The following is a 144179-nucleotide window of genomic DNA, read 5'->3' as shown; positions in this document are numbered from 1 at the left end:
CTTGGCAGGGGGCCTGCTTCCTCCTCTCTCTTTCTCTGCCTGCCTCTCTGCCTACTTGTGATCTCTCTCTGTCAAATATATAAATAAAATCTTTAAAAAAATTAAAAATAAGGATACCTGGTGGCTCTGTTCATTAAACATTTACCTTTGGCTCAGGTCATGACCCCATGGTCCTTAGATCAAGTCCCACACTGGGCTTCTTGCTCAGCTAGGAGCATGCTTCTCCCTTTGCCTGCCACTCCTCCTGCTTGTGTGCTTTCTTTCTCTCTCTGACAAATAGATAAAATATTAATAATACATTAAAAATTTAAAAATAAGGTAAAAATAGTTCTACCCTATGATTTAGCAATTACACTTCTGAGTATATACCCAAAGGAAATGAAAACAGGGTTTCTATGCAGTATATGTGCTCCTGCATTTATTGAAACATTATTCACAATGACCAATATATTAAAAAAACCCAAATGCCCATCAATGAATGAGTGAGCAAAAAGGATGTAGTATATATATACAATGAATATTCAACCTATGAAAAAGGAGGCTATCCTCTCATTTGGGAAAATACAAATGGATTCTGAATACATTATGCGAGGCAAGATAAGTCAGACAGAGAAAGATAAGTACTGTATGATATCACAGGTAGAACTTAAAAATGTTAAAGTTGTAAAAAAAAAAAAAAAGGAGTAAAAATGGTGTTTACTTACCAGGTGGCAAGGCTGGGAGATAAGAGTGATAGTGTTTAAGGTACAAACTAAACTTATAATAAGTAGTAAATAAACCATAAAGACCTAAGATATAATATAATAAATACAGACAATAATATTGATTACTACATATTGATATTATTTTATACTATATTTTTATAATATTACTGTCTTTAATATATACATTATATTATAATTATGTAATATATCAATATCAGTATATTGGTGATTATATTACAAATATAATTATAACAAAGAAAAATTCTGTACACTTAAACTTATACAATGTTACATGTCAAATGTATTTAATTAAAGAAAAGAGAAGAGGGTTTGAATAGCCATGTGACACACACACACACACACACACACACACACACACACATCTATATACCCATTATTTAATATACAGTAAATATAATTATATTATTCAACATAATATTTTATTAATGATTATATTATGTCTGTTATGTTAATATAATTATGTTTATAATAATAGACATTATTATATTTGTATAATTTAATATAATTAACATAACTATATTAATATATTCTATTGATTTATATATATGATCACAAAAAAGAAAAAGTTGCTCATCATTATTAGTCATTAGACATATGCAAATTAAAACCTCAATGAGATATCACTACTTACTTAGAGGAAGGTCTTTAATTAAAAAGACAGAAAATAGAGAGTTTTGGCAATCATGTGAGAATTGGAATGCTCATATATTGGTGGTAGGAATGTGAAATGCTTCATTTTCTTTGGAAAAAAGTTGGAAAATTCCTCAAAAAGATGAACTTAAAGTACCATGTGGCCCGGAAATATACCAGCCTTCTATGTATATACCTAGGAAATCTAAAGATGGAACTCCACAGAAAAACTTGTACACAAATGTTTATAGCAATATTCATAAGAGGCCAATAATTGATAATGTCAATCAATTGAGGAAGGGATAAACAAATATGGTATATCCATGGAATGATTATATTTCAGCCATAAAAAATAACAAATACATACTAGAACATAGATAAATCTTGAAAATATTATATGCTAAGTGAAAGAATCCAAATACAAAAGACTGTATGTAATAGGATTCTATTAACATGAAATGTTTAAAACAAGCAAATCGAGAAAGAAAGATAATAGATTAAAGGTAGACAAAAGTTGATTTCGGAGGTTGGAATAGACAGTGATACTAATGGGTATTTGGTCTCTTTATTGGGGTGAGAAAAATATTATGGGATTATATAACAAAGTTTATACCTTTATGCATATATGAAAAAAACTGGATTGTAGGTTTATAAAGATGATTTTTATGCTATGCAAATTTTATCTCAATTATTAATATAGATAACTTACTAGGTCGCAAATCAAGCCTCAATAAGTACAAAAAGATTTAGACCCTACCATGCATATTTTCTGACCACAATGCTGTGAAACTTGAAGTCAACCATAAGAAAAAATTTGGAAAGACCACAAATACATGCAAATTAAAGAACATCCTACTAAAGAATCAGTGAGTTAACCAAGAAGCTAAAAAATAAATATGAAAAATACATGGAAACAAATAAAAATGAAAACAACAGTCCAAAACCTTTGGGATGTAGCAAAAAACAGTCATAAGAAGAAAGTATATGGCCATACAGGCCCACCTGAAGGAGCAAGAAAAATCTCAAATACAGAACCTAAACTTACATCTCAAGGAGCTAGAAAAAACAATGAGTGAAGCTTAAAGCTAGCAGAGGAAGGAAAATAGTAGATTAGAGCATGATAGAGGATAAATGATAGAGGAGTGACAACAAAAGAGCAGAACAGATCAGTGAAACTAGGAGCTAAGAGCTGTTCCTTTTTTTTTTTTAAAGAATTGATAAAATTGACAAAACCCTAGCCAGACTTATAAAAAGAAAAGAGAAAGGACCCAAATAAATAAAATTATGAATGAGAGAAGAGAAATCATAACCAATATCACAGAAATACAAACAATTATAAGAGAATATTGAGAGAAATTATATGCTAACAAATTGGGCAATCATGAAGAAATGGATAAATTCCAGGAACTTATAAATGACTAAAACTGAAACAGGAAGAAATAAACATTTTAAAAGGCCCATAACCAATAAAGAAATTGAATTGATAATCAAAAATCTCCCAATAAACAAAACGTCCAGGGCCAGATGGTTTCCCTGAGGAATTCTACCAAATATTTGAAAGATAGTTAAGAGAATTACAGACCACATCCCTGATGAACATGGATGCAAAAATTCTCAACAAGATACTACCAGATACAGGTACATTAAAAGAATCATTCACTACAGTTAAGTAGCATTTATTCCTGAGGTGCAAGTGTGGTTCAACATTCACAAGTCAGTCAAAGTGATACACCAAATTAATAAAAGAAAGGATGGGAACCACATGTTCCTCCCAATAGATGCAGAAAAGAAAAAAAAAAATCACTTGACAAAGTACAACATCCATTCATGATAAAAATCCTCAACAAATTAGGGATGGAGGGAATATACCTCAACATCATAAAGGCCATATATCAAGAACACACAGTGAATAATATCCTCAATAACCAAAAACAGAGCTTTTCCTCTAAGTCAGGAAAAAGACAGGGATGTCCACCCTCACCACAGTTACTTAACATAGAACTGGAAGTCCAAGCTTCAACAATCAAACAACAAAAAGAAAAGAAAAGATAAATAAATTGGCAAGGAAGAAGTCAAACATTCTCTTTTCACAGATGACATGATACTCTAGGTAGAACCACCCCCCAAAAAAGAAAGAAAATCCAAAAGACTTCACCAAAATTGCTAGAACTGATACACAAATTCAGCAAAGTCATAGGATACAAAATTAACATACAGAAATCTTTTGCATTTTTATATAACAATAATGAAGCAGCAGAAAGAGAAATCAAGGAATTGATCCCCTTTACAACTACGCCCAATCCATAAGATCCTAGGAATAAATCTAGTCAAAGAGATAAAATATCTGTACTCTGAAAACTATAAAACGCTGATGAAAGAATATGAAGATGACACAAAGAAATGGAAAGATAGTCCATGCTCATGGATTGGAAGAATGAATACTATTCAAATATCTCTACTACACAAAGCAATCTACACATTTAACACAATCCTCACCAAAATACCACCAGCATTTTTAACAGAGTGAGAACAAACAATCCTAAAAGTTGTATGGCACCACAGTAAAATCCCAAATAGCCAAAGCAATCTTGAAAAAAAGAAGCAAAGCTAGAGGGATCAGAATTCTGGACTTCAAGCTATATTATAAGGCTGTAGTCTTCAAGATATTACAGTACGGACACAAAGATAGACACATAGATCAGTGGAGCAGAACACAAAACCCAGAAATGAATCAACTATATGGTCATTTACTCTTCAACAAAGCAAGAAAGAATATTCAGTGGGGAAAACAAAAAACAACAACAACAACAGTCAATTCAACAAATGGTGTTTTGGAAAAACTGGATAGCAACATGCAGAAAAACAAACTGGACCACTTCCTGACACCAAATACAAAAATAAATTCAAAATGGGTGAAAGACCTTAATTTGAGACAGGAAGCCATAAAAATGCTAGAGGAGAACACAGGCAGTAATCTCTTTAGCACTGACTGTAATGGCATCATTAAATACATCCTCTGAGGCAAGGGAAACAAAAGCAAAAATTATCTTTTGGGACTTCATCAAGACAAAAATCCGCACAGCAAAAAAATCAACAAAACTAGAAGCAACTTTTGGAATAGGAGAAGATTTGCAAATGACATATCGGATAAAGGGTTAGTATGCAAAATCTGTAAAGAACTTAAGAAACTCAACACCCAAAAATCAAATATTCCAGTTAAGAAATGGGCAGAAGACATGAATAGACATTTTTCTAAAGACATCCAGATGGCAAACAGACACATGAAAATATACTCAACATCAATAATCATTAGGGAAATACAAACAAAACTACACTGAGATATCACCTCATTGTAAGAATGGCTAAAATTAACAACACAGGAAACAACAGATGTTGGTGAAGATGTGGAGAAAGGGTAACCCTCTTACACTGTTAGTGAGAATGCAAACTGGTGCACCCATACTCTGGAAAACAGTGTGAAGTTTCCTCAAAATGTTAAAAATAGAACTATCTCATGATCCAGCAATTGCACCACTATGTATTGCCCATAGGATACAAAAATCCAGGTTTGAAGGTATACATGTACTGTGATATTTATAGCAGCATTATCAGCAATAGCCAAATTATGGGAAGAACTCAAATGTCCATCAACTAAAGAATGGATAAAGAAGAGGTGGTAATGGAATGTTATGCAGTCATCAAAAAGAATGAAATTTTGTCATTTGCAATGATGTGGATGGAGCTAGAGTATATTATGCTTAGTGAAATAAGTCAGTCAGAGAAAGACAAATACCACATGATTTCATTTATATGTAGAATTTAAGAAATGAAACCTAGGGGGAGGGTAGTGTTGGTGCCTGGGTGGCTCAGGTGGTTAAGTATTTGCCTTCATCTCAGGTCATGATCTCAGGGTCCTGGGATCAAGGCCCACACTTGAGCTCTCTCTTACTATATCTCTCTCCCTTTTCTCTCTCTCTCAAATAAATACAATCTTTAAAAAAGAAATGAAACAGAAGAACAGGTGGTAAAGAGGCAAACCAAAAACAGACCCTTAACTGTGGAAAACAGATTGAGGGTTGCTGGAGGGGGAATGGTTTAAATGATGGGTATTAAGGAGGGCACTTGTGATAAGCACTGGGTGTGGAATGTAAGTGATGAGTCAATAAATTCTACTCCTGAAACTAATATACTATATGATAACTAGTTGGAATTTAAATGAAAACTTGAAATACAATAAATAATAATAATAACAATAATAACAATAATAATAATAATAATAATAATAATAATAAATAGATGGATAAAAGAAACTATCAAATTCCCCAACTTCTTGATCCACATGATTAATAGACACCTTAAATTTATATTTTGAATTCCATTTTCTCCATAAAAATAAAAATATAAAGGGGCACCTGGGTGGCTCAGTGGGTTAAGTGTCTGCCTTACACTCGGGTCATGATCTCAGGGTCCTGAGATCAAGCCCCACATTTGGCTCTCTGCTCAGCGGGTGTCGCTTCCCCCTCTCTCTCTGCCTGCCTCTCTGCCTACTGTGATCTCTGTCTGTCAAATAAATAAATAAAATCTTTAAAAATAAAATAAAATAAATAAAAAAACAACACTAATAAGATTGGCATACTTCAGGCTTTCTGGATTTAGTAAATTACAACTCTATTTTGCTAGTTTAAGTCAAAATCTTGACGCTATTGCTTGCTGCTATTCTACCATATCCTCAAGGCAAACAAATATTCAAAATATCCATTTTTCAAAAATGGAGATATAATTCTCATACCATATAATTCATCATTTCAAATTATACAGTTGAGTGGGTTTTGGTGTACTCACAAAGTTATGCAACCATCACCATTGTTCAATTACAGAACATTTTTGTCAGCAAAATAAATAAAAACAAAATAAAAAACCTAGTTCCAGAAAGGACATTCTTCTCTTTTTCCTGGCTTCAAGGAAAACTCCAGTCTTGAACCATTATTTCTATCTTATCTGTGATTTTTTTCCTTGATGTCTTTTATTAGGTTGGAGAAGTTTCCTTTTTTTTTTTTTTCTAGTGTTTAGGGTATTCTTATCAAAGAGTAGTGTGGTGCTTTATCAAAAATTTTTGCACCTATTGAGATGAGTATGTGTTTTTTGGTTTTCTTTTTTTAATTCTATTCTAACTACTTTTAATTATTCTAACTACTTTTCAGCAACTCCACAAGTACCACCTGGATCAAACTATTATTATTTCTACACATGTAATGACAATAGCCCAATAAATAGACTTCCTTCTATTCTCTTGTCCCATTACAGTGTAGTCCTCAAACCATATCCAATGTTCTTCTAAAACATAAATTACATTATGTCGCTCTTTTGCTCCAAACTTCCAATGACTTCCCTCCCATAGAGTAAAATCCAAATTCCTTACCATGACCTGAAGGAGCTTGCACATCTTGCCACTTTTTTTTTTTCACATAACTATTATCATACAACTTGTCTTAAACACTGTTTTGCAAAGCTATTTGTGGCATTATTATTCAGGAGTCATTTATTGGACATTTAATAAATGCAAAACACCCATGACTCTTAAGAAAACTCTTAAGAAAGTTATAAAAGAAGTCCCAGATTCTAGGCTTAAAACATTTTTTTGTTTTTTTAAGGAATTAGATATACAAACAACAGTTGTAAAAAAATTTAAAAAAAATCAATATGCCACAAACAAGCAAAGAAAATATTCAGTGAGGTCACAAGTAATATCCTATACATAATTTTAAATAATGTTTCAAATATCAAGATTTTATATACTTTTGGGAAATCAACTAAATGACTGAGAGAAATGTAGCAAAGTATATAACACAAAATAATGCTCAGAACACATTCATTATTATGATTTCTTTACATGACTTCTACAAAAACCATTTCCAGAAAACAATTAAGAATATCATTAATAAGAAAACATACCTGCATAAAATTATTTAATATATATTGTTGTATAGACAAATCAGAAGATGTTGGTTGTGCTATTAATTGACATTTCTCTATGTGGCATATTGGATAAGGAGAGTATTTTAATGCAATGATAATGCAAATTTATGCTTCACTTTCAGAGCAATATTTCAATATTTAGAAAATGTTCATATTTCAGTTTAATAGATTGAAATGAGCAGAGTTGTAGTAGCAGCATAAATGAAAGGGAACATTCATTTGTATGTAGCATCTACACTGTAATTTTGGCTAATATGAATGTTACTTGAGCTGAATGAAAATGTGGATTAGAATTTATTATCTGATTTGCAAAACAAATGATTATGATGAAATATTAGTAAAGATATCTTGAATGAGCCAAGTGGAAGAAATTGACTAAAATAAGAGTTGTGAGGTTTAGATAAAGTACCTATGGTCAATAAGAAGGGCCATTCTTAAGATTATACATTATACATACAGAATTATCATAACAAAAATGGGTTTTAGATGAATATATGCACCAAGTTTTTGCTTCTTTGCGCATGGATTGTCCTTTTGCTGGACTTGCCTTGGCAAACCAAAGTTGATTCTTACTAACAAATGTGAGATTATGGGATTGGTCCAGGTCATAGAGTTTATAGAATGCAGATGGGTATTGCCATGTTGATAAACAACAAAGGGTTGACTATATAAGTATCACAACAATGATCTCCCCTAGAGCCATCTGGCATTGTTTTCAGATGTACCTCTTAGGACTCATCAGAGCTTCAAAGTAGTAACTCTTCTCTTACTCTTCCAACTACTATAATAGAATCTGCTGTTATTTCCACACCAACAGTCTTCAGAAAGTTTCCCTTTAAAATATATGTTTTCCAGGGACTGAAGTGGGTACTGTTACCATTTTACTTTTCTCCCTTAATTCACATTGGAGGTTGTGTGGGAAGTTGATCATGAAATGGAAAGACCAATAATAAAAAAAGTTACCTAAAGTATGGGAAGATAGACATGTTTTTGTGTGTGTATATGCATTTAGTGTATAAGTATACACACATCATGCATTATATTCTTAGAACATTAGAAATTAGGGATTTTCATTATTAAGGGTAGCTCCTCTAGTTATTCACAGAGAAATGTAGTCCAATAACTATCTTTGAAATCCCATAATATATAATACCATGCTAACTTTTTGAATACCTGGATTTAAAAAGACATTAAAGTAAATCATTCAAATAAAATAAAGTTGAAAATATTAGAAAGATATAACTACCCTCTCTGAAAAATAACATTATAGCATTTTAGGTCTAATAGTAAATTGTAATCATAGATTTTCAAAAGCTTATATTTCAAAATGATTCTTAGATAAAATCAATATTAAGATTTTCAACAATACTTCTGAGAGAAACTAAATTCACTTGCTGCAAAGGTAACAGAATGCAAGGAAATCAACAAATCAATGCCTGATTTTAGAACTGAATAGTCATTTTTTTCCTATTACATGAAGAATTGACAACTCTTTAAATGAAATGATAGATAATGATGAGAATAACTATTTAAATTAGACAATTCTGGGATTATCTAGTTAAAATATCTTGTAGCCAAAAAAGAAAAAAAAAGAATCCTACTTCTTTGAGTTTTATACATAAATGGAAAACCATTTAAATCCAAAAAGAACCAGAAGATGAAAACTTCTAAATGAAGCCCTTAAGAGTTGTTTGAGGAAAACTTGGAAAGGAAGTAACTTCAACTCTTACACCATGTCAATACCATCAGGATGAAAAGGTTTTTCTTGTTGTTGCTGTTGTTCTTTTGTTTTGTTTTGTTTTTAAGGAAAATAAAATAAAGCTTAAAAAAGAGAGAAACATTGTTTTGTTTGTGACAAAGTTGATATAAAGGAAGCCATTTTAAAAAATGACAGTAGCATCCAAACAACAAAACATGTATAAGACATTTGCATTCAATGTTCCCAAAGGGTTTTAATTAAAATTCTAAGGTACTATTTAATGAAATAATTAATGCTTTTTAAATAAACCAGTATTGGAATCATAATTAAAAATAATTTTTGGGGTATAAGATTTTAAAATGTTCTAAAATGCCTTTCAAATATTTTGTGTGGAACATTGGCAAAGATAAAATGATGCATATTTTTTTCCTTTTTAGAAATAAATATAAAACAATATTTTGAAAGAAAATGTAACTTTGAACAGTATTTTTATTGTAATACATTGCTTTAATAAGACAACATTTATGCATGATTTATGACCCATCTATGATTGCTGGTTCTTAGATTCAAATATTTTACATAATATGTATCTGTGCTTCTCATCATGTAATTGGCACAAAACTCAATTTTCCAGGGAAGTGAATTGACAGTGTAGTAAAATGGGTAATAAAATATTAAATCATCTGTACATATATACACAGCCACTATATTAATATGTATATTTTGGTGCATGTTGTTTTGAGTCTTACTTATATATACAAAGGATTAAATACAGAGATGAGATGGAAAGACATGGAAAAAAATAAGTTATAAGTAACATGCAGGTTTATTTTTAGACTTTTAATTAAACTTAATAGCATGCAGTTTTTTTTACCATGCATTTGAATATATCTTTTATCATTTAGGTTATTTCCAGCTTTTTCATGAGTAACCAGAAATTACTTTTCTAAGGATAAAGTAAAATATAAAATATTTTTATTTTATGAAAGAAAATGGTTTTGAACTTGAATCTGAAGCAGACAAAACGGATTGAAAAAAAACAGCATAACAAAATTTTTATTGAGAGAAAATAGTGTTAGATTTTCATAAGAACATGGACTTAATAAAGACTTATTAGGGACTCATATGCTGAGGAGTAATAAGGGAAAAAAGTGGTTTATTAGGTAATGGCAATGAAAGAAAATTTTATATTAGACTATTTTGAAAAATGTTGGTAAAAATATATATATTTATCTAAAGTAGGTTTCTCTGGTTGTGAGGGTGATTGGAAGTAACTATAAGCAGCAGTGGATCTGAAACTTGAAGGGCAAACAACAGTTTCTGAAAGTGTTTGTTTTCTGGGATGAAGCTAGAGGAAGAGATTTGGCGGCACATAAAAAGAGATTTTGGTCTTGTTATGCCAGAGTTTTCATGTCTGAGAGACCACCGAGGAGCCAAGCACTGATGCAATCACACGAGGGTTTATTTGACAAGCTTAAGCTTGGGCCCAAGTATACCCAACATAGTGGAGTAGGGACTTGGACCCCGAACCAGATTACAGTCAGAGTTTTTAAAGCCAGAGTAGGGGTGACAGTAGGTGATTGGGTCACAACTGCATCCCTATATTCTTGTGATTTATTAATGTTAAGCTATCCTACTTCTTACATGACTTATTACTTCATTAAGCTATCCTACTCCTAACATGACTTATTACCTTGTTAAGCTATTCTATTTCTAATTGGGTTTTGGTGTTTTGTTTTTAAAACTTCTGGTCAGTCTTCCTGGAGCCAGGGGACATTTACTGGTCACAGAGACCTAAGATGGCTGCCTGGGCCAAGATGGCTGTACTTATGTCAAGGCTAGACTCGAGGTGGATACAGCCTTGTTTTTCTTGGCCTCCATATTTCCCCCTCTCAGAGGAACCTAAGGAAGGACCCAATCATGGGTCCAGGGTGGTCTCAGCAACAAGGTCCAGTGGTTGGTATTACTGTCTAAGTACCATGAGCTGAACTCTACTGACTCTGTCTCTGACAAAAGATACTAATCTATTGATAATGCAGGCCTGAAGGTAAGGAAGAGACGGAGGATATATAACCTCTGCTATAGAAACACTTATTACCTGCCATGTTAGGTTAAGTGGTTGGTGGGAATTGGCCCTGGCATGAGGGGAACATAGCATAAGGAACATTAGTGGGGTAAGTGAGAGCAGCGCAGTCTTAGCTTTAGGGGATTGTCCTTGTTGGGCTGACTTTTCCATTCTAGAACAAAGTCCTTGAGAACAGTGTGTGGGTCAGCTGGCTGGACGTGGGTGTAGTGGACCCAGGGAACAATTCCGTTGACCTTGAGAGTGGTGGGAGTGGTCAGGATCACCATGAAGGGTCCCTTCCAGTGAGGCTTCAAGTTTTCCACTTGGTGGCAGTGCATCCAAACCAAGTCCCCAGGTTGGTAAGGATGTAGCGCCAGCTCCATCTCCATCTCAGTGTGGGCAGTTAGGATCCCTGCGTGGGCTAGACAGATAGACAGACTGTAATGCCTGCAGTGACTGGAGTACAGATTGATCAGTCATCATTAAGGAGGAGGGCCTGATACCCTGTCACTCTGGCATTTGTCATCCACCTGTCTGGTGGAGTCCGGAGAAGGCCCTTGATAGCGTGAGTGGTGGTCAAGATGAGGTTTTAACTTGGGGTGCCTGGGTGGCTCAGTGGGTTAAAGCTTCTGCCTTCAGCTCAGGTCATGATCCCAGGGTCCTGGGATCGAGCCCCTCATCGGGCTCTCTGCTGAGCAGGGAGCCTGCTTCCCGCCTCTCTCTGCCTGTCTCTCTGCCTACTTGTGATCTCTGTCAAATAAATAAATAAAATCTTAAAAAAAAAAAAAAAAAAGATGAGATTTTAACTCAAAGTCAATTTACTTGCATCCTTGACCAGGAAGGCCATGGCAGCAATTATGAGGAAGCAAGGGGGAACCCAGCCACTACTAGATCTAGTTTCTTGCTAAGAGAGGCTACTGGCCTTTGCCAGGGCCCCAGAGTCTGAGTCAAAACTCCTTTGGCCACCCCTGCCTCTTCATCCATATACAAGTGGAAGGGCTTGGTAACATCTGGGATGGCCAGTGCTGGGGCACTCAGTTAGGCTGTTTGTAACTCCAAAAATGCTCCTTATATCTGGGGCTGACTGACTGGCAAAGGCAAGATCATCTAAACAAGGTATCGTGCAACTTCTCTGAAGTTTACCTCAAGTTGTCTAGCTTAGGCAAACAAACAATTAAAAATAATTAAATTTAGAATTTAGCATCCATAAAGGTGTGATTAAAACATATTTTTTCTCTCTAAAATAACCCTCATTTCCAGAGATAGTCAAATCAGGACTAATTCATTTTAAAAACAAGTCCAGTTTTAACAAACTTGGCCTAATTATTTACATAAGCTCAGCAAGAACAGTTAAGTGTGATCATATAGATCTTTCAGAATCTGCTTTGCTGGAACTTCTTATAAGGAATCTCGAGGTTGATCTTTTAGTAGCCTCTCCAGGCCAGATGCCAAGGCACATAGTTGCCATCAGACATGCCTGCAATACCTGTCAATTTGGGTGAATTCCTCTTCCTGAGGTTCCCAAAGTATCCTGCCAGGAAGTGACATTCTTTACTCACCTGGTGAGGCTGCTGGGAACTCTGTAAGCAAGGTATCAGGCCAACAGATCCAGAGGGCTTTATGGCTCCAGGTTTTATAAAGTCAACTTTAGTTCCTTTAAGCTGTATGGTCATATCTGAGTCTTTTCAAATATGACATTCCAGTCAAAGCCTAGGTAAAATAACCAGTGTTTCCAATGGTGTCCTGTTACAAGGAGAACAGATTCTTTTTTTTTTCCTTGATAAGCTTAGAAATGTATTTAATTAAAGTCAGCACCTAAGGTCACAAACACCTTATTATTATTTTTTTATTTCTTTTCAGCGTAACAGTATTCATTGTTTTTGCACAGCACCCAGTGCTCCATGCAATACCTGCCCTCCCCAATACCCACCACGTGGTTCCCCCAACCACCCACCCCCCCGCCCCTTCAAAACCCTCAGGTTGTTTTTCAGAGTCCATAGTTTCTAATGGTTCACCTCCCCTTCCAATTTCCCTCAACCCCCTTCTCCTCTCCATCTCCCCATGTCCTCCATGTTATTTGTTATTCTCCACAAATAAGTGAAACCATATGATAATTGGCTCTCTCTGCTTGACTTATTTCACTCAGCATAATCTCTTCCAGTCCCATCCATGTTGCTACAAAAGTTGGGTATTCATCCTTTCTGATGGAGGCATAATACTCCATAGTGTATATGGACCACATCTTCCTTATCCATTCATCTGTTGAAGGGCATTTTGGTTCTTTCCACAGTTTGGCGACCGTGGCCATTGCTGCTATAAACATTGGGGTACAGATGGCCCTTCTTTTCACTACATCTGTATCTTTGGGGTAAATACCCAGTAGTGCAATGGCAGGGTCATAGGGACGCTCTATTTTTAATTTCTTGAGGAATCTCCACACTGTTCTCCAAAGTGGCTGCACCAACTTGCATTCTCACCAACAGTGTAAAAGGGTTCCCCTTTCTCCACATCCTCTCTAACACACGTTGTTTCCTGTCTTGCTAATTTTGGCCATTCTAACTGGTGTAAGGTGGTATCTCAATGTGGTTTTAATTTGAATCTCGCTAATGGCTAGTGATGATGAACATTTTTTCATGTGTCTGATAGCCATTTGTATGTCTTCATTGGAGAAGTGTCTGTTCATATCTTCTGCACATTTTTTGATATGATTATCTGTTTTGTGTGTGTTGAGTTTGGGAAGTTCTTTATAGATCCTGGATATCAGCCTTTTGTCTGTACTGTCATTTGCAAATATCTTCTCCCATTCTGTGGGTTGCCTCTTTGTTTTGTTGACTGTTTCCTTTGCTGTGCAGAAGCTTTTGATTTTGATGAAGTCCCAAAAGTTTATTTTGGCTTTTGTTTCCTTTGCCTTTGGAGACATATCTTGAAAGAAGTTGCTGTGGCTGATATCGAAGAGGTTACTGCCTATGTTCTCCTCTAGGATTCTGATGGATTCCTGTCTCACATTGAGGTCTTTTATCCATTTTGAGTTTATCTTTGTGTATGGTGTAAGAGAATGTTCGAGTTTCATTCTTCTACATATAGCTATCCAATTTTCCAAGCACCATTTATTGAAGAGACTGTCTTTTTTCCACTGTATATTTTTTTCCTGCTTTGTTGAAGGTTATTTGACCATAGAGTTGAGGGTCCATATCTGGACTCTCTAATCTGTTCCACTGGTCTCTGTGTCTGTTTTTATGCCTGTACCATGCTGTCTTGGTGATCACAGCTTTGTAGTAAAGCTTGAAATCAGGTAACGTGATGCCACCAGTTTTATTTTTGTTTTTCGACATTAAGAAGAACAGATTCTTATTGAACTTATGCAAATGACTGATTGTCATGAAAGAAGAATACTTACTAAGACCTTTTGGTTTCAGAGGGTTCAAATAAAGAGAAAAGTTGAATGCCTTGATTTATTTACAAATGAGTACTTTTACATCTCTGTAAGTTACAGATAACTTAAGAAAAAGTTTCCCTAGTCTGGAGGAGCAAACATTACAGAACCAGTAATGTTTAAAATATGACAAAACATCAAGGGACACAACATTACAATCTTTCAGTCATCTAGTCCCATGTTACTAATTCTGGTTTAATCTGAATGCAGCTTTTACTTCTGTAAATTCTTACCCATTTCAGTTCCAGGATTTTAATATATCAAAGACCTGTATATCTCCTGGAAGTCTCCCATATGAATTTCCTTAAAGGCGGAATTTATCTTACAAGAGAATTAAAACAATTACAAATGACAAAAACTCAGAATAGATATGGTAAAGAGCTGATAAGATGAAAGTTTAAAATTTAACTGGCAAGAAAATCAGGTTACTTATGTGACACATAATATTTCCATAATCACAATATCAAGTGATGATCTATCAAGATATTAAAACTTTAGGAAATGCATAGAATCTTTAGAACAGTTATAGCATTTTCCCAAATGTAACCCAAGTTTTATCATTGGTTTAGCAGTACTTCATGAGTAGCTTAGTATACCAAGGAAAAGCCTTATGAGTCAAAGAGATCTTATTTACAATTTAAATCTTGTTGTCAATTGTTAAAACCTTAGAAAGTTTTAAAGCACACGCCTAAATATAATTAGGGATGTTAAAAACCTGATAAAACAAAACGTTAGAAACTGAATTTTCTGGGCAGGCAAAGAGAAAACCATTCACATTTTTTTTTTTTAACAGATCAATTAACCTAAGAAAACTTTGCCTTTTTAAACAGAGAGAAAACCAGCTTTCTTTTTTATACCAGTGACTTTCCCCTTTTTCTTTATTCTTAAGCATGCAGTCTTAAGATAGTAAGTTCATGGGGTTTCCCTCCCATCATAAATGATGTGGCAGACAAAGGGAGGGGGATCTTTCAGATGCTGTCCTGCTCTCGTCCCTCGAGGGAACTTAGGAACGTCTTAGCTAAGGTCTGTCCGTATAAGCCCCGGACCAGCTACTCCATGGAGTAGATGACCATTACGCTATATGACTCCCCGCGAGACTCAGGGTGCAGCCCACTCAGACTCCATGGCCAAAGTGGTGGATCCATACAGACAGATTCACACAGTCAGGCACTCTTCAGATTCAAACAGGTTGTACATCCCCCCTCTGGGTTTTCACAGTCTCTCAAGGCCAGGAGGCTTTTTCAATCTCCCAAAACCAAATGGCCCTTTCACTTAGAAGTATAATCTATGTGGGGGGTATGTCAGGAGAGTGCTAAATCACCTTGGGGGCTGTTTTTCTTTCTTTCTTATTTAAACAGGATCAGGCATCTGGTCTTCCTCTTTCTCTCTCTCTCTCTTTTTTTTTTTTTTCCTTAAGATTTTCCTTCACAAACCTTCTATAACTTTCCTTTACATTCAGGTTTTGTCCCAAGTCATTTTTTCCCAAACAACCATTTCATTTAGGACAAAATTATCTTCTCTTATTTTTAACAAAATGTATTCCCATTCCTTACCTCTTTCTTGCATATCTCCTACTTTCCTACATAAAGAGTTGTTTCCCTTATTTCTATCAGTCTTAGTTACACTTAGCAGAATTTTGTACTCTTAGAAACACCTTAATCTCTAGTGAAGGCTAGATATAAACCAATTGTGAACTATTACAACACAATTCTTTAGATGCCAATTTATGAATCAGTTAAGTGTAAAACATGTTTACCAACAGATTTAAATATTCTTAGTTTCTTTGCAGTACGAAGTCAAAAGCACAAACCTACATCCAGTAATTAATGACTTAGCATTTTATCCTGTTTGGTTAAGATCTAGATGTCCATAATTTAATTGCATTTGTCATCCAACCAAAACTTTAAAGTTTCAGGTAACCAAAGACTTTGAAAGCTACTTTAACAATTACCCATTAAAACTTTGAGACAGACAATTAACCATCAGCTTAGTCATCTCTTTGCTAATAGATTTCAACAGATTTTAACATAGATTTTAACAAATAACACGAGCTTATTTGACCTTCAGTAAACTTTGAAGTTTCACATTTACTGCTGATAACTTAAAAGACATGTCTATCTTAATTAAACCAACAAACCTAACTTAATTCAAATTCTGATTTATGTTCCACCTGGCCCACTCCACTTTGAATGTTTACCTGAGACATGGGTGGGAAGGTCCGGAGTAGGGGTGTTAGGTCCAGGGGGTGCTCTTCTTGCTCCTTGACAATGAGGAGAGAAGGAGCCATGGTGCATGATCTAGAGGCTAGTCATGCAGGCTGCACACACGTTGGTGCAGAAGCATGAGAAGGGGGAGACAGAAGAAACAAAGTGCTACCAGGAGGAAGAGAAAGGATTCCCGGTTTTAGAGCTCATCAGTCCCAACAGAGGAGCAGACACCATGCTTTCCCACCAGCAAGGGGGAAGGAGTTAGGCAGTCCATGTCAGGCCAGAGAAGACAGGAAATTCCCTGAAACAAAGTGAGTTTCAGCAGCTGCTTGGGAATATTCCTTATGGTCTCTGTCTCGAGTTAGACCAACCACAGTTGGCTCCAGTTATAGCCAGCCATTAACACAAGAAAGGAGTAAGGGAGAAACCCCACATCTATTAGAAGGAACAGAGAGATGAAAGTCAGAGTCCCTTTACTCTCTGCTTGCCCCATTTCTTTCAAACACAACAAACAATACAACAGACAACAAAAACACAAGACGAAGACAAACACAGACCCAGCAGCCCTCCTGGGGCCATCCAACATTAAAAGATGGCCATTCAGACACGCAGAAAGTCTGAAATTTCCCTTTCGTATGTCCATGCTCAGGTTATGAGCTCTTTTCCTAACCTCCGAGAAGTGGTCAATCACCAGAGACAGAGGAGTTGTCTGCATCTGCCCCATCACGTCCTTAGTCCACAACAAGACAAATACACTTACGACAATTAACAAGAACATACTCCCAAAGACAAATGATCCGCTGCGGCCTCAAAGACAAAACTGGAAGGAAGTTAAGCCCCAACTGCAACAGCAGCCGAGCCTCTAGGCAGGGCCCGACTGCATCAGCAGCCAAGCCTCCAGGCAGGGGCAAAGGGATGTCTCCCAAGACCCCCCAGTCAACGGCCCACCATGTGTCCGCTTGAGCCAATGTCGACTCCTGTACAGATTTGGAATTCCTACAGGTAAAAATGCAGATTGGAGCTCCCTGAAGGTATGCGCGCAAACAGATAAAAAACGAGTGCACGCCCCAACCATCGTAAGACCCTCCAGGTTGGGGTCCTAGGAGTCTCCCAGATCTCGGTGGGACCTCCAATCTTTTTAGCCTAAATTTAGTAGTACTGGGCATGCACACACACGCACACACACACCTCAAACTATGTCAGTGACAAATATCTTAAGAATTTGCAATCTTGCCTTGTAGAAAAGTAGAGTAACATCCTTTAAGTCCATTCCACAAACTATTATCTTTACCAACCAATGGATACAAGAGTGACAATGATTCCCATATATATATCCCGCTGAACAGAAGAAGGCCAAGTTATAAACTCTCTTACTGATAATAATGTGGATATAAACAAATAATAGCAATGATAACAGCAAAGAGCCAATGTGCATTAAATTTGGAAGCTGGAATCCTCCTATGCTGAGAGAAGCAGATCTGAGAAAAATGGAAAAGTATTTGACTGTTTACTGACAATCTTTCTGTTTTTAGTTCCAGCAAATTCAAGGTCTAAAGAAATTTTCTTCTTTCTCTCTCTCTTTTTTTTTAAGTTGGATCCTGATAAAACTTTGATAAATGTCCATTTATGCTTGAGGTTATTTGAAGGAGGTCAATGATTCTTCCAACCAAAAGAATCTGTACTCAATAGTTCAATTAGTACAGAGATGATATGTCTGGGTTGTCTTAATTTGAGGATAAAGATGAACTTATCCTAAATGCAGAATATAGAATAATATATTCAGTGTTTCTAAGTTCATCCAATTATTCACAAGGGCACAGTAGAATTACAATCTGAAAATATAGATAGTGAATTCAATTTACAGTGAAGCTGAGAACAGTGATTAATAAACCAAACAAATGAATTGTTCTACCAAACATACAACAAATGATATCTGACATTTGATCCCAAATCAAGGGTTACTCAAATTCTGTGTTACTTGTGTTTTTCCTAGTGTTGTTTAGAGAAAAATAAGTAGCAACAAATGTTGTTTCTTAGCATGAAGTATAAGTCTGCAAGTGTGGGGGTTTTCAACAAGTATCAGATTCTCTTCAGAGACCATGAAGATTTAAAAATTACTTTTGGGGGCACCTGGGTGGCTCAGTGGGTTAAAGCCTCTGCCTTCGGCTCAGGTCATGGTCCCGGGGTCCTGGGATCGAGCCCCGCGTTGGGCTCTCTGCTCAGCAGGGAGCCTGCTTCCTCCCCTCTATCTCTGCCTGCCTCTCTGCTTGCTTGCGATCTCTCTCTCTCTGTCAAATAAATAAATAATCTTTGAAAAAAAAATAAATAAAAATAAAAATTACTTTTGGAGGCATTGCAATGACATTAGAGCTAATACTAAGCTACTAAATATTATATACAAGTTACATTAGAGAGTTTTACATATAGAGTTAATTTAATTCTCATAACAAATCTATAAATTACTGTTATTAGTCACCTTTAGTGGTAAAATACTTTGAGGCATAGGGAAGTTAGATAAATTGCTCAGCTAACAAAAGGTAGGTAGCAAATCATCCAGTCTGAGTTCAAACCAAGGTCTCCTGCCTCCCAACTCTATCTCTTTAAACCCTTAGGCTATATCCTCTCCTTGCTACTAGAAGGAGGTATGACAGAAAGATCACTGAGCCTAGAGTTAAAATACTTAATTTCTTTTCTTAACTCTCTTAATTACTATCTCTTGATCTGTAACGGATCACTTAAATCTGCTTCATTTTTCTTTATCTGTACACTAGGAGCAAGGCTTGGTCTCTCGAGGATCAAAATATGGTGACATAATTACAAAGTGTTCTAAAAAAAGCAAAAGTTTATAAAAACTGTTTTGTGCTTCTATCGGATCTTCCTAGGTAATACCACACTGTTTGGAAATATAATTTTAATAAATACTTGTGATAGACCAGTTAAGCTAGACACAAGCTGGAGGCAAGGATGGTGATCAATAGCTTACACATTAGAAATCCAGGGATACAACATCTTGACCTTGTGGTTTCTAAGACTCTGGGACTAATAGACCAAGAGTCACAGGTGCAGAGCATGTGCTTTCCAACTGCATATCTAACCCAGGGTAACTCCTAAACTCATTATAATGCATTTGCATTTCTCCTACAGCCCCAACATTCCACCAGGAGAAAGACTGCCATGATAGTTCAGGTATAAACCTTGTAGTGTCAAGACACCCTCCTCTTCCCGACATGTTGGAGGAGTCCCTCAAATGATTGGAAGCAGCCTCCATTAGAGACCACCCCCCTTGCAAGTACCAGCTTCTCCCAGCACAGAAAGACCCAAGAAATTTCCAATCCCAAAAGCACCTCAGGGTGGGTTCCACCTCAGAGGAACTTGCCGGTTTTCGCCTACAGAGTGTACTGTTTCTTAAAACTATCTTCTGCTTTCACTAATGGCACCTCTAATACTTTATTGTGTTAGTGCCAAGAGCCAAGACACATGTTGGCTTTTCATGCCAACACTTGTGAATTGATTATAAAGATTGTGTTGAAGCAGAGAAATTATTCAGTTTTAGCCCAGGAGACAGGAAGAATTTTTGCGTCAATAATAGAAAACTAGAAGAGTTAGTTCTCAAGAAAAGGTGGAGGGCTGCCATACAAATATACAATTTCAAATACAGAGGCATACATGTGGAGTTTAAAGGGACTTTGAGATGCTGCCAAAATATGACTGGACCTTCTTGGAGAGGTTGATATTGGAGATGGATTTAAGACATGCCAAAACTTGGGACGCCTGGGTGGCTCAGTTGGTTGGACGACTGCTTTCGGCTCAAGTCATGATCCTGGAGTCCTGGGATCGAATCCCGCATCGGGCTCCCAGCTCCATGGGGAGTCTGCTTCTCCATCTGACCTTCTCCTCGTTCATGCTCTCTCTCACTGCCTCTCTCTCAAATAAATAAATAAAATATTAAAAAAAAAAAAAAGACATGCCAAAACCTCTATTCAGTTTCTATTGCTATGGACAAATTACCACAACTTTATTGGGAGGAAAAACCCTCATTTATTATCTCAAATTTTCCCTGATTGGGGGGTGCCTACATGACAGAGTCAGTTAAGCCTTGACTCATTGTTTGGCTTAGGTCTTGATCTTAGGGGAATGAGATCAGGTCTGCTTGAGATTCTCTCTCTCTCTGCCCCTCCCACTTGTGCATACTCTCTCTCTCTCTCTCTAAAATAAATGAATAAATCTTAAAAAAAAAAAAATTCCCGGATCACGATTCTAGGAATGAGTTGGTTGGGTCCTAAACTCAGAGTGTCATCACACTGAACTAAAGATACTGTTTAGGGCAACTGTCTCAGCTGCAGCTGGAATCCTCTTCAAAGCTCAGTGGTTGTTGTCAGAATTTCATTCCTTAAATCTACAGAACTAGGGAATCTCAGTAACTAGAGAATACCCTGCCATATGACACTCTCAACCACATGACAATGCGCTTCTTCAAGACCAATACCAGAGCTCTGCTGCTGCTTTTTGTCTCTTTTCAGGATTTATCTGATTAAATCAGGGCTACCAGAGGTTATCTTTTGATGAACAGAAAGCTAACTGATTTTGGAATTCAATTATATCTGATAAATATTTGTTTACCATATAACGTAACAAAATATGGGAGTGAAATTCCATCATATTCATCAGTTTCATATTCCTTTAAGGGGAAGGGATTATACAATGGATGTCAGGTATCAGGGATTATTTTAGAATTCTATTATAGGAAAATAAAATATTCCCCTCTTATCCTTTCTTTTCTGATTTATCTGAAAAGACAGTCAAGATAACAAATCATAAACAAAGAAATCAAATTATTTCAGTAAATAAAGGAAGATGCCTATATCTTAAATGAGGTCTATATAACGAGAAAATTTGTATTGTAAAACCACAAATAAATTTTATTTTAATTTTGCTTGATGATACATAGTACAGTATGAGAATAAATGTTATTTGCAAAAGAATATAATTATCAATGTATTATGAATATTTCATAAGTTAAAAAAAAGTCTTAGATTTTGGACATTTCCCATATTTAGAAAATATGTTTAAAACTAAGCAAAATAAGTCAATCAGAGAAAGACAATTATAATATGATCTCTCTGATATGAGGAATTTGAGAGGCAGGGCAGGGGTTTGTGGGGTGAAGGAAGGGAAAAATGAAACAAGATGGGACTGGGGAGGGAGACAAACTGCAAGAGATGCAATCTCAGGAACAAACAGGGCTGGTGAGGGGGAGGGATGGGTGGCGGGGTGATGGACATTGGGGAGGTTATGTGCTATGGTGAGTGCTGTGAATTATCTAAGACTGATGAATCACACACTTGTACCCCTGAAACAAATAATACATTATATGTTAATAAAAATAATAAAAATAATTGAAAATTGGAAAACATTCTATGAAATATGGTTTATACTTTCAAAGAGGAAACTCAATCAACTAAGTTGGAAATGGCTACATTTTGTCTTAAGAGTTTTGCTTACTCAATGAAAATTTCAAAAGGAATTAAATAAATGCTATAAATTAAGTTTTGAGTTCTCAAAATTTACAAACTGGCTCTTGAAGAATATTTATAAAGATGATAATTTGAGTTGATAAAATATCAGAGCAAAGCTATCTAGTAGACCTCTCAAAGAAAAAGAAAAATAGCAAAAAATCACACAAAAATAAGAATAGAATTATTTTCAAAAATGGAATTAGCAAAATACTTTAATGCTATATATTCTTTAATAATGGTTGCTAGGGAAAGACATGGGAACATTCTTGGAAAAAAAGGTAGCACTTACTAACCACCAATTATTGTTATCTAGAAAAATATAACTACAAAATTCTGATCTCATTATTAGGACAGAGAAAGTATATGAGAACAGATAAACAATAGCACAAAATTTTCTTCCTGCCACCATGAATATTAAAAAAAGAGTACAACTGTCAAAATATATTATTATAATTACAATTTTCTGTTCTTCCACATAAATATTTTAAAGAAAAGGCTAATGTACAAATGTTCTTAGTTACCCCAAATTCTACTATCTTGAAATATAAATAGACTTACAAGAACTGAAAACTAAAGACAAATTAAATATGACAGAACTAAGGAAGGTGGCAGCCTACGAAGCCAATAGTATCTTTGCTTTGTTATGGTTTAATCAACAATGGCCCCAAATAAAAAATGTTAAGCATTATTTACCTACTGTTCATTTAAGGGTGTGTACTTTCTAGGGAGAGACTAGTGAAAAAGGAAAAACAAATAATTGGAATTGAGAGTATTTCTAAATCAAAGATACTAGGGATTAGGAAATTAGGAAAAGTGAATTGGGAAAAGAATCCAACTGAATCCAGATATAAAATATCCCTGAACAGATGGAGTGAAATCTGGTATGAAGATTTAAACAAAACTGAATAAGGGAGAACAACACTCATAAGGAACAAAAATGATTGTCCACATAGTTTCTCTCATATCAAGAATCTGTATCTATTAAGAATCCAGGTGAATTTACTTTTTTGCTTCTGTGCTGTCAGATAATATAAAGACCAATAAGAAATACAATACTCTGCTCTCAGGAAAAGATCTGAAGGCACAAAAAGCAGATTTTAGATATGTTGGAAATGTTTCTAAAGGGATTCTCCCACTTTAGATTAATTGAAGTCAAAACAGGGCCTTCCTATTAAATATGAGTAAAAATAAAAACAAATATAGTAAACACAAGCCATAGAGAAAAAAAAAAGAAAATATGACGTTATAGAAAGTAAGACAGATAATTGAATAAATAAAAATGAAGATTTGTTTTACTGTACTAGGGATCTAGACAATAGAACAGATTTTTTAAAATGAAGAAATTGTTTCTTAACCAAAAGAAGAAATGATCTTTCAGATCAAAAGAATTTATTAAATCTATTAATATATGGTAAAATTATGCAACTTCAAACATAATAAAAGAGGACTTTGATTCAGGTCATGACACAGTGATTGATACAAGATAAAAGCCTTTTCTATGTAAACAATTATGCTAATTATACAAGAAAACATTTCCAGGCATTGGCTAACAGTTAGTACAAGGTTGAGGTCTCCGAAATAAGAGGAACCTATGAGCCTTAAGACAGCTTAGAACTGTCATGGAACAATTTTCCAATTGCAGCAGAGGGAAATAGAATAAAAGAAGAGCACTGCTGTCCTGAACCAGAGAATCAGAGATTGGATTTTGGGAGTTCTAAAACAACTGGAATTTGTGAGGCAGGACATTAGAGGAGAGGGAACTGAACAGAGGTAGGTTCTACAAGTCTGTGTGGCAGTACTTTTCAGGTCTCTGCTAAGGGTCTTGTTGTCAGTGCAAATGGCAAGACATGAGGCCTATCAGATGCAGGAGCTATGGGGCTGAAAGGAAACAGAGATGTTGGAGCATTAAAAATAATACATAACAAACCCTGAACAAACCAAAGAGAGATATAAACCAAACTATAAGTATCATTGTAGATTTTGATAACACACTGAGAAAGTAAGTGACAAAACAAATGCAATAAATGAAGACTAAAGAGAATTTGTGTATCACCATCAAATAATTTTTATCAAACTGACAAAAAACTAAATACAATAATTCAGAATATGCATTCTTTTCAATTGTACATGGAATTTTCACCAAGACAGGCCATGTTCAGTATATACCAATGCATAAAAACAAATCTTAGAAGACTGAAATGAAGCAAAACGTGTTTTCTGACCACAGGTAAATTCAGCTAGAAATCAATAACAATAAGATTTTTTCTTTTAACTCTCAAATTTTTAGAAATTAAAAAAAAAACTTCTAAATAACCAAAGTTCAAAGAATAAGTTACAGTAGATACTTACTGCAAATTGAATGGTATTACAACATACCAAAATTTATCTACAGAGTTAACCAGAGAAAAGCAAGTTTATAGCTTTAAATGATTATATGAAAAAGAACAGTTTAAAAACAAAATGTCACTTCAGGTTCCAGCAATGTTGGTATAACTTTTACCAGTTATTTCTTTCACCATAAGCCTAGAAAAGTAGATAAGACATATGAAACTGTTATTTTCTTACAGAAGAATGAAAGCAGTTGAGGTGAGTCTGTGATGGCCTCAGTGTTTTTCTGGAGGTAATTTCCAGAACTAAACACAGGAAAAGGGAACTCAAGAAGAACGTAGTGGTCTTGCTGAATTAAGAAGGAAGGGACCAGATTGTGTTAAAGCTGGAATTGGTGAAGCAGCTTATCAACAGGAGGACCTTATGCAGAAATAGCTCCAGAAACAGGCATGAGATCTATTTTGCTGAATATGATTTGATCATGGGCTTAGTGAAACTCCATAAGGCTTGGTAGGATATACCAGGAAGATCTAAACTGAGAAATTCCCAGATTCTACACACTGTAATCAAAAATCAAATTTCAACTAGCAGAGTTAATATTCAGTAGAAACACCAGAATGTTCATGCCTCAATAACTGGGCTAAACTAGCCTTAGAATCTAATTCAATGGAGAGCTACCTTAAGAAAACTTCTAAAGGGAATTGAAAGTATAAATCTGATATGCAGTTTTCTTACATATCTACCCCCAATTTTCATTTGTTAAAGAATGACAGCAAAATCCATTCTTTTTTTTTTTTTTAAGATTTTATTTATTTTATTTGACAGACAGAGATTACAAGCAGGCAGAGAGGCAGGCAGAGAAAGAGAGGAGGAAGCAGGCTCCCTGCTGAACAGAGAGTCCGATGCGGGGCTCTATCCCAGGACCCTGGGATCATGACCTGAGCCAAAGGCAGAGGCTTTAACCCACTGAGCCACCCAGGTGCCCCAAAATCCATTCTTTTTTAACTCAATACCCTGAAATCAAGACCTGAGCTGAGATCAAGAGTCAAAGACTTAACTGACTTAACCAGGAGCCCTAATATTCAGCAATATTCAGTAAAATTGTTACTCCCTATAAAAGAAACAAAATCTTACCCAAAGACATTAGGAAAAGACAAACCTAGAAATGCCAGAAAAGATGGATTTAGGTGACAAAGAGTTTTAAAACTGCTGTTATACATTGCTAGAGGATTTAAAAGAAAACATGGACAAAATATGGAGAAAAATAGAAAGTATAAAAATGGAGAGGCACCTGGGTGGTTCAGTCCCTTAAATAACTTTCTTTCTCTCAGGTCATAATCCCAGGGACCTAGAATAAAACCCTGTATTCAGCCCCTCTCTCTCCCGCTCAGTGGAGTGTTTGCTTCTCCATCTCCCTCTGCCCCTCCTTCTGCTTGTGCTCTCTCTCGGTGGCTCACTCTCTCTCAAATAAATAAATAAAATATTTTTAAAAAAGGAAATTGTAGATGTGAAAACAGAATATGGAAGATCTTAAAATAATTACATGGCCCTAACAGCACATTAGGCACTGCAGAGAGAAGAATGAACTATACACACTGGGGTACAGAGGGAGAAGAAAAAAAGAGTCTCAATGACTCTTGAGAAGTATGAAGTACATGTAATTGGAGTGGCAGAGAGGGGAAGAAAAAGCATGTGCATAAGTAATGATAAGAATTGTTTCTCAATTTCATAAAAACTGTAAACCCATAGATCCAGGAAGCTCAAAAAAGCCCAAGCAGAATAACCACAAGAAACATGACCTCAGGATGTATAATAAGGAAATCCTGAAGATAATTAACCTGAAGGGAAAAAAAAAAAGGCTTAAAAACAACAGGTATAACAGCCAGTGCTTATCATATCATGTAATGAATCATTGAACATTATATCAAAAACTAATGATATAGTATACATTGGCTGATTGAATTAAAAAAAAAAAAGGTGTAGGGGGACGTATGAGTATAAGAAAAACAAAAGATCTCTTTAGAAATGATATAGTCCAGAGAAGAAGATCAAGAAAAAATGAAAAGCCGTAAACACATATGAACATTGGAGATGGAACTTGTAAAAGATAAGGTGATTAAAAAAAAAATTAAGTGCTTTTTAAGGGCGCCTGGGTGGCTCAGTGAGTTAAGCCTCTGCCTTCAGCTCAGGTCATGATTCCAGGGTCGTGGGATCAAGCCCAACATTGGGCTCTCTGCTCAGCAGAGAGCCTGTTTCCCTCTCTCTCTCTCAGCCTGCCTCTCTGCCTACTTGTGATCTCTGTCTGTCAAATTAAAAAAAAAAAAAAAAGTTTAAGTGCTTTTTTGAGAGAAAGAATAAATTCAGTTAGAAGTTTAAAGTTTGAAGATGTACTATAAAAATGTGATTTTTTATGAGAACTTTCAAATGTTAAAGGTTTTTCAATATATTTTCATATTTGCAATTCCTTAAAATCATCCTTATTTTGTTTTTGTTAATGTAAGTTAAGTTACACGTATTTATGTTACTCAGAATGTACATATTATATTCTAAAAAGCCATTTTGTCTGCCTATTACTCTTTCTATACATGTCCATCCATCTTTATATACTTGCTTTTCTATCATTTCTCTTTACTTATCCACTCTTCCATCCATTCTTCTAGTTGTATTCAACTATAAAAAGTCTATTCAACTATATAAAGTCAACTATTAAAGTCTATTCAACTATATATATAAAGTCTATTCAACTATATAGTCTATTCAACTATAAAAAGAGGGTCATATATGAATATATGATGTTTTTCTGATGATAAAATGCTCATATCTGCATGCTGATAATCTGAAGATTATTTTTTTTACAAAATACTTCTCATGTATGTTTTTACTGCTTTTACTTAAGTGCATTTTGGTCTTACTAAAATTATAGTATTCTTAAAAGTATTGCATATTTAGTCATAAAAATTGGGTATGTTCATTTTCAAAACATGAGTTTTACTGCCCAAAGCTAGTGCCTCAGAAAGGGTTACTTTCTGCCTAGTATATGGAACAGCATGTGTCAATATTCCTGTTATGCACACGGTAATTCCTTGCTAAATGCGAAAATATGTTTTTAGAAAATGTTGCTCAGAGGAAAAATGCATTAAACAAACACAGTGAGAAGCTGGAAGGAAGAGCTGCAATGAGATTTTGCTTCAGAATATGTCTGCAATCACTCTTCATATGCTTAGCTTCCCATGCTGTTCAATACCTGGCTTAGAAGATACTTTATTTTTACCTGTTCAGGAATTAAATACAAATGAATTTATTCAGCTGCCTGAACTAAGTGCCTTGATATTCTAAGAAGCTTTAATTCCATTTTGAAGGGAAAAAAATAAATAAAGGACATTACTGATAATACATTTCATGCTTGCTACTTATTGATATCTAAGGTGAATTTGGTCAGTAACTTTTTTTCCCCCCTAAGGAATTAAATCTGTTTAAACAGAGTAACCTCAGTAAAATTTCTAAACTGTTATTTTTGAGAAGTGAGCTCTGACATTTCTTGAATTATGCTATTTTGACCAAGCAACTTTCAATTTATAAAAAGGTTGTTTATGTGAAAGTGTAGATTATAGTTCTGTTTGGTTTCTAGGAATATTTATAATATTGTAAATATGGTAAATGGTTATACTACATATCAAGCTCGTCAGCATAATTTGCCACTGTGGGTCCTATGCAAGAAGACCGGGTGAAGTCTTCTTTAAATTGTCTTTTATTGTCTTTAAAAATGATCTTTATTCAAGGATTCTTACAATCTTTCCCAAATGACTTGTAGTACTCTTATTTTCACATAACTGCAACAATTTGCAGCTCTGGACTAGTTTTCAGCACATACTATTTTCAGCACATACTGTCAGGCACTATTATTTTAGACAATGAGTTTGGATTTCATATTTATTTTTGTGGTGTTTAAGGACACTATTGAAGGAAGCTTCATCTACCATATGAGGAGGAAACTCTATATACAGGGAAATATATCCTAAGCAGTTTGCTGATGGGGACTAAATAACATGACTAGATTTTTTTTTTCCTTTCAGTAGATTATTGATAATTAGCAACTATATTAAGTTTTCCAAACTTATAAATGAAGTGAGCTTTCTATTAATTTTCTATCCAAACTTAATAAGAGTCACTTCAATGTAATTTACTACATGCAGGCATTGAAATCAAGCTGACTAGATTTGGAATCTGATTTCATCTTATCTTCCTGTTGTGGTGATTAGATATTTCCATTCATTTTAAAGTGCCTAGGTCTATATATCTCTGGATTAACAAAGATTAAGCCCTTTCGCTTATGACACTGATTTTTACCATATCTGCTAATATATGTCATAAGTGACAAAGCTAAGCCAAGACTTCCTTTTCTATAATTAGAGATATGGTCAAGTTTGTTACCCAAGTTTAAATTCAATAATCGTATGCAAGTAAATAGAAATTTCTTCTATAATACCTGACATTTATAAAACCATAAAACACAAGGCTTTAGAGCTCACTGAAAATTATTTGATCTGGCAAGATGATCTTACTATTATTTCAATACCCACTAATATAACTCAGGTGTCTTTGAAAAATGATACTATTTTCATACAAATAGATGGGAGAAATACTGTGTTTTATTTATAAAATATTTTTCTGGTTTTATTTTGTTTTGTGTTTTGTTTCTTTTTTTCTCTCTTTTTGAAGCATTGTAACTGTGTGAGTATAATTTAGAAAACTGTCTTATTATTTATTTTTTTAAGAATTTATTTATTTATTTTAGAGAGAGTATGTGAGAGAGTGGGGGAGGGGCAGACAAAGAGGAAGAATCCTAAAGAAGACCCCCTGTTCAGCACAAAGACAGACAGGAGTCTCAATCCCAGTACACTGAGATCATGACCTGAGCCAAAACCGAGAGTTGGCTGCTTAACCAACTGTACCACCCAGGTGCCCCTAGAAAACTTTGTTTTAATACAAATGTTGCAAAATGCAGAAAAGCTGAAGATTCTCAATATGTTTACTGACTTTCAACAAAATGTCATCTAATTCCTTAGGAACGTTAAGTATTTTTAAGGGATTTTAAGACAATCTTGAACATCTTCATATCCATTTTATTCCTCGATATTTGTAATGTTTACTATGAAAGATTTATTTATAGAAAGATTTCATTAAATTATATCTAGTTCAATAAAGTCATGAATTACCCTCATATGACAAATAGGATTGTGAAAATATATTTTGTAAACCTATTTCCAAATAAACTTATCTAAGCACAGTGCCTCTGCAAAATGACTTTTAACACTCTTTTCAAGTAACAAATTTAAATGGTAAAACTCCTAAATTTTAAATATCTTGCAGTTTGTTGACATTAAAGTTTTTTAGTGTAGTTAGTAGCAATCATACATAACTTTACATGTTTTACTCAACTCTCCAAACTAAATATTTAATTTTTTTAGTCCTAACTTGACATGACTTGCAAATATTCAACGAAAGTAAAGAATCATGACAAATGGTATGTGCATAATTTTCCCACCTAATTTTACTATAAAAGTGTATTTATTAACCACTTTTCCAGTGTTACTGAAGAGACACGTGTGTGTGTGTGTGAATGTATGTGTGTGTGTATGCCCTAGTAAATCTTAACTTTGTCATTTTTGCCCAGACCACTAGCAACATACAGATATGGCTGCTTCATGTCTTTTTAAAATAGGAAAAAGAAAAAAATACAGATTTGTGAATCTTCTGAATGGATTTTTTTTTACATTTTTTAGTACTCAATTATCACTTAAAATTGCTTTACATCTCATTCCTAATAGAAACATTTTCTTAAAAATAACTTTTTCACATTCCAAAGCACTACATATATTTCTTTATAAAACCAGATACTTAAAAATGGTCATACATATCTCATTGGTTTGTATAATATTTAATGTAATGATATAATAAGAATAGCAACTGCATTAAGAATAAATAAATTTGAAAATACACACAAATAACTCTTGGTAAGCATACAATTCAGTTAGTGGGATCAGAAGTTGGTAAAAGAGAAAAGGAGTAACCTACCAAGGGTAATCATTCATCCTGACATAGACATAAAGCTACTTATTTTATAAAGAAGTTAAAAAGATTTAGTTAATCTGTCATATTCTTCACATGGAAATGAGAGGTTTTGCTGTATTTACTATGGATATTCTGAATTTATGTACTGTAATTCTTATTTATATGAAATATTTCTCCATAAAATATTTTACATTTTCATAGTTATTTTTTGTTTAATTTTAAAGACAAAGCAATTATTTTGAATATTTTGGATACCTGTAAGCTAAAACTGTTCTTTAATTTACCCAAGTGTGGGAACTAATGGTTAGAAATACTTAGTTTTGAAAAAGAAATAGTTTTGATCAAGATTGGAAGTACATACTTGTCTATGATATTAAAACTAATGATACATTCTTTTATGCAGCCTTAAAGATGCTAACACATAATGCTTTCTTGAATAAATCCCAATTCATCATGATGTATTATTTGTATACGTAGTTGGATTCAATTTTTCCTACATTTACAAGAAATTTTATAATTTCCTTTCATGTGATGACCTTTCAGTTTTGCAGTTAAGATAACGCATACTTCACTATTTTCTGAAAGACTATAAAATATTAGCATTAATTTTTATATGTTTGATTAAAATTATTTAAGACATATTAGCCTAGAGTTTTTGTCGTAGAAAGGCTTTTAATATTAAATATAACTTCATTATTTGAAATGGAAAATTTTTTTTTTGGCAGAGTCAGATTAAGTAATTCATGTTTTTCTAAAAAAGTTTTTTTCGGGCACCTGGGTGGCTCAGTGGGTTAGAGCCTCTACCTTTGGCTCAGGTCATGATCCCAGGGTCCTGGGATGGAGTACCGAGTCTTGCTCTCTGCTGAGCAGGGAGTCTGCTTCCTCCTCTCTCTCTGCCTGCCTCTCTGCCTGTTTGTGATCTCTGTCAAATAAATAAATAAAATCTTTAAAAAAAAGTTTTTTTTTCATTTCAGTTGTCAAATTTATTGGCATAAAATACTTCATAATTGTCCGTTTTTATTATTTTTGGAAAGTTCTAAAATTATGTCCTTTATGTCATCTGATTTAGGTAATTTGTGTTGCCTCATTTTTTTCTCTTCATGAAGAGATATATTGTATTTTTATATATTTTTTTTCGGAAGAACTAGATTTTGGTTTCAAATTTTTTTCTATTGATATTTTCTTTCTATTTTATTTGTTCTCCTATATTTGCATTTTCCTTTTTTTTTTTTTTTCTTAACATGTTCTTTTTTATTTTAAAATATTATGTTGGGGGGCGCCTGGGTGGCTCAGTGGTTAAAGCCTCTGCCTTTGGCTCAGGTCATGATCCCAGGGTCCAGGGATTGAGCCTCACATCGGGCTCTCTGCTCAGCAGGGAGCCTGCCGCCTCCTCCTCCTCTCTCTCTGCCTGCCTCTCTGCCTACTTGGGATCTGTCTGTCAAATAAATAAAAATCTTTAAAAAAAATTATGTTGGAAACTTACAGAGACTTTTGTTTCCAATATAGGCATTTCAAACCATTAATTTCCCTCTATACATGGATTTGGCTGTTATACGTTTTGATATATTCAGTTCAAAATATGCTTTAAACAATGATACAGTTCATAAATAAAAGGGGCAAAAAAAATGTATTTTCCCACTAATATGAATACTTCATTTCTGATGTTTTCCAGTCTTTTATGAGGATATCTTTCCCCTGTCATTACATTTAGTGTGAAGAATTACCTTATTTATAGTGCAACTATGCTGTTGACTGATTCTCTTATTTAGTTTTATCAATTTTATTTAATTTTTGAATGACACATTTTCTGGATATAGAACTCTGGGTTAACAGTTTTTCTTAATTCTTTATTTTCTTAAATTGTTCCACTCCCTTCCATCACCATGGGTTCTCACAATAAGACAGCCATTAATTGAATCATTGTTACCCTGGATATGTTATTTTTCTCTTGTTTCTTTCAAGCTTCACTATATATTTTTGGGTTCAACAGTTTGAACATGATGTATCTCAGCATGAAACAAATATTTATATTTATTTTGTTTGGTGTTCATCTTGTGTCTGAAAATTTCTTTTAACAAATTTGGAAAATATGACCATTAGTTTCCTGATTTTTTTTTTCATTTCTTGTTCTCTTCCCTCTGTTATTCCAAGTACAAATAAACCTGATTGAGATAATTTGATATTCTGTCCATATTTTTTCATTATTTCTTCTCTATATTTCTCATTGTGCATTATGTCCATTGATATATGCTCAGTTTATATTTTGTTATGTCCATTTCACTAAGTCCATCTAGGGCATATATTTTTCAGAAATTGCAATTTCCAGTTCTAGGATTTCCATTTGATTATTTTTGTTGTTTTCATCCTTTGTTGAGAGTTTGTTTTCTACTGAGATTTCATGTATTAAAAATGTTACTTTAATTAATTTAATGTGGTTATAATAGCCACTTGAAAGTATTTGTCTCTTACCTAATAACTACTTCTTCTCAGGGCCAGTTTTGTTTGCTTTTCTTCTCATATTAGTATATGTTTTGTATTCTGGCTTTTCATAATTGAATTTCATCCCACACATTATTAATGACTATTATTTTCTCTTCTGGCTATAGAAATAATTAGTAGGAGTAGGAGTAGTAGTATTTGGTGAATATTTTTTATTTTAACATGTATTTTGTTGACTAGGTTTGAACTATATACTCTTTTCTTATATTCCATCTCCTCTGTCATTTGTAACTTTTGTCTTTGGTTGGACTGTTTGGGTCTTTTAAAAAATGTAGGACTCAGCATCTAGACAGAGATGTGAGTGGACAGAGCATGGGGATCCTTATTCTGTTCTGTTTTGTTTTGTTTTTGTCTTGAGGTATTTCCCCCATTCTCTTCAGTGTCATGCTTTCTACTTTTTTCCTCATTCTTCAACCCACAAGAATTATGAGATTTTTATTTGTGCCCTCATTTGAAGCTATATAAAATGTGTGTACTGTCCATGGCCATAAGATAAAAAACAAGGAGATGGGAAATATGCATAGTTTCATGCTTCTTTGCCTTCAAACAAATATGCATTTCCACTAAAATCTGTCTGCTTTTTTTGTGTGTGTTAATGTTAGTCACCATACAGTATATCATTAGTTTTTGACGTAGTGTTTCATAATTCATTGTTTTCGTGTAACACCGAGTGCTCCTTGCAATCTGTGCCCTCCTTAATACCCATCACCAGGCTCACCCATCCTACAACCCCCGTCACTTCTAAAACTCTCTGTTTCCTGGAGTCCATAGTCTTTCATCGCTCATCTCCTTTGTCTGTATTTGCAAATATCTTTTGCAAATATCTTCTCCCATTCTGTAGGTTGCCTCTTTGTTTTGTTGACTATTTCCTTTGCTGTGCAGAAACTTTTGATCTCGATCAAGTCCCAATCATTTTCGCTTTTATTTCTCTTGCCTTTACTGATGTGTCTTGAAAGAAGTTTCTGTGCCTGTTGTCAAAGAGGTTACTGTCTATGTTCTCCTCTAGGATTTTGATGGATTCCTATCTCACGTTGCGGTCTTTCATCCATTTTGAGTTTATTTTTGTTATAGTGTAAGAGAATGGTCTAGTTTCATTCTTCCGTATGTAGCTGTCCAATTTTCCCAGCACCACTTATTAAAGAGACTGTCTTTCTTCCATTGGATCTTCCCACCCTTGTCAAAGATTAGTTGACCATATAGTTGAGAGTCCATATCTGAGCTCTCTATTCTGTTCATTGTTCTATGTGGCTGTTTTCGTGCCTATACCATGCTGTCTTGGTGAACACAGCTTTGTAATACAGCTTGAATTTGGGCAACATGATGCCTCCAGCTTTGTTTTCATTTTTTTTTTTTTTTTCAAAATTTCCTTGGTGATTCAGGGTCTTTTCTGGTTCCATATAATTTTTAGGATTACTTGTCCCAGGATTTTGAAAAATGCTATTGGTTATATTGATTGGGATGGCATTAAAAGTATAGAGGGCTCTGGGCAGCATAGTCATTTTAACAAGATTTATTCTTCTAATGCATGAGCATGGACTGTGTTTCTATTATTTTATCTTCTTCAATTTCTTTTATGAGTGTTTTATAGTTCCCAGAGTACAGATCCTGCTTTTGTTTACTCTTCGGGACCTTCATACAGTTGCTTTTTGTATTATGACCCTGGAATTATGGTTGTTCTCTGCAGGGGGAGAGGTCTTTAGTAGAGTCTTAGTTGGTCATACTGAGGAAAAGAACCAGTCTCATGTGTTATTTTTTGCATGTTCTGACTCCATTCTGAAGTCTATTAGTTAGAACTAAGTAATTAAAATCTAGTACATGCAAGGTTTAAATGTGTATAAAATTAGCTAATAATGCATTCACACAGTAGAAAATATAAAATACTGTATGTGAGAAGAAGAAATAATCATCATTAATCATTATAACATGTGAAGGTAACTACTTTTGAGATTTTGGTATATAATTCTTCGTTCTTGTTTTCCTTACCGGTTGTAGCTTATATTTTCTATTTATTGTGATATAATTTTAATTAAATGAATACATTATTTCCTTTTAAATCTAAATTATAAAAATATCAAATTATGCTTAAATATCAATGCTATTTCAGCTGAAATACATTACTACATTTACCATAAATACATATATGCATACATATGTTTTATAAGATATGCAGAAATGCCAAATTTCCATCTTTGACATTAAATGCTCAAACTGATTAGCATGAAATTTGTTGTGCTAAATAGCCTGAGAAGAGGAGAGCATGAAATTGACTTGACATGTTAATATCATATTTTACAGTGAGTCACAGTATAATTAAATAGGAATTTTATGTAACTACACATGGTGCCTTTGCCTTCAGAAAATACTCTTACTTTGAACAACTCTGTGGGAATATCATTGGTCCCATAAGGATATATGCTTATTTGAAACCTGCTAAATTTCTGAGATTTACATATGTTCAAATTTAGAGATGATCCTCCTTCTTCAAGTATTCAGAGTGTGAATTTAAGACAAATTACTGACAAAACAAGAAGACATTTAATATTTGAAATCTCCAAATGGTACTTGTGTTTTTAACTGAAGCTGGTAAATATTTTGTGTCTGGTCCAGGAAACTTACATGTGCCAGAATAAATGGTAAATTCATATTAAAAGTCAAATTCCAAACAAAAACAACCAGCCACTAACACAAAGAAGAATATAATTAAGTTTGTACAATGAGGGAATTATTTAGTTTCTTAGAAATATTATCTATGCTTTACTTCCACTGCAGTTAAATTTTAATCAGGATTTTTTCAATGTTTTCAAAACAGGTTAATACCTCACTTATATAAGACTATATTATAAATATTTTTTAACATAAGAATTGGATAACTTTTTTTAGTTATAGTGTGGATCCTCATAAAAAGGGTTACATATACAACAACAATTCCTCTGCTCAAAATTAGAAGCATGCAAATAATGTTGACAGCTGGGTTTAATGCCTTTTTATTTGATTTTAATGGGTTTATTCCTAAGAACAAAGTGATGATCAAAAAAAGTTATAATTTTGTCAAGGTCACAAATTGATTTGCACATGGTTATGATGCAAGCCATAAGTTCAATCCCAACTTTTTTTTTCTTCTTCCTAAACCCTTAAAGATGTTTACCTGTAATTGTGCCCAGTAAAACTACATCTTCTTCAAAATTCATATATGTTTTGGCTGATTTCTTCATATAAACACCATGTTAGTGTAACATATTTTAAATGGAATATTGTCAGAGAGAAATTACAACAGTTGACCATAAAATAAATATAAACAAATAGTAGCTGCGTATTTTTTCTTCACAAAGCCAGTTAATGACTAGTCCATTATACAGTACAGTATAATGATTAGAGTGTGATCTCTGGATTTAAGACTTGGCTCTACAAATTACTAGCAGTTTGACATCAGGCAAGTTTCTCTGTGCCCAAATCCCTTATCTGTAAAATAGGTATAATGGTGTCATACACACTTCAAAGTGTTATGGAGATTAAGCCAAATTAATATTTCAAAAGTATCTAAAATGTTAAATGGTGTTATTCTGATTAGGAAGTACAACATTCTAAGTCAGGTATGAAAATAGCATTAGTGTCTTGCTTGCTCCTCTAACTCTTGTGTTTGGCCAGAGTATTTACAAAATCTCTAATAAGCAAATTGCAATCTACACTAATTTAATACATTACTTAAAGGACACAACACTGGGTAAATATTTGATGATTCTATTCTGTTTTTATATCCAAAAGTCTCTGTTCCAGAGTGTGTGCTTGTGCTTATAAATAGCATACTTAAATTTGAAAGATGAAATAGTTTAATTCAGTTGATTGTGAATAATGGCAGTCAGAATATTGAAAACTTTGTACCAAAGATATGTGAGAAAAAAAAGGATTACCATTCAACACTATCAGAACTCTGTGTGGATTTGTTTGTGGGTATGGAAAACTAGTCAATACTTCTATATGCATTCAAGAACTCTGGCATTATAGTGGCTTCATACCAGGATAGCAATGTCTAAGAACAGGTGGACTTAAAGCTTGGAGGCTACATCTGGCTAGTAATAAATGGATTTCACCCAAAACAAAAACAAATCAACAAAAGAGTTTGTCAATGGCACAATACCAAGCCACATGAAATTATGTGAAAAATACACAAGACTCTGGTTTAAACAACTAAATTCAAGAAAATATTTTGTGCCTATTTATATTTTTCAAAATTTTGTCCAGGTAGTCAAAAATAGTTACTCAGCATTTTTTAAGACCTGTAGAATTACAACAGTTGATTTAAAACATATGCATGGAAAATATAATACTGAGAAAACCCTAGGAATACACTTTTCATTTCTCAATTTAAGAAGCTCACTATTAAATTTTATTCATAAAAAGGAGTTCAAATATATAGTATAAACCTGACTTTGGACATTAAAGATACTTGTCCCTCAATCACAACAAAGAACTATAGCTTTGATGAAAGGTCTTTTTAATTCACAAAATAGTTCTGCTGGCTTGAATTTTTTCATCCACTTGAAAAACTGGTTGAAATTCTACATTGAAGGTTTTAAAGATATGAATATCAACTCAAAATAGGCTTTTAAAATTATTATTATTACATTTGATATTTGAGAATCTTTACCTTATTGATTTATATATTTTTTTCTAAGTAAATACTCTTTTAAAATAGGTAACCTCTCTTTCTATAAATGAGAAACTTTGGGAATCTACATTTTAGGAATCAATTAATTAAAATTGTCCAATTACTGTTTTAGGTAACTTCTGTATATGATGCACTGCTGTTAACATTATGAAGAAATTGATTTCGATTCTCTTCTTTGGAGCTGGCCATACATAACCCTTAGGGAGTTTCCTGATATGAACATATGTGCGTGCTCTCTCTCTCTATATACACACACACACACACACACACACACACATATTTAAATATTTTATTTATTTATTTGACAGAGAGAGAATGAACACAAGCAGGTTGAGTGGGAGAGGGAGAAGCAGGCTTCCCACCGAGCAGGAAGCCCAATGTGGGGCTCAGTCCTAGGACACTGGGATCATTACTTGAGCCAAAGGCAGATGCTTAATGACTGAGCCACCCAAGTGCCCCTCTCTATATATTTTTGAAAATTCTAAATTCATTTTAAAATGTGAATCATGTCAGCAGGGAGCCTGCTTCCCCCTCTCTCTCTGCCTGCCTCTCTACCTACTTGTAATCTCTCTCTCTGTCAAATAAATAAATAAAATCTTTAAAAGAAAAGAATATTAAAAATGTGAATCATGTTTTTTTTCTGAATTGAGGTTCTTTCAACTATAGATTATATTCTAATAACATTGTGGACATGTCAAAATTCTATCTGCTTACAAAGGTGCTAAATTCATCATAGATAATTAATTCTGGCAGTCCTAGGGAAAAATTTAAATGAATGTAACTGACCACTGGCCTCTCTCAAACTAGAATAAAAATGATTATAACTAGAAGCATCTCCAAAATGAGAACTTAATACAGTGAAATAATAGAGAAATACAATCAAGAATAAGGAATAAAGAGTGCAATGAGAAACCCCTTGGATTATCCCTCACTCACTTATATATTCATTCAACAAATATTTATGAAGATCTAGTTTTCTGCCAAAACTTTGCTAAGCACAGAAGACACAGGGGGAAGAATGTGTATATATTTACTGCTTTATGAAAAGTACAGCTTAACAGGGAAGAGATTGGGGAATGGCAAAAACATGTGACAAAGTAAAATTAACTGCAGAATATCATAGAACATTTACGCTGTTGGTTAATCTATGAAATACAACTTTTAATTGGGAAAAAAATGAAATCAAACATTGGTGGTTTGACAGGAACAACAACAAAAACAGTAATAAGTATTTAGAACATTAAAGGTCAAAAGAGAGCATATTCTTGCAATGATCTAAATGAGTTTATCTCCATCCTTTAGTATATTCTTACATGTACCTAATCTTTGAGGTCAAACTTCTTTATCACAGAGAATCTGTACTCTTTTACCCAATGATTTGTAAAACTCAGTTTCTATCAATTTACTGTTTGTTGAGCAACCTGGTTTTGTGAACTACCATTTTTTTTAAATTTTTTATTTCTTTTCAGCTTAACAGTATTCATTGTTTTTTGTACCACACCCAGTGCTCCATGCAATCCGTGCCCTCCCTAATACCCACCACCTGGTTCCCCCAAACCTCCCACCCCCTGCCCCTTCAAAACCCTCAGATTGTTTTTCAGAGTCCATAGTCTCGCATGGTTCACCTTCCCTTCCAATTTCCCTCAACTCCCTTCTCCTCTCCATCTCCCCTTGTCCTCCATGTTATTTGTTATGCTCCACAAATAAGTGAAACCATATGATAATTGGCTCTCTCTTGACTTATTTCACTCAGCATAATCTCTTCCAGTCCCATCCATGTTGCTACAAAAGTTGGGTATTCATCCTTTCTGATGGAGGTATAATACTCCATAGTGTATATGGACCACATCTTCCTCATCCATTCATCCGTTGAAGGGCATCTTGGTTCTTTCCACAGTTTGGCGACCATTTCTTGAATGGAGACCCTATATTACATGTTGATGCAAATACTTCATAATTTCTGTTTCTGGTAATACAGTTTGTCTATAAACAAAACCACACGATTCATAATTTGACCCTGAACTATGTCAAATGTGTACATCTAAATTTAGATAATATAAGCTCAAGCTTATATTGGGAAAAGCATGATTTACCCATATACCTTATTTAGTATAAAAAGATTTTATGGATATCATCAAGTATATGCAATACTATAATGTCAATAATGTATGAATTATTGAGTTCATTATAAACCTAGTTGAATTTGCAGTTATTTCCCTTAACATGTTTAGGTTAATAATAATCTTAAAGAATAAGATGAAAATTCGCAAAATCACTCATAAAACTTTAAAAGAAGCCATGTTTTCTAACAAGCTAATTTTTTCCCTTAAATGTGCTTAGAAATTAATACACTAAAATATAGGTTTCATCCAAGGAAGCTTCCCAGATTTGATTTACATTAGCCCAAGTTTCAGTGGTAATTATTAGAGATGGGTCATTTAACTGGCTATAATTAGAATACCAATGAGCCAGTTCTCTTAGAAAATTTCCCCGTTGTAGACAGACACCTTTTCAGCTTGAATATTTTAGCAATAAAAAGCTGTTCTCCATATAAGATATATTTTTTTCCATCTTGAAAAAGGAAAATGTGTATGCAGGCCATCATTAATAGCCCCAAAGGAATACTGCCCATAGTATTTTAATACATTTATTCAGCCATTACATAGAACTGATACCCTGAGCTTACATGGTTGATGGGCCAAACTTTTCTGAGCAAAGTGCAGAATTTTATTTTAAGAAACAAGAAGGAGGCAGGTTTTTAGACATTGTGTCACTTTTCACTGGGGCTAGAGTCCAGCATAAATATTCTGATGGAGTGGCATTTCTTGTGGGACTGGTAAAAAAAAAAGTTTGGCAAACAATAAATAAATGTCTAGCTTGGAAATGAGATTCCAAAAATAAAACTTAAGTCATATCTCAATTAATGTATTTTTTTCCAAAACATTTAAGTACTATACAGATATATTGTGACTTTGGAGAAATGACCTGTTAAAAGAACAATGTATATACAACTGTCAGAATGACTTCTTACAGTAACAGTTCTCAAGATGATTTTGTACATAGTCTATCTCTCCTACTTTTTTTTTTCTCTTTGTTCCTCTCTTCTTCTTCAGGCTAGTGTGTGTGTGTGTGTGTGTGTGTGTGTGTGTGTGTGTGTGTGTGTGTGTTTCTCTTCTGCTTCAGTCATAAATATAGTAAAGCAAGGGCATATGAAAAATGGTTAGATTTCATTCATTCTAGAGTTGTTATCCAATTCAATTTATCTAGACTCTACAAAATAGCTTGGTTCTTGCCTTGTACAAATCTAGGTTTCAGCCTTCCATTTGATTCTGTGACCCCCTCATACCATCAACATCTTCAATAGATTTCCCTTTTGTGTTAGAGTCACACTCTTTCTTTTCAACAAGCAGTCTAAGTGACATGAAAGTCACTAATTGACTATATTATTTAAATAACATGTAAAATGAATAAATATGTCCATATTTAGGGCATGAGTAGAAATAAATCTTTTCTTAAGAAATAATTTGCAGGAGTAAATAACATCCTTACAAGGACACCATTACTCCCTGTCTACTACCCAGGCTCTTCTCTGCACCTTTTCTGAGTAATCAGAAAAGGTGACTGCAGGGATTCTCTTGTCAATCTTCTCATTTTGAAAGTCTTACTTTATCTAAGTCAAATCCCTTATGGTAAATGCCAGACATATGCCCTCATTTTGTCTCCAGTAAAAGCAAAATTCCTAAAACATACTTTTTCAAGAACAGCTGTATATTGTAGTGGTTAAGAGTACCTGTTTCTGGAGTCAGTACCCTACCTCTATCTTGAGTTATCTTTGTGACTTTGTGCAATCTATTTTACCTATTGGTGTCTCCATTTCTCACATTATATGGCAAGTATATTAAAGGCACTTACTACATCCAGAAATGCCTGTCATGATCAACTGGAATACTCAAGATAAAATTATCAGTACATTCCTTGATTAGTATGTACTCAAAAAGAGTTGGCTATTAACAAATTGTAATTATATAGCCTGTAAATAAAACAAATGAATCGGTATATTTTTTATTATCCTAAAAAATCATATTCCTTGAAAAGACAATCTAGGGAAAAAATGCATTATTCTTTCAACAGCACAAATATTTACTAGGTGTCACTGTACAATGGACACTTTTAGAACTAATGATATTTCATATAGGAAGAATAGATCATGAGTGAAAATTTCTAACAGGGTAATGACTTACTGTATGATTTTTAAGATGCTTTTAGCATCTACCAGGACATACTGATTTTCAATTCTCAAACAGGATTTGAAGAGCTAGTAACTGAACAAGCACAGCATAAATTCCTAACCCGATATTTTCTTCTAAATCAAAGGACATTATACATTTTAGCCACTATAACAGTACAAAGCCTTTTTGAATACAAAAGCCCCTAGTGCATGAAATGATTGATGATGATACTTCTGATGTTGTAAAGTTATAATCTGTCTCTTGTTCAAATGGGATGCCAAGACAACTAATAAATTCCCCAACACTGGAGAGAAAGGCCTGAGGCATGTAGAGGGTCAGTTGGAAGAGAATAGATTCCTTTTCTGAGCTTGCTAGAGTACAGCTCCAAAATCCCTTATCCACAGAAGTGTTTTTCTTATGTTTGTTGCAATTTTATTTGGCAGCAAAACTTGATATGAATGATGAGATGATAAATAATAATGTTTAGTCTATGGTCCTTGTGGTGAATATCATATTAATATTTTTTACTAGAATGTGCTGCTATAGACCCCACAGAGAGTGTTACACATTACACAGTAAATGGATTGCTTTACCTTTAAAAAAATGAAAAAATGTTAAATTCTGAATTGTGACTCAACTTCCTAGATATATAGTTGTGGACATGTTTTGAGAAAATGGAAGAGTCATTTTCCTCTCCAAATTTTACTTCCCCCATTTTTGTCAGTTGCTACATGTGTGTGTTTTAAATATACTTTATATTCAAAGTGTATATATATATATGTGTATATATATATATGTGTATATATATATATATATATGGATATATATGATGCATATTTTAATGTAGGAGTGGAAAAAACACAAGATAATTTTATAATTCATGGAATGCAGTTTAAACTGCTTTTCAGAAAATTCATACCATTTTTAATTTATTTTATTTTTGTTATTATACATGTGATTAATTCATCTTTCCATTGAATTCTAAGATTTCCAGTAGATACCTTTTATATCATAATAATTCATTTTGTCTTTTGTGATTAATTCACTCATATAATTTGCCCTTTAAAAATTTTTGAGTCTCATTAACTCATTAAAGCTATATTTTAGGTCAACAGCCATTTCTCATTCTTACTATTTTACAGTTATGTTATCTCAATATTTGCATTATAATTTTATAATACTTTTGAATACAGGTAACCACTACAGATATTTAGATTAAAAATAATTTTTTTGTTATTTTTTCCTAAAGTTTACATTTTTGGTGTTTCTACACAAATTTCAGTTTCACAGTCACCAGTAGATTTTCTCTTATATGAAATTATAAACTTTACTTATTTTAACTATATTGACACTTACTGTTGTGGAAAACATAAAGTGACAGAATTACATTTTCCCCCAAATAATTGTTTTCCCAGGAGTCTTAATTTAGTCCTCATTTGGGATATTTCATTAAATCACTATATTTATTAAATTAAGACAGGCAATGCTATAATAGACTATTTCTTGAGAGCCAGTTTTGATCAAAAGACAGTGACTGAATATGCAATATGGTGAAGGCAATTGGAGTTCGTTTTTAGACTTCATGGCAAAGCGAGACAGAAGGGATGATCCAAATCTCCTGTTCATGAAGGGTAGGAAAGTCCTGGCACAGTTACCTGTATTTAAGCATATGTGTTACCATACTGAGTGTTAACTTTATATTGTATTTTAATATCTAGTATTAAAATTATCACACTACTTTCCCAACATGTACTTTAAGTTCTCACATTTCATGTGTTCAAAAGAACCTTAGACTAATATGTATTATAATACATTATTCATAATGTATATTAGAGAATTTGATTGAAATGTCTTTAAATCTGTTGTCTAATTTATGGAAAACTGACATCTCTTCAAGATTCAGTATACAAATATTCATGTTATTTTGTTTCTCAGGAAATGTTAATAAGCATTGTATGGATGCTTTAATTTCATATATCATTCTCATAATGAATAAGATCTTTTATTATCTTTTTAACCATTTAATGAAGAGAAATTACAATTTTTTCCTGCTGGTATATATAGGAAAACCACAAGATCTTTTGGTCATTTTATGTCCAGTGAATTTACTGAATGTTTTATATTCTAGCTGAATATATTTGGTTTACAAGGTAAATAACAGTATTTTCTGTGAAATGCCATTTTCTGTCCAGTAGTGGTTTATTCTGCTTCATATTCCTACAGACTTGTGGCAAAAATGTCTCTAATCATTTCTGTTAAAATAGTAAGTATGGATATGTTTATTGCCTTCCTGATTTACACCAAGAAAACTGCAGTTATTTATGGCAAACCTTACTAAGTTTAAGGACAGTTTCATCCTACTAAAAATTTCAGTAGAAAAACTTTAGTAGACTGTATCAAAGATGTTAAGGGTTATATATTATGATGCTATCTTTCTTTATCCCTTAGTTTACCTCAGTAATGTTTATATCTATTTATTACTGTTTACACATACAAACACACAGTAGTCAAGGTAAATACATATATGCCTTTATGACAACTGCCTCTTTCTCTCATGCCTTGCCAAACTAGAAACAGTCTTTGTGTTCCATCTCTCCTCATAGGTGTTGAACATTCTTTAGAATTCAATTCTTTTATTTGCATGGTGGCATTAACTCTTTAATGGGTTCAAATAAGTTATGAGTTTTTAGATTATGTAGATTTTTCTCATTGTTAAACACAACATCAGTGTTTTAGTATCTGAAGCAGAAGCAGAACTCTACACATTGGTGATGCAGTCATTTTTCATTATAATTTACTGCAAAATTTCCTCTAGTTTTCACCTGGATTCTTTTTTAACCATGGTCAACCTACTTAGGAAATAACTGCTTAAACCAAAATATATGGGAATTTTCAAACCATATTTGTTTTTTGTTGTTGTTTCAGGCTTAATTCTACAATGCATTTTAATGCTTTTATATTTATTGAGACTAGCTTTTTGTATCAATATATGGATAAGTTTTGTTATTTTGTGTGTGCTTAATCATTCTTCATGTGTGTGCACACATACATACATAAACATACAATTACATACACAGAAGAGAAGAGATATTTAAAGAGGTCATCATAATCCACCTTATCAGGTAAAATTGTATATGTGCAAGACTACTGTTATTTACATGGTTTTTGCTTTTTAGACAATTCTAGATGCCATGTAATTTAATGAATTAATCTTCTAAATTACTTTTTAAAATATGTGAGTACACTTACACATATTTAATCACATATATGTGAATAGAAATGCTGTGATTATGATTTGTAAGAGTTTTGACAAAAGTTAAAAAAAAATAACAATTTCAGTTTCTACTTAGAACATATAAATTTAAAATATATAGTATGAACTATTACTTGACACCAGACTCACTCCTTAATTTCCTGTCATTCAGATGAGAGGCAAGAAATCCTTTTCTAAGCTAATTCAAGTTGAGTTTATGTGACATAGAGTTAAAACTCTTCTTAATCAAGTGGCTATACAAAGTGTGAAAACTCCTTTTTAATTAAGGTAACCAAATAATTTACCATGTAAGTGGGGACAGTTGTGAGAATAAAAGAAAATATTATTGGAAATTTATACTTAGAAATAGGCATACACAGAAGCTGTTCAGGGAAATTGGAATGTCTCTCCATTCTACCTGTAATCTACTTACAATCAGCTCTAAGAGTGGTAAGGACATATTTTGCCACCAGTTTTAATATCACTGTATGTACTAAAGGAACACAAGTATGTACAAGTGGAAATTGTATAATTTAATAAATCTTGGGGCATCTGGGTGGCTCAGTGGGTTAAGCCTCTGCCTTCAGCTCAGGTCGTGATCTGAGGGTCCTGGGATCAAGCCCCGCATTGGGCTCTCTGCTCAGCAGGGAGCCTGCTTCCCCCTCTCTGCCTGCCTCTCTACCTACTTGTGATCTCTCTCTCTGTCAGATAAATTTAAAAAATCTTAAAAAAAATATATTAAATATACTTAAAATAATAAAAGTAAGACATGTATCTTTTCTGCTTCCCATTTCCTCTTCCTCCACTTTTAAAATTCCCATCAGCATTTTTTTTCCTAGCAAGCTCCCTTAATTATGAAATTCAAGACCAAGACTTTCTAGGCACACTATTGTTTAAGTAGATCCTCACTTTGTATGAAGGTAGGATACAATACACTTAATATCTGTTCCAACTGTGAAAATCTTATTAAAAATCTTATTGAGGAGGTTAATAGTTACTCTGAAATTATACAAATGGAAATTGAACAAAAGAATCAATAATATACTCATTAATTGTATGCATAATCAGGTTGAATATGACAAATGACTTTAAACTAAATATGACATAATGACTGAATAATTGAAAATTTACTCCATGCTAGGTGCTGTTTTAAGCACTTTATATGAAATTTTTTAGACTCAGGATCATCATATTTTAAAACTCCAGGGAACAGAGACACATGTAAATGGTACTTTTAGGACTGTGCAATTCTGTAGTCTTATTTAAGCTTCCTAAAAGCCCTGTAAGTTGATACGTTTTTTGTTCTTATATTATGAATTAGTACAATGAAAAAAAAAATTGAATTTATTCCAAATATTTCACCTAGTAAGTAGGGGAGCTGGTTTTAAAACTTATACTTGTAATCACATTCATTCATGAAACAATTATTTATTGAGCACACTTTTTTTTTTAATTTTTTTTATTTTTTTCAGCATAACAGTATTCATTATTTTTGCACCACACCCAGTGCTCCATGCAATCCGTGCCCTCTACAATACCCACCACCTGGTGCCCCCAACCTCCCACCCCCCACCCCTTCAAAATTCTCAGATCGTTTTTCAGAGTCCATAGTCTCTCATGGTTCAACCTCCCCTTCCAATTTCCCTCAACTCCCTTCTCCTCTCCATCTCCCCTTGTCCTCCATGCTATTTGTTATGCTCCACAAATAAGTGAAACCATATGATAATTGAATCTCTCTGCTTGACTTATTTCACTCAGCATAATCTCTTCCAGTCCCGTCCATGTTGCTACAAAACTTGGGGATTCATCCTTTCTTTCTTTTGGTCAAGGCACTGTACTAAGCACTGAGAATATGATTGGGATTGGCTATTAGAATGGGACTCTATCTATCACATTTGCATATAGAAACACACAGACATCTTACTTACATAATCACACACCTATCTTTATATATCCTTAGATAGATGAAAGATAAATAGCTTATATTTATATGTTAATATATATAACTGAAATTGTGATATAAGATGGGTGCCAGGGGAAAAATGACAAAATAGAAGAAAATTATCCAATAAGCATGAGTGTGGTGGGGAGCTTTACATTCTTTGTTGTATGAAAATTGAGAAGGAACTATACACCATTAAATACTAAATTTAAATATTAAATACAAATTAAATGTACTTATGTGTATTTGAAGATGGGAGGAAAAGTGAAACAGGGAAGACAGTAGCAGAATTGTCTGTGAAGTACAGTGTGACGTGAAGATGAAGCTGAAAATATATGCAAAGACTAAATTCAAATCAAAAGTAGTCAAAATTACTGTTTGTTGTCGTTACTTATAATTTCCCATTAAGAACAGCCTGCCTTTCTAGTTACTGCTTCATCAGTTATTAAAAAACCAATGGATAGCTGGCCAGTGTAATGCTAAACCTGAGTAAATCCATTTAGATGGAACTGGAGGCTGTTAGAATTTTTATTGCTCATCTAAACTCTACAACAAATTCAGAATTCAGCAACTAGGAATACTGTATTTTTTTTTGTCTTATTGCAAGGAAGCATTTTTATTGTTCCAGCAAACATTTTTATTATTGATATATAAAAGGAATTTTCTTGAGTATATTTAATAGTCATGTAAATATATTTTCTATACATAGTTCTCAATTATAATTTAAAATATTTGACATTAAGAATTTTGTATAACGTATAGAATGGAAACATACATGAGAGTTCTCTTAGTTCTTTTCTCTCTTTTTTAAATTTCCTTTATGTCTGCTTTAATGTTAAATATTAGATTAAAAAGTTACATCTTGAAAATCTCACTGTAATTGAGGGGCGCAAAAAATAATGCCCATAAACATGTTTGATTTTAGTTTGTGTTTAGGGATATGATAATGGCTTTAACAGAATTTAAAGTGGGATTCCAAGATCATTAGTTTGGTTAGAAGGAATATCATGCAAATTATTATTTGTCAAAAATAATATATTATGCTAAGAAAACTTGCTTCTCGAACCTGTAATTTGAACAAATCAATTAGTTCTAAGTAATGAATAGTTCAAAAGAACTGCTAAATATCTTCATTGTACGTTGCCATAGCCATAATTTTTTCTAGCTTATATGGCATTTTTCTATACAAAAATGAGAAAACAAGGCTTTTCTATTTCTTTATAACATTTGCAAGACTGCGATAGTAGTGTTGAGGTAGAGTAATATGAGAACTCTGGTAAAAGAAATTATCCTTTAATTCTTGAAAAAAATCTTTACATAATCAGAATTTATTTCAGATCCAAATGTAATAAATTGTCTGAAACAATGTTTCATTATCATTGGTATTTTAAAATCTTCCTATAAAATCCACAAAGGTTTTCTTCAGCTTCTTAAGCATGTATTATTAACCTTTGTATGATTCAGTGCCTGAAAGCTTGTTAGCCACAATATACACTAACTGCAATTTCTTTTTAAATACATTCAATGACTCAGCTCATTTTTCTTTTCTAATACAAATTAGAAACAGATTATTGGCAATTTCCATTTATTGCACTTTGTCAAATCTTTCATTGACTATAATTTATTAGATTTTCACTCTAAATGCAGATATAGTAGGTTTGGAGAAAATATACTAATGGTTATTTTCCTGAAAGATTATGGAAAAAGTGTATTTTGTGGAAATGTAATACTTATTATTGTATTATTGTACATTGTATTGTATTATTATTGTATTATTGACTAAATTATTGTATAGAAATATTACTGTAGGTAAATTATTAAATATCAATATAGAAAAAATACTAGATGTATGATGTTTAACTTAAACTGTTTAATAGTTTTCAATGTTAGCAATAATTTATTCAATATATGTCAATATATTTATTTCAGAGAGAGATAAATACCTCAAAGCTTCCAAAAATAGTTTTATCATTGCTATCTCGGATACATGCTGTTTTTCTATTCCCACCTGTTTCAGTTTGTTAAGTGATACTTATGACAAGTTAATCTCATTGTGAGTACCTGTAATAGTTATATCTAGTGCCAAGAATATACTAGGACCTTGATAAACCTATGTGGAATTGAATTGAATCATGGATGTTCTAACTTTGTTTTTATTTTCCAGAGCAGAAATATTTATAGTATTTTCCTCCCAACCTCTAATTTATTTATTTATTAGTCCCAGATATATTAATTGAATATTATCTATAGAGAAATTAGATAGAAATTCAGAGATTTGTGAAAATATGTAATATTTCTCAGAATAAATAGATAACTTTAAAAGAGGAGAACATATATGAAGCATGAAAAAGAAATATGACAACAAAAGGAAATATGCTTTAAATATTCATTTTCTGTGGGTATATGGCCATTGAGGATTATGGTTAAAATATTAAGTCAAAATTAATTTTCTGTTATAAAAGTAATTATAGTTGGAAAAAAGCCAGTGCCACAGTCCTTCAACATTTAACAAGTATTTTCTGATCACCTAAAAAAGTATATATATAATCTCAGTTTATCAATTCACTTGACTACTTCTACAGACAAATATTGTTTAATGATTCTATTTGTTCTACTGTTAATTAAGATACTTCTTTTTTTTCCCCTCTTTAACTAAATACTCTTTGTTTAGGTTAATTTAACTCCCTAACTACTGAAAACTGGGGTAATGTTTCTGCAATCTATGAACCATGTTAATATGATGTCTAAAACTTCTATACATTTGGTTCTTAAATAATCTATAAAGTCAGAATTATTAGAAAATAAAGATATATTTTAAATTGTTTAATTATTTGCCTGATTTATTTTCTAACTCTACACTCAAATTCTGATTTTTTTTTTAAATGAAGCTAGTATCCTTTCAGATTACAACATAGTACTGCAATTTCATTAGTGTAAGAGCATAAAAAATTCTTAGGTCATCAACACATTCAGTGAATAATGTAATTGGCTTATTTCTAAAGAGTCATTGGCTCCATGGATGATTTAATCTCAAATCTCAAACTCTCTGTGGAAGTTCCAGGCATATTGAATATCTAATTGGTCTCATGCTAATTTAGCTCATAAATTTCCTTTCCTATTTTCCTTCCTATCTAATTTTGAAATGTTTCCCCCTTGAAAATATGTAAAGGACCTTGAAGAAAACACATGCTTTCTCTATTCCTTCAGGCTTTGTCTTGTTACGATTGATTTTAAAATAACATATACTTAGGTCAGTTATGACCCTTAGCTATTCTCTTGGGAACAGAGGATGGCATAAGTACTAGAAGAGGAATTGACAGAAACCAAAAAACTAATGGTTCAAGAGAACCAGGCATAACCACATGTCTAGGGGAAAAGTATCCAAGAGCATGAAAAGTAAAAACACAAATTAATTTAGGGAACAGAAGTTAAAGGTCAAGGACATGAAAAAGGATGCAAAGACTACAGGAAATAATATTTATTGATCCTCAAAATTGAAAATCTTTGAATAAAAATGAGTTACCTCTAATCTTTTTTCTCCTTTCTTCTATGTAAGATTTAAACTTCTTGAAGAAACATACCAAAAGGCTTTATTATGATAGAACAGAATAACCTAAAAATATCCCAATAGTGATATGTTCTATTCTAATAAAAAAAATTGCTTAAAAATCTAGAGTTAAAATGAACCTATTCTACTTGCAGGTTCAAACTATTCATTTTTATTATTTTTTTTAAAGATTTTATTTATTTATTTGACAGACAGAGATCACAAGTAGACAGAGAGGCAGGCAGAGAGAGAGAGGAGGAAGCAGGCTCCCTGATGAGCAGAGAGCCCGATGCGGGACTCGATCCCAGGACCCTGAGATCATGACCTGAGCCGAAGGCAGCGGCTTAACCCACTGAGCCACCCAGGCGCCCGTAAACTATTCATTTTTAATAGGGGAGTTTGCCTAGACCTGATAATATGAAAGCATATAAAGTGCTTTAAGCTTTTAAGTAACCCAAATGTTACAAATTTATATTGTTCATGGCTACAGTTATCAAAATATTTTTCAATAGTCTGAAAATGAAACCCCTCTTTCAAATACTCCACCCTGGGGCACCTGGGTGGCTCATTGGGTTAAGACTCTGCCTTCGGCTCAAGTCATGGGTCTCATGGTCCTGGGATGGCCCCACATCAGGCTCTCTGCTCAGCAGGGAGCCTGCTTCCCCCTCTCTCTCTGCCTGCCTCTCTGCCTACTTGCGATCTCTCTCTCTCTCTCTCTCTCTGTCAAATAAATAAATAAAATCTTAAAAAAAATACTCCATCTAAATTGTGAAAAAAATTCAAAAAACAATAGAAGATGTATTACATGCAAAGCCAAGGAGGGAAACATTCCCTCTGCCCCATAGAAACCCAAATATATTTTTGAAAAGTATTCTAATAATGAAACATATGATTGGTGTAAAAAATAAAACAAGTATTGATTAATCTGTGATGTGGCACAACTTAAGAAAAGCTCATATGGGGCACAAGATTTTAATAGCTGGAAGATTAAAAATATATTTTTGAGGGAGGGAGGGTGAGGAAAATAAGTTTTCTTTTTTTTTAATAACTTATTTTTTATTTGACAGAAAGAGAGATCAAAAGTAGGCAGAGTGGCAGGCAGAGAGAGAGAGAGGAGGAAGCAGGCTCCCCACTGAGCAGAGAGCCCAATGCGGGGCTTGATCCCAGGACTCTGGGATCATGACCCGAGCCAAAGGCAGAGGCTTTAACTCACTGAGCCACCCAGGTGCCCCAAGAAGTATTCTTAATTATGAAAACTTAGAATTGCTGAAATTGAAACATACCTAGATATATACTAGTGAAAACATTTTTAAGATGTCAATTGTATCTAGATAATAGATATATACATTCAAATATACATAGTTAAAATAGAGCATCTCTTACACTACCCACATATGCTCTACTTTTATGCAATATCAGAGACCAAAATAACTAAGGTAGAATACCTGGCTACATTATTCACTAAGGACAAAATTCTTAAACCAAACCTATACCTCACTTTCTCAAATTTAAGCAATTCAGGGTTAATAACAACAATATAGGAAAACCCAATCCATATGTGTTTAGTATAAATTTTTTGTCATTAATGTGCCCACAATCTAATGAAAGAGAGTCTCAAAGTGCAGGCAGCTATCTCCTAGCACAACAGGGCATGTCATGTCAAACCATTTTATCAAGTGTTCCTCCTGGATAACCTAGTTCTCTACTCTCATTTGTAACCATGATCCTGACAGTTGTGATAACAATGTCCTTATTTCCCTTTGTATTTTACAGCTATATATATGCACGCACACACACACACACACACACAGATATATATATCTAAGACATTATACATATATACATATATCTACATATATATGTAGATATATTACTGAATCTAGTTTCACTTATTTTTATCTTACAAGAATGGAGTTACTCTTTTTTATTTTGGTCATTCACTTTCTTTGAATAATTTTTTTGGGTGACATTGATTTAAATAGTTGTATGTGTGTCTCATTTTCTAGTGTTGCATTCTATTGTGAGAATTCTATTGTGAGAATATGCTATGTTATATTTTCCATTCTCATATAGTTGAACTGTTTCTATTTCAAGACTATTGCAAATTTTGTTCTGATAGATATTCTTTAAAGTGTATGGGCATAATTGAAAACAATTGTTCTTTGCCACGCGTGCGCGCACGTGCGCGCACACACACATGCACACACACACATAAATCAAGGCCTTTCAGAAGTTGCAAAGACACAATATTGAAGAGAATAACAAAATTGGAGGATGGACACTACCTGATTTGAAGACTTGCTTTGAAGCTATAGTAATCACAATAGTGTGGCACTGGAGAAAGAATAGACAAATAAATCGATGGAACAGAATAGAGACCTCAGAAATAGACTCTCATAATCAACTGATATTTGACAAAAAGCAAAGGCAGTACAACAAAGTAAAGGTAGTCTTTTCAACAAATGGTGATGGAAGAACTGGATACCCACATCCATAAAAATGAATCTCACTGTAGACCTTATGCCCCTGTCAGAAATTAGCAAAATGGATTAAAAACCTAAGTGTAAAATTGATGAATATAAAACTCCTAAAAGATAACATAGGAGAAAACCTAGGTTTCCTTGCTTATGATGGTGACTTTTTGGATACAGCACCAAAGGCACGATCCATGAAGGAAAAAGTGATAAGCTAGACTCCAATAACATTAAACATTTCAATTCTGTAAAAGACACTAAGAGAATGGAAAAAAAAAAAAAAAAGTGACAGACCAGGAGAAAATATTTACATGCCTAATCAAAGATTTTTATCCAGAATCTACCAAAAACTCATAAAATGTCAAAATAAGAAAACCACCAGATTAAAAAATGGACAAAAGACCTTAGTAGACAGTTCAGCAATGATGATATATACTGCAAATAAATATATGAAAAGACAGTCCACATCATATGTCATGTTTCTGGAGGACAGTCATTAATAGCCAGAAAACTTCTAATATTTCCTGTGTTAGTGTCTGTGCCTGACATTTCCTGTCTTTGTTTTTCTGTCTTCTTTAACTTCTGAGCCCCCACAATGTGTTGACATATGTATGTAGTTTTCTCCTTCGTGTCTCCTAACTTTTATGTTTTTCATTTTAACATTCTTCTTTGTTGAGTTCTGCATAATTTCCTCTAACTTCATGTCAGTTGATCAATTTCCTTTTAAAAAAATATTTATTTATTTATTTGACAGAGAGAGAGATCACAAATAGGCAGAGAGAGAGTAGGAAGCAGGATCCCAGGACCCTGAGATCATGAACTGAGCTGAAGGCAGAGGCTTTAACCCACTGAGCCACCCAGGCACCTGATCAATTTCCTCTTAACTATGTCTAAGCCATTGGTAAAAAATCCAGTATTACATTTCTATTTTATGTTATAATTCTATAGAGTTATTTGATTCTAAAACTGTTAGAACATATTATTGAGAATTTCATCTAAATTTTTGTTCTAAATAAAGTGATCTACATATAATAATGATCTATACAAATATTGTCTTGGTGATATAAATTATCAACTAAATATATTTATGCATTTTATATTATAAAATTAAAGAAGGTCTTAATTAAAAAATAGGATGAATTGGGATCTTACCATATACAGATGCCATATTGAACAGTGGGATAATAAATATAAATAATACTATGTAATTGCCCTCAAATAGTTTCCTATATTGTGAATGAAACGCAGAAGGAAACAGATTTATTTACAGTCATAAATTACATAAGCCCCAAAATAAAGGTGGTAAGTACTAAGATTGCATATCAGTACCACCTCTGAAGTAAATGTCTCAACAGTTTGATTCATGTACAGACTAGCTTGGTCAGTAAGTTTTAATAACACATGAGTTTCAAGATATATATTTTTAATTAAAAATGCTGGATTAAGTAGATTATAAATCATATTTTGAGGTATGTGTTTAGGTTCTATTGCTCTTCTTGCCTCCTTGTGAGAGTTGTCTATATATATTTCAGATAAATGTTGAGTGGATTGCTTTCACAGTCAATTGCATTTACTGTGCAAGTATTGGATACTTGGGTTGAATGTGGAATTAATGATAAATTAAACTGTATCTAGATGTAACTAGAATAAAAGAACAAGTAAGTGGGGAGACTAGTGCTGAGAAATATGGAGAAAATTGATTGTTGTTGCTATATACAGCTGAGAGGATTATAGCTCTTAGAGACCAGACTATTTGCCCAACTCCCCAGATGTCAAAGGAGTGTCCGCTACTATCACTGCTCACTTAGCTACTCTGACTCTTTTCACACAAATGGGACAGATATTTCTTAAATAGTCGTAGAATTTTGAAGTTAATATCCTCCACCCTTTGATGTGTGATTAATATAATATAGTATAATACAATACAATAAATATAAATATTGCTCTATTTTATATACCTCCCATAGAAATCATTTATCTTTTTAAATTTATTTTTTGTTAAGATTTTATTTATTTACTTGAGAGAAAGAAAGAGGACAAGCAGGGGAAAGAGCAGAGGGAGAGGGAGAAACAGGCTCCCTGCTGAGCAGAGAGCATGATGCTGGACTCAATTCCAGGATGCTGGGATCTTGACCTGAGCCAAAGGCAGACACTTAACCAACTGAGCCTCCCAGGCACCCAAAATCGCTTCTCCTTAAAACTTGCTTAGACAAGGAAATTTCCAAAGAATTTCTGAATTTTGTAAACTAGAATGGAACACTGAAAGGAATAGAATGTGTCAAGGTAAAATAAATGAAAAAATAACCTTTAAAGTCAGTAAACCAGAGGGAAGAGAAGGCTGAAATTGAATTTTTGGTTACAATTTGTTCCAAATGGCAATGTTTAAAAATTTTAATGTAATATTATAAAATATTCTCAAATAACTCTAAAAAATTTAGAGGTATCTAAAGCATTGTGATCTCCTTTAAAATAACAGATGCTCCCCAAATTTCCCTTGTGGTACACAATCTAAGTTTTGATTTTGCAAGCATAATTTTATCAAGCTGATAAACACAGTCCCAAATTCCCTAATTTTATATTAGCTGCTAGACAATTAATTCTCTTACACATGTTTCTTCTTTTAGTGAGACTTTTCCTGATCTTCATCAGAGATAGCACATATTCACGTAACATGGGCTCAATTTTATTCCTGCCAGGATGACACACATATTTTTCACTGGAATAGTAGTAAAGTAAAATATATCAATCTTAATAGTGGTCATTGTGTGAGCCAGCTATAAAGTATCATCAAGTGCTATTGACCTATATATTTTCTGAATCATAAAGCCCCTGGGTTTTAGTAACCAACTATATAATAACTAGAGAAATAGGAAAAATGTTTTTTAAACATATAAGTAATCATATTTTAAAGTGATATTTTTAAGATTGATGAAGAAACAGTGAAACTGGCATTTTACTAGTATTCAGACTAAGAAGTAGGAAACTTTAAAAAATAACATGACAATATGTATCCATAACAATACTATTTGTGCTCATTTATAATAATTTATCACTGGACAATAATGAAAAACTGTATAAAAATCTCAGATTTGTTGATATTACATATATATATATATACACAACATATACATGTGTGTATATGTATATATATACATATACATGTGTGTATATGTGTGTATATGTATATATATATATATACATATATATTCTCTTTTTAGCATAGTTTTTAAGGCCCATAATTTGATGTCAGATATATATACATATCCCACTCAAATATACATATCCTACCCAAACATAATATATATTACATATAATATATATAATATGTATATTATTTTTAAAACTATGTTATATTTGCCTAAGTACAAATAATATGCATGTATAATAATATTTTAGGTGAGAAACCAGGAGAAGGTTCTACAAATATGCAATGACATAAGCTGATTGGAAGACATGGGCAAAATACATGTTAATGTCTTAGAATTTTAATCATATTTTTATTTCCATATATTCTAAAAATAAAAAAATAATTAAAATTTGAACTACTTTAAATATTCTAAAAATTTTTAAATAAATAAAATGTATATGACAAAAATAGGTATTTCTTACTGTTTTTATTTTCTAGGGTTATAACAAACTACCACAAAAAAGGGGGGGTTGTTAAATAACAGAAATTTATTTTCTCCCACTGATTTTGGAAGTCCAAAATCAAAGTGTCAGTGGGGTTAGTTCATAATAAATCTTATGAGGGAAAGATCTGTTTCAAGCCTCACTCCTTGGTTTATAGATATGGTTCTTCCTCTGTCTTTGCATCATTTTCCTTCTATACATGTCTGTGTATGTGTCCAAATTTCCTCTTTTAAAAGAGCATCATACTGGAGTAGGGTCTATCCTAATGACCTCATTTAATTATATTTGCAATGACCCTATCTCCAAATAATTTCATATTCTAAGGTATTGGGGATTAAGACTGCAACATAAGAATGGGGTAGGGGAGACTCTATTCAACCTATAGGCCCATATATTCATATTCTTCTAACATGAAAAATGCATTCACCCTATACCAACATTTCCAAAATCACCCTATTCGAACAATCCCAAAAGTTTTAACCCAATTTGAGATTGACTATAAGTCCAAGATCACATCTAAATGTCATCCAAATCAGGTAACATTAAATGCAAGATATGATTCATTTTGCATTCACTCCAGATTAAAAACCTGTGAAGCCAGACAAGTTAAATGGTTCAAAAATATAATGGTGGGGCAGACATAGAATGGACATTTCAATTCCAAAAAGGAGAAATTGGAAGTTATGGGCCCTAAGAAAGTCTAAAATCTAGCAGGCAAGTTCCATTAGATTTTAACATGAATCTAATCCTTTTTGGCATGATGCTCTGTTTTCCAAGTCCAACAGGGTAGCTGTCCTGCTTTCTAAGACTACCAGGGTCTCTCTCTTTTTGACAGTAGCCTCCCTTGAAACAGGAGATGGTGGGGCCCCTGGGTGGCTCAGTGGGTTAAGCCTCTACCTCTGACTCAGGTCATGATCTCAGGGTCCTGGGATGGAGCTCTGCATTGGGCTCTCTGCTCAGCAGGGAGCCTGCTTCCCCCAACCTCTCTCTCTGCCTGCCTCTCTGCCTACTTGTGATCTCTCTGTCAAATAAATAAATAAAATCTTAAAAAAAAAAGAGAGATTGGGGATGGAGCAGGACTTTTGATGGCCTGAGAGCAGGTCTTTTGATGGCAGTGGTAACCTCCCTAATTTTTAAACTATCTTTGGGGTTATTCTTCCTTTTTCTTGAAGGATAACACATGTTCATGATTGAATAGCTCCATCGGCCCATTTTCTGCCTATATACTGCCACAAATACAACAGTCTTCCTTCATTTTATCCCATCGTTTCCTACTTCAGTCCAAGCTGGCAGCATTTCAACTGAAATGGTTCACTGGATTCACAAGTCACATACCAGATCTCTTTAGCAAACTTCTGGCTCACCATACCTGGCATTATCCCCAAACCATTCTCTCCTATGATATGTATGTATATATATGTATGTATGTATGTATGTATATATATATATATATATATATATATATATATATATATATATGTACATAGATATATAGTTGCAATATAGATAGGGTGATAATTTCCAAATCTTCATGTTCTAGTTTATTTTTGCTTAACAAGTTCTTCTTCATGTTATCTTTCTCTTCTGTTATTTTAATACAAGCAGGAAAGAGGAATCAGCCCCCAGCTCTTAACAATTTGCTTAGAAATCTGCTCAGCTAGACATCTAAGTTTATCTCTTACACATTTTACTATCCATTCAACAGAACACTGTTTAGCCAAGTCCTCTGCCATGTTATAAGAACATTTATTCAAGAAAATGTTATTTTCTAAAGAAGGTAAAAAATAATTCCTACAATATATTTTGTAAGTGCAATGCAGTTGCTGCCCTCCCTTCCTTCCTTCCTTTCCTCCTTCCTTCTTTCCTTCCTCCATCCCTCCCTCCCTCTTTTTAGGAGTTCCAAATGCACCTTTCATGAAAGGGGTACTCAAGAAAAATGCACCTATGTGTCAGAAACAGGGGACTATTGATCTTATGTGTAATACTGAGCAGCAATCTCAGGAACCCCATCATGGAAATGAGCATTATATCCACCAGTATAATGCATTTCAAAACAACTGTAAATGTCTGTCTCTTCGATAAAAACTAACCAATTATTTTTGGGAAACTAAAAATTTATGGAATATTTTAAGTGATGGAAATGTTATGTAAATTTACTTACTCATTTATAAATTATTCTACAAATCTTACCAAAATAAGTGAAAAATAGATCTAATGATTAAACACAATTTTATAAAAGTCAGTATTACAAGACAAGCATTATATGTTTATAACTAACAATCTTATTATAAGATGACTAGAATCTAGTGATATACTCTAATGCTCATATTGTTTAACTTTAATAAAACAAATGTGGCATATGATCGATTGTTAACTGAAATCATTATAACTACAAAACTATTGTAGGAATTAATGAATTCTCAAGTATGCACAACAATGTGAACAAATTATAGTATCCAAGGTAATTGTACTCTTCACTAAAATAATATTCTGAGCAGGCAGTTGACTTGCTTACTAGCTTGAAATGTAAAGTATATATTTTTTTTATTTTGCATTATATAAATATCTTTAAACTTCCACAGCAACCAGGTCCAACTATGCTTTTGATTTTACATCTCTAGTAAAGTTCTAGCTCTTCACTTCACTGTCATACCTTGGAAGTGTTTTTGAAAATATACTGTGGTATATCTATTTATCTTCTATTAATCATCTATTATCTATTTATGTATCTATCATCAGTCAATAATGTATCTTTAGTTACTACTGATGACTTGGATTTTAACTACAGAAAGGAGCAGAGTCAAATTAAAGCAATTACTGCAGTTTGGAGCTTACTTTTATTTAGCAAACAAAACTTTCTGGATGTAAACCGTCTCCATTATATTCTTCATTAAACAGAATTAGAGTAGTAAACTTAAAATATTTATAAAATATCACTTATAAAGTGAAATATTCTTATAATTACTTTAAATCATTTTTGAAAAATTAAAAGAGTAAAATCTGTATTGTATATTATTTGATATTAAGAAGACTATGTGAGAAAAGCCTGATAATGCTTCAGAATTCTTTTGAGAGATTTAGTCAGGTGCTGGTTTACTTTGGCTAACTCTTTTAGTACATTACGTTAGAACTATATTCCTATCCAATGCAGCCTGAGGATTAAAAAAAAAAAAATCTTTAGATGCTAGCTTTGATTGTAAGGAAGCAATTAGTAATAGAATCTAAATTGCTATTCTTTAGTGGAGAAATAAAAATGTTGTGAGAGTAATTCAGTAAGCTACAATTCTAAGAGAAACATACCTAGAAGAGCAGAAGCATACTGGAAAACAAGTGTGATACCATCAGTCTGTTTGGATATGCTTATTTAATTTATCTCTTAATTTCATTTTTCTACGATAGTCTAATCTAACATATTAGAACAATTAAGATTAAATTTAAGTGTAAACCATGGGACATATTATTTGATTATATATGCCACTATTTTGAAGGATTTTCTGTGTCTTTGTGAAATGTTACCCTTTTTCATGTGTATCTCAGGAAGAGTAGATTTGAAATACCTACAAAGAAAAGAATGCCAGAAAGAAAAGAATATAAAAAAGAAAAGAATGCATGAAAGAAAGAAAGAAAGAAAGGCTCTAATCAACTTTCTGCTCATTAAAGGGTATTAATTTATTAACACACTTTATTAAAGATATATTAAGGATTTAATTCATGAGAATTTTAAAAAAATGTAAAATTTTACAAAATCAGTGGAATACATTATACTGCTCAAACTGTATTGCTATATTACATATAGTATATATAAATAATAACAAATACATTTAATGGGAAATTGTGATACCTATCCCATCTTAAAGATCTTGTTTTAAGTATTAAGTTACAATATAAATGTCAATTTGATTAGTTCAACATAAGTTATTTTCCATAGGCACAGTACACATTTTATCTAACATTCACCATCAAACTGCCTCCTAGTAAAGATAAACATCCTCTCAGATTATATTATTAGGACCATTTTGCAGATGCGCAAACAAAGATTGTTTAACTAATTATTTAGTCAGTAAGGAACACAACAGATGATATTAAGCAATTAGCATACAAAAGTTCAGGCTGAGAACTATCACTGCTCTACCTCTTTACTGGTCTCATTGATAACCATCTAAAATATTGGTTTTCTTTTCATGTCATCCTTTCCCAACCACTTGTTCACACTTTAAACCACTGTGATCTGGATTTACCCAATTGCTCTGCTGAAACTACTTGTACCAAAATCATCTATCTGCTTACACACCGATATCCACTGGAAAAATTCAAATTTTTTTTTAACTTTTAAGTTAATTGATCTCATTTTTGAATTTTAATACTGGTGGACACTACCTCTTTATTAAGGGGTGGGGGGCAGAAGGTGGGAAAGAACCTCTTCTGTTATTTCTATACTATCTCTTTTTGTTTGAAGTTTGAAGTTTATGCCAAGTGTCCTTTCTGTACTACATTTTTAAATGCCAAATACTTAAGTCGTTAGTTTTCTCTACTGTTCTCTACCAAATTCTGGCACGCCCAACTGAGTAATATTCCAAACAATAGTGAAATTAATCATTTATGTAATAAAAACAATTAATTCTTTATGGTCAGTATAGAGTATACAGTATCTCACTGGGACACCTATATATGTATCTGTCTTTTCTCTACACGGATCCTCTGACTTTTTAAATTCTATTCCCGGGGAACCTGGGTGGCTCAGTGGGTTAAAGCCTCTGCCTTCGGCTCAGGTCATGACCCCAGGGTTCTGGGATGAGCCCCGCATCGGGCTCTCTGCTAGGCAGGGAGACTGCTTCCCCCCGCCCTTCTCTGCCTGCCTCTCTGCCTACTTGTGATCTCTGTCTGTCAAATAAATAAATAAAATCTTTAAAAAAAATTCTATTCCCATTTCCCTATTCCCAACCCCCAAAACTACCATTATGTTAAAACATCCGCATGAAAGTTAATATATTATCACATGCATATTTATTGTAACATATTATTTATCATCCAGAAATTTTGAAAGACCCTTGTAATAGTTGTACAACTCTCAACTGATTATTGTTATAATATTCTTTTATATATTTGGTATTATATCTAACCTATAAAATATACTAATGAAACTAAATTTTAATGGACTATAAAACCTGGTTTTTAGTATTGTATTTATAAGATAGGAGTGCATAGACTGTGAAGTAAAACAATTCTCTAGCACAAAATCTATGCACATTATTTTGATCTTTGTACAAAATTTTACCTTCTCATGTAAAATACAGGGGATTAAGAAATATATCAAATTGGCTTAACAGCTAGGGCAGTCAGTCTTTTAAAGATGTGAACCATTGTAAAAATACTGCTTTTCTATGCCTGGAGAGTCATATATATATATATATATATATATATATATATATATATATTTTTTTTTTTTTTAACAAGACTGATGTTTCTTATTGTGGGTTTTGCATTATTTCAGACAGTATCAAATCCTCACAGATTTTATATAAATTTACTTTCATATCTTTAAACCAAATTTAATTCAAATGCATGAAAACAAATGCTTCTTCCTGGCTTTCAGCATTTACTAAAAGGCACTATGCATACCTCAAATAAATGTACACACAAAAAATTAAAACTTTTCAATCAAGGGTATAAGGATATGTGACATAAACTGATGTTTAGAGGAGGTCGTGTGTAGAAATTAAATGACTGTAAAAATTTGTAAATTTTGTAAAAATTGGATATTTTTGGATTTGTAAAATTGGATATTGGATTTGTAAAATTGGATATTATGGAGTAATGTTCCTTTCTCCAGGCTACCTCAAAGTTTTCTTTTAGTCAGTCTTTTTCTTTTAGTCAGGCTCCAAGAGAAGAGCAGATGAGATTAAGCTCATTAACATTAAATGGACTGTTCAACCCATAAAACTAATAGCCATGTTTTATATATCATTTTCCCTAGGCATCCCTATCTAATCCATCAACATGTTTACCTCTACTTTCAAAATAGTAACAATGGTGACCACTTACCAGCTTCACTATTAGCTACCTACTTCAAGCTATCACCATCCCTCCCTTGAACTACTGTGATAGCCTCTATGGGTAACCCTACTTCTACTTGTAACTCCCTAAAATCCACTCCCCACACAGCAGCCTGTGTGTTCCTAAAAGTAATGAGGTCTTGTCACTCCCTGCTCATAAGTTTTACCAAGACCACCATGAACACTGATAGGGGCCAGGGTAAGACTAGAAATGGTAGCAAATATACCATATACTGAAATTTTTCTGACTATTTTAAAGTTATATGTAATACTAATAAAGTGTTAATTTAAATATGTTGTCTGCCTGACTTGACAATATGTCATCATATAGTTTTGAATTTTGAACTTATGGATTCCTCAGAATTCTATACCATATATAGTCCTACATGGGACACTCAGGCCAAAGAACCTCCCCAAAATTCTGCCCCAAATTCTCCCACAGCCCATTACTTTGTCTCAGATCTCAAGGAATATCCCCTGCATAAATTTGGACATTTCAACTCTTACATTCTAGCTCTGTCTATATCCCTTGAAAATAGCCACAATTTGGCCACTCATTGAGATCAGAGTGAGCACACTGTTTATGTGGTATGCTTTCTGGAGTATGGACCTCACTCAGTAGGCCTTTGAAACCAGTTTAGGGAGACTTGGGCAAGAATTCTGGAGTCTCAGTTGTCAAAAGCCTCTGGGGTAAGGAGGGAAAAGCATATGGAGGTTCGCATCTCTTGTTTCTATGTGTTCCTCTCACTTAATGAGAACATGTCTGGGGGGAGAACCAAGGGACCTTTTTAAATAGCAAGGAACAGGGAAGGAATGTCTCTTGCCCTGGGCTAAGAATGACACCTAGAATAAAATCCAAACTCTTCATCCTGATCTATAACACCATACTTTATATGACCCTTCTCCAGCTCTCAAAGCTCCTTCATTCATTTTATTGTTTGCAGTATCTGTGAATCAGGAGTCTGTGCACAGCTACACCTGGTATTTTGCTTAGATATCAGGAGGCTATAAACAATATATCATCTGGGTATTATTTTCATTTTGAAATGAGTTTGTAAATATATTGGTATAAGTGGAAAACATGGCAAGGAGGGTGCCTGGGTGGCTCAGCCAGTAAGCATCTGCCTTCAGCTCAGGTCATGATCCCAGTGTCCTGGGATGAGTCCCACATCAGCCTCCTTGCTCAGCAGGGAGTCTGGTTCTCCTTCTCCCTCTGCCCCTGCCGATGCTTGCTCATTCTCACTCTAAATAAATAAAATATTTTTAAAAATGGCAATGAAATATGCACAGCCAGCAAGATCTGAGGACAGCTTCAAGTTGAAAGTCAGGTAGGTAATTCTGTCAATAACCTGAATGAGTTTACAAGTGGATTCTTCCAAAGTCGAGTCTCCAGATGGGAATGCAGTGTGGCCAAAATCTTTACTGAAACTTCATGGTACTCTGAGCAAATGATTCAGCTAACAGGTGTTGAGTCCTTACCCAAGGATTGTGAAATACTAAATGTGTTATTTTAAACAGCTAATTTCATGGTAATTTGTTGTGAAGAGTAGAAAACTATTATAAACTCTGTTATACTGCTTCTCTATTTTCTTTTCTTTGTATTTGCATTCTTTATTTCATTCTTTTTTTTCTTCTTTCCAAAAATATTACAAAGTATTCTTTGTGTGCCAGCCCACAATTTTATGTCCTAGAGGCCCTCACAGTTGGACCAGGCTTTGAGAATTTTCTAACAAATTTAGACTCAGTCCTCTGTTTATACTTCATCTACTTCTAGAAAGAATTTAAGGAAATTAACAATGGAAATGGATACTTAAATGTAAGTGAAATAATTACAATGGAAACTAACAGATAAATCAGGAATATTACCAAGAAGTATTATAAGTTATTAATCTAGTTAGAATGATTTACTGAATAATAAGAATTGGTTTAAAAATTATATAATCATATGAATTTTTAAGTTTCTGAGATTTCAAAAGTTATTTTATTTGTTTTTCTGCAGTGACCTATTAGAATTTTAGAATTTTAAGATTTTAATTTGTTTTTGCTTATCTTATTTGGAGCTGAGTTTCAAACATTTTTATGTAAGACATTTTCATAAGTTTGTGTCATTCTGTACCTTAAAACAAAATTTGGGTTATTTCCTATCAATAATGTGTCAATTACTGAATTTTACCTTAGTCTAAACAGAGATTCTCTTCAGGAACATCCTAATTCATGCAGTATTCTAAAAAGAGATTAAAATCAATTTTGTTGGCATAATTCATAGAGAAAGGTAGCATGGAATAATAAGAAGAATAGCAGACTTATTGTCATAAGGTTTGCATTCTGTCTCTCACTTATTAGCACTGTAACTTTGACCACATATTTTAAATTACTGAAGCCTTGGTTTTACACCTATTTTTTGAGTTCTTCATCTATAAAAGAGATTATATATAATGTCAAGAAAATTCCCAAGTTTATATGTAAATGCAAATACAAATAGCAAAATACTAATCACGTTATGTATAAGTTAGAATTTTGTTCAGAAATGCCATTTAAATACCTCCAAAATTATCATCTTCTAAAAAGGAAGAGGCAGTGTAAATCTTACTCTGGCTACTTAAAAAATGTCAATAGAGATAAAATTAGAAAATGCTTAAAGCCTGACTAATAGTGTACTTCTATGAATCCAGGGAGAAAAAGGCAGAAATTCTTCTTTTATTTAATTTGTTGACCAATAACTCATCATGCAATTCTGGACAGGAACACTGGGCCATTCAAATTGGAAGAGTGAACTCTTGAGAGAGAATAGACCAAAAAAAAAAAAAAAAAAAATTGGGGTTTAATGGGGTTACTAGAAATACAGATATGATAATCCTCAAAGCTACTCGAAATTTCAGTTGATTTTTAGGTTGAAAGGCCCTAGCTGATGACCACAAATCAATTATAGTTAACTTATTTTTCCCCACTGTTCAAAGATTAGACTTGAACAGCAAGGGGCTTGTTTCTATGAACAGAGGGTATCACAAACACCTGGGAAAGTTATTCTCTCAGTAGGGAGCATTGGCAAATTGAAATAGTACAGAAAAAAAAAAAAGAAACTAAAAAAATAAAAATGCTTAGAGAAAATTCTGAACACTTTATCTCAACAAATATACAAGCATTTGTCTGGAAATATTTCTAAATAAAATCTCAGTAACTAAACCAATCTCAAAATTTTCCAGCATATATATATATATATATATAAATGTAATTTGCCTATTAAAGGCATATTTTTCAATCTTCTGCCATTATAATAAAACAGCTTGTTGGGGAGGAGGACAAGATGGCAGACAAGCAGGAGACCTTGTTTCAACTAGTCCCTTAAAGTGAGCTAAGTATCTACCAGAACACTCTGAACATTCATGAAATCAGCCTGAGATATAAGATTATACACTTCTGGATCTCTGTTAGGGCAGAAGACACCAGTGGAGAGATAAAGCAGAGTGGGAATGCTTGGACTGATATTGGATGATAAACAGAAGGGGGAAGGAGCCACCGGAAGTGACCCATTGGAAAGTAGCACACCAATATGAAAGTGCCCTGTGGTTGGGGACCAGCATTAACTTGGAGTCTGGTTAAAAGCACTCAAAAAGAGCAAAAGATCTTAAGAGGCAACTGGTGGAATCAGGAGGTCATGGGCACAGGCATAAGCCCACACAGACCTGGATGGCCACCACCAGCAACCACCTGTGCCAGAGAGAGTGCAGCAGAGCCCCCAGTCCATGGTCCCTGAGTTCACAGCTTTCAGGTGCTTGCACCACAGCTCAGCTGGGTGCACTCCCACCACAGTGTGGGCACCGGCTGGCACTCTGTAGGTCCACAGACTTCTGTGCTCTGCATGCCTTGTGTGATGGCCAGCTGTGAGTGCTCTCTATATGTGCCTGAGAGAGCTTGGTGTGGACACCAGCCAGCACTCTGTAGGACCCCAGCCTCCTTCCACCAGCCAAAGGTCTGGGCGCTCCCAGCCCATGCCAGGGAGAACCCAGAGCAATCTCTGGTTGGGTTTGCCTTCTGCAACCTGTCTAACAGCAGGGTCTGAGTCCTCCCTATGTGGGCCTGGACTCCAGACAGCAGTTCTGGCAAAGGCAGCCACTGGAAGCGAGCTCCCTGAACCAATATCACCCACAGTTTTTGTGGCACAGGGGTCCAGAGATAAGCGGGCACCTTGGGCGATCACTGAGATAGTGGCTGGGAGTGCACACTGCCTGTGGGAGGTTGCGCTGTTCAGCAGAGTTTGCAAAGGGGGAGTCTGTGTGTTCTGGACCACCCAAAGGGGAGCAGACTGAGGCTTCTATCTGAGGCCGAGGTCTGGGTGCAGTTTGCTTTCCACTAAACCTCCAAAAACCCACAAAAAGTTGCCAAAGAACAAAACTTCCAGAGAATAAAAGTCTGAAAAGCAGGTCTCCACAGAGCCCAGCCCCTTGAGAGGGGTGCGGGATGACTTGACTCAAGCAATACTGGCTGATAAAACAATGCAGCAGTCCCCTCCCCAAGAACCCAAGCCAAAAGATCAAGGGGAAAACTACCACAAGGTCCCCATAAAACTGTAAAACCCCAACATCAGGGGAAAACAATATATTAAGCTCATGGTATTGCCGTAAAACCTGTGTATTTCATAGATACAACTTTTTTCTTTTTTTAGTTCATTCTCACAATTCTTGTTCTTTTAATTTTTATAATTTTTAGCCTACTTACATTACAACTAGAGGTTTAATACAACATATTCCATAATAAACTTTTAACTTGAACTTTTTGCATATGTATACCTGTGTTTTTCTTTTTCTTTTCTTTTCTTTTCTCTCTCTTTATTAAATATACATATATATATGAGCTTCAAGGTAATCCTTTTTCCCTATTCAGTTCTACCCCTATATATAATCTCCTTTTATCTCTGGGAAGTTGGGTCCTTTAATAAAGATATCAAGATACACCCAGGAAGAACCTAAATAACCTTCCTCGTCCACATCAAGGCTTTATAACCACCCTCCATTCTTTTTCTGCTGTCACTGTTTCTGTGTATATGTTTTTGTTCAGAGATTGTATAAATCTTATTCTTGGGGTTCATTTTGTCTGGGTTTTTTTTTTTTTTCCCTTGTCATTTGTGTTTGTTGGTCTTTTTGTTTGTCCATTTTGTTTATATACCTTATAAATCTTACTTTTGGGGATAATTTTGGATTTTTTTTCCACTCTCTCTCTTTTTTTTTTCTTTTTTCTTTCTTTTTGGTGGTTACTTCTGATTGCTCTGAAATGTTCCAGGTACACCTTGCCTGAATTGTGGTTGAATATATTCAGCTATACATCCTCTCAACCACCTCTAACCAAATGACTAGAAGGAGGAACACCCAACAGAGAAAAAATTCAGAAACTGTGTCCGCTCCATAAGAACTATTGGATATGGACATAAACAGTATGTCAGAAAGGGAATTCGGGTTAACAATTATCCAGGCAATGGTTGGGTTGAAGAAAACCATTAGTGACAACATGGAATGGATTAGGACAGAAGTGAAAGCTACCTGGGAAGAAGTTAAAAATTCTATCAGTGAGATCCAATCTAATCTAAATACTCTAACAGCTAGGGTAACTGAGGCAGAAGATAGAATTAGTGATCTAGAGGACAAACTGATAGAAAAAAAGGATCAGGAGGAAGCATGGGATGAACAGCTTAGAAACCATGAAAACAGAATTAGGAAAATAGATGATGCCATGAGATGTTCCAACAACAGAATTATTGGGATCCCTGAGGGGGTGGAGAAAGGGAGAAGACTAAAAGATACAGTTGAACAAATTCTGGAGGAAAATTTTCCCAGTCTGGGGAATGGAACCAGCATTCATATCCTAGAGGTGGAAATAATACCCGCAAAGATCAACAAACCTAGAAAGATCTCATGACATTTGATTATGAAACTCACAAATCATAATTTTAGATAGGAGCTTCTGAGGGCAGCTAGAGGAAAGAAATTCCTTACATACAGAGAAAGGTCCATCAGAATAATGTCAGACATGTGCACAGAAACCTGACAAGCCAGAAAGGGCTGGCAAGACAGATTCAGGGCACTAAATGAGAACATGCAGCCAAGAATACTTTATCCAACAAGGCTGACATTCAAAATGGATGGAGAGATAAAGAGCTCCCAAGACTGGCTAGGTTTAAAAAATTATTTGACCACCAAGCCAGCACTACAAGAAATATTAAGGGGGGTTCTATAAGAGAAGAAAGAACCCAAGAGTGACATAGAACAGAAATTTGCAGAGGCAATCTATAGAAACAAAGACATGCTTAGCGAAATAAGTCAATTGGAGAAAGACAACTATCATATGATCTCCCTGATATGAGGGAGAGGAGATGCAACATGTGGGGTTGAGGGGGTAGGAGAAGAGTAAATGAAACAAGATGGAATTGGGAGGGAGACAAACCAGAAGTGACTCTTAATCTCACAAAACAAACTGAGGGTTGATGGGGGGAGGGGGGTTGGGAGGGGGGCGAGATTATGTACACTGGGGAGGGTATGTGCTATGGTGAGTGCTGTGAAGTGTGTAAACCTGGTGATTCACAGACCTGTACCCCTGGGGATAAAAATATATGTTTATAAAAAATAAAATTAAAAAAAAAAAGACATCACAAGCCACATGATGTCAATAAAAACGTATCTTTCAATAATCACTCTCAACGTGAATTGCCTAAATGCTCCCATAAAATGGCACAGGGTTGTGGACTGGATAAAATGACAGGACCTGTCCATATGCTGTCAACAAGAGGCCCATTGGAACCTAAAGACACATATAGACTGAAAGTGAATGGGTGGAAAAACCATCTGTAATGTCAACAGGCCTCAAAAGAAAGCTGGAGTAGTGATTTTCATATCAGATAAATTAGATTTTAAACTAAAGGCTATAGTCAGAGATAAAGAAGGACACCACATCATTCTTAAAGGGTCTATCCAACAAGAAGATTTAATAATTATAAACATTTGTGCCCCAAAATGGGAGCAGCCAACTACATAAGTCAACTGTTAACCAAAATAAAGAGTCATTTTGATATGGATACATTAATAGTAGGGGATCTTAATATGCCACTATCAGTAATAGATCATCTAAGCAGAAAATCAAGAAACAAGACTTTTGAATGACGCATTGGACCAGATGGACCTCATAGATATATACAGAACATTCCACCCTAAAACAACAGAATACCCATTCTTCTCAAGGGTACATGGAACTTTCTCCAAAATAGACTACATACTGGGCCACAAATCAAGACTCAAACAATACCAAAATTTGAGATTATTCCCTGCATATTCTCAGAACACAATGCTTTGAAACTGGAACTCAACCACAAGAAAAAGTTTGGAAGGAATTCAAACACTTGGAAGCTAAAGACCACCTTGCTTAAGAATGTTTGGATCACCCAGGAAATCAAAGAAGAACTTAAACATTTCATGGAAACCAATGGGAATGAAGATACATTGGTCCAAAACCTATGGTATATAGCAAAGACAGTCCTAAGAGGGAAATACATAGCCATCCAAGCCTCACTCAAAAAATTTGAAAAATCCAGAATACACCAGCTCTCTTTATACCTAAAAGAACTGAAAAATCAACAACAAATTAAGCTAACCCCATGCACAAGAAGGGAAAAAAAAAGATTACAGCAGAGATCAATGCGTTAGAAACTAGAGATACAGTAGGACACATCAACAAAACTAGAAGCTGGTTCTTTGAAAGAATCAATAAGATCGATAAACCACTAGCCAAACCAATCCAAAAGAAAAGAGAGGACCCAGATTAATAAAACTATGAATGAAAGGGGAGAGACCATGCCTAACACCATGGAAATAGAAACAATCATCAGAAATTATTATCAATAGTTATATGCCAATAAGTTAAGTAACCTAGATGAAATGGATGCATTTCTGGAAACCTATAAATGTCCAAGGCTGAATCAGGAAGAAATTGACAGCCTTAATGGACCAATGTCTAGTAACAAGATTGAAGCAGTGATCAAAAACCTCCCAACAAAATAAGAGCCCAGGACCTGACAGATTCCCTGGAGAATTCTACCAAATATTCAAAGTAGAAACAATACCTATTGTCCTGAACCTGTTTCAAAAAATAGAAACAGAGGGGCACCTGGTTGGCTCGGTGGGTTAAGCCTCTGCCTTCAGCTCAGGTCATGATCTCAGGGTCCTGGGATTGAGCCCCACATCAGGCTCTCTGCTCAGCGGGGAGTCTGCTTCCCTCTCTCTCTCTGCCTGCCTCTCTGCCCACTATGATCTCTGTCTGTCAGATAAATAAATAAAATCTTAAAAAAAAAAAAAGAAAAGAAAAAATAGAAACAGGAGGAAAACTTCCAGACTCTTTCTATGAAGCTAGTATTACCATGATCCCCAAACCAGGCAAACACCCCATCAAAAAGGAGAATTCCAGGCCAATATCCCTTATAAATATAGATGCCAAGATTCTCAACAAGATCCTAGCAATTAGGATCCAACAGTACATTAAAAAGATTATCCACTATGAACAGGTGGGATTTATCCCTGGGATGCAAGTTGGTTCAACATTCACAAATCAATCAATGTGATAGAACAAATCAGAAAAGAGAAGAACCACATGGTCCTCTCAATTGATGCAGAAAAAACATTTGACAAGATAGAGCATCCATTCCTGATTAAAACTTCAAAATATAGGGATAGAGGGAATATTCCTCAACTTCATAAAATCTATCTATGAAAAACCTACATCGCTTTAAAAAAAAAAAAGAAACAAGCAAAAACACAGCGAACATCATCCTCAATGGGGAAAAGCTAACAGCCTTCCCTTTGTGATCGGGAACATGACAAGGATGTCTACTCTTGCCACTGTTGTTCAACATAGTACTAAAAGTCCTAGCAACAGCAATCAGAAGACAAAAAGAAATAAAAGATTTTCAAATTGGCAATGAAGAAGTCAAACTCTCTCTCTTTGCAGATAACATGATACTTTATACAGAAACCCCAAAAGACTCCACCCCCAAACTACTAGAACTCATACTGCAATTCAGTAATGTGGCAGGATACAAAATCAATGCACAGAAATCAGTTGCTTTCTTATACACTAACAATGAAAAAATAGAAAGGGAAATTATAGAGAATTGATGCCATTTACTTTAGCACTAAGAACCATAAGATAACTTGAAATAAACCTAACCAAAGAGGTAAAGCATCTATACTCAAGGAACTACAGAACACTCATGAAAGAAATTGAAGAAGACACAAAAAGATGGAAAGGCATTCCATGAGAATGGATTGGAAGAATAAACATTATTAAAATAAAACATCATTTCTCCCTAGAGCAATTTATACTTTCAATGCCAACCTGATCAAAATTCCACTGGCATTTTTCAAAGTGCTGGAACAAACAATACTAAAATTTGTATGGAACCAGAAAAGACTCCAAATTGCTTAGGAAATGTTCAAAAAGAAAAATAAAACTGGGGTATCATGTTGCCTGATATCAAGCTTTACTACAAAGCTGTGATCACCAAGAAAGCATGGCTGTGGCACAAAAACAGACACATAGAATAGTGGAACAGAGTAGGGAGCCCAGATTTGGACCTGCAACTCTATGGTCAAATAATCTTCGACAGAGCAGGAAAAAATATCCAGTGGAAAAAGCCTCTTCAATAAATGGTGCTGGGAAAATTGGACATCTATGTATAGAAGAATGAAGCTTGACCATTCTTTTACACCATACACAAAGATAAACTCGAAATGGATAAAAGACCTCAACGTGAGGCAAGAATCCATCAGAATCCTAGAGGGGAACATAGGCAGTAACCTCTTCGACAATGACCACAGCAATTTCTTTCAAGACAAGTCTCCAAAAGCAAAGGAAACAAAAGTGAAAATGAATTTTTGGGACTTCATCAAGATCAGAAGCTTCTGCACAGCAAAGGAAACAGTCAACAAAACAAAGAGGCAACCCACAGAATGGGAGAAGATGTTCACAGATGACACTACAGACAAAGGGCTGATATTCAAGATCTATAATGAATCAAACTCAATACTCAAAAAACAGATAATCATGTCAAAAAATGGGCAGAAGACATAAACAGACACTTCTCCAAAGAAGACATACAAATGACTAACAAACACATGAAAAAATGTTCATCATCATTAACCATCAGGGAGATTCAAATCAAAACCACATTGAAAAAAAAAATATTAAAATTAAAAACAAAAACAAAAACACTTTGAGATACCACCTTACACCAGTTAGAACGGCCAAAATTAACAAGACAGTAAACAACAAGTGTTGGAGAGGATGTGGAGAAAGGGAACCCTCTTACACTTTTGGTAGGAATGCAAGTTGGTGCAGCCACTTTGGAAAACAGTGTGGAGATTCCTTAGTTAATTAAAAATAGAGATACCTTATGACCCTACAACTGCATTACTGTGTATTTACCCCAAAAATACAGATGTAGTGAAAAGAAGGGCCATCGTTACCCCAATATTTATAGCAGCAATGGCCACAGTTGACAAACTGTGAAAGAGCCAAGATACCCTTCAACAGACGAATGGATAAAGAGAATATGGTCCATATATACAATGGAATGATATGCCTCCTTCAGAAAGGATGAATATCCAACTTTTGTTCAACATGGACAGGACTGGAGGAGATTATGCTGAGTGAAATAAGTCAAGCAGAGACAGTCAATTATCATATGGTTTCACCTACTTGTGAAGCATAAGGAATAACATGGAGGACATTGGGAGAAGGAAAGAAGGAAGTTGGGGGAAATCAGAGGGGGAGATGAACCATGAGAGACTATGGGCTCTGAGAAACAAACTGAGGGAGTTTGGAAGAGAGGGGATTGGGGTGTTGGGTGAGCCTGGTGGTGGTTATTAAGGAGGGCATGTATTGCTTGGATCAGTGGGTGGGATGCATAAACAATGAATCTTGGAACACTGAAAAAATAAAAAGAAATTTAAATTTAAATAAACATCAAGCAAAGAAATAAATAATTTTGTTTGTTTTTAAAGAAAACAGCTTGCTTACCAAAATATTTCTGAAATAGCACAACCAAAGACCATTTAGAATTAGGAAAAAATAAACTATTTCAGGACATTGGATAACATGTTTTTTAGTGAAATTTCATAAACTAAAAACTTCATTTATTTTTATATTTAGAGTTTTTTAAAGAAAATATTCAGAATTATGCTGAGATGTAAACTTAAATTCCATGCATTCATGCAGTAAAATGTGGGTACAGAACTGGAGGAAGAAAAGATAGAAAGCGAGAAGACTTAGGTAAACATTACCTCCCTTATCAAACGTTGCCTATGAGATGGTCATCTTGTTATTTCCAAATCTTATCTGTCTATAAGATAAAGATGCTGACAACTGCTCAACAGGATTATAGTATTAGAAGGAGGCAATGGTAGTGTAGGGTCATTGTTAACTAGAAAGCATATCATAAATGTAAATTTTCAAAGATACTATATTTTATGTAAGCCTTTATGAAGTGTTATATAAATTATTCTCTGCCAGTTCTTTTTCTGTGTTTGATTATTCATGACTGGGATTTTTCAGGCTTTTTTGTCACTTTAGTGCATGCTTTTCTAATAATTCCATTAGTCATTATATCCTATCAGAATAATCAACATTTAGGAAAAAAAGAGTCTTTTACAAAGCATTCACGTAACTTTGGTAAGTGTAGTAACAAACTTACTTATGAGGCTTGAGAATAGCCAAAAGAATTCATATAGTCCACATTTAGATCAATAACCTGTGTAACATTAGGATTGTGCCTATAATGAGGAGAGATGCATTTTTTATCATATTGGTTAACGAATATTATCTTAAAAAATCTATCACTAAGGAAATGAAATCAGCAATATTATTTGGATAAATGATTTTAGAATACTCTTCAATGTGTAATTGGAACAAATTAAAAATCATATTTCAAATAAGGTGATTTTTTTATTGTTCAAAACATGATTTTGCCATGGGTGTTATATTCAGAGAATAAATGGGGACAAAGTCAGACTTTTTTCACATACTGGATTTTATAAAACAACATTTAGATATTCAATTGTGTCTAGGTGCTTTTTGGTATTGCACCTTTTTAAAATGATTGTATGCATAAATGAACTGCAAAAATAGACATTTTCTCTACATCTTAAAATATTCCCAGAAGTAACAAGATAGTACTTCAAGTGAGTCTCACAAGAAGAAAAATGGAAGAAAAGATGCTTTCAAAATGCATAATTACTACTGATATGTTATAATGTTTCAAGTGACAATATTTTTTTTTAAAGATTTTGTTTATTTATTTGACAGACAGATCACAAGTAGGCAGAGAGGCAGGCAGAGAGAGAGGAGGAAGCAGGCTCCCTGCTGAACAGAGAGCCCGATGTGGGGCTCGATCCCAGGACCCTGGGATCATGACCTGAGCTGAAAGCAGAGGCTTTAACCCACTGAGCCACGCAGGCGCCCCTCAAGTGACAATTCTTAATAAACTGATATGGCATAATAGCAAATGCAGCTATAATATGCAATTTGAAGGATATTTCTATAATAAGTCATTGTTTGGTTATTGTTAGGAGAATTTAAAAAATCTAAATAATATTAATGGACTGAGTCCATATCTGCCTTATATATCAAGCTTATTACCTTCACATTCCAACAAAGTTTCTTTGTTGCAAGACCGTAACAAGATGATTCATATCTGACCAACACACCTACAACAAATTGGTTAAAACAATTTGTTGATGACAAATTTAATGCCTTTTCTTAACCATTTATAATTGCAGTCTCATATAAAAATGGTTATAGATGTTAAAGAAGGAGTTACAGAGATATATGCGTTGTTCCTTAGACTTTTTCTGCCATGCTAATGAATAAATTTGAAACAAGAAATAGAGCCAGATTACCCTATGACTTATTGTTAGCAAAAATAAAAAAAGCATGTAGCCAAATATGGGTCATTAAATTCTGTAGAAGTAACATGTTATTGGGGTGCCTGAGTGGCTCAGTCAGTTAAGCATCTTTCTTTGGCTTAGGTCATATTCTCAGGATCTTGGGATGAAGCCACATATCAGGAAGGTGGGGAGTCTGCATCTCCCTCTGCCTCTGCCCCTCCCCCTGATGCTCCTGCTCTCTAAAATAAATAAAATCTTTTTAAAAAAAGAGAGAAAATATTGTCATATTATATATTTGGTTATTTATAACCTACATGTATAAGGTTCTTTGACTAAACGTAATCCACTTGTAAAATCATGCAGGCTTTTATAGTTTTAAGATATGAGTATTATTTGGAAAACTTAAAGAATCAGTTTCTAACTTATTTTCATAGTTTCTTTCACATGGATAATATGAAGCATTTAGAAATATTTGATATAATACATACCTTCACTGATTCTGAGTCTAATAAAAATTAATATTTTTAAAAGGTGCTAACATATTTCTCAGTATTTTAAAAAATAGTGGCCAATTTAATATTTAAGTTTCTGTCATTTAAGATCACAGTAGAAAATGATCTAGAAAAGTAAATTGATCTAGAAAGCAAAGGACATTATTCATAACTTAAAATTAGTTATACCTGCTAGACTTATTTAGCATGCATGACAGCTGGTATTAAACACTGAAGACTCTGTAATTTGATAACAAGGAATATTATGAACAATGGGCAGTTTTCTGTTCGAATGTCAAGGGTGAAGATGGTTAATTAAGCTGTTCAGATGTCTACAGACCAGATGAAGTGAAATACAAATGAGTAGATGCAAATAATAAAGCATATCCTAGAAAGCAGTTTATGTGATTACTACTCATAAATGCAGACCAAGGATAATATTTATCCACTGTTCCTTTTGGAAATTATGTTTTAAAATGACACCATAAAAAAAGCTTAAAAAAAAAACAGATATTAAATCTATAGTGAAAATCTCAAGAAACATTACTAATACTCTCAAAATAAGAAGGAACATGTGATAATAAAAATATTACTAATACAACAGCAAAGCATTAAAAATTCCAAGGCAAACACTGTTTCCATAATTATCACATGATTTATTTAAGTATCATTAATTTAAAAAAATGTTTAAGAAACTGAAATTTATCAAGGAGGATATGTGCATAGCATTTTATAATGCAATTTAGCAATAACACAAACCTATATGACATTTAGAATTTTGAGCAAAGAAATTATAAAGGAATGACATTAGCTATTGTAGCATGATATATTTAGAATTAATATACTTTTAAAGTAGCTCTTTGAAGGTTCTAGAGTTGGAAAGATAGTCTATAGGTATGAATATCTGAGAATAAAAAATTATTTAACCCAAAAACATTGGTCAATTACAGAAACAAGACAGAAACTCATATTATAAGTTCATTAAAGAAACACCATTTATTGAGTAACTACTGAAAAGTAAGCACTAGAGACCTGAGGCAGAAAGATGATTAAGTCATAAGAGAAGTTACTCTAGGAAGGATTACTCTGCAAGTTTAAGAAGCATCCAACTAAGTATTATAAAATGATATAAAAATGGACTTCCACTTCAGAGAAGACAGTATAGACTGCTTGTTTTTTAAAACTTTTCATATTAAATACAACTAAAAACTCTGCAGATTAAACTTACACACACACACACACACACACACAATTTCTCTGAAAGGTGGAGAAAAGATGGTAGAACAACTAGCAACTTCAGAACACAAAGAACAGCAAAGATTTTTGAGCTACCTAAATTTTATTTTTGCTTCAGGTCTCCCAGAATGGGTGCTGGAGAAGCCAGCAATTAACATATGATAATAAGCACAGACATAAATAAATAAGTAAGTAAGTAAGTAAGTAAATAAATAAATAAATAATCTTAGCAATGAGACAATATCTCATCATGACTTTGATTTTACATTTTCCTGATGACTAATGATGCTAAGCAAATATTCATATGCTTGTGGGTCATTTGTGTATCTGTGGCAAAATTTCTACTCAAGGCTTTTGCTAATTTTTAATTGGATAGATTTTTCTTAAGATTTTATTTATTTATTTATTTATTTATTTGACAAACAGAGATTGCAAGCAAGCAGAGAGGCAGGCAGAGAGAGAGGGGGAAGCAGGCCCCCCGCTGAGCAGGGAGCCCAATGCGGGGCTCAATGCAGGGCTCGATGTGGAGTCCATCCCAGGACCCTGAGATCATGACCTGCACCAAAGGCAGAGGCTTAACCCACTGAGCCACCCAGGTGCCCTTAATTGGATAGATTTTGTTTTTGCTGTTAAATTGTAGGAAATCTTTATATATTTTGGATATAAACCCTTTACATTTGTGGTTTGCATTTTTTTTTTCCATTTCATTGGTTATCTTTTCATTCTGTTGATTGGTTCCTTTGTAGCATGGGAGTTTTAAAAGTTGATGTCACATTTGTTTGTCTTTGCTTTTGTTGGATGTGCTTTTGATGTCATAAACAAGAAATCCACCTTGGTTAAGTTTACCCTAAGCATTTCATTCTTTTTGATTCTATTGTAAATGGGATTCTTTTAATTGCTTTTTTCAATTGTTCATTGTTAGTATATAGAAATACAACTGATTTTGTATGTTGATTTTTTTTTCCTGCAACCTCACTAAATTTGCTAAGAGGTTCTAAAAATGTCTTGTGCAATCTTTAGGGTTTTCTACATTTAAGCTCATGTCATCTGTGGATAGAGAACAGCATTACCTCTTTTCCAATTTGAATGTCTTTCATTTCTTTTTCTTGCCTAAGTACTCTTCCTAGGACTTCCAATGCTATGTTGAGAAGTATTAGAAGTCAAGTAGTGAGAGCAGGCATACTTACCTTGTTTCTGATCTCAGAGAGTAAGTTTTCAGTTTTTTACCATTGAACTGGATGTTAGCTGTGGGCTTTTTCATAAATGACCTTTAGTATGTTGAATGAATTTCCTCCTGTTCTTAGAAGTTTTTTTTTTTTTTTTAATGGAAGCTTGGATTTTTTTCAAATGTTATTTCTATTCATTGAGATAATCCTGTGTTTGTTATTCCTCATTCTGTTAATGTGTACATTGTATTGATTGATTTTCATATGCTTAAATATCCTTGCATTCCAAACAATAAATCCCATTTAGTTATGACATATATAACACTTTTAAGTGTTACTGAATTTTGTTTGCTTACATTTTGTTGAGAATTTTTTGATCAATATTCATCAGGGATGTTGGTCTGTGGTATTCTTGCAATATCTGTCAAGTTTTAGCATTACAGTAATGATAACCTAATAAGATTTTAAAAGTATTGTCTACTCTTCAGTTTTGAGGGGAACAATTTGAAGACGATAGGTGTTAATTCTTTAAATGTTTGTCAGAATTATGTCAGAAAAGTTGTCTGGCCCAAGACTTTTGGGAGGAGAATTTTTATTTTTGATTATAAATTCAGTCTTGCATTGTAAGCCTGCTCAGATTTCTGTTTTATTTCTTCAAGAGTCAGTATTGGTAGGTTCTGTGTTTCTAGAATTTTTTTTTTTTTTTTGCTATGTTATCTAATCTGTTGGTGTGTGATTATTAACAGTTGCCTATTATTTTTTTTAATTTCTGTGCTATCTATTGTAATGTCTCCTCTTCCATTTCTAATCTTTGTTATTTGAGTCTTTTTTAAAAGATTTTATTTATTGGAGAGAGAGAGAAACTTGAGCAGGGAAGGGGATGGGCAGAGGGAGAAGGAGAAGCAGACCCCCTGCTGAGCAGGAGCTTGACAGAGTGGTGGATCCCAGGACTCTGAGATCAGGGCTGGAGCCAAAGGCAGAAGCTTAACCACCTAAGCCATCAAGGTCCCCTGTCTTTTCTCTTTATTCTTCATCTAGTTAAGGATATGTCAACTTAATATATTTTTTCAAAAAAATAAAGTATTATTTTGTTGATTTAAAGCTATTATTCTATTTTGTTGATTTACCTGTTTTGTATTCTCTATTTCTGCTCCAATTTTTATTATTTTCTTTCTTCTGTTAACTTTATTTTGTTCTACTTTCTTGTAGTGTAAATTTAAGATTGTTGACTAGAGATTTTTGTTCTTTAATACTAGTAAGGCATTTGCCACTGTGAACTATGTTTACAAAAAGGGAGTGAGAGTGTTCATGAGTGTGTATGCACTCTTACTGTTTTTGCTGTGTCCCATAAGTTTTGATATGTTGTATTTTCATCTGTCTCAAGGTATTTTCTACTTTTCTTTGTGACTTCCTCTGTGATCTATTTGTTGTTTAAGCATGTATTGTTTAATTTCCATACATTTGTGAGTCTTCTAGTTTCCATTTTGCTATTGATTTTTAGTTCCATTTCACTGTGGTCAAAAAGGATGTTTAGTATTGGGACGCCTGGGTGGCTCAGTTGGTTAAGCAGCTGCCTTCAGCTCAGGTCATGATCCCAGCGTCCTGGGATCGAGTCCCACATCGGGCTCCTTGCTTGGCAGGGAGCCTGCTTCTCCCTCTGCCTCTGCCTGCCACTCTGTCTGCCTGTGCTCACTCTCGCTTCTCTCTCTATGACAAATAAATAAATAAAATCTAAAAAAAAAAAAGGATGTTTAGTATGATTTAAATCTTCCTGAATTTGTAAAGACTTGTTTGTGGTGTAACATATCTATCCTGGAGAATATTCTATATACTCCTGAGAAGAATATGCATTCTACTGCTTTTAGATAGAATGTTCTGTATATATTTACTAGGTCCATCTGGTCTATAGTATTCAAGTTCTTTTGATCATCTGTCTGATTGAACTACCCATTACTGAAAGTGGAGCATTAAAATCTACTTTAGTGTTATGATTTCTTCCTTCTATTCTTTCAGTTTGCTTTATATATTTGAGAGACATTCTGATATAAAATGCATACATATTTAAAATTATTGTATCTTCCTGGTGAATTCACCCTTTTATCATACTATAATATCCTTGTCTCCTGTAACAGTATTTGACTTAATGTATATGTTGTCTGATATAACTATGGCCATCCCTATTCTCTTTTGGTTATCATTTGCATGGAGTTTATTTTTCCATTCCTTCACTATCAGTGTATGCATGTCCTTATATCTAAAATAATCTTTGATAGATATCATATAGTTGGATCTCATTTTTTTTATCCATTTAGTAACTATACGCCTTTTGAATAGGAGATTTAATCCATTTATATTTAAGATAATTACTGGTAGGGAAGGAACTACTATTGACATTTTGCTAATTATGTCCTATATATCTTCTACTGATTTTGTCCTTTCCCTTTCTTGCTGTGCTGTGTTTCATTGTTTTTTGTGTGTGTGTGTGTGTGTGTCTTTGCATGCTTTGACTTTTATCTCCTATTTTCTTTTGTAAATCTTCTATATGTATTTTCTCTGTGGTTACCATGGGGATTAACTAAGACATCTTAGAGTAATATATTAATTGTTGTAAATTTATACATTAAATCATAACAAAAAATTCTACCCTTTATATCTCACCCACATTTTCACTGATGCCACAAATTACCTCTTTTTATATCTTATATCAATTAATGTAGTGTTATTGTCTGTATGCTTTGAACTTTTAAATCTGTAACTATATTAAAAGTGAGTTGTTGTTTGGGGAGCCTGGGGAGCCTAGTCCGTTAAGTGGCCGACTATTGATTTTGGCTCAGGTGATAATCTCCATGTTGTGAGATTGAGCCCTGAGTTGGTTTCCATGCTCAATGGGGAGTCTGCTTGGGATTGTCTGCCCCTCTCTCTCCCTTGCCTCTCCCCCAACTTATGCACACTCTCTCACTCCCTTTTTGTTAAGTTTCTGCTGAGGTACCTGAGGATAATCTTATGTGAGTTCCCCTCTACATGACAAGTTTTTCTCTCTTCCTGCTTTCAAAATTTTTCTTCTTATTTTTGACTTTTGACAGCTTGATTACAATATATTTCATTATGTATGCTAGTTGGAATCTTTTTAACTTCTTGAATTTGGATCTTTATTTCCTTCCTTATATTTTGGAAATTTTTGGCCAATATTGCTTCACATTTTCTCTCTGCCCCTTTCTCTCTCCCTTCTCCTTGGACTTCCATAATACATAAAGTGGCCTGCATGCTGGGGGTCCCATTATTCCTTTGGACTTTTTAACTTTTCTTAGTTCTTCTTTTCTGGTTTTCTGATTCTATAATTCCAAATATACTGTTTTGAGTTCTGCTTGATCAACTGTGCTTTTGAAACTCCAGTTTATTTTTCAATTCAGTTATTGTAATTTTTTTAAGCTCCAGAATTTTTCTTTGCTTTTTTGGTAGTTTCTAGCTCCTTATTAATATCATTGTCCCATGCTCACTTTTCTTGATTTCATTTACTTATGTTTCTGCATTCTCTTGTGGTGCATTGAATCTCTTTAACGTGATTATTTTGGATTTTTTTGGTCAAATAATTCATAGATGTCCATTTATTTAGGGTTGATTTATGGAGATTTATTTTTGTCTTTTAGCTGGGCAATGCTTTCCTGTTTCTCTCTTGTCATATGTGAGGTAAATTTGTATTTGAAAAAACAGCTACCTCTCCCACTCTTTATAGACTGATTTCAAACAGAGGAAGACCTTCACCAACCATCTTAGCTAGAGACTCTGGCAGCCTCTCAAACCTTTTATTTAAGATGCATTTTCTCTGGGCTTATGTGTTCCAGTTTATTCTCTGGTGCTTGTACTCTCTTGCCCTTTCTAATGTACAACAATGAAGGTCCTTTGGGCTAAAATAAGCCAGTGAGCTCTCTTTTTGTTCTCAGCAGTCCCAAGGCATTCAGAGTAAGCTGAGTCCTTCTCAGTACTTTGAGTCAGGCAAAACATAAATCAGTCCTTCTGGAAGTTTTCTGAAGACCTGGAATGTTGCATATATGCATGTACATTTTACTCTTCTCTTTGTCTTCCTAAGGAGAAGCCACAAGCTGGGTACTTTCTGATTGATCTGAACCATGCAAGTGTTAGGGAAGGGCTGATATGGTAGAAATAAAACATCTTTTCTTATCTATTTCATTGTGGCTATTCTTGGCTTTGAATATGCTAGAGGCACTCTTACTTCTTAAATGGTTTCTGGAGTTCTCATTATAAACTTTTGTCTCTGTAAGGGAATGAGAGCTAGGCCTTCCTCTTCCACCATCTTGCTGGCATCACTTTCCACTTACAACTGACTTTTGACAAATGTGCAAAATCAATTCAAGGAAGGAAAGATGATCTTCTCAACAAATGGTACTGGAGAAATTGGACATCTTTAAGATAGTATACATGAATATAAGTCTATTTTACATAAAAAATAAATCATTGTTATGGACTAAATGTTTTTGTATCTCCAAAAACATATTTTGAAATATTAATAGACAATGAAATGGTATTAAGAAGTGGTACATTTGGGAGGTAATTAGAATTAAATGAGGTCATAAAAGCACATCTCTCATGAATGGATTTGTGCCCTTATTATAAGAGATATGAGAAAGCTTGCTCTGCTGTCTGCCATACTAGGATACGGTAAGTGAGCAGTTTGCAACCTGAAAGAGGGTCTTCACAGAACTGGATCATGCTGATTCCTGATATTGGAATTCCAGCTCCTATTACTGTGAGAAATAATTTTTGTTGCTTATAAGCCATCTAGTCTGTGGTATTTCTGTTACAGCAGCCTGAACAAATGGAGGCAGTCATGTAATTAAACAAAATATAAAAATAAAACTTTGAGAAAATATATAGGAGAAAATCTTCCATAACTAGGTCTATACAAATTTTTACAGATGAACATTAAACATGATTTATAAAAGCAAAATCTGATACTGTGGACTTTCAAAATTTAAGCAAAATTCTGCTCTGTGAAAGATTCTTTAGGATGAAAATACAAGCTATATGCTGAAAGAGAATATTTGGAAACTACATATTTGACAATGCACAAATATCTTGAGTAGAGTAAGAACTATCAAACTCAATTGTAAAAATAAAGCCAATAATGAAATTAGAAAATGGGTAAAAAATATGATGGGATTTTTCAAGAAGACATACAGGTGGAAAATATGCACATAAAAACATGTTTGACAACATTCACCATTAGGGAAATGAAAATGAAAACCATAGTGAAATATTACTACACAGTTACCAGAATGGCTCAAATGAAAAATAGTGACAACACCAAATACTGAAAAGAACATGAAAAAATTTTATATGAATTTTTAGATAAATGTAGAAAGCTATAGCTACATTTTTATTTGAATTTTTATATGAATGTAAATTGTTTTTTACACTTTTATATGAATGTAAAAAGCTATAGCTACTCTAAAAAATTTCACAACTATACAGTTGTCTCAGCACCATTTGTTGAAAATCAGTTGAATATACATTGACCTGTCTCTGTGTTTGCAATTATGTTCCATCAGGCTATTATTATATTCTATTGCTGATGATGCACTATCTTTAATACTTAAAGTTTAGAATAAATTTTGAAATCAAATTGTATGATTTTCTACAGCTATCTTTTCTTCTGCAAAATTGTTCTTTATTATTCTAGTTTGATTGCATTTGCATATAAATGGTAGAGTTTTAATTATACTGTATTGAATCTACAGATCTACCTTAGGAGACATGACATTTTAATACCATTGAGTCTTCCATTTTATGAAGGTGATATAGTTCTCCATTCATTAAGTTCTTTGTTTTCTTTTAATAGTGTTTCCTAGTTTTCAATGTGGAGGAAATATACCTTTACTTTTCTCAAATTTATTGCAAAGTTTGTTCTATTTTTGATATTATAGTAGGTCAAATAGTTTTTAATCTCTATTTCCAATTGTGTCTATTTACCAATAAATCTACTACCAAAGCTTCTCACACATTTACGTGTATCATGATTGACACCATAAACATATCCCTTCGGCTAGAGAAAACTGAGTTTTCTTGTAGTGCATGCAGGTGTGCTGGCAATAAATTCTCTAAATTTTTCTTTATGTAAAAATTCTCCATTTTGCTTTTATTTTAATGGATAATTTCACCATATATAGAAATTTAGGTTGTGTAAGAACAAAAAAAATGAAGAACAAAAAAAATGGTGTGTTAAAAATGATATCAATATTATGTATATTATTACATATAGGTTGTCCCCCCCCCTTGGTGGGGGAGAGAGAGAGAGTGCACAGTGGGAGGGGCAAAGAGAGAAGGAGGGAAAGAATCTTAAGCAGGATCCATGCTTAGTGCAGAGCCCATCAAGGGCTCACTCACACAACCCTGAAATCATGACCTAAGCCAAAATCCAGATGCTTAACCAACTGAGCCACCCAGGTGCCCTTATATACAATAATTTCTTAATATTATTCTCATCACTTTGAATATGTCATTTTTATGTCTTCTGAGCTGATTAATTTCTGATAGAAACTGAATCATTAATTATAATGTTTCCCAGGGCGTCTGGGTGGCTCAGTGTGTTAAAGCCTCTGCCTTCAGCTCAGGTCATGATCTCAGGGTCCTGGGATCGAGCCCCACATCAAGCTCTCTGCTCAGTGGGGAGCCTGCCTCCTCCTCTCTCTCTCTGCCTGCCTCTCTGCCTGCTCATGATCTCTGTCTGTCAAATAAGTAAATAAAATCTTTTTAAAAAATTATATTGTTTCTAAAAATACATAGAAAAATATATTTTTTGTTTTTCTATAAATTTTTAAAGTTTCTCTTAATTTTTAGTACATATATTATCATTTTTGTGTTTTCATCTTACTAGCTATTTGTTGAACTTCTTGGATCTGTAAATTCATGTGCTATGACAAATTTGTGAAATTTTTGGCTCTTTATATTACTTATCTTTCCTTCCTCTAGCTCTTCTCTTTCTGGAACTTCAGTTACTTAGATTAGATACTTGACATTTCCTTACATGTCTTTGAAACCCTGTCATTTTTTTCTTTAGTATTTTTTCCCATATTTTTAGATTGTACACTATATTTTTTACTTGTTTTTATGTTTGCTGATTTATTCTATTATCTGAAATCTGATATTAAGCAAAAGTTCATTTTTCTTTCACAATTACTGTACTTTTCAGCATTTGATTTACTGAGTTCTCATTTGTCTGTTGAGATTCCCCAAATATTCATATATTAAAATCTGTTTCCATTAACTTTATACATATGTCACTATAACTCCTTGAATATATTTATATAATAGTTGCTCTAAAATTTTTATCTGATGAATTCAATCTGGGTCTACTCAGTTTCTGTGGTTTATCTTTCTTCCCTGTTACAAGTGACACTTTCCCTTTCTTTGATGTAGCTATTTGGGTTGAAAAATGGACATTACAGATCATGGATTGCTGTGGCCCTAGATTCTGTTTTATGCTCTCTATGGTCTTTTTGCTCTTAAGAGATTTACCCCTGATTCTCAGATATTCTTCCAGCCTCAGGATCTGTCCACTGAGATCTTAAACTTGTAAAGCTTCTACTGTCTTTTGCCTTCATGGTGCACAGTTGGGAATTGCACTCGGTTAAAAAATGAAACAAAGCAATAAAATCTCAAATTTCACTCAATACAACTCTATCTTTAAAAAGTAGAGTCCTCATTTTCTTTTGCATAAATATTGCTGTCCATTCTGCCATCCATTCATGAGTCTGTAGTGTAGATGACAACCAGAAATATGGCCAAGTTTATACACCCATTTTGGATCTTACTCTTTCTGACATTCTCCAACTGCCACACTTCTGCTTTTAACTTTTCAGTGACCCTTTTAACACTAAACCCTGTTTTCCAGCACTTTCAGTGGATAAAGATGAAGTTTTCTCTACTTATTTTATAATAGCCTTGGGGGTTGGGGAAAGCACTCAGGCCAGAAAGACATAGACTTGCAATTCTCATATCTGGTTGCAGTATTTTAAAGAATAAATTCTAACTGTATATTTCTTCTGACTGCTTTCCAGTTTGTTGTAGGTTTTATATGTGTGAGTAATTAAACTAACAATCTTACTGGAGGTTCTCTAGTTATTAAAATTTTATGCCAATTTTTTAATTCTCATATATACTTGATTTAGCAAATATTAGGAGAATTTTCACTTAATAATAATCTCCTGGAAATGAAGACAGGGAAGAGTGAGTGAATTCTATAATTCATTATTAAAATTTACAATGAAAAATAAAAAGAATTTACACATTACATACAACCTAGTCCTGTGAGTCTTTAGGTTCTCTGCCTGAAAGAGAGACTCCTCAACTTGCAGGCCATGAGAGCTTCCCAATAGTTGTTATAGGGGATTTCTGCTCTTCTCCCTATGGTTCTGCAAGCTGGAGTCTGGAAATATTATCTTATGCCTGATACTGCAGACATATCAAGATCTATAGAGAACACTATTATTATATTGAAATAAGTGTATGGATAGGAAAAAAAAAAGAAAATAATATACTTTAGACATTCTTCTTCTCTAATGCTAACTTCACTACTTTCTCTTTCCCAAGTCCATTGGCAATCTTTTTACAAATGTGCCTAATCTTCTTCATATTTCTAATCTGAAACACCTTTACTACTCTTTCCTCAACAGTTCTTGTGAAGGGCATAACAATGCATATCTCAGATTTCTAACTGCAGGATATACGATTAAGATAGTTCTAGCTACTGCACTCTGATATTATCACCATGTTCACAGTGAGGATATGGGTCCCATGGGCTGTTCTTAGCCCATGATTGAGCACAGAAGAGATGCTAAGGCAGGCCCATTGCTAGGAAATGCAGGACTTCTTTGATGAGCAGTGTTGACTAGAGAACTCTCTAATGGCTCTTCTGAATTCTTTTATACCTGCAGTACATTCTAAAGTATTAACAACCCTCCTTCCTTCCTTTCTTTTCTTTTTCATATAAGGTCAGACCTGAATCATAGGCTAAAGGTTTTCATAGCTTCCCCTGGCTGTCTTCCTGTATTATCTAACATATATTTTGCACCCCTAATTCTGTCTTGATGTCTGCATCATGAAGGATCCAAAATAATGCAGACCTTGATCTATGCCAGCACATCAGGAAATATTCTTCTAATAAGGTGCATTTTAATCCTTATGTTAACTTGTTTTCTCTCTCTCACCCCCTACAGACATTCGAAATGTAGAAAATAGAGAGCTAATGGAGTGAATAGGAGGGAAATTTTTTTTTACTTTATCTTTCCAAAATACTGACACTGAAATCCTCAGAATGTGTGTATTTGTTTAATTTCAGAAAAATATTAGGTCATGAGAAAATTTAAAAAAAGAAAAAAAAAAAGAAAGAAAGAAAAGCACTTCTGTTGGCAGAGAATGAAGTACATGTTAAATAGACCAACTCCTAAAGTCTAAGTATTAAAAAAAGGAAATGTATAGGGCACTTGCCATGAACTAAGATACACCCTATTTATTTCATCTTAAAGTATACAATGACATAATTTATTCTTTGGGTACTTATTTTTTCAAGTTCATCTTGGTTGTTTCCTTAGTAACTTGTTGAAATTAAAATATCATCAAGAACCAACATGACATGAACACAGATAAAAGATGGCACCCAAATTCTGTTTGTGTTTGGTTAAAAGTGGTCAGCCTCAGATGTTTCAGACTCTATTAGTATATTTTAAGGTTAAAATAATTTTACAGACAATTCAAGACAAACAAGAATATATTTCTAGACCTATAGGTATACAGGGACCATAACTTGAAAATCAATGGTGTAGAACTGAGGCCATTTTAAATCCAAACTCTTCAGTATCTGGCTATCACCTCCTTTTCCAACTTATGTCTATCTGAATCAGGGGAATGTTTATAAAAATTGTAGTACATAAACTAGGACATAGCCATTTGAAATTTTATTACAGAATGATTTTATGACCCAGAAATGTAATTTTTGCTAAAAATGAGACTATAAAATGGTTTAGCTATATGATCTTACTTGTGTAAGATACACAAACAGTGATAATCACTGTTGATGGGATCAAGAAGTTTTTCCCCTATTTTCCCATATTCTGAATTGTTTTCTAAATTTTCTACAAATTTGTGATGATAAGATTTTTTTTTAATTTTTATTTAATAGATAAGATGCCAGTTGTTCCAGGAATGTTAAGGAACAGAATCTCAACATGCTTGGTTTACTGAAATATTTTGGAATCCAGTGATTATATTTTAAGAAAATTCATGTAAATAATTCATATAATTTATTCAGCAGGATAAAAAAATGTATAATACCTTGCAGATATAGATGGTAGTGCCCTTACTTCATGGAGTGTATTGAATGAGGTAAAAATGATAGGAATAGAGGATAACGCTAAAAGGAATGTAATGAATTCTATTAAAATACAAAGAATGGAACAGCTAAGTATCTCTGTGAAGAATGATTCAGATAAATCTTTATAAATGGACAGCCATTTACACAACTATTTAGAGAAGAAAAAGAAAAACTCATCAAGATGTGTACATTTGTATGAATACATTGTATACATATAAAATGTGTCCAATTTTTTGAATATTATGATTCAATAAACTTTTGTAAAAAATAAGGAAGGTGGAATTAAGATGGTGGAGTATTAGGAAGACCTTATGCTTTTCTCATCCTTCAAACACAGCTAGATAATTATCAAATCATTCTGAACACCTAGGAAATTGATCAGAGGATTGAGAAAACAAATTGCACAACTAGAGGTAGAAAAGAGGTCACATTGTGGTAGGTAGGAGATGTGGCAATGTGATTTGGGGGAGTAAAAGAATCATGGATGCTATGGAATGGAGGGAGCTCTGATCATGGAGATAAGAGAGAGAGAGAGAGAAGTAAAGACAGATAAAGAAGTATGTAGGGGACTGCACAAGAATAACACTTCCCCAAACAACTGACTGGGAAAGTGAAAGGGGCTGATTATTGAGAGTTTTTCTAAGCAGCAGAGCTCTAAGTCTGAAGTTTTAGAAGTCCTTGCTGTTGGCAGGGTTGAGCCTGGTGGATGTAGTGGTGCCCTGTGGAGAAGAACAGTAGAAGCCTAGGAGTGGAGAGCATGTTCTGAGGATCCCTGGGTCTCAATGGAAGACACAGTTCCTCTTCTTGGAGTGCACTGTAGCTCTCTGCATGGTCCTGAGGCAGAGAGTGGCCATTCTATAGGGCCCAACATTAGGCAACTTTGAGCTACCCCATTCATTAGCATATGAGCAGAGACACCTGCTGAGGGCAGCAAACCTGGACGCTGGATTTTTGCTATGCCTTACCATAAAATCCAAGCCTCTGTGTGGTCATACAACTGCTTTTCTGGGACCAAAAAGTACCAGCCACAGCATGATAAGACCCTACTCCAAAGGATATATGTGATTCTGCACCATGCCATGTCCCTAAAATTTTGAGTTTTGAAACCCAGCCATGTGCTTGAGATTTAAAAAAAAAAAAAAAAAAAAAAAAAAAAGTTGGGACTACAAACAGCTTGAATACAGGATGAAGGCAGGGAAGAAAAAGAAAAGGTCCCAGCCAGGGAGTTAATCAAAATAGATATAAGTGCCATGCCTGAACCAGAATTTAAAACAATCATAAGGATATTTAGCTGGGTTGGAGAAAAGCATGGAAGAAACTAGAGAGACTCATACCACAAATATAAAAGACCTAAAACTAGTCAGGCCAAAATTAAAAAGGCTGTAACTGAGATGCAGAACTGACTGGATATAATGACCAAAGGATGGAAGAAACAGTAGAATGAATAAATGATACAAAAGATAAAATTATGGAAAATAATAAAGCTGGAAAGAAGAGGGAAAGAAAACTATTGGATCATAAAGGTAGATTTAGGTAACTCAGCAACTCCATAAAGCAAAATAGCATTCATATCATAGGAGTCCCAGAAGAAGAGTGGGAAAGAGGCAAAAGGTTTATCTGAGCAAATTTACATAAAAACTTTCCTCAGCAGGGGAAGAAAACAGACACCCAAATCCAGGAGGCACAGAGAACTCCCATCAAAATCAAAAAGACATATCACAAGGTTTGCAAAATGCAGAGATAAGGAAATAATCCTAAAACAACAAGAGAAAAAAAATCCCTAGCCTACAAGGGAAGACAAATCAGTTAGCAGCAGATCTTTCCACAGAAACATGGCAGGCCAGAAGAACATGGCATTATATACTCAGTGTGCTGAATGGGGAAAAAATATGCAGCCAAGAATACTTTATTCAAAAAAGATGTCATTCAGAATAAGAGAGATGAAGAGTTTTCTTCATCTCTTTAGTTTTAGTTTTTTTAGTTTGCCCAATTTTTGGCATATAATTTTTCCTAATATTATCATAATTGTTTGTATTTCTGTGGTGTTGGTTATGATCTCTCCTCTTTCATTTGAGACTTTATTTATTATAGGTCCTTTCTCTTTTCTTCTTGATAAGTTTGGCTAGGGGTTTATCATTTTTATTAATTCTTTCAAAGAACCAGCTCTTGGTTTTATTAATCTATTCTACTTTCTGTTTTGTTTTGTGTGTTTTTTTTTTCTGTATTATTTTATTTCTGCTCTAAACTTTATTATTTCCTTTCTTCTACTGGCTTCAGGCTTTATTTGCTCTTCCTTGTTTAGCCCTTTTAGGTGTAAACTAAAAAAACTAAAGTTGATGACCAATAAACCATCACTGCAAGAAATATTAAAGTGGACTATTTGAGTGGGAAAGAAAAACCTAAAGCAACAAAGACTAGAAGGGAACCAAGAAAATCTCCAAAACATCAACTTTACTGGCAATACAATGACACTAAATTCATATCTATCAAAAATCAACTTGAATGCAAATGGACTAAATATTTCAATCAAAAGACACAAGGTATCAGCACAAATTAAAAAAAAAAAAGACCCGTCAATATGTTGCTTATAAGAGACTCATTTTAGAACTAAAGTCACCTCCACGTTGAAAGTGAGGGGATGGAGAATGATCTGTCATCGTAATGCATATCAAAAGAAAGCCAGAGTACCCATACTTACATTAGACAAACTAGATTTTAAACAAAAGACTATATAAAGAAGGACATTATGTCATAATAAAAAAGTCTACCAACAAGAAGCTCTAAAAATTGTAAGTAATTATGCCCCCAACATAGGAGCATCAAAATATATAAATCAAGTAATAACAAACATAAAGAAACTCACTGATAACAATACAGTAATAGTAGGGAACTTTAACACCCCACTACAGCAAAGGACAGACCATTGAAGCAGAAAATTGACAAGAAAACAATGGCTTTGAGTACCCTTGGTCCAGCTGGACTTAACAGATATATTTAGAACATTTCATCCTAAAGCAGAATACACATACTTTTCAAGTGCACATGGAACATTCCCCAGAATAGATCATAAGAACTGGTTATAGAGCAGTCCTCAACAAGTACAATTAGTTTGAGATCATACCATGTTTATTTTCAGACCACAAAACAATGAAACTTGAAGTCAATTACAAGAAAAAATTGGAAAGACCACAAATAAATGGAGGTTAAAGAACTTCATATGGAAGTTCTTCATATGGAAGTTCTTCATATAGAAGAACTTCATATGGAAGTTCTTCATATAGAAGAACTTCATATGGAAGTTCTTCATATAGAAGAACTTCATATGGAAGTTCTTCATATAGAAGAACTTCATATGGAAGTTCTTCATATAGAAGAACTTCATATGGAAGTTCTTCATATAGAAGAACTTCATATGGAAGTTCTTCATATAGAAGAACTTCATATGGAAGTTCTTCATATAGAAGAACTTCATATGGAAGTTCTTCATATAGAAGAACTTCATATGGAAGTACTAAAGAATGAATGGGTTAACCAGGAACTTAAAGAATAAATTTAGAAAAAAAAAATGCATGGAAGCAAATGAAAATGAAAACAGGACAGTCCAGAACCTCTGGGATATGGCAAAGGTAGTCATAAGAGGGGAGTATATAACAATACAGGTCTTCCTCAGGAAGCAAGAAAAGTCTCAAATACACAACCTAACCTTACACCTAAAAGGGCTAAACAAGGAAGAGCAAATAAAGCCTGAAGCCAGTAGAAGAAAGGAAATAATAAAGATTAGAGCAGAAATAAAATAATACAGAAAAAAAAACACACAAAACAAAACAGAAAAGTAGAACAGATTAATAAAACCAAGAGCTGGTTCTTTGAAAGAATTAATAAAAATGATAAACCTCTAGCCAAACTTATCAAGAAGAAAAGAGAAAGGACCTAAAATAAATAAAGTCTCAAATGAAAGAGGAGAGATCATAACCAACACCACAGAAATACAAACAATTATGATAATATTAGGAAAAATTATATGCCAAAAATTGGGCAACCAGGAAGGAATAGATAAATTCCTAAAAACTTATAAATTACCAAAACTGAAATAGGAAGTTAGAAAACTTGAACAGAGTGATAACCAGCAAAGAAATTGAATCAGTAATCAAAAATCCCCCACAAACAAATCCAGGGACAGCTCGCTCCCTAGGGGAATTCTACCAAACAAAGAAGAGTTAATACCTATTCTTCTGAAGCTGTTCCAAAAAAATAGAAATGGAAAAAAAACTTCCAGACTCATTCTGTAAGTCCAGCATTACCTTGATTCCAAAACCAGACAAAAACCCACTAAAAATGAGCAATATAGGCTGATATCCAAGATGAATGTGGATGTGAAAATTCTCAACAAGATAATAGTAAAGTGAATCCAATAGTATATTAAAAGAATCATTCACTACAATCAAGTGAGATTTATTCCTGGGCTGAAGGGTGGTTGAATATTTGCAAATTAATCAAGATGATACACCACATTAATAAAAGAAAGGGTAAGAATGATATGCTTCTTTCACTAGATGCAGAAAAAAAAAAACATTTGACAAAGTACAACATCCGTCAACAACCCTCAACAAAGTAGGAATGGGGAACACACCTCAACATCATAAAGGCCACATAACAAAGACCCACAGTGAATATCACTTCAGTGAATATCATCTTCAGTAAAGAAAAACTGAGAGCTTTTCCTCTATGGTCAGTGATAAGACAGAGATGTCCACTTTCACCACTGTTATTTAACATAACACCAGAAGTCCTAGCTTCAGCAATCAGACAACAAAAAGAAATAAAAGGCATCTAAATCAACAAGGAAGAAGTCAAACTTTCTCGCTTCACAGATGGCATGATACTCTACGTGGAAAACTCAAAAGACTACACCCAAAAACTGCTAGAACTGATATACAAATTCAGCAAAATCACAGAATAGACAACTAATGTACAGAAGTCTGTTGAATTTATATACACCAATAGTGAAACAGTAGAAAGAGAAATCAAGGAATTTATCCCATTTACAACTGCACCAAAATCCGTAAGATACCTAAAAATAAATGTAACCAACAAAGCAAAAGATTTGTATTCTGGAAACTATAGAACACTGATGAAAAAATTGAAGATGACACAAAAAATGGAAAAAAATTCCATGCTCATGGATTTTAAAAACAAATATTGTTCAAACATCTATGCTACCCAAAGGAACCTACACATTTAATGCAATCCCTATTAAAGTATTACCAGCATTTTTCACAGAGTGAGAACAAAAAATCTTAAAATTTGTATGGAACCACAAAAGACCCCAAATAGCAAGAGCAATCCTGAAAAACAAAAGCAAACCTGGAGGCATCAGAATTCTGGACTTCAAGCAATCTTATGAAGCTGTAGTCCTCAAGACAGTATGTTGCTGGCCCTAAAACAGACACATAGATCAATGGAATAGAAGAGAAAACCCAGAAAAGGACCCTCAACTATATGATCAACTAATCTTCAACAAAGCAGGAAAGAATATCCAATGGAAAAAAGACAATATCTTCAAAAATGGGGTTGGGGAAACTGGACAGCCACATACAAATTAAAACTGGGTCACTTTCATACACCATACACAAAAATAAATTTAAAATGGATAAAATACCTAAATGCAAGAAAGGATGCCATCAAAATCCTAGGGAAGAATACAGGCAGCAACCTCTTTGACATCTGCCCTAGCAATCTCTTACTAGATACATCTCCTGAGGCAAGGGAAACGAAAGCAAAAATGTTCTATTGGGACTTTGTCAAGAGTAAAATCTTCTGCACCGTGAAGAAAACAATCAACAAAACTAAAAGGCAGCCTACAGAGTGAGAGAAGGTATTTGTAAAAATGACATATCTGATAAAGGGCTAGTATTCAAAATCTGTAAAGAACTTATCAAACCCAACATCCAAAAAAAAAAAAAAAATCCAGTTAAGAAATGTGCAGAAGACATGAATAGACATTTCTCCAAAGAAGATATCCAGATGGCAAATAGACATATGAAAATATGCTCAAAATCACTCATCATTAAGGAAATATAAGTCAAAACCACAATGAGTTACCACCTCACACCTGTCAGAGTGGCTAATCAATAACACAGGAAACAACAGATGTTGGCAAGGATGTAGAAAAAGGGGAACTCCTTACACTGTATGTGGGCATGGAAAGTGGTGTAGCTACTCTGAACACCAGTATGGAATTTCTTCAAAAAGTTGAAAATAGAACTACCCTATGACCTAGCAATTACAGTAGTAGGTATTTGCACAATGGATATAAAAATATTGATTTTAAGGGGCACATGCACCCTGATTTTATAGCAGTGTTATCAACAATAACCAAGTTATGGATAAAACAGTAACATCCCTTGACTGATGAATAAATAATACACACACACACACACACAATGGAGTACTACTCAGCCATCAAAGGAATGAAAACTTGTCATTTGCAAAGATGTGGATGGAGCTAAAGTGTAATACACTGAGTTAAACCAGTCAGCCAGAGAGAGACCAATACCATATGATTTCACTCATATGTGGGACATAGGAAACAAAACATCAAAATCCTAGGGGAGAACACAGGCAACAACCTCTTGACATCAGCCATAGAAATTTCTTACTAGATACATCTCCTGAGGCAAGGGAAACAAAAGCAAAAATGTTCTATTGGGACTTCATCAAGATTAAAATCTTCTGCACAGATGAACATAAGGGAAGGGGGGAAAAAAAAAAAAAGAATGGGAGCAACCATAAGGGACTCTTAATTATAGAGACCAAACTGAGGGTTGATGCAGGGAGGTAGGCTGGGGATGGGCTAAATGGTTTACGGATATTGAGGATACTTTTTGTGTTGAGCGCTGGGTGTTATATGTAAGTGGCCTGAAACCAATATTACACTATATGTTAAGTAACTAGGATTTAAATAAAAATTTTAAAGAAATAAAAAAAAATTAATTAAAAACTTGCCATGATTAGGTGAGGGTTTTTTTTTTTTGGCTTAAAAAATAAAAACAAATGAAAGAATGAGGAAAAAGAAAAAGAACAATCAAGCCAGAGTGAAAAAAAGTGTTCCAAGAATAAGAAATTAAAGTGATAAGGATGGCTGTTTTTAATATAAGAAGAGATTTTTCTCATTACATATAAAATAAATGGAAATACTAATTACATATAAAATAAGTGGAAATTATACATGAGTATGGCCTCTATTCAGGTTTTTATAGTTAAAAACCTGAATAAACATTTTGAGGAACCTCCATGCTGTTTTCCAGAGTGGTTGCACCAGCTTGCATTCCCACCAACAGTGTAGGAGGGTTCCCCTTTCTCCACATCCTCGCCAGCATCTGTCATTTCCTGACTTGTTAATTTTAGCCATTCTGACTGGTGTGAGGTGATATCTCATGGTGGTTTTGATTTGTATTTCCCTGATGCCGAGTGATATGGAGCACTTTTTCATGTGTCTGTTGGCCATCTGGATGTCTTCTTTGCAGAAATGTCTGTTCATGTCCTCTGCCCATTTCTTGATTGGATTATTTGTTCTTTGGGTGTTGAGTTTGCTAAGTTCTTTATAGATTTTGGACACTAGCCCTTTATCTGATATGTCGTTTGCAAATATCTTCTCCCATTCTGTCAGTTGTCTTTTGGTTTTGTTCACTGTTTCCTTTGCTGTGCAAAAGCTTTTGATCTTGATAAAATCCCAAAAGTTCATTTTTGCCCTTGCTTCCCTTGCCTTTGTTGAAAATAGAACTACCCTATGACCCTGCAATTGCACTGCTGGGTATTTACCCTAAAGATGCAAACGTAGTGATCCGAAGGGGCACATGCACCCGAATGTTTATAGCAGCAATGTCTACAATAGCCAAACTATGGAAAGAACCTAGATGTCCATCAACAGACGAATGGATAAAGAAGATGTGGTATATATACACAATGGAATACTATGCAGCCATCAAAAGAAATGAAATCTTGCCATTTGCGACGACGTGGATGGAACTAGAGGGTATCATGCTTAGCGAAATAAGTCAATCGGAGAAAGACAACTATCATATGATCTCCTTGATATGAGGGAGAGGAGATGCAACATGGGGGGTTGAGGGGGTAGGAGAAGAGTAAATGAAACAAGATGGGATTGGGAGGGAGACAAACCATAAGTGACTCTTAATCTCACAAAACAAACTGAGGGTTGATGGGGGGAGGGTGTTGGGAGAGGGGGTGGGGTTATGGATATCGGGGAGGGTATGTGCTATGGTGAGTGTTGTGAAGTGTGTAAACCTGGCGATTCGCAGACCTGTACCCCTGGGGATAAAAATATATGTTTATAAAGCTGTAAAAAAAAAAGAAAGAAAGAAAGAAAGAAAGGATGAATCCCCAAGTTTTGTAGCAACATGGACGGGACTGGAAGAGATTATGCTGAGTGAAATAAGTCAAGCAGAGAGAGTCAATTATTATATGGTTTCACTTATTTGTGGAGCATAACAAATAGCATGGAGGACAAGGGGAGTTGGAGAGGAGAAGGGAGTTGAGGGAAATTGGAAGGGGAGGTGAACCATGAGAGACTATGGACTCTGAAAAACGATCTGAGAATTTTGAAGGGGTGGGGGGTGGGAGGTTGGGGGCACCAGGTGGTGGGTATTGTAGAGGGCATGGATTGCATGGAGCACTGGGTGTGGTGCAAAAATAATGAATACTGTTATGCTGAAAAAAATAAAAAAAATTAAAAAAAAAAAAACCTGAATAAAGGCCGTAGTCATATATAATCTAAATAAAAATTGCTATTTTCATTTACAAATAGATTTTTTTGTTGTTTTTTTTTTTTAGCAGACCAGATACAGACCATTAAGATGCAATGGTTGGAATACCAGATAGGACATTAGCAGGAATCAAATGCCAGGGATTAAAAAGAAAGTAACTTCATATTTTTAGAATAATTACATTTTAAACTATAACATCTATGTTTTATTTTCAGTTCAATAAATTATATGAAAAATATTAATGGAAAGCATTTATTATTTCTGTTGCACAGAAAAGTTTGCATTCCAACTCACTTTTCACAAGAATACATTTGTATAACCTCCATATAAAAATGTTTTCAATGGGTGGCTTAGTGGGTTAAGCCTCTGCCTTTAGCTTGGGTCATGATCTCAGGGTCCTTGGATCAAGCCCCGCATTGGGTCTCTGCTCAGCAGGGAGCCTGCTTCCCCCTCTCTCTGCCTGCCTATGCCTACTTGTGATCTCTGTCAAATAAATAAATTAAAATCTTTATAAAAAATGTTTTCAAGTAACTGGTAAACGGATTTTTAAGCACATAGTAGCTGCTTAATAATATATGTTAAATAGCTTATGCTATAATCATAAGATTATTATTTTGGAGGGTATCCAAATAAATTCAAGACAAGTAGTATCCAAGTTGTGGGCACTGCTAAAAGACAAATAGCACACTTCAGATTTAAATTTGAATATGTGCTATAAGATTTGATATTTTATTTTATTTTTTAAAAGACTTTATTTATTTGACAGGCAGAGAATACAAGTAGGCAGAGAGGGAGGCAGAGAGAGAGGAGGAAGCAGGCTCCCCTCTGAGCTGAGAGCCTGATGCGGGACTCGATTCCAGGACCCTGGGATCATGACCTGAGCTGAAGGCAGAGGCTTTAACCCACTGAGCCACCCAGGCACCCTAAGATTTGATATTTTAAATGTATAAGATCATTAGGATTTTATAGATTAGATTAATTGTGAATGCATTTCTTACCTGTCATCACACAAATTTCTCTCACAAATAATGGAAAGACATTTTAAAGACAGTTTAAATGTCTAATAGGTAAACAAGCATATCTTTCCTGAACCTTAAATCACATTATCTATTGTTCAAGCAGAGTAAAAGGGGGAAAATGTATCATGTCAAATAAATCTTTACAAATTGTATTCTGTCATTAGAGGCTGGAAATTATCTTATGAAACTATATAATTTATCTTTTGCCTTGGCAATACACAAATGGTAGTTTTCAAGAAAGCCAAAAAAATACAGATACTTATTATGGTATTCTACTATATTTCACTTAATATTGTTACAATAAAACACAAACCTTTTTTTGGCTCCTTTTTTTGCCTTGTTTTCCTCTATTTATTTTGAGGATATTTTAACTGAGAGGAAAATATATTTTAACATTTGGACACATATTCTTTATTAAAGGATTCCTGTGCAATATATACTTTGGAGATGTGGATCATGGGGCAAAGAAAAAATAGCTATGAAGTTAATAGAAATAATTGGATGAATTTTCTTGAAGTCTTATTCAACTATAGATATGACAGCTCAGTTCATTTTGTGCACACATAGCCAGCAATGATGGTTATATTATGAAGTCTGATTCAGATTGATAATTCAAAGAATCTCAGGCAGTTCAGCATTTATTTTAGAAATATCAAAAGCAATCAAGTCAAGGGTTTAGCATTTCATTAAAGCATAGTCTATGAGAACTTTTTACACACATAAGAAAAGGATCTGCAATCAATAGATATCTGTTTTATTAAGCTCTGGAAATTCCTGCTGATTTTGATACTCAGACAGAAAGAGAAATTAGAAAATAAACTTGTAATTATAAGAGCACATTTTAGGATACAGAGTTCCCCACTCCACCCTTATTTTCTTTTCTAGGAGGAACTGATTAAAGGACATGGCATAAAATTGGATATGGGAAGATATGTTTCTGTAAGGCAGTATGTTTATCAATACTGTTATCTTAGCAACATCCTATTCTGAAGTACTTAAAAAGATTTATGGACTATACATTGAGGAACTATAGAAACTGGATAACTATCTTTCTAAGACCTATATTCAAAAGGGAGGCTGGACAACTGAGTTCCAGGGCATGGTCATGTAGAATTCCATGACAGAAACATGCAAAACCATATAAAAAATGGAGTTCCAAACTCAAAGGAATGCAAAACATAAGGAAAGAGGGAAACACTAGAACAGATATCCTTCTAGATTTCTTTCTGTTCTAGAACAAATTTCCAAAGACCCTATAAAGGGAAATTCCACCTAATACAAAAAGAACATGCTCTGTATCATGCACTCATCAAGTTTAATCATTTTCAGCTACAAATTAGCCACTTACTATTTATGGTAAAGTACTACTGGAACCCATCAATGTTAGGACTGACCAGAAAATACTTTAGAAGCCTAAGACTCATACCCTATTCCTGATTTCCCCATATGTACTCTCATATGCATCTCTCCTTAGGAGTAACAATCATGTTAAAATTAACAAAGACTAATAGAAAGATATGGGAATATCAATGATTTAAATCAGAGTTTGGCAGATTATGGCTTTTGGAGTAAATCTGTCTGATTACTCATTTTTGAAGTAAAAATATAGTGGAACATAGGGGGTGCTTGGGTGGTTCAGTTGGTTAAGCATCTCTCTTCATCTCAGGTTATGAGCCCAAGGTCCTATGATGGAGCCTTGTGTTGGGCTCCCTGCTCAGTGGGGAGCCTGCTTTGCCTTCTGCCTCTGGCTGGTGCTACCTTTGCTGTGCTCTCTGTCAAATAAGCAAAAAAATCTTAACAAAAAAAAATATATATATACATACAAAAAATTATATATATACATATATACACATATATGTGTATATATGTATATGTATGTGTGTGTGTGTGTGTGTGTGTATATATATATATATATATATATATATATATATATATATATGAACATAGCCATGCTTTTCATTATATATTGTTTATGGATGCATTTGTGCTAAAATGTCCAGGGTGGATAGTTGTGACAGAGATTGCATGAATTTCCAAATTCTAATATTTACAATCTATCCCTTTACTGAAAAAGTTTACCAACCATGCATAATATGGTAGAGTCAAACAACAGGTAAAGGGCCCAAAGATAGAGCTCAAATCTGAGAGATTTAATGTTCATTAGTCATTGTGGGGCTCTTCCTTAATCCAAAAGTCACCGCAGCTCTAATCTGAGTTTACTGGTCTAGGCATAAAGTGTTGCTAAGGATGCCATGATTTTACTTCCTAATTATTAATAACCAACAGGGAATATCAGCTTCCTTTGACCTATTTTGGGATGAAAAACAAGGGAAAAGATGTGGAGTGCCTCACCTTGCACACAACTAAATTACAGAGTAATATTTAATCAGAAGATAAAACCTACATCAGCAGGTGATAAAAGTAATGTGGCATACCACTTTGAATCTGCTATCAATAGCATTACCAACTCAAAACTTAGTGATTTCAAAATTCCAGTAATAAATTTTAATTATTCTGTGAATTTGCTATTTTCTCTGGGTTCAGCTAGGCGATTCTGCTGATCTTAATCATGTGTCTATTGACAACTGAGGGTCAATGGCCTCATTCTATGTCTGATGGTTGGTTGCCTCGGATGACTTGGTTAACTGGGATACAGGCTCTTAACCTTCCACATATTTACCTTGGCTTATCCACATAGTTATGATCGCAGGGTTCCAGAAAGAAAGCAAAACTCAAAGCTAGGGCACTTACAAGTCTTTGTTTCCATCAAATTTGCTATTTTTCTGTTGATCAGAATCTAAACAAATGGCCAGGCCAAGAATAAATATCAGTGAGAACCACCCAAAGACATGGATTATTATAACAATTTACCACACAGTATAGGTCTAATAAGATACAAAAAGTTGTAAGGAAGTTATAGGAACATGGTTTTAGATGTATAAAAATCAGTGGGATTTACCCATTGAGGAACTGACAGGAGATCGGGGATCCACACAGGTGCATAAGGCATGACTTGAGTAACAGAATTCTTCAGTAAATCAGGGAAAAGTTTCTCCCTCATACTGAGAAAGGGAAAGGAGTAGGAACAAAACACTGGAAACATGTACATTGAGATGTTCAAGATACTCTTCACACTGGGAGGAAGAGTTCCCTCCTGAATTCCTTAATCTAGAATTCTCAGAATTGGCTAGTTTAGAATCTCTGCAAGGAGAACAGCATCATAAAAATAGGAATGAATATTCTGAAGCAAATGGAGATGATCACATTGGAAATGAGAGCAAGAACAAGCGAAAAAAGAGAATCCACTGGTATACAAATGATAAAACTATGCTGAGTGTTCTAGGACACCTTCTTGTACCCATGACACATGTAGTGAATGGCATATATAGTATGCTTGTTCTGATTTTTATGTGTAGTAATTGAAATACTCAAGAGAAATTTCTGTCTCCACTCTAGAGATACTGAAAGACTTTAAATATGTTCCCTTGGTAAGCAGGATGGGAATGGTTATTCCATCAGATTTAGTTATAAAGGCCACACACTATAAAGGATAATCCAGGGGTGGGCAGGGGACTAGGGGGAAAAAAAGGGGTTTGTAGACCAATTTCGAGTAGAATATTAAGTTCTCCTCCAAAAGCTAATTGGTAGAGCCTGAAAGAAATAACTAATAGTTGTACTTATTTTCTGCTTACATGTATCATTGATAAAACTGAAGTTCAGGGATAAATTTGGTCTAAGGCTCCAAACAAAATAAAATATTTATATTTATATATATATATATATATATATATATATATATATATTTTTTTTTTTTTTTAATTTTCTATAAACATATAATGTATTATTAGCCCCAGGGGTACAGGTCTGTGAATCACCAGGTTTACACACTTCACAGCACTCACCATAACACATACCCTCCCCAATGTCCATAACCCCACCACCTTCTCCTTACCCCCCTGCCCCCGGCAACCCTCAGTTTGTTTTGTGAGATTAAGAGTCTCTTATGGTTTGTCTCCCTCCCGATCCCATCTTGTTTCATTTATTCTTTTCCTACCCTCCAAACCCCCCACGTTGCAGCTCCACTTCCTCATATCAGGGAGATCATATGATAATTGTCTTTCTCCGATTGACTTATTTCGCTAAGCATAATACTCTCTAGTTCCATCCATGTCATTGCAAATGGCAGGATTTCATTTCTTTTGATGGATGCATAGTATTCCGTTGTATATATATACCACATCTTCTTTATCCATTCATCTGTTAATGGACATCTAGGTTCTTTCCATAGTTTGGCTATTGTGGACATTCCTGCTATAAACATTCGGGTGCATGTGGCCCTTATCTTTAGGGTAAATACCCAGGAGTGCAATTGTTGGGTCGTAGGGTAGCTTATTTTCAACTTTCTGAGGAACCTCCATGCTATTTTCCAGAATGGTTGCACCAGTTTTCATTCCCACCAACAGTGTAGGAGGGTTCTCCTTTCTCCGCATCCTTGCCAGCATCTGTCATTTACTAACTTGTTAATTTTAGACATTCTGACTGGTGTGGGATATCAAACAAAATAAAATATTATAATCACTTACCAGTTACTATTCTCATTTTTTTATTAGCATTATCTAGGCCCCTACCTTTAGAGATTCTGATCTAACTGTTGTGGAATGAGGCCTGAGAGCTAGCTGTTGTGGAATGAGGCCTGAGAGCCTGTGACTGTTTTTAAAATCAATCCTGGTAATACTAATGTGTTATCATTTAAATTAATCCTTATTACAGTCTATTCAGGAGACACTATGATAGTCCATTTTAAAGGTATGGAAAATGAAACAGAATGAGTTAATAAGGTACATAGACCAACCAGTTTATTATACAACTACCCTTCATTACAGAACTAGTAAGCGTCAGAGCCAGGATTTGAACCCAGGCAACCTGATTATAGAACCTTGACCACCACACTCTCTTCTGATCAGAAATGTTTACCTCAAAGCTTTTTCTTTTTCTTTTTTTCTTTTTTTTTTCCTTTTCTCTCTCTCTCTCTCTTTCTCTCTCCTCTTTTTCTTTCTCTCTTTTCTCTTTCTTTCTCTTTCTCTTTTGACTGTATTACTTTCAGGAAGTCAAGACCTAGACTATTTTAACATTTAGCAATACATTTCTGAGTGATGGCTATTGTCTGTTTCCTTCCTGGCCATGACTCAGCACTGATAATTTGGAGATCATCAGCCTACATCTTCAGTCATCTGGTCTCTACAGCTGTACTGCAGAAGCGGTAATATGGTAGCATCCCTGGTAGCTGGGAAGCTTTGGATTTCAGGACGTTGCCCAGATCATAGATTATCAGTGTGTACCAAAGACTGGGTAGGTTTTCTCTCAGAATGACCTTAGGATTTATAACTTCAAAACTAGACAAAACTTTGAGAAATATAGAATTCAACTGGACACCATTTTGGCATTCATAAGACTCTAATAGGTAAAATGAGAAAATAATGAAAGAAGCATAAATAGATTATATCAACAAGGTTTAGATTCAGTGGGGTTGCATTTATGAAGCATTATTTGATTTGAATATTAAATAATAATGAATCAAATATGGTGATGTGACCACCCACCTCTTTATGATTTTAGTCTATGATATGATGGTTGCAAACATCTCAGCATGGTAGTTAGGGTCAAAAAAATGTCTTGATGTTCATAATTATAAATTATAGACCAGATTGAATCTCTAAGAAATAACCTCAAGAACCCACCGCCCAATTTTGCTTGAGGAGGTCAACATTTTTTAAGATCAGAACTTTCATTAATGAATTATTATTAGTAACTTCTGTGAGATTTAGAATTTAGTATAGTAATGAATTAAAACAAACCTATACTGTTAGTATTTTTGTATTGAGAAATTATGTATATTTGCTACATGAGCATTTATAATTTATTGTAGAATTTTTGACATTTTTAGCATTCAAACTGATTAATCTTATCATTTCAATTTTAATAAGCATAATTGAGAAAGTAATGTAGATATACTAATTTCATATTTAGTATTGTAATATTTAAAGGAACTTATGGTTAACTTACCATATTAAATTTATATGAGTTACTTAAGTATTCAGGAAGGTTTTATTTGTTAATTAGACAATTTGAATACTTAAAAAGAAATTGAATATATTAAATTTATAAATGCAGTTTAAAATGTTGAAGGTGTTTAATTAACTAAGTTTGTAAATATGACCAAATACTGTTCAAAGTCCCATTAATATAGGTAATGAAATTTTATTAGACTTAGAAATACAACTTTCATATACAGCTTAAAAGCTTAAGACTGGTTTTGGGGTTTGTAAATTTAATAAATTGAATATTAGTTTTGAAACCAAAAATAAACTCTAAATAATCTTCTGAACATAAACCTCCTTTGAGAACATAAAGAATTTTTCACTCATAACTTAATTTTGTGGTGTTTTTGGGTAATTTATGCCAAGTAGCTTGCTCTATGGCTAGTTTTTGCCTGTGGTTCCAAGATAATATTCCTATTACATCAATGTAAAAAAACCCTATATTAAATCTTAGCACTTGGTAGGGATATCAATCCCTATGTCGCCCTTTTAACCATTCTTTCTGGTGGACTTGATGGTTCTTCTGTCTTCCAGAGGTTTACAGACTCCCTGCTTCAAACTAAATAAATCAAATAGAACCAGAACTTTCCCACCTATTTACTAACTCCTTGATTTCTAAATGATAATTTAGCACATCAGCTACGCTAGATATAAATGGTTTCCTGGGTACAGAGGGAGTCCACTCAATTGCAGTGGATCATTATTAAACTCCACATGGCGCTTCTCACCAGCCCTTTATGGCCTTGCTTTGACTTTCCCCTCCCCCACATCACATCCATATATGTATGGCTGAGGTTTTGGTGTTACATGTATCTCAGACTATAACAGAATAAAATATTTTTTTTTACAAATATGTTAACATATATATATGGGAAAACTAACATCGTAGTAAATTTTGTATGATCTCTGTGCCTGAATTTGAGATAAGCAACCATCTCCAGTATCAGCAGGAAAAGATGATAATAAACTCCTAGTTAGATTTAACTGTTTTTTTCATACTCATTTTTGATCAATTCAATGGAACATTAATTATTCCTTATAGGCAAAGTACTCTTTTAATAACTTATCTGGTCAAAATAGCCTTGTTTGTAAAATCATTTAATTATTGCCCTCTTTCTAAATAATAATTCCAAAATCTTCTTGATGCCTACAAGGGCCTACATATTTGGTCCACATCAACAGTGTTAACCAACCTCTTATCATGTGACCTCTGGTTGTTTTCCAATACCTTGAATAACTATGCCTCCAAAGCCTCTGACTAAACCCACAAGTTTTGTACCTTTCCACCAACCATCCACACGTATGTGACTTAAGAGATCCAACTTTGTGGCTATCTGTATGACTGCACTTCTAACAAGTTTTACCTATTGATTTCTGTTAGGAGGAAATTTTCCATGGATTTCTCATGTTCCTGAATGGTTTAGGCCATCTGAGAAAAGGACAAGCTTAAATAACAAACTGCCTTGGAAACTGGAGATAATGTAATCCCTCCAGGGAGATGTAGAGCTGCATCTACTCAGAGATGTCCCAAAAATGTACTAAAAATAATGTTTTCCAGAGACACTTGCTCATATTCAAGGATAATAAGCCTGTAAATGGGTCTCATCTCTACCCACAGGTTATTTGCCCTCTCTTTGTCTCAGTAGAAAGAAGGATAAATAGATGTACCAGCAGCCCTATAAAAACTGACAGTCTCCAAAAATCTTGAATTTCCCTCATGTGATGCATCTCACTGTACATACATAAAACAACTGACTTTTTGGCATCCCCCATGGGGATTGGGACATGAGATCTGATATGAGATGTTACTCTAAATCTGTTGTGAGAAATAAACTATGTCTTCGACCCAGAGACTTTGAGTTTTGTGTACATGTGTGTAACATATAATATATATACATATATTTATGTGTATTTGTATATTTATATATACATATATATTAAAATTTTATGACTTAATATTCTCCCTTTTATATTGTAATCACTTTGGGAGCCTTATATTATTTGGATTTTTATTCCTCATTTATATATAATGTTCCAAGGAAAGAACTCAGGAAATAGATGAATAAGTATATATGTCTTCACAAGTGTTAACAACTGCTACGTCACGTATGACAGAGTACAGATGTTTATAAAGACATAGCATGTATAAAACTCAGTCCACAAAATTTAGAAATGCAAAGAATATAGCTTCATATCTTTTCAGTCAGAGTAGTTCTGACTCAAAACCCATTTTTTTCTGCCAGGTTTTTTAATTATTTTATCTTGGTTATTGATGAGGCCATCTTCATTCTCCCAGGGCCACATCAGAATGCCAGGGTTTATTTAATATCATAAAAATTAAGTAAAGAAATCTGATATTTCATCTACTTAAGTTACTACTAACAACCCCACTGCCTCAGCTTCCCATGGAATCTAGTGAATTTCTGCTTCCATGTGGACTTCCTATCTTTTGTAAGGCAGAGAAACACCTACACAGCCACTGCCTCTGAGGTTTTCTGCCTCCTTTCATCTCGGTCTCAGAACAATGAAATTCCTGATGTCTAATGAAATCTTAACTGTGGGCTCAACGTTTTAGAAGCAAATCCATGAGGCTCTACCGTAGTCCTGAAAAGGGAGCTCAGTGGTTATGGTATCTGTTAGAATGGATGGTGATAAGGAAAAATATATATAACTAGGAGAAAGAGAGAGAGAAGGAGGTGGAGGGGGAGGAAGGTGAGGAAGGAAAGAAGGAAAGAAAGAAAGAAGCAAGCAAGGGAGGTATTGAGAGATGTTGGAGACCAGGTTCCTGCTTCTTCCAACCTCTCATCAGCTTCCCATGTGTGTACTTCAGGGGCCCTACAGGGACCAGGGGTTTAGCAAGACCTCTTCTTGACTTTCATCCTACACAATGTCCTGGAACCTTCACAGACAAAGCCTTACATAAAAGTGCACTATGTTGCTGCAGAGTAAGGTCCTTCAAACTCCCAGTTTCCATAGTACTTACAACACTGCCTGAATACACTCTTGTGGCCCTATCTATCTCAGAGGCCTAGGCCGTGGAGCTTTCATTTCTTGGGGTCTACCTAATGTGAACATCCTGTGTCCTGAGCCTGGGATACGCTGTGGCACCTTCACTCCCACTGCATACCACCCACAAACCTTGATTCACCTGAGCCTTAGAGTATTTTCTCTGCCTGTTCCTGTAACTATGAGCTAGTCCTCCAGTAAACCGCTCCATCGTCCTGATAGCTACAATCATATCTTTCTGTATGAGGTCTGAAATCCCTTCCAGGTTCCTTGTTTAGGAATTTTCCCTCAGATTTAGGATACTCTTGGGAATTTTTTCCATCTTCATAGTTACTCTATCATGACTTAATCATTCTTTAAATTAAACTCCCCTTAATTAAACTAGTGATTGAACCCAGGCTATTATACTAGTCTTTTAACTGATATACTAGTCTTTTAAGATGCATTGTCAAAAGCTTAATACCTGGATGAGTAGCTCCTTATCACTGAGGAAAAATTCTGCAGGTGTACTAACATCCAGAAGAAATAATTCCTGCTAAGAACCTAGCCACATCTTTCTCCTGGGATATAGTATGATTATTTTCATAGGAGAGGGTGTCAGATTGCAGATTCAGAAAGAAAGGACATTATAGAGATTCCCTCCCCTGAAAGACTTCGCAGGTGTTAGAAATTCACCTGCCTCCAGAAAGTAAGCTGAATGTCATCTCACACACTTCTATATATAAGACACTCAGTATAAGTGTAATACCAATACATGTGGAAAAACTAAAAGTGATCCACAGGAAAGAAATACAGGGTGTGTGGAAAGAGAGAGAATATTTCAGACCTAATGTTATCTCTTTTCATTTGTCAATGGGGAAAAAAAGTATAACCATTGTCCATTAACCTTTAAATTGGTGATGTAACAAGAATAAGAATTGTACTTCATACAGAATACATTTTTAAATTAAAAAAAATATCAGTGGTTGGCTCAACTGGTTAAGGATCCAACTCTTGATTTTGGTTTGGTTTATGATCTCAGGGCTATGGAATATAGCCTCACAACAGCCTTCACAATCAGTGGGGAGTCGGCTTGAGATTCTCTCTTCCTTTCCCTCTCCCCTCCTCACTGTATTCACTTTCTGTCTAAAATAAATAAATATATATTTTTTAAAAATTAGTGTGATTCAATAAAGTCTTTTTAATAATTTGTCTTGGTTTTAGAAGTATATTTGCCCTCTAATTACTGAAATTTATACATTATCATAGTTAGTAGATGGTAATTATTTTGGGATAGCTTATATGACTAGGTATGGACTTATATACAGATACAAATATATTTCTAAATCACCAAAAATTAAGAAAAAGATTTTCTGGTTTTAATGGAAACTGAACCTCGTAGTCAAAATTATTTCCTGCAAATCATAAGTCTAATTATAAATTAGGAATTATTTAATCATACTGAATATTTATTTAGATATATTTTGATTCAGCTATCAGTCTCTGGATGAATTTGTATACTTTGATGATAGGAGTGATTCATTAAAAGTTGCATTGAACTGAAATCATAGGGCTAGGATAAGTCCCCAATTGATTTGGATTCCATAAATTAAAAATATATGATAATATAGAAACAGATTGAATATGCATAGTTAAAAATAAGTTTTTTTTAAAAAAGTTAATGTATATGATGTAGCAGGAGAAATATTTTAACTAGGAAAGAGACAATTTTCTAGTTCTTAGTGATGTTCATTTGTGTATGAGTGATGTGTTATTTTACAAAAATATTTAGTGTTCACTAAAGTTGGGTATCTAGCAGAATACTGTGTCAAGAAGCTGTTGGCCATTTATTTGCACTTGTTATTTAAAATATGGACACAATGCTACTCTTAACATATTGCATTCTTCAAACTTATGTTTACCCCAATTAACCTAAATTAGCTGTGAGATTTAATTATTGGCCTGATGATATTCCAAGTACCACTTAATGCTTTGTCTTCAAGAAATAACTGCCAGTTACACAGTACCAGTAGTATCATACAGGCATTATTTGAAAACCACCACTACTATTTAAACCTTGTTTGAACTAGAATGCAAAAATGTATTAATGTGAAACTGCATAAATACAATTTGAATATAGTTTATGTGAAATGTGTTTTATTTCCCAAGTTTGGTGCTTCAGGTTTATGTTCATTATCATAATTTGGTTTACTATCAAGAAACTATAAAATTGGCATAGAATTTATTTTGTAGCAAAATTTAGAGAAGAAAATAAAAATACATCTTTCAAAAGCTTTTTTAGGAAATGTGTTCCTTGCAAATTCTTAGGTATCTTTAAATTACTTCTGCCAAATATACTAAAATCTAATCCATCGTATAGTATTTTCCAAAAGCTATGAATATATCTTGCTGTAAAATAGGGCAGGAAATAGGAAGTTTTTTATAATTATTTTTAAAATTAAATTGTTGAGAGTTTAGCTCCAAATTACCATAATTTTAGAAATGACATTCTGTGTAAATAAACTGGAACTCATAAAGCATAATTTTTAACTAATACATGAATGCTGAGAAATGACCATAGTAAATGAAGATCAATTAGAGAATAAAATTGCTTAGGTTTGGCCTTTAAGTGTGAAAGTTAGTTATTTTTGAATTTTATTTTGTTTTAGTGATATAGCTGAAAAATGAATACAGATGTACTGGGGATATAAATGTGTTTTAACTGCACAATTTAATCCATTTTATGTATACTTAACTCTGATATTTCAGTAGGGGTCAATATGACCATAGAAATTGAGGTTTAGGAGCACCTGGGTGGCTCAGTTGTTGAGCATCTGTCTTCAGCTCAGGTCATGATCCCACGGTCCTAGGATAGAGACCAACATCAGGCTCCCTGCTCAGTGGGAAGCCTGCTTCTCCCTCTCCCACTCCCTCTGTTCATGTTCCCTCTCTCACTGTGTCTCACACACTTCTATATATAAAACACTCAGTATAAGTGTCAAATAAATCAATAAAATCTTAAAAAAAAGAAATTGAGGTTTATTTTATATGTTCAATAATCCTTTAAGTATTATTTTCCAGTAATAGGAATATTTATGAAAAATCTATTAGGGAGTTTAATATATTATTTTAAAATTTTGACTCACTTAACATCCAAATTAGCTAATACTTTTTATCCAGAATTCATGTTTTCAATTGTTAAATTGTTTTAAATTGCTTTTCTGAAGTATAAATTACAGAAAATCAAGGTATCCATTTTGAAGATATACTTCAGTGCATTTTAACAAGTCTATACACCCATGTAACTACCACCAATATAAAAATAGAATATTTTATCACCCCAAAATGTTCTCCCATACTCATTTTCAGGCAATTCTCATGCCTTCTCTCTGACTTAGGCAAAAGCTGATCTGTTTTTGTTCACAATGGATTAGTTTTGTGTGCTCTAGAATTTCATGTAAATTTAATTTTATAGTATAGTCTCTATTGCTCAGCAAAATTTTACACTTGAGATGAATTCATGGTGTTAAATGTTTTGGTGAGTCTGTTTCTTTTCATTTTAATTACCACCACCACCCCACTATTTAATCCCTTTTACTTGTTAATGAACATTATATTAGTTTCATTTTTTGACTATTATGACTAAAGCTGCTATAAACTCTTCTGTACAACTTTTGTAGTTTTAAGTTTCATTAGTTTCATTTTTATGGTAAGTAACTGAGAGTGGAATTTGGGGGTTGTATGGTAATTGTATCTCTAATTTTAGCACAATCTGTCAAATATTCCATTTTCTGATGAGAAAAAAAAATAGAAGATACCAGTGAAGGACCCAAAATAAAATTTCTTTACAGAAAGAACAAATGTATTCCAAGTAAAAAAAAGCCCAGAATATAGTTTTATGGGAGAAGGCTTTATTCTAGCAACATGTGTCTAAGGATGAATGACATCAGAACCCAAATATTTGGATTATTGAAGATATAAAATACATTTGTTTAAACAAGTGTATTCAGTTGAGTTAATTTATGAATCCACTGCAGGTGTTGGATAGCCTGATACAGTGCTGTTTTAGAGAATTACTCATGATAATGCAGTAGCTTGAGTCTCAATAGTGATGGTATGGTAGCAGTAAACAAAACAAAATATAAAAACAACAACAACAACAACGAAAACAGAACAGTGTAGAATAAACACTACAAAACAAAGTAAAAAGCAAAGAAAGAAACAAACAAAAATACTCACCATAGTGAGCTAGCTAAACACTCATGCTCCTTAGGTTGTACATCTCCAGATGATATGCCCCTTTTCAGGTTTAGTACACCATAGGATTTTTTTTTTTTTTGATAATTCAAAATAAGTCTATGTGAGAAACAATGTCAAATGGGGGGTCATTGGAATTCTTATTAAGAATCAAATTAAAAGATATTCAATATTGCTTATACCTGGAATTTATGAACATTTTACAAGTGATTAAAATAGAATAAAAAAATACACTTCCATAAGAGCAATTAGGAAAAGATAACTTTTGTCTTTTCAATGTATAATATAATCTTTGGGATGGATTGTATTTGGGCTTGAATTCACTACTACTTACTCTGGGCAAATTATTTAATCTAGAGAGCTACCTTTTGAGAACAAAACTGTAAAATTAATGTAATGAATCAGAGATGACTTGAAACAAAAATTTTAGGTCTACCTTTAAACATGGAAACTTTTTTTTTTTTTAAGAAAGCTTTCTTTTTCAAAGGGGTGGTGCAGAAATGGAAACAGAAAAAAATAAATGAGTCATGGGGATGCTTCAGCAGAGTCTAGCCATGTCTAATATGTCCAGCAAGGGTAAGGAATTCATGCCAACTGTATAGTTTGTATTAACCATGTTTATATCTTCTTTAAACTAAATCTACCCAACATGTACAAGTTGGACTTGTCTTGTTCTGGACCACCCCATAATAATGAGTCACTCTGCCTTAGCATTATGCCTCCCTTGTCACTCCCCTCCCCAGGAATTATCCTCCTCCTGAGTGCATGCTTTTCAAATACAAACTAGAGTCTCTACTTTCACCCACTTTCCTTGTCAGAATCTCACACTTAGGGCCACCATAATATACCTGCCTTGATCATCCCAGGCCCTGGTACCAGGCAATGATGGACAGTTCCTATGCCCCAGAGACCACTGAAATTATTGAGATGAGTCCATCTTAAAGCTGTTTATCCACCTCACTTGTTCATTCCTATATAAACCAAAGTAAACAATCTTACTAACCCACAGTTTCCCCCAGCTTCTGCCTGCCTCCAGCCTGTTTTCCTGTGTGGCCCTATGTAGTGTGGTATGCCTTCTCCTATAGGAACTGGGGGTAATAAAATGTCTTTTCAGTGGTAATTTTCTCCTGACCTGTTGGCATTGCTACACCTCAAATTTTCTAATGCATTATATTTAAAAACAATGATGTACTTTTATCTACTGCTACGTCAAAGGCTATAAAAAGCATGAAACCAACTTTCATAATACAAATTTTTTGCTCAACTTTGTTTTTAATTTAACCTCTCATTTGGTTTGTTGATAAAAACTAATTAAATTTTTGGTCTTCTAAAGGCCTTTTCTTATCATATATTAATTTATCATATTTTTTTTACATTGGTTTGTGTAAGTCAAGCTATATATAAGTCTGCCCACAGGAGACTGATTTGTTTGGCTGAGAGTAATTTGGATAGTAGCAATCTAACGTAGCCATGTTAAGGTCCTGTCTGGTACCCTACTCTGTTTCTACTGCTTTGTTGATGGAGTTTCTATTCAAATTATTTCAGAATTGAGGTAAAATTGGAATTATTTTTGCCCAGAATAAGCATTAAATATTATGATAATCACTACTGTTATTATCTATGTGAATTAAAGCATTGATCTTAATAACTTTAATCTTTCTTTACTTCTGGTTGGTAAATGTATTATTTACCAAGTAATTTCTATACAATCAGATTGGTTATTCTGCTCTATACTATCATTAGCCCTAAATACTTTAAACTGATAGTTTTCCAATATAACATACAATGCATTTCCTACTTGTGAATAGAATGCATATAGATGTGTTTACAAATATCACCTCAAACAATATCACTGCAAGTAATAAACAATGAAATTAGTATTGTGTCAATGTTAAAGAATCACATGGAATCTGGTGATCCACAGTAGTAGAAAGTATTAGTACCTAAAATAATTTAAAATATTTTAAATGGGCACCTGGATGGCTCGTTGGTTAAGCATCTGCCTTCAGCTCAGGTCATGATCCCAGGGTCCTGGGATCAAGCCCCACACCAGACTCCCTGCTCGGTGGGGAGTCTTCTTCTCCTTCTACCTCTCCCCCTGCTCATGATCTCTCTCTCCTCATTCACTCTCTCAAATAAGTAAATAAAATCTTTTAAAATTTTTTAAAAATAAAAAAAATAGAATATTTTCATTGAAAGTTAACTTCTGAAAATCTAAGTAAAACAATGGATAAGAGTTTTCCAAGCATGAAGATATGCCAGTATTATAAAATTCATTACACAACTACATATTATGCATCTATAACCAAAAAAATTATACTGATACAACTTAGAAGAGAAGCAGACACAGAATTTGATTGTGAATATTGACTTGTGTTCTTATATTTAATGCATTTAATTTATATATAGCTATATTTTTTTTAAAAGTGCATATGTATTTTGAGGACAAACTTTGGAACATCTTACAAATATAAGTAGTTAGTTATATTAGCAAATAGTAAGGGTCTTTTCTTAATATTTTATTTATTTATTTATTTGAGAGAGAGAGCAGGGCTTGGGGGATTCAGGGAGAGGGACAGAGGGAGAGAGAGAATCAATCTCAAGTAGACTCTGTGCTCAGCACGAGCCCAACCTGGGGCTCAATATCATGACTCTGAGATCATGACCTGAGCCAAAATCAAGAAGTGAACACTTAACCAACTGAGCCACCCAGGAGCCCCAACAGTGAAGTTTTTTTTTTTTTTTTTTTTTTTTTTTTAAGATTTTATTTATTTGACAGACAGAGATCACAAGTAGGCAGAGAGGCAGGCAGAGAGAGAGTAGGAAGCAGGCTCCCTGCTGAGCAGAGAGCCCGATGCGGGGCTAGATCCCAGGACTCTGAGATCATGACCTGAGCCGAAGGCAGAGGCTTTAACCCACTGAGCCACCCAGGCGCCCCAACAGTGAAGTTTTATATGTAAAATGACATTGTGGGGCACCTGGGTGGCTCAGTGGGTTAAAGCCTCTGCCTTCGGCTCAGGTCATGATCTCAGGGTCCTGGGATCGAGTCCCACAGCAGGCTCTCTGCTCAGTGGGGAGCCTGCTTCCACCTCTCTCTCTGCCTGCCTCTCTGCCTACTTGTGATCTCACTCTCTGGCAAATAAATAAGTAAAATCTTTTTAAAAATAAATAAATAAATAAAATGACATTATGCAGACACTTCCTTAAAAAATACATGTTTGTGGGGGTGCTTGGGTGGCTCAGTGGATAAAGCCTCTGCCTTCAGCTTGGGTCATGATCTCAGGGTCCTGGGATCGAGTCCTGAATTGGGCTCTCTGCTTGACAGGGAGCCTGCTTCCTCCTCTCTCTCTCTGCCTGCCTCTCTGCCTACTTGTGATCTCTCTCTGTCAAATAAATTAAAAAAAAATGTTTGTGGCTTTTATATATGACATATCTAGTGGAAACATGCGTATCATTTGTATAATAAGCCTTGAACAGGTTTACCAGATTCTGTTAAGAAGTTTAAAAAACATGGTATTCTTATGCTAGCATAACATTCTTTAATCACTTTTTGTTTAATTTGTCATTTTATCTTTGTTTATTATTTTCAACCATTTCCCCTCAAATTGCTTGCATAGGTATATTTTTCCCCAGTATCTATCCTTATGTTTCCCCTTCAATAAAAAACATTTATTTTTTTCCAATTGTGAAACATAACATCCTCATCAAAAAAAGCATGAAAAATATGTAGAATTAAAACATATTTATAAATAAAAAAACATATTTATACCTGTCCATTAACTACATAGATGAAGAATCATTTTTTTTTTCATACCAAATGCCCCCTCCAATGAGATTTGTAATATACAGCTAACCTGGTCCTTCTGAAACCAAGACAGAAATAACAACTGCTTGGTAGAGCAGTTGCATCCCCCAAATGCCTTTCTTACTTATTCAGACAGTTTGACTTTGTCTTAACACAGTTATCTCCAAATTTGAAACAGCCAGAATGAAAGAAACCTTATTACCTTTAGTGACTCTTAAAACTATATCCACTAGCATATAGAAGTATCTCAGTGTTAAATTTTGTGCACTATTTTAAAGTCAAATTGGACTTATTATGTAGTAAAAATTCACATTACACATTATCTCTCTATTTTAAATTAAAAACTCCACAAGGATACACAAAATTTTGACAAAATTAAGATAATGTATACTAAACTGAATGTTGATAAGGATGAGTAAACTGAAGAAAAAAAAACCAAAACATTTTTTTTTTGCCATATGGAATTAGAGCCCCTAGGTTCCCAAAATTAAAAAAACAATAAAGACAGTATTCTGAAAAATTAGACTAAATGTGTCTATCTAAAATAATATTGCTTTTAAGAATTTGTTTTACTTTAGGCACCTGGGTGGCTCAGTGGTTTAAAGCCTCTGCCTTCCGCTCGGGTCATGATTCCAGGGTCCTGAGATCCAGGCCCTCATTGGGCTCTCTGCTCAGCGGGAGCCTGCTTTCTCCTCTCTCTCTCTGCCTGACTCTCTGCTTCTTTGTGATCTCTGTCTGTCAAATAAATCAATAAAATCTTTAAAAAATTTTGTTTTACTTTAACCATGATTTTTATAAGAAATCTTTTGTTTTAAATAAATTTAATTAAAAGTTAATGACTAGAATTTTTTAATTTGTATAATTATATTTTTGAGTACTGTCTGTTATCTAAGTCACCTTTAGAATAAGGAAAGTAATAGATGATAGATATACAAACAGACAGATGGACATATCCACCTCTTGCCTATGTCTCCATGTTTCACAATGCCTGATATGACACATTTCAGAGATATAGCAGGGTCTATTTATAGCCTGTACTTGCACCCTACAATCTTCCTGTACTTGCACCCTACAATCTTCCTTACAGTTATAAAGAATAAATTTCAAATGCAAAGCACTTATGTAAATCTAGCTAATAAAATGTCCAAAACTGTGTATGTTTGTATTGAGTACTGAATCAGAATCTTTTGTATCTTTGCTGATTATGTATCCTTAATTTAATCATTTAATTATTCTGAGCCTCAATTTTCTTATTTATTATAAGGAGATAATTACATTTACCAATTCATGATGAATGCCTGGTAAGAAGAGAAAGAATATGTTTCATAAATATTGATCCTTATTGGCTATACACAGAATACCCGTTCCCCCCACAGTTCATTCATCTCTCCACATGCTCCTTTCAGAAAGAAACTAGAACAGGTAACTTCATTTCTGATAACTCTTAGGTACTTAAAAATTATTTGGTTCGGGGGAAGAGTCAAGATGGCGGAGAAGTAGCAGGCTGAGACTACTTCAGGTAGCAGGAGATCAGCTAGATAGCTTATCTAAAGATTGCAAACACCTTTTTTGCAAACTCCCTAATCCAACGAGAGATCGAAGAAAAGAAGAACAGCAATTCTAGAAACAGAAAATCAACCACTTTCTGAAAGGTAGGACTGGCAGAGAATTGAATCCAAAGCAACGGGAAGGTAGACCGTAGGGGGAGGGGCCGGCTCCCGGCAAGCGGCGGAGCAATGGAGCACAAAATCAGGACTTTTAAAAGTCTGTTCCGCTGAGGGACAACCTCCAGAGGCTAAACCGGGGTGAAGCCCACGCGGGGTCAGTGTGGCCTCAGGTCCCGCAGAGTCACAGAAGGATCGGGGGTGTCTGAGGGTCGCAGAGCTTACAGGTATTAGAACGGGGAAGCCGGCTACAGAGACGGAGCCGGGGAGTGAGCTCACAGCTCGAGGTTACCTTGAACCAGTCCCAGGCTCAGAGAGCTCGGAGTGCGGCCAGAGGCCAGGCAGACGGAAGGAATTGGGTGCTGTTCTCTGAGGGCGCAATGAAGAGTGGGGCCCTGGGCTCTCGGCTCCTGCAGGCCAAAGACTGGGAGGCAGCCATCTTCATTCCTGTCCTCCGGAACTCTACGGAAAGCGCTCAGGGAAAAGCTCCTGAAAGCAAACCCGAGCAGATTACTCAGCCCGGCCCCTGGTAAGAGTGGTGCAATTCTGCCTGGGGCAAAGACACTTGAGAATCACTACAACAGGTCCCTCCCCCAGAAGAACAACAAGAAATCCAGCCAGGACCAAGTTCACCTATCAAGGAGTGCAGTTTCAATACCAAGGAGAGCAGCGGAATTCCAGAGGAGGAGAAAGCAAAGCACAGAACTCATGGCTTTCTCCCCATGATTCTTTAGCCCTGCAGTTAATTTATTTTTTTTTAATTTTTTTTCTCTTCTTCTGCTATTTTTTTTAACTTTTACCCTTTTCATTTTAATGTTTTTTAACTAGTTTATCTAATATATATATATTTTTTTCCTTTTTGTATTTTTTCTTTATTGGTTTTCTTTTTTTAATTGTTTCTTTCTTTTTTTTTTTTCTTTCTGAACCTCTTTTTATCCCCTTTCTCCCCCCTCACGATTTGGGATCTCTTTTGATTTGGCTAAAGCATATTTTCCTGGGATTGTTGCCAACCTTTTAGTATTTTACTTGCTCCTTCATATACTCTTATCTGGACAAAATGACAAGGAGGAAAAATTCACCACAAAAAAAAGAACAAGAGGCAGTACCAAAGGCTAGGGACCTAATCAATACAGACATTGGTAATAGGTCAGATCTAGAGTTCAGAAAGACGATTCTCAAGGTTCTAGCCAGGCTCAAAAAAGGCATGGAAGATATTAGAGAAACCCTCTCGGGAGATATAAAAGCCCTTTCTGGAGAAATAAAAGAACTAAAATCTAACCAAGTTGAAATCAAAAAACCTATTAATGAGGTGCAATCAAAAATGGAGGCTCTCACTGCTAGGATAAATGAGGCAGAAGAAAGAATTAGCGATATAGAAGACCAAATGACAGAATAAAGCAGCTGAGCAAAAGAGGGACAAACAGCTACTGGACAACGAGGGGAGAATTTGAGAGATAAGTGACACCATAAGATGAAACAACATTAGAATAATTGGGATTCTAGAACAAGAGGAAACAGAGATGGGAGCAGAAGGTATATTGGAGAGAATTATTGGAGAGAATTTCCACAATATGGCAAAGGGAACAAGCATCAAAATCCAGGAGGTTCAGAGAACCCCCCTCAAAATCAATAAGAATAGGTCCACAACACGTCACCTAATAGTAAAATTTATAAGTCTTAGTGACAAAGAAAAAATCCTGAAAACAGCACGGGAAAAGAAGTCTGTAATGTACAATGGTAAAAATATTAGATTGGCAGCAGACTTATCCACAGAGACCTGGCAGGCCAGAAAGAGCTGGCATGATATATTCAGAGCACTAAACGAGAAAAACATGCAGCCAAGAATACTATATCCAGCTAGGCTATCATTGAAAATAGAAGGAGAGATTAAAAGCTTCCAGGACAAACAAAAACTGAAAGAATTTGCAAACACCAAACCAGCTCTACAGGAAATATTGAAAGGGGTCCTCTAAGCAAAGAGAGACCCTAAAAGTAGTAGATCAGAAAGAAACAGAGACAATATACAATAACAGTCACCTTACAGGCAATACAATGGCACTAAATTCATATCTCTCAATAGTTACCCTGAATGTTAATGGGCTAAATGCCCCAATCAAAAGACACAGGGTATCAGAATGGATAAAAAAACAGAACCCATCTATATGTTGCCTACAAGAAGCTCATCTTAAACCCAAAGACACCTCCAGATTTAAAGTGAGGGGATGGAAAAGAATTTACCATGCTAATGGACATCAGAAGAATGCAGGAGTGGCAATCCTTATATCAGATCAATTAGATTTTAAGCCAAAGACTATAATAAGAGATGAGGAAGGACACTATATCATACTCAAAGGATCTGTCCAACAAGAAGATCTAACAATTTTAAATATCTATGCCCCTAACGTGGGAGCAGCCAACTATATAAACCAATTAATAACAAAATCAAAGAAACACATCGACAATAATACAATAACAGTAGGGGACTTTAACACTCCCCTCACTGAAATGGACAGATCATCCAAGCAAAAGATCAACAAGGAAATAAAGGCCTTAAATGACACACTGGACCAGATGGACATCACAGATATATTCAGAACATTTCATCCCAAAGCAACAGAATACACATTCTAATCTAGTGCACATGGAACATTCTCCAGAATAGATCACATCCTCAGTCCTAAATCAGGTCTCAATCGATATCAAAAGTTTGGGATCATTCCCTGCATATTTTCAGACCATAATGCTCTGAAGCTAGAACTCAATCCCAAGAGGAAATTTGGAAAGAACCCAAATACATGGAGACTAAACAGCATCCTTCTAAAGAATGAATGGGTCAACCAGGAAATTAAAGAAGAATTGAAAAAATTCATGGAAACAAATGATAATTAAAACACAATGGTTCAAACACTGTGGGACACAACAAAGGAAAATATATAGTGTACAAGCCTTTCTCAAGAAACAAGAAAGTTCTCAGGTACACAACCTAACCCTACACCTAAAGGAGCAGAAGAAAGAACAAGAAAGAAACCCTAAACCCAGCAGGAGAAGAGAAATCATAAAGATCAGAGCAGAAATCAATGAAATAGAAACCAAAAAACCAATAGAACAAATCAATGAAACTAGGAGCTGGTTCTTTGAAAGAATTAATAAGATTGATAAACCCTTGGCCAGACTTATCAAAAAGAAAAGAGAAAGGACCCAAATAGATAAAATCATGAATGAAAGAGGAGAGATCACAACGAACACCAAAGAAATACAGAGAATTATAAGAACGTACTATGAGCAACTCTACGCCAACAAATTTGACAATCTGGAAGAAATGGATGCATTCTTAGAGACATATAAACTACCACAACTGAACCAGGAAGAAACAGAAAGCCTGAACAGACCCATAACCAGTAAGGAGATTGAAACAGTCATCAAAAATCTCCAAACAAACAAAAGCCCAGGGCCAGACAGCTTCCCTGGGGGAATTCTACCAAAACATTTAAAGAAGAACTAATTCCTATTCTCCTGAAACTGTTCCAAAAAATAGAAATGGAAGGAAAATTTCCAAACTCATTTTATGAGGCCAGCATCACCTTGATCCCAAAACCAGACAAGGATCCCATCAAAAAGGAGAACTACAGACCAATATCCTTGATGAACACAGATGCAAAAATTCTCGCCAAAATACTAGCCAATAGGATTCAACAGTACATTAAAAGGATTATTCACCATGACCAAGTGGGATTTATTCCAGGGCTGCAAGGTTGGTTCAACATCTGCAAATCAATCAATGTGATACAACACATTAATAAAAGAAAGAACAAGAACCATATGATACTCTCCATAGATGCTGAAAAAGCATTTGACAAAGTACTGCATCCCTTCCTGATCAAAACTCTTCAAAGTGTAGGGATAGAGGGCACATACCTCAATATTATCAAAGCCATCTATGAAAAACCCACCGCAAATATCATTCTCAATGGAGAAAAACTGAAAGCTTTTCCGCTAAGGTCAGGAACACAGCAGGGATGTGCATTATCACCACTGCTATTCAACATAGTACTAGAAGTCCTAGCCTCAGCAATCAGACAACAAACGGAAATTAAAGGCATCCAAATCGGCAAAGAAGAAGTCCAACTATCACTCTTCACAGATCATATGATACTATATGTGGAAAACCCAAAAGACTCCACTCCAAAACTGCTAGAACTTGTACAGGAATTCAGTAAAGTGTCAAGATATAAAATCAATGCACAGAAATCAGTTGCATTTCTCTACACCAACAATAAGACAGAAGAAAGAGAAATTAAGGAGTCTATCCCATTTACAATTGCTCCCAAAACTATAAGATACCTAGGAATAAACCTAACCAAAGAGGCTAAGAATCTATACACAGAAAACTATAAAGTACTCATGAAAGAAATTGAGAAAGACACAAAGAAATGGAAAAATATTCCATGCTCCTGGATTGGAAGAATAAATATTGTGAAAATGTCTATGCTCCCTAAAGCAATCTACACATTTAATGCAATTCCTATCAATATACCATCTATTTTTTTCAAAGAAATGGAACAAATAATGCTAAAATTTATATGGAACCAGAAAAGACCTCGAACAGCCAAAGGAATATTGAAAAAGAAAGCCAAGGTTGGTGGTATCACAATTCCAGACTTCAAGCTCTATTACAAAGCTGTCATCATCAAGACAGCATGGTACTGGCACAAAAACAGACATAGATAAATGGAACAGAATAGAGAGCCCAGAAATAGACCCTCAACTCTATGGTCAACTAATCTTCGACAAAGCAGGAAAGAATGTCCAAAGGAAAAAAGATAGCCTCTTCAATAAATGGTGTTGGGAAAATTGGACAGCCACATGCAGAAAAATGAAATTGGACCATTTCCTTACACCACACACGAAAATAGACTCAAAGTGGAAGAAGGACCTCAATGTGAGAAACAAATCCATCAAAATCCTTGAGGAGAACACAGGCAGCAACCTCTTCGACCTCAGCCGCAGCAACATCTTCCTAGGAACATCGCCAAAGGCAAGGGAAGCAAGGGCAAAAATGAACTATTGGGATTTTATCACGATCAAAAGCTTTTGCACAGCAAAGGAAACAGTTAACAAAACCAAAAGACAACTGACAGAATGGGAGAAGATATTTGCAAACGACATATCAGATAAAGGGCTAGAGTCCAAAATCTATAAAGAACTTAGCAAACTCAACACCCAAAGAACAAATAATCCAATCAAGAAATGGGCAGAGGACATGAACAGACATCTCTGCAAAGAAGACATCCAGATGGCCAACAGACACATGAAAAAGTGCTCCACATCACTCGGCATCAGGGAAATACAAATCAAAACCACCATGAGATATCACCTCACACCAGTCAGAATGGCTAAAATTAACAAGTCAGGAAATGACAGATGTTGATGAGGATGCGGAGAAAGGGGAACCCTCCTAGACTGTTGGCGGGAATGCAAGCTGGTGCAACCACTCTGGAAAACAGCATGGAGGTTCCTCAAAAGGTTGAAAATAGAACTACCCTATGACCCAGCAATTGCACTGCTGGGTATTTACCCTAAAGATACAAACATAGTGATCCGAAGGGGCACGTGCACTCGAATGTTTATAGCAGCAATGTCTACAATAGCCAAACTATGGAACGACCTAGATGTTCATCAACAGATGAATGGATAAAGAAGATGTGGTATATATACACAATGGAATACTATGCAGTCATCAAAAGAAATGAAATCTTGCCATTTGCGATGACGTGGATGGAACTAGAGGGTATCATGCTTAGTGAAATAAGTCAATTGGAGAAAGACAACTACCATATGATCTCCCTAATATGAGGGAGTGGAGATGCAACATGGGGGGTTAAGGGGGTAGGAGAAGATTTAATTAAACAAGATGGGATTGGGAGAGAGACAAACCATAAGTGACTCTTAATCTCACAAAACAAACTGAGGGTTGCTGGGGGTTTGGGAGGGTGGGTGGGGTTATGGTCATTGGGGAGGGGTATATGCTATGGTGAGTGCCTGAAGTGTGTAAACCTGGCGATTCACTGACCTGTACCCTTGGGGATAAAAATATATTATATGTTTATAAAAAATTAAAAATTAAAAAAAATTATTTGGTTCCTCCATGCATTTGTTCAATAGTGAATTTCTCCATCCAGTAAGCAATTAAAATTTAAATCTTCATTCCAAGCAAATTTTCTCTCCTTCCCCTGCTTAGACTGCTCCAGGTAAGTTGTCTACTGTGAGGTAAGGACACATTGACATTTTTTCTCTACTTTCCTAACTTGAATTCCCCCACCCCTTTAAAAGGGTAGAGAGAGAGAGAGAGAGAGAGAAAGAGAGAGAACAGATACATGTGCAAGTTGGGGGCGGGTAGAGGGGAAAAAGAATCTTAAGCAGGCTCCACACTTAGTACAGAGCCAGAGGCAGAACTCTACCTCTCAACCCTGTGATCTTGAACTAAACTGAAATCAGGAGTCACTTGTTTAACTGACTGAGCCACCCAAGCAACCCTCTATCTTGCATTTCTTATCCAAACAAGTTCTTGGAGAACTTAGCCTCCAAAAAAGGTGTTTGCCACAGGTGCACAGTCTTTAGGTTAGGCATGTCTGACACCAGCCCACGAGTCCCCCAAGATCCAGGAAGCGCATGTCAAACTCTGAGGGCTTTATTGAAGCCCCTTCTCTAGGTTTCAGACAAGGTTGAAGGATTCTCACCACACATCAAGAGTCTGCTAAGAAGTGCCTCTAAGGTCTGAATTTGGTGAGCCTTATCCTCTTAACAGAACTAAAAATCTAAAAGACTAAGTAGAGTGATTTAAGAAAAATTTTTAGAGGGCAATGAGACTCCTTACCCTTTTACACTTTTAGTTTGGTAAATTCTCTTACTTTACTTTAATATGTTAATATTAGTGTGCTGATATGCTAATAGTTACCCTCTCTGTCTTGAGGGTCTTTGTTGAAATTACAAAATAGTGCTATCCTAAACATTCAGTTAAGGAAAAAAAAAAAGTTCTGAGTAGGGTGTCTAATACATAATGCATATTTAGTAATTAATAATTATTTTTGGATATAATTAAACCATTATGTATTATAATTTTATATTAAATACATCTAAGGGAAACATTCAGAAAAAGTTTCACAAAAAAATGATAATGATTACCTCTTCAATGTAGTGGTGAAAATAGACTTTCATGAACTGAAATAGACATTTTACCCTAAAAGAACACATGGTTGTTTTCCTAGGAGTTTGACTATGTAGAGCCCTAGGAAATAGAAAATAAATCAAGTTATATTTTTTAGAGTGATAAACACAAAAACATTCTCCCTCTTGGTTCTGTATAGTTAGTAGTTTTGTGGTGTACAAAAATCTGCTTGAGCTACTAATATGATACTAAATTACTGTAATATTAATTATATATATTAAGGTTCTTTACATGTTTTTGTTAGAAAAGAACTCAGGCTCTAAGAGCACCTTAACCCTAAGAAAAATAACTTTTTATAATCATTATTATTATACTAAAATGTGAAATTAGGGAACCCCTTTAGAAACATAGGGCTATTCTAATGAATGGATTTGTGAGGGAAGGTCATTTTCCATGATAAGAATCTTAATTCCATTGGAAACAGTTTTGAATACAAATTTGATAAAATGCAAATTTTAAGGAAAGAATAGAAAAACCTATATGAAGAGGAAAAAATGCAGAACCTTCCCAGATTGACTAAACTTTAAAATAGGAGAACTCTCATCTCTAACTACTACAAGGCACCCTTTATAATTATAAACCCATACAAAGCAGGAAATTCTTTTATTTTTTTTAATTTATTTGACAGACAGAGATCACAAGTAGGCAGAGAGGCAGGCAGAGAGAGAGAGAGGAGGAAGCAGGCTCCCTGCTGAGCAGAGAGCCCAATGCAGGGCTCAATCCCAGGACCCTGGGATCATGACCTGAGCTGAAGGCAGAGGCTTTAACCCACTGAGCCACCCAGGCGCCCCACAAAGCAGGAAATTCTGAAAGTACCTGTATCACTGTAAAATGAGATAGGACATCCATCTAGCCAATACAAAAATATCAGTGCTTTACTTTATAAAATCTGAAATTGATATACTCCTAGATAGAAAAGTTTATATCTGTAAAAAAATTAAGCAAGCAGATCCCAATAAAATATATTTGTAATATGGATTTGTAATAAGATCTAATTATACATATCAGATCTACCTGAAAAATTTCATAGCCCATTAAAATAATAGAATGTTCCCATAGTTTACTTTATTGACAGGCCAACACCAGTAAGATATTGGTATGGACACATCTATAATAAGAAAAGAATGAAGTCATAAGCAAGTATCTTTATAATTGCCTTGTAGTAATATTTTATGCAATTTTTATAATTGTAGTAATATTTTAATATGCAAACTTGCTGTGTCTATGAGTGTTTATATTATATCACAGCATGTGAGTCATGAGCATAAAATTAGTTCACTAAATATTACTAATAATATGATTTTAATGAGTGAATAATCCATTACATACAATTGGTTTTATTAAAAGTAATATAAATAATGCCATTATAAGTAGTGGTAGACACAAATCATTCATTTCTCATTTTCTTCTCATAGAAGTTACTCTATAAATGGGAGAATTACCACGCAATAGGATATAAACTTTTAAAGATACTAGATCTGTATTGTCAAATTGCTTTTTAGAAAAGCTATACCAATCTAAACTGTCAATATGAAAGTTAGGATCTATTTTGTTATACCACACATAAATATGTATATGAAATTTTTTAAAAAGATTTTATTTATTTTTTTGACAGACCGAGATCACAAGTAGGCAGAGAGGCAGACAGAGAGAGAGGAGGAAGCAGGCTCCCTGCTAAGCACAGAGCCCAATGTGGGGCTCGATCCCAGGACCCTGGGATCATGACCTGAGCCGAAGGCAGAGGCTTTAACCCACTGAGCCACCCAGGCGCCCTATGTATATGAAATTTAACATGAACTTCTTTAAGCACTAAATAAATGAGACTTTTATTAATAATTTAATTTTCTTCTAAGAAGTATTCTGGATTCTTTTTTATGCCTAACTGTACTATTTTGGTATTGATTCATCATTGTATTTTATTTTATTGTTTTTTATTCAGAATTTCACTTTTTTATATGTAAAATATTTTTTTAATTTTTTATAAACATATATTTTTATCCCCAGGGGTACAGGTCTGTGAATCGCCAGGTTTACACACTTCACAGCGCTCACCCCAGCACATACCCTCCCCAATGTCCATAACCCCACACCTCTCTCCCAACCCCCCTCCCTCCAGCAACCCTCAGTTTGTTTTGTGAGACTACGAGTCATTGTATTTTAAAAATGTCTAAACTTTGTTATAATTGCTGAGAAGTTAAGGAATGTTTTTAATGTTTTTTTTTTCAGGCTTATATTTTAGAAAATAATTAACCACAAAATTTAATTTAAAAGTGGTTTTGTTATTTTTCAGTATGAATTAAATGATTAGGTTTCTTTATGCTAGCAATAAACTGTTAGAAACCATTATGGAGAATTATTCCCTTCACAAAAGCAATAACAAAAATTAGATAAAATTAATATATGTACTAACAAATAAACAAGAATTACCGGCCTTACCATTGGGAAATTGTGAAAGCCATGACAATTATTTTACTATTTGGAAAAAAAAACTTAACTTCAATTGAAAAAATTATGAGTACTATCTAAACTATGGTATCCAAACAATATTACAAACTGAAAAGTATAACAAATATACTTTACACAGTAGTAAGCAATATCCAAAAAATTCAACAATTTGTAGATAAACATAATGTAGTAAAAGTTCATCTTATTCAAGGAGGAAAAAAAGAATAAGATAATGGGTAATGGTGAGTAGAGGAAGTTTAAGAGCAATCATTATTTAAAAGATGCATTATTTTATTATATACCATTTTCTATATATTAACTTAAAAAAAAGACTCATAGTTTTTGCCCTTAAAACAAACTCAAGGGAAAAAAAAAAAGCTTAGTACAGAAAACTACACTTAGAGCAAATAAAGGCTGAGCAACAAAAATATTTTGGATATGGTATGCGTAGAAAATGGACTGGGAATTTAAAGAAGATGCCACCTGTCCATCCCTTTCAGTTGGTGTAAATATACAAAGCAGAGTATCTTGTGTCCACGTGAATATGGTGCACAATTCACATTTGTCCCTTGTGATATTCTTAACCAGAGACTGCTATGCTGGGTATAGTGGAGTGTGTGTCTTTTCCTGAAGTTGAATTATTAAAATATGACTTATTTTCTTATTATGTCTAGTGTTAAAAAATTATATTTCCAAACAAGAAAATAAAATAAATTCCTGTTCAATAGAAGTTTTTTTTATTAAAAAAAGTTTTTAATTGCAATATATGCCTTACCATTATTTTACTGATTTTAAAGCAAATATCACATAACACTTCATCATTAAGTAGTTTACTATGCAATTCTAGAGACATTTTCTAATATAAACAAAACATAACATACTTAAAATATGTGAATTACCTAATATGTATTTTATATTAAGTTTTCCCTAATTGCTCCTCAAATGCCTTTTTAATCATTGATGTCAGTAGTGATTTTGACTATCAGAATATTTGTTTGGTAGAAAGGGATTAGACTACACTGGAATCTCACATGTCAGGTTGAAGACCAGTAGGTAAAAATTATAGGCAGACATATTTCTGTTTAGGGAATTTTCCAGCATTATTATGACCTGTCTTTTGAAATAATAAACTTTTAGACATTGAAAATATAAGCAAAATTTGGTTGGCTGCATGCTAAGGATAAATTAATGAACATATTGAGTTAGAAGTTGAACAAAATTATCTTTACTTCCACTCTAAGAGTCAATGATTCTGTGACAAATGTCACAGTTACGTGACATTTAAAAGCTTCCCATGATTAATATCTCTTTTAAATATGTAAGTTATGTGAACTGTGAGATTTGTGGTTAACAAGTAAATGTTATAGAAAATAAATATTCTATTGTTTCACTTGTGCTTCACTAGTTTAGATGTTATTATCTCACTGAATCTTATTAGTTCTTTAAAACTGGTTTAAGAAAACAATTATCTCATAGTTTTATCCTAACTAAATACACACATGCACACACACACACACACACACACTCTTCTTAATATCAAGAGGAAATCACTGAGTCACTTCAATGTGCAGGTCAGACTATGTATTCAAACTGAGAATTATTTAACTACTACTGTTCCTGATATATTGAAGTTATGCAGTCTCTCTGAATTTTCCCCATTTTAATATTAGTTATTTTTTAAAATAATTTAATACTTCTAGTAATGTACTGAGAGGTTTACAAAATATATAAATGTTAAATGGATGACAATAATCAAAAGTCAGGAGGCTAGAACTAGAAGTATACAATAGCAAATACATTATTGTTCTTAAACTATATATGGAATGGGATAATATAACCTAAATGTAGACTAAGATGAGTTAATACTGTATATTGTATACTACAAAACTTTAAGCAATTACTAAAAAGAAATACAAATAGTCAATAAGCCAATAATATGAATAAATGGTATTAATTTTGTACCATTAATACTAAATTAGGGAGAAAATGGGAATAAGGGGGAAATAACAGAAAGGACCAATAGAAAATAGAAAATGATAGAAGAAAATTTACCCTTATGAAAAATCATATTTAATTAAACAGTTAAGTATTCAATTAAGTAGAGAATATCAGATTTGATCCTATTAAAAAACAAGATACAATTATAAGTTATCCAAAGGAAGACACAACTATGTTGAAAATGAAAGGATAGAAAAGCAAATATCACACTGATTGAAAGAAAGCTAGAATTACTATAGACATAACAGACAGAATAGATTTCTGGACAAATAATATTGCCAGTGACAAGCTTATTTCATAATGATAAAGAAGTCAATTTATCTACTGGACATTATATCCTAAATATTTATCTACCTAATAACAGAGCTTCAAAATACAAGAAAAAAAATCTGATAAAATGACAAGGAGAAAGAGACAAATCCACAATTATAGTTAGGAATTTCAATAGCCCTCACTCAATTAATTACACAGTAGAGAATAGATCAGTAAAGATATAAAGGATATAGAAATTTCAACAACACTATCAGTTAAATTGAGCTAAATGACATTAATAGAACACTACATTCAAAAACAACACACATTATTTTCAAATGCATATGGAACACTTACCAAAATACAACATGTTTTGTGCCACAAAAGAAGTTACATTAAATTTGAGAGGATTCAACTCATTTAAATAATGTGTTATGGCCACAATGGTATTAAATTTGACATCAATAACAGACAAACATCTAGAATTTTCCCATGTATTTGGAATCGAAAGTAATACGATGCAAAATCTCACTTGGAATCAAAGGGGAAAGAAATTAAAAAAAAAAAAAAAAGAAAAGATAAGGAAAGAAAAGAAAAGATACCACAATTTAGGAAATAACTTTAGAACATTATATAGCAAATGCATAAAACATAAAATATCTTTTAAAGATTTATTTATTTTAGAGAGAGAAAGGGCATGCTCACACATGTATGTATGCATGAGTTAGGGGAGAGACAGAGGGAGAGAATCTTCAAGCAGACTCCCTGTTGAGCTTATGGCTCTACCTGGGGCTTGATTACAATCCATGAGATCATAATCTGAGCCAGAACTAAGAGTCAGATGCTTAACCGACTGAGCCACCCATGCACTCCAATGAATTCTACTTTTATTTTCAGAATGAGAATAAGAACAGCAAACACATTTTTTTTTAAGTATAAGGAAATACATCTCAGAGCAAAAATCAACAAAAGGCGGCACAAAATAACAAAAAAAATCAATACATTCTAGACATTATTTGTTGAAAACATCAATCAAATTCTTACATCTAAGCAGATGTTAAATATATATATATATATATATATATATATATATATATATATATAAAGGGACACCTGGGTGGTTCAGTTGGTTAAAGGTCTGACTTCAGCTCAGGTCATGGTCTCTGGGTCCTAGATTGTAGCCCTATATGGAGTCAGCTAGGAGTCTGCTTCTCTCTCTCCCTCTACCCTTCCCCCCTGCTCTTGCTCACTCATGTGCATGTGCTTGCTCTCTCTTTTCCCCATAAGAGTAAAATCTTAAAAAAACAAAACAAAACAAAACCACTCAGGTCACAAATAAATAATATAAGGAATAAGACTGTCTGCATCTCTATGAATTTTAGAGATATTAAAATGATATAGGTGTATTGTGAACAAATAAAGGCATATTGTGAACAAATTTATGTCAAGAAATTCAACACTTACATGAAATGGAAAGTTTCTTAAAGAAACAAATAACTAAAAGTCATTTAAGAACAATTAACCTAAATAGTTTTATATCTACAGAATCATTGAGATGCATAGGAAAAATAATTCTCACATACAAAAACCTAGGCTTAGAGAAATTCACTCTCAAAATCTGCTGAATGTTTCAAGAAAAAAAAAATTCTACAAAAATTTTCCAGGATGTGGAAATAGAAGAAGCAATTTCCAACTAATTTAGCATTGGCATGATGCCAAAACTATATAGCAAAAGTATAAGAAAATTATAGACAAATAATTCATGAACATAAATTCAATAATTTACAAAATATCAAGTCCAACAATGTAAAAATGGCACCCTCATGACCAAGTGGATTTTATCCCATATTCTAAATAATTTTACATTAAAAAAAAACAAGAATTCTCTAAGAAGACATAAGCATCCCCAATGTGTTTACAACTGACAACAGAGCATTAAGCTAGATGAGAAAAATATGATAAAACTCTCTAAAAACACATGAATCCACTATCATAGTTGGAAACTTCAACACCCTTCTCTCAGAAATGGACAGATCCAGCAGGCAGAAAAATCAGTAAAGACCTAGTTGAAGTTAACAATATCAATCAACTGCATAAAACTGATATTTATAGAGTGCTTCATGCAACAACTGCAGAACACACATATTTTCTCAATCTCACATGGCACAGTCACCAAGTCAGACCATATTCTAGGCAGTAAAACACACCTTAGTAAATTTCAGAACAGAAATCATTCAATGCCCATTTTTCTATCACTGTGATTACATTAATATAATGGAATTAACTGGAAAATCTCAAAATACATGAGATTAAACAACATGCTTCTAAGTAACACATGGATCAAAGAGAAAAATCTCATGAAAAATTAAAAATAATTAAAATTTAATAATATTTTGAACTACCTGAAAGCAGAACTTATAATTTCTGGGACATGCAAATTTGAGGAAAATTTATAGCATTGAATGCATATTGGAAAGGTCTAGTATCATTAACTTAAATTTCCACCTTAGAAAACCAGAAAAAATAGAACATATTCAATTCAAAAAAAAAAAAGCTAAAGAGGGTTAAAACAAAAACAAAACAAAACAAAAACTAAAGGAGAAATCAATGAAACTGGAAAAAAAGGAAAGCAATACAGAAAATCGATAAAACCAAAAACTGGTTCTTTAAAGAGACCAAAAATATTGATAAAAATCTAGCCAGGTTAAGGGGGGAAACAGGATAAAAACTATCAAATGAAGAGGAACAGCACTACAGATCCCATGGACATTAAAAGACTAATAAAGAAATATTATGAATAACTATGCCCTCAACTATGATAACCTGGATGAAAAGCACCAATTCTTTGAAAGACACCATCTGCCAAAACTCAAAGAAATATGTCTGAATAAGACTTGATCTATTTAAGAAATTGAGCCCATAATTAATTACCTTCCAAAAGAGAAAGCATCAGACCCAAATACAATACTATGTTCATTTCTTAATTCTACCAAACATTTAAGGAAGATACTATACCAGTTCTCTACAATTTCTACAAGAGGACAGAAGCAGAAGCATTATTTTCTAAGTTGTTTAATGAGAGCAGAATAACACTAATACCAAAATCAGAAAAAGACATTATAAGAAACTTGCAAAACAATATCTCTCATGTACATAATATAAAAGTCCTCAACAAAATATTAGCAAATAAAATCCATGAAAGTATAAAGGATTTTTATACCACAATTAAGTGGGATTTACTTCAGTTATCGAAGGATAATACATCATTCAAAAATTAATTAGTCCATCACATAGATTAAAAAAAAGAAAAAAAAAAACATTAAAGGGACACTTGGGTGGCTCAATCAGTTAAACAACTGCCTTCAGCTTGGGTCATGATCCCAGGGTCCTGGGATTGAGTTCCACATCAGGCTCCTTGCTCAACAAGGAGCCTGCTTACTGTTGTGCCTGCTGCTCCCCCTACTTGTGCTCTCTCTGACAAATAAATAAATATTATTTTAAAAAATGAAAAAAAATTCCATTAAAAAATGAGCTAAATGGTGTACCGGAGTGACTGAGTCAATTAAGTGTTTGCCTTCAGCTCAGGTCATGAGCTTGGGGTCTTAGGATTGAGCCCTGCATTGAGCTCCCAGTGGAGAGCTTGCTTCTCCCTCTGTCTGCTACTCCCCCTCATTTTCTCTCTCTATCACGCTCTATTTCAAATAAATAAATCTTTAAAAAAAGGGGGGGGGGCTAAAGGCCCTAACGCACTGAAAAAGATGTAGAGATGGGAAATTTGCTTATGAAAAATGCTCCATATCACATCTCATTAGGAAAATGCAAACTAAAGGAAGCTCTGCTACGACATGCCTGTTAAAATGGTCAACACCAGAACACTGACAAAAACAATTGCTGACAAGGATGTGGTGCAATAAGAATGCTCATTCAGTACTGGTGGGAATATGAAATGGTACAGCCACTTTGGAGGACTGGCAGTTTCTTAAAAAAACTATACATACTCTTTTCATAAAATTCAGCAATCATACTCCTTGACACTTACCCAAAGGTGTTGAAAACCTATGTCCACACAAAAACCTCCACATGGATGTTTGTAATAGCTTTATTTATGATTTCCCAAACTAGGAAACAACCAAGATGTCCTTCTGTAGGTGAATGGATAAATAAACTGTAGCATATCTGGACAATAGAACATGATTTAGCACAAAAACAAAACAAAACAACAACAACAACAACAACAAAAAACAAAACCAAAACAAAAACACATCAAGTCTTAAAAAGACATAGAATAAACTTAAATGCATATTATACGTGAAAGAAGCCAACCTGAAAAGCTGTATTCTGTATAATGCCAACTATATGACATTCTGGAAAAGGTAAAGCTATGGAGACAGTAAAAATATCTGTTTGCCATGAGTTGGAGTACTAAGAAAGATGAATAGGCAGAGTATAGAGTCTTTGTAGGGCAATGAAACTACTCTGTGTGATTTTATAATAATAAATGTATGTCATACACCTGTCCAAACCCATAGACTTTTTAACACCGAGAATAAATCCTAAGGTAAACCATGGAGTTTGGGTTTTTGTTTGTTGGTTGGTTGGTTCGTTTGTTTTAAGTACCATTGATGCTGATTACAGGGTAGGTTATACCTGTGACAAGGATGTTTGGGAAATAGCTGTACTTCCCTCTTGATTTAATTGTAAACTTAACATGGCTGTTAAAAAAAAAATAAAGTATTAAAAAATCACTCATAGTAATTCATTATTTATATTAGTTTGCTAAGACCACCATATAAAGACTCAAGACATGGAGGTCTAAATACAGAAATTTATTTTCTCACAGCTCTGGAGATTGGAGATCTAAGATAAAAGTGTCAGCATGTTTGGTTTCCTTTGAGACCTTCCTGTTTGGCTTTTGAATGGCCACTTGTCACTTTGAGACCTTCCTGTTTGGCTTTCGGATGACCACTTGACACTGTGTCCTCAAATGGTCTTTCCTTTCTGCACAGGTATTCTTGTTTTTTCTCTGTTCCATTATCTTTGCCTTATAAGGATATCAATCAGATTGAATGAGGGCCCACTCTAATGGCCTCATTTTAACTTAATCACCTCTCTAAAGGCCCCATCTACAAGCATAGTCACATTCTAAGAAACTAGGGTTAGGACCCCCACATATGAAATATTTAGGGGGCAGAATTCATCCATAACTCCATGTTAAAAATTTTAAATTGCATCACATTGTCATCTCAACACACACACACACACACACACACACACACACACAAACACACACAATCAGAATTCAAATTCTAGTCCTCATAAAACCTCGCAGCAAACTTAGAAGGAAGTTTCTTAACCTTTATAATAGCTATTCTATTAAATCATGAAAAACTGATTGCTTTCTCTCTCAAATTAGGACCATGACCCAGCATATTAAGTCTTTTTAATCCTGTTTACCATTGCACTAGAAGCTCTAGTCAGGGCATTGAAAAAAGAAAAAAGGAAAAAATGTGTCCAGATTGAAAAGGAGTAAAATGGTTTTTATTCACAAATGACATAATATCAAGTAGAAAGAAATCTACAAAAAAGAATAAGTAGACTTAACAATATTGCTGGATGCAATATGCAAAAATCACTTGTATTTTTTTATACTAGTATAAGAAATTTGAAAATGAAATAAAAAAATACCCCCCACACACACACAGAGAAAGAGAGAGAGGAATATTACTCAGCCATAAAAATGAATGGAATCTTGATATTTGCAACAATGTGGATGGAGCTAGAGCATATCATGCTAAGCAAAGTAAGTAGGGAAAGACAAATACTATATGATATCACTCATACATGGAATTTAGGAAACAAAACAGATGAACATGGTGGGGGAGAGGCAAACCATGAAACAAACTCTTAACTACAAAGAACAAACTGATGGTTGCTAGTAGAGGGGAAGTGGGGGAGGGGATGTGCTAAATGAGTGATGGGTATTAAGGAAGGCACTTGTTATGATGATCACTGGGTGTTGTATGTAAATGGTGAATCACTAAATTCTACACCTGAAACTAAGAAAAAAACAAAACAAAACAAAAAAACAAAAACAAACAACTACTTATAGGCACATTAAAAATAGGAAATTTTTAAAAAATTACAAAAGATGTGAAACCACTATACCGTAAACTATAAAACATTCCTAAGAGAAGTCAAAGAAGACCTAAACAGAAATACATGTTCATGAATCATCCAATGTAGTACTATTTAATATCTAAACAGTCCTTTTTTTAAAAAAATTGGCAGTTATTCCAAAATCCATTAAAAATTCAAATAACCTAGAATAACTGAAACAACTCTGAAATAGAACAAATCTGATTTTACTACCTGATTGCAAGATTTATTTTAGTGCCACAATAGTCAATAGAGTGGCATAAGGTAAGCAAATAGAACAATGAAACAGAACTGAGTGTCCTGAAATAGTCCCATACATATGGAAAATTGATGTCTGTGAAAGGCATAAAGGCAAATCAGAGGGGAAATGTCTTCCAATCATGCTGGAACATTTGGATATCCATATACAAAAAAGGTAAACTTGGATCCATCCTTCACAACATGTACAAGAATTAACTCAAACTATCATAGACCTAAATATTAAACTAAAACTATATAATTTCTAGGGAACTTCTTTGAACCATTTTAGGAGAACATTTTTATAACCCTGGTTGACACAGATTTTTTTTTTTTTTAGGCTATGACACCAAAAGCATTATTTATTTAAAAAAACAACAAATATTAAATTGGATCTCATCAGATTAAAAACTTCTGCTACTTAAAAGTTACTGTTTCACTTATTTCATTCAGCATAATCTCCTCCAGTCCCTTCCATGTTGATACAAAAGTTGGGTATCATTCCTTCTGATGGAGGCATAATATAGTCAAGCAGAGAGAGTGTGGAGCATAAGGAATAACATGGAGGACACTGGGAAATGGAGAGGAAAAGTGAGTTGGGGGGAATTGAAGGGGGAAACAAACCATGAAAGACTGTGGACTCTGAGAAACAACTGAGGGTTTTTTGGGGGGGGTGAGTGGTTGGGTGAGGCTGGTGGTAGGTACTAAGGAGGGCACATATTGCATGTAGCACTGGGTGTGGTGCATAAACAATGAATCTTGGAACAATAAAAATAAAATAAAATAAAATTACAAAAAACTTTTTTAAATAAAATTTACTGTTAAGACTATATAAAGATAAACCACACATTGGGAGAAAATATTTGTAAAGTACATATCTAAAGGACTTCTATTCAGGATATATAAAGTATACTCCAAAATTAATAAGCAAATGATTAATTCAATAAAAAATATAGCCAAAAGATCTGACCAGCCATTTTAATACAGAAGATGACAAATAAATGCATGAAGATCTCAACAGCACTAGTCATTAAGGAAATGGAAAATTAATTCATGATGTGACACTACAAAAGATCTATTGAAATTGGTAACATTTAAGAAGACTGATCTATTGGTAGATACCATGTGGAGGAATTTAAATTCTTATACACAGTGGTAGGAATGCAAAGTAGTGCAATCACTTTGAAAATTTGTTTGGTATTGTCTTAAAATTATACTCTTACCTATTATATGATCCAGACGGTCCACTCCTAGGCATTATCCAATGGAAATGAAGGCATGTATTCAGGCAAAAACTTGAATATGAATGTCTATAGCATCTTTATTTATAAAATCTGGGGGGAAATATCAGAAGTCTTTCATCAAGTAAATGAATAAACAAATGTTGTAAACCTGTAGAATGTATTAGTATTCATGATTTTTTTTTAAAGTAATGAGCTGCAATGAGGAGAATTTCAAACAATTTTGTTAGTGAAAGAGACTAGACAAAAGAGTGCACTTTTTTTGGGTAATAAAAAAGGAATAATTTATTTTAATAATTTACTACATATTGCCTGTGTCCTTAAAGAAAGAAAAAAAAATTTTAAACATGTTCCCATTACTAATAAACTAAAACCTTCCAACACTATAAAAATACTTGCATGGTGTTAACCTTAAATATTTATACTATTAAGAGTACACATTTTTAATTCCATTTATATAAACTTCTAATATATACTGGTACAAATCTTATCAGTGCCTGCCTGGAGGGATTCTATGCTGTAGCCTGAGATATTCCCAATACTCAGAAAGGAGAAGAAGAGGCTGGAAAAAAGTTGCTACTGGCTGAAAACTTGTCATGAATCAGCTTAGGGTTAGTTTTTTGTTTTCTTTTCCTTACCACAGCGGAAGCATAGAAACAGCTTTTGCTAATGTTTGAACCACCACCACTTCCCTGAACTTCAAACCTTATCTCACCACAAAGAATTGGGCAAACTATAATCCAAATTAAAAAAAAAAGTCAAAACAGGGTTGAGGATTTAAGAGAACATGGTGACAAGAACAGGAGATTTACTGGGTTGGAGTGGTACATCATTATCACGACTTTGCTGTTTTAATTCCAGGACCAGAATGATAAGAAAATTCAGAAAACATTTATATATAATTTAAATATCTTTAAGGGTGGAGTCCTGGTTGGCCAAAAGGGAGAAATAATAATCCAATCAAATATGAAGTGTTTTGTTTTAAAATGATTAAAAACAACAAGAATAACAACATACACAACTTGAGTAAGTGGTAATGGGGGTTAGATAAAAGAATAGAGTATTATTGACTTGGGTGAAGCACAAATGATTTTTAAGAATATTTTCATTAAACATTTTTAAAAACAATTAAACTGGTAATTAAGAGTTAAGCAAAGGCATTTATCATTTCAGAATGAAATTTTAGATAAATCAGTCAGAATAGGTAATGACCCAAACTGAACTCAGTAGTTTTGAAATCAATCCTTTTTGAAAATATATGCTTAAAGTACCCTGCTTACATAGAAAATGGTAGAATAACTGTGAAATACATATTTTGAAGCCCAATAAGTGCATCACACTATCTGGCTAGTTAGCTGATTAACAAGCCCTCCTTTGTTTACAGTGACACCCTCAGCTCCCTTGAAATGATCAAGCCCTTTACTTACATACTTTTAATCCCAGAAAACCTTATTAGTAAATAGGATTAAAAAAATAAAATATTCCCATAGTGTTAGTAATTTTGTATTCAGGAGGAATCTGTTTAAATTTGTTATACAACATAATAATAACTTATAAATATAAAGAATCTGATGCATTAAGCTTCATATTGTTTTTAAGATATTATTCATTTATTTATAGCAAGCACATGAGCAGGGGGAGGGACAGAGGAAGACAGAGAGAGAAAGAATCTCAAGCAGACTCCATGCTGAGCACAGAACCCTCACGGGGAGCTTCATCTCATAACCCTGAGATCATGACCTGAGCCAAACTGAAGAGTTGGATGCTTAACCAACTAAGCCACCCAGGCAGACCTTTTGGTTTTCATATTTTAATGTCAAATGTGCAATTCTGTATTTTTTTAAAAATTTGAACTTAAAGTATAAGATAATTTATTTGATTAGTCTATAAATAGTATTAGACTATTTAAACTTTAATTCAATGTATTTATAAATTTGATGTAGTAAGCTTAAGAGATGTTTAATACCTACAAGATTTTACTAGCATGTCATACAAATTGAACTGTTTGAAAGAAAATTCAAATATTAAATTTTAAAGTTTGAATTATGAAGAAGTTTAAGTTGTCAATTAAGAATTATTATCTAAAGGAATATAATCTGCTTAACTTGAGGTAAGTTGATTTAATTATTTTGACTTATTCAATTACTTTGAAAAAGTCAAATGTAGTTTTCTTCATTAGATTTGTAATCTAATTTACAAGCTGAATTTAAATGCTTAAAGAATATTTCTAGAGTTGTTTTAATAACATTAATTTAAAACTTAAATAACTTTAATTCTAATCTCTACAAAAAATTAACCTAAGATTTCAAAAATCTCAAAATAAAATGGTCACTATATGAAAAACAATGTATCTCCAAAGAGAAAAAAATGTATTTTTAAAAGGAATCAACAACAAACTGGCATAAGGCCAAACTTAATTTCTAGATAAAGAAATATTTTGTTAAACCAGGGGAAAACACTCAGGTGGAAGGAAAATGATGGAAAACAAAATTAGTGCAGAAAATATGTAGAATTGAAGAGGTGGTTAAATATAAGAGGTTATTAGGAGGAAAATCGGTAACCTAAATTATGAATTAGGTTAAAGGAGTAAGAAAGGTTAAATTTAGTTTCCCAATATTAAGCTTGAGGTTGATCAGTGTTCAGGGTTCAGAGAAGATACCAGAGCTAGAGACATAAAATGAGAGTCGGGGCACCTGGGTGGCTCAGTCATTAAGCGTCTGCCTTTGGCTCATGTAATGCTCCCAGGGTCTTGGGATTGAGTGCCACAATCCCTTGGGCTCCCTGCTTGGTGGATAGCCTGCTTCTCCTTTTCCCACTTGCCTGCTTCTGTTCCCTCTCTCACTGTGTCTCTCTGTCAAATAAGTAAATAAAAATATTTTTAAAAAATGAGAGTCATTTTGATACGGATGTTTACCCAAATAAATGAACCTACCCAGGATAAATTGTGTACATTGAGATGAAGAAAGTTCAAGGTAAAAATCTCAAAGAACTCAAACATTAATGCCTGAATAAATGAAGTTGTGATAGCAAAGAAGACAGAGTTTGACCATAGTTAGGAGGAAAATTAAGCAAACTTTGTAAGGAAATCCAATAGAAGCAAAAATTTTGCTTCAAATATTCCTAAAAAGTCAAAAAAACACAAACAAATGAAGAACTCTTATGAAATTCCAAGTGCAAAGTCATAAAAGTACTGTTCACTGGTAACCTTAATAAGACTATAAATCAGGTTGAAATCAGATTGGGGGTGTCAGGGAAGTTAATGAAAGAATAAATTCATCTATAATGGGAAGAAGACAGGTTAGGGAAAAGGAGGACAATGTGTGCTCAATATTTTTTGGTATTTTTAGTATCGGAGATCCTCTTCTGGGGGGAAATGGAGGTACTGAATGTATGAATGAAACTGCTGAATTTTAAATTTTTGTGGTCACAATAAGAACTGTAGTCTACTGTAGAGTTTAAAACAATCACCTGAAGTATTTGGTGTATTGTACCAGATAATAAATTGTAGACATATGGAAATTGGTAGAAGGCATTCTTATTTTAAGCCTTCATGGAGAGGACCTAGTGGAATAAGTTTAGGTATTTATAAATAATGCAAAAACTTATAAGTCATTATTTTGGCAAATTAAGGCATTAAGTTTGAACACAAAATTTTAGTAGTATTCACTATAGAAATAAAGCATCAAACTGTTTCACTGGTTTAAGATATTGACTTCGCATTTATCATGTTTGAAAAATATCCTTTATTTCTAACTCTATATATATAACAAAGCACAGAAGCAAACATAGATTTTTCCACAGTTAGTGTTTTTGCTATGCAAGGGAAGGCAATTTAGATTGCTAATGGATGAATGTCCTATAAACTTTTTCTTGGATAAGATGTGAAGAAAGGATTGACAGAAGAACAATCCATGAACTGTGTGTCCTAATAAAAAGGAAAATTATTTACGATTTTCCTTTTGATTAAAGAAGTCAAAAAATTTTTTTTTTCCAAAAGAGACACATGTTTGAGTTGACAACTTTAGAGATTAGTATGGCAGCAGGAGAATCAAAATTTCTGTTGCTGAAGAGCTATTAGGGGGGAAAAAAGAAAACTGTCCACAAATCAGGACATTAAGAAACAGTGGGAAGGAGCACCTGGGTGGCTCAGGGGGTTAAGCCTCTGCCTTTAGCTCAGGTCATGATCCCAGGGTCCCGGAATCGAGCCCCACATCGGGCTCTCTGTTCAGTGGGGAGCTTGCTTTCCCCACCCCGCTTCCCTCTCTGCCTACTTGTGATCTATCTGTCAAATAAATAAGTAAATAAATAAATCTTTAAAAAAAAACAGTGAAAAAAAAATCAGAAGAAAAGTTATTGTATAATGTTAGAAGCCATTCAAAGAACTGGCCAATGTCTTTTGTGGAAAAGAGATAGTTTTTGAGAATTTACCAGATGTTAATTATTAGGAATGAGGGAAAGATTGGTGGGGAGAGAGTGTCTAAACAATGGCAAGGGTCACAAAGCTTTATGTTTTATTGTTATGGTGCTGTTTGTTGATTCGTTTTTCTAGAAAGTGGTAATTAATTGAGCTAGAAGCAATAGTGGAAAGCCACACTTGGAGGGTGGAGAAAGAAATGAATGGTGTCTCTAAGGAAGAAACCGTTTTCATTTATGAAAGAAGGAATAGGAGTTCCTTCATGAGAGGGTGATGAACTCAGGGAAAGAGGAATATAGAAGTATTTGAGAGGTAATGGCTGAACAGAGGTCATTATTGAGATAGAGGATAGTTGAAGAGATGTAACCCCCCGAACTTAATTTTTTAACACTCATTTATGAAAACTGGAATAAGTGACCTACAGATCTGTTTTAAAGTATTTTACGAGGTCTATATTTTATTTTTAATTGTTCAATAACAAATTAGTACTAATCTAGTGACTTAAAACAGCACAACACCCATGTATTAACCTACATTTCTGTAGCTCAGAAATCCAAGCGAGCTTGATTGTTCTAAGCTTTGGATCTCATAAAACCAAATTCAGGGTCTGATGCAGGCTAGGTTCCTACCTGGAGAAGAATTTGCTTCCAAACTCATTCAAGTGTTTGGTAGAATCCAATTGCCAGAGTTGTAGAACTGAGGGCCCGTTTTTTCACTAGTTCTCAGTCAAGGGGTACTCTCAGTTTCTAAGGGCTATCAGCCAGAGTTCCTTTGCATAGTGCTTCTTCCATCTTCAAAGCCAACAACAGCACATTAAATCATTCTTGTTCTTCGAACCTCTGCTTTTCCTTCTGTTACCAGCTTTTAAGCTTTTAAAAGCTCATGTGATTAGCTCAGCTTTTAAGAGCTCATGTGATTAGATCAAGTCTACCAGGTATTCTGCTTTTCTTAAAGTCACACATGCCATATGATGTAACATAATCACCAAACTGATATGTCATCACATTCTCAGTTTCTAGGAATCAGAGTGGGATACCCTTGGTGGAGATTTTTACCAATTCTGCCTACCATAAAATTTTTGAGGAAGGTAGGCATTGGGTTTGGAGTCTGAATTTGGAGGATAGCTCATCTACATCAACAGGGTCAACCTGGAGTGCACATTAGAACCACTCACTGCTCAGGCATGGGCTCTTCTCCAGAACAATCAAATTAAAGTTTCTGAGTGTGTGGGGTAGGGGTCAGTATAAATCTTCCCAATCACCCTAATTGTGATGGTGGTCTCCACAGTTGCAGGTTAACAGTACAATATATGTGGTGGCAATACCAGAAAGAGTTTGAGCTGACACCAGATATTCTAACCTTATTTGACTCTAATTAATGCTTTCCTGGTGTCTCTAATTTCAAAGATTCTAAGAGTTCTAATTAAGTTGAATATTTGTGTGCACATTATGGCCCCATATGAACAATGCACTTTGCACAGAGGAATTAATCTACAGCTATGGACAAGTAGGTCTTGCCAAATTTGGAGAATGATTTAAAACATTCAAAACCTGCTGAAGCATTAAATCACTTTCACAAGTGGCTTATGGAATAAAGTTACAGATCTCTGAGTGAGACAGTGGATTCACTAAAGATACCTATAAATTATGTAAGCAATAGGAATATTTGGATATGTTAGGCATACATGTAAGGCTTTGTAAAATTGAAAGACTTTCTTTTTTTTTTTTTTTTCTGGACTTATGTTCATGTCAAGTCAAAACTTATTATGTAATAACTCTTAATAGTTCCAAATTATTCTCCAAATTTGAATTAAGTCCATATGATCATTCATAGATAATCATTTATTTTTAAAGTGACTGACTCTCTAGAGACATTTCTAAAGCCATCACTGACAATGGCTTTAACTTATAAAAAATTAATTAAACATATTGAATGTATTAAGAATATTTAGTTCCTAAATATATTTTAATTTGGAGCATTATCCCCCATGAAAAATAGGTAACTGGCCTGTCTAAATTTTGAAATATTATTCTAAACTTCTGAAAAATTAAAAGACAATTATTGCCCTCAAAGGTTTCACAGTCTAATATTGGGGGGGCAGATACAAATGAACAATAATAGTGAAAACACGGAGTGATCTTGGTCAAAGGGTTCATAACCATTAAGCAGTTAAACGCTTATGCTCGCCATGATGTTACTACATTTTTTTAAAATTTAATTTTGCAAACTAGAAAATAAAGTCCAGAGAGTTTCAAAAACTTGGCTAAGATCACACAACATTTTCATCACTGTGGGGCTAAGATTTTAATTCAGGCAGGTAAGCTACACAAAGCATCTCCTTAGCCACTTTGTGCCACAGACTTCTATACTGCTAGAACTAACTCTAACAAAACTACAGTGTAGAACAAAATGTTTGCAGCCCACATTCAAAATGAAATTACTCACTTTTACTT

Source organism: Lutra lutra, chromosome 1 (assembly GCF_902655055.1).
Source record: "Lutra lutra chromosome 1, mLutLut1.2, whole genome shotgun sequence".
In the NCBI taxonomy this organism is placed as follows: Eukaryota; Metazoa; Chordata; class Mammalia; order Carnivora; family Mustelidae; genus Lutra; species Lutra lutra.
This window is presented reverse-complemented; position numbering follows the sequence as displayed.